We start from the raw sequence: 108169 nt of genomic DNA, 5'->3' as shown, positions 1-108169 counted from the left end.
ATTCTGGGGCACTGAGGTACCTCTGCAGCAAGAATCCACACCGTCATGTTTCTGAACACCCTCTAGTGGTAGTTCTCATTACAATACTTCTTAGTACAGGAAATGTCTGTTGGGCTACACTACCTGGAGCCCCCTCCCGTCCGGGGTAACATGCACGGCTCCACAACACACATGCAATATTGCCAACCCCAACCGTTCAAACTCCAGGAGATGTTTGAGTTCTTTTCCTTTGCCTTTTTGAGCCGTACAAGGGCCATGTTTCCAGGCTTTCCTCTGCTGCGCCGGGCTAGAATAGGACGGCTTTTAAAAAAGAAAAGCCGAGATTCTCACGAAATAACATGACTCCAAGAGCCGGAGCTTTAAGAAAACCACCAAATATCACAAGACTGGGCAAGGCTGCACGTGGCTGAGTGTGCCTTTGCCCTGGGCTTGTTCTCATAAGCCATCCTTGGCCCAGCCACAGTGTGCCATCTAAGAAGGCAGCATGGCCCAGTGGCTAGGCCCTGGACGGGGACTCAGGATGCAGGGTTCTATTCGCTCTGTCCTGTTGGGGGCACCAGACAGGCCACTTCACCTCTCTGTACCTCTGTTTCCCCATCTGTGATGTGGGGATGACGATACCTCATTTAAAGCTGCTTCGAGAAGGGGCAGATGAAATGCGCTACCTGAGAGCAAAGTATCAGACTCGTCCCATTTCGACCCAACCCCTCGCATGTTTCAGCTTCAATTCTTTCATTCCTTGCAAACTGAAATCCAAGGAGGATGCTAGAATGTGCTCCAGCCACTGCCAAAACCAAATCATTACAAAGCCTTAGCTGTGTTTTAAGCTCTCCTTTCAATGCCACACACTTCTTATAATGACAGACTCTCAAGACCAAGCCAGGTCACTGGAAAGCACTAAAGCTGTTAAAGCCATGGGGCCAGATTTCCAATACACCTCTACCCCGATATAACGCTGTCCTCGGGAGCCAAAAAATCTTACCACGTTATAGGTGAAACCGCATTATATCGCACTTGCTTTGATCCGCCGGAGTGTGCAGCCCCGCCCCCCTGGAGCGCTGCTTTACCGCGTTATATCCGAATTCGTGTTATATCGGGTCGCGTTATAGCGGGGTAGAGGTGTACCACCATGAAGTACAACAGAGAACCCCACCATCCTTAAAGCAAAACTGAGGAGTACCCAAACTCCTTACAAGGTCAGAGTCATCCTTGGCTCCTAATTGGCAACGCCCAATTTCTTTCAATCTAATTTACTTTCATGCCGTTCGTGTACTTTGCAATTTGCTCCTCAAGTGGTTGATCAGTGAAACTGATGTGTACGTCGTTTTTCTGTAGAGGACAGGAAGGAACTATGGATTTGCTATATACAATCTGACCATCCATCCAGCTAGGCCTCTGTCCAGCTTCTTAGAGTACCCGTTCAGAGCACTGCCCCATGTAATTTAGTACACCTGCTTCGCTAGCGCATTGGATCAACATCCACCTACTCTAATATCTCAGCTCCTGCTGCACAGGTTTTGTTAAAAGGTTAAGTGACTTTACTGGCAAAAGCTCTGCCGCTGACAAAGTTATTTTGGCAGCGCACACTCCCGCATGGGTGCTGGCACCTTGAGGCCACACACGGCATCAGGGTGTATGGGCAAAAAGGCGTTGAATTATGGGTAGGCATCCCAGCATCCTACGTGTCCCACCTGCAAATGTGCTGCCTTGTGGGGCATTTTTAGGCTGCGTGGTGGGATATCCGTACTTCTCTCAGGGAATTGTGGGAATTTGGGGTCAAAGGCCCACAACTGCCTCTGTCCCGTCCCATAATCTACCGCCTTGCGCATCATCTTCAAACGCGCTGTTGCAAATCCAGATGGACTTTTGAAAATGGAATTTAGCTTCCTTAGTCACTCAGGCACTATAAAAATGTGACCCCTAAGCTAAAACGCCATTTAGTCCCATATCCCTGACACCTGCTGCACTGGATCAGACCAGTAGCGCTGGTCCACTAGCCTCCTTTCACCACTGGGACTTTACAGATGTCACTCTGTTGTATATAATGAATGAGGAGAGACCTCAGATTCTCTGCTCCAAAATCACCATCACCAACTTGAACTATAGGAGACTCTCCATTAGCCAGGAACAATATAGAACCCATGACCCACAACTGAGCAGTTTTACATTGATGTCCCATGGCCACTTCTTTGTAGGAATACAGGTGTTTAAAAAAAACGGGGGGAAAAAACCCTTCCTGAGCCCTGCAGCAATCAGTTGATGCCTTGTAGCATGACAGTGGATTAACACTTATCTTGCCTTACATCACTATAATGGTAGCAAGATTCCCAAGCCCCTGTTTTAAAAGTATTTCTGGTATTTGACTGGCTGACCTTTGGAAGCTAGTTTTAAAGGCCTATTTATAGGTCCAGGCTCCAGCCTGGCTTGGCTGGCTCAAGGCCGGGATAGAACTGTAAACATATTTTTCTGGCTTTTCTTTTCCAATTCCCACATTCTGACCATTTGCCAGTGTATTAAGAGTCCTGCCAGCTTCTGAGTCAGACAGGGAATGGAGCCATGACTCTGCCTCTGTCCTGCAGAGAGCCGGGGATCTGGGGAACGGGGTATTTCCCCCCTCGCTGATCCTCTGCTCTCCTGGCAGGTGAATTTCAATGCCAAGGCTGAGCCGAGATCTGAAATGCCTCCTTATGCCAAGTGAGATGAATTTGGTCCTAAGGATTTATAGTGAGAAAGATGTCTCGTGGCAAAAGGCCAGAACTTGGAGTCAGGACTCCTGGGTTCTATTCCTGGCTCTGGGAGGAGAGTGTGCTGCAGTGGTTAGATCAGGGGTTTGGAAGCCAAGATATCTGGGTAGAAGGCAGGATTGAGCGTCACGACTCTTGGGTGCTACTTCTGGCTATGGGAGAAGCCTAATGGTGAGAGCACAGGGAGTTGTCTCTATCGCAGGCGCTGGAAGGCAGTGTGGCCTAGCGGTTAGTCCAAAGCGCTGCGCTACATCCCAGGCTCTGTGACCTTGGCCAATTCACTTTCCTTCTCTGTGTTGCAGTTTCCCCTCCATGAGATAAAAGGGGTTAATCATACCGACCCTACCTCCCAGAAGTGTTGTGAAGCTCAGTCCATTAATGTTGGCAAAGTGCTTGAACGCGCTGGATGGAAGACGCAGGAGATGGTCAGAATATTATTAAAACCCCAACACTGATTAGAAGGGGGAAGCACTCATCTTGTTTTCTGACTGATTCCTTCAATGTGCTTCCTAAATAAGTCAGTGATCATTTACTTAAGTCATGCATAAATTATGATGGTGGATGCTGCATATCACAAGCCTTCTAGGATTCTACAAGGGATGGGTGACCCCTCGTTTATATCCATGGCTTCAGACCTCATTTTCATGCCCCATGCAGATGATTTCACATGCTGTTCAGTTGTGACGAGATGACACTGGGCTGAAGCAATGACATTTTTAGGCAGTTAGATGATGTTTCCTCATGGTCTTTTTGGTGGTGCTCATCACCGGACTGAGTGCAACAGAGATGAAGGAATTTATCTTCAGAACGCCCCTGGGGTTCAAGTCTGGATGTCTTTCTAAAGGAGACGCTCAAACTCAGACAGAAGTTTGGGGCTTGATTCAGGAATCACCAGGTAGGATTCCCTGGTCTGTTTTCTGCCAGAAGACAGATCAGCGGATCAAAATGTTCTCTTTTGGCCTCAACATCCACGAATCTCCCTCTTTACAGATGGGGGATGTTTTAGCGCAGCCTGATGACGTTTCAGTGCAGGGCGATGACACAATTTGGGTGGGATGTACTGACAGTTTAAAGCATCACCCCACTGGGCACAGTGTCGTTTGGTTGGCATTGAGCTGCACCATCGTTGGGTGTTTAGCTGTTCCTACCATTGGGCTGCACCACCATCGATCACGACATGCTTTGGTTGTCAGCCCAATTGAGCAAGGTGGTACCATTTGGCTGCCCACCATTGTGGGCCATGCCACTGGGTTGCTGCCCCATTGGGTCCCAGGCCGTTTGGCTGCCATTGTCTTTGGGCTACACCGTCATTGGGCACAATGCCATTGACTTGCCATCCTGTTGGGTGCCATGCCTTTTTCCCGTGCCACATCTGGGCTTTTGCCGTTGGGACACACCACATTTGGTTGCCATGCCATTTCCTGTGCCCTGTCTGGGCTGTCATTTTCATTGGCTGTCACCACCCAATGGGCACTGTACTGTTTGGCTATCATTGTCATTGGGCGCCATGCCATTTGGCTGCTGCCCCATTGGGCGCCATGCTGTTGGCTGCTGCCCCATAGGGTGCCATACTGTTGGCTGTTGCCCCATTGGGCGCCATGCTGTTGGCTGTGACACATTGGACGCCATGTTGTTGGCTGTTGCCCCAATGGGCGCCATGCTGTTGGCTGTGGCCCAATGGGCACCATGTTGTTGGCTGTTGCCCCAATGGGTGCTATGTTGTTGGCTGTGGCCCCACTGGGTGCCATGTTGTTGGCTGTGGCCCCATTGGGCGCCATGCTGTTGGCTGTGACACATTGGACGCCATGTTGTTGGCTGTGGCCCCAATGGGTGCTATGTTGTTGGCTGTGGCCCCATTGGGCGCCATGTTGTTGGCTGTGGCCCCACTGGGTGCCATGCTGTTGGCTGTTGCCCCAATGGGCGCCATGCTGTTGGCTGTGACACATTGGACGCCATGTTGTTGGCTGTTGCCCCAATGGGCGCCATGCTGTTGGCTGTGGCCCAATGGGCGCAACACCATCTCTCATGTCAGGGCTGGGCTGTCACCACCGCGGGATGCCTGGGCCTCATGCACCATGAGGACACATGGACCCTGTCGCCATGACGACGGCCCAGCACCCTGTATTTCTCAGGCACCGCTTAGACGCCCCGTTCTGGAGACCCCCTGCGCCCAAGGGCCCTTGGTCTCGCCGCCTGCCAGCCCGGGAGGCGGGGCCTAGCTGATAGCGCTTCTCCATAGCAACCAAACGAGATAGAGACTGACAGGAGATAGCCACCAATCGGACAACGCGGACTGACGGGGCGGGGCGAGGAGGCGCATTCTGATTGGTGCGCGTGCCCTGCAGGGGCGGGAAGCCTGGGATTGACAGTCCATCTGATGAATGGGAATCGCGGAGAGATCTTAAATCCCGGCGGGCGGCGGGGCTGGCCAATGGGAAAGCAGCGTGGGCGGGCCCGGGCGCAGGAGGCGGTGGCGGGCTGGGCTGCTCCGGAAGCTGAGGGGGCCGGGGGGAAAATGGCGCCCAGCTCGAAATCGGAGCGGGGTGGCCCGGGGGGGAAGCGGGGCCCGGCTGGAGCGGGGGGCGGATCCTCCTCCGGGGGGGTCCGGGGCCGCCGGGAGCACGTGGTGCGGCAGCTCGACCGGGTCAAGGTGAGGGGGGGTTGTGGGGGGGACAAGCGGGGCGGGGGACAGGTGGGGGGGCGTTGGGGGAGGGGCGGCTCATTGGCTGGGGGCTCTGTGGGGAGGCGTTGGGGGAGGGGCGGCTCATTGGCTGGGGGCTCTGTGGGGGGGCGTTGGGGGCGGGGCTCTCACTGGCGGGGGGTCTCTATGAGCGGGGCGGTGGGAACGGGGCGGCTCATTGGCTGGGGGCTCTGTGGGGGGGGGCGGGGGGACAGGTGGGGGGCTCATGGGCGGGGGACTTCGTTGGGAGGAATGTGGGGGGCATTGGGGCGAGACACTCACTGGAGGGGGGTTCTGTGGGGAGGGACATGGGGGGCAGGGCGGGGGGTGAGGGACTAATTGAGGGCTGGGGTGCGGTCCGGTGAGGAAAGGTTGGGGGGGCTCATTGATGGGGGGGGCCTGAAAGGGACACGGGGGGGGAGGCTCCTGTGAGGGAGTTCGGGTGGAGGGGGGGAGCTAACTGAGAGGGGGCTGCTTTGCGGGGGAGGGGTGCTTCCCACGGGGAGCTCATTGAGGGGAGGGGGATGGGGGGCTCTATGAGGGGCAGTTGCACAGGGAAGGGGGGTCTGACTGATTGGGACTGGGGTGTGATTGTGGGAGAGGGGAGGGTCTCTGCGGGGGGCAGTAAGAGGCTCTGTGAAGGAAGGGGGGGTGGTTTCTAAGAAGTGGGTGAAATGACTTGAGCAGAGAGCTGGGGATAGAACCCCGGAGTCCTGACTCCCGACATCTCCCTCTTCTCCCCCCCACTTCATTAGACCCCATTGACCCAGGAGTCTTGTTTTCTATGTCAGCCTCTGTTCTGCTGCCCTGTCCCTGCAGCGAGGTTGCTCCGTGCAGCCATTGCCCCAAAAGTTGCGGCCCTGGGGGCTGCGATGGTGACTTGTCAGGAGAGCCCGAGGGCAGCAACTAATGTGGTCACCATTACCAGAAATAAACACCCCTGACTCTGATATCTGCGCATATAGCCCTTGTCTAGCTCAGCTCCTTCCTCACGCTGGGATCACAAGCAGAAGGCATCCACGGGCAGCAATTCAGGACACGTTTTGGGATGTCTTGAGCCCGCTTCTTGTTGGATGTACCCCCGAGCCTCTGACACTTCCCTTCTTTCCAGATCAGCGGGCAGCTTTCTCCACGCCTCTTCCGCAAGCTGCCCCCAAGGGTGTGCGTTTCCCTGAAGAATATTGTGGACGAAGATTTCTTGTGTGCAGGGTAAGATGTGGCATTTCTCTTGAGCAGGTTGGCAGGGCCATCCATCATTCTCAGCTTGACTTCCATGGGGGGGCGGCAGATAAACTCATGGGGAGTTTCCATGCCCAGCAAGTTTGGCGAGATGGGGATGTGAATGAATGTGAGTGCTCTGGGCTGACCTATAGTCCTGTGCTCATCTTCCAGACACATCTTCCTCGGCTTCTCCAAGTGCGGGAGGTACGTCTTGTCCTATACCAGCAACAGCGGCGACGACGACTTCTCCTTCTACATCTACCACCTCTATTGGTGGGAATTCAACGTGCACAGCAAGCTGAAGCTGGTACGTATGATGCCCCCAGTCTGGCGCTGGGGGAGGGAAAGCTCCTGAAGCAACTGAGCGTGGTGAATGGGTTCACAAGGAATGAAGACCCACTTCCTGCAGATATTCCCCCTTTGGGCTGTGATCCAGAGGGTTAGGTGTGGCTGGTGCTTGAAAGGGAGACTTCAAAGGAAAACCCAGAAGGGGGATTGGGGATTCATTGGGGACACACTTTCCTTTGCGTCATTGCCCCTGTATGAGACTAGAGGGTGCTGGGCTGACCACTGTTGCCCAGTCCGGTTGTAGGAGGTACTAGGGTGCAAGAGGCATCACCTTTTAAACAAGGCATAAAACTGACGCCTTGATCGGGTGCATGTTGCTAGAGTTGAGGAGCTGCTGTCCTCAGATCCCTAATCAGCTCATCACATTTTGCCTCCCTAAATTTCCCCCACGGTTTCAGTTCTTCCTGTGCTAAATGCTAGTGCAGTGTTGCTGTGCACTGTCAAACTACTGTCATGCTCCACCCCAGAGGCAGCTGTATGCAGTGATTCTTGTATGTAATCAGTTTGTAACGATAAAGCATTTTGAGACCCTCCTGAGTGAAAGGGGCATCTGAAATGTAAAATCACCTATCTTCTCTGTGCCAAACAAACATCTTTCAGAGAATGCCTGATCTCAGCTAAGGGTATGTCTACACTATGAAATTAGGTCGGTTTTATAGAAGTCGATCTTTAGAAAATGATTTTATACAGTCGATTGTGTAGGTCGACGGAACGGTGTTGGTTGTATAGATACATTGCTCATCAAATTGACCTAATGCAGCTAAATTCGCCCTAACCTCATAGTGTAGACCAGGGCTAGGCCTCTTAAAAGACCTTCCCAAGTAACTTAGGCTCTACAGTTATCTGGTGGGAGTTCTAATTCCAGATCCCACTGCTTGGTCATCTGTTTTCTCACAGCAGGTTTCAATCTGATGTGCTCTGTTGTTCCCATAGGTACGACAGGTTCGCTTGTTTCAAGATGAAGAAATCTATAGTGACCTTTACCTGACTGTGTGTGAATGGCCCAGTGACTCCTCCAAGGTCATCGTCTTTGGCTTCAAGTGAGTTCCATTGAATGAGTCTTGTCTTGGGGGATGAGGTAGTGATTTGGACAGAATTTGAGTTCCCGCCTGCGCTCCCAACTTCACATCCCCCCATAAAAGGTTAAGGGAGGCTGAGGGACCCATAGCAAGTTCTTCATTGCTGCCGCCAGCCTCCTCCCAGAGGTTTCTGGGTGATACACTCCTGCCTCTTTAAAATAGTTACAAATACTTCACTTAACACACAAGTATAGGACTGAGAGCCTTGGAAACTGATGTCTTCGTCCTGTCCACAGATTGGGTGCAGCCTGGTCAGCGCAGGCCAAGCCTTCCCTTCAGCCTCTCCCTGCGTGCATGCACACACCGTCAGCTCACCCCAGCCCTAGAAGATGGAGTGTCTAAGGCTGTCAGGAGTGGGGAAGCGGTGCTTTGGGATATTAAGGGGAGAACTATGGCTCAGTTACTCTCCCACCTCTTCCTGAGCTGAATCTAAGGTTGGAAGAGCCAAATGCCCTGACCTGGCAAATAAGAGAGGCAGGTGGGGTGCATCTGCTGCGGTTGGTTAGCATAATACAAACTCCTGTCGAAAGAGGCTGCAGTAGGGTTCCAGTTTAGGGAAAGGCCCCTTATCAATTGAAACCGTTTGACTTTCCTTGTTTCTTTGTTCACATTTTGAAAAAAACCTGCTTTGTTCTCCATCTGTTTTTAATGACTGTAAATACTTAGTTTTGTGTGGTGTTAGATTGGCAAAGACGTGTGTGTTTTTGCTTTTTTCCTCTGCATTGTATGTATTTGTGATACGATAGCGCCTCGAACCCCTAGTCGTGGGCCAGGACTCCATTGTGCTGGGCGCTGCACAAACTGAACCAAAGGGCTGTCCCTGCCCCACAAAGCTTGCAATCAAAGTAAATGTTAATGTTTTACTCACCCAAGCCGTAACTGGGAGTGGGGCTGGGAGCTCTGTGTAACGTCACTGCACGTGAAACGTGTTCTTAAAGATCTGAGAGCAATTCAGTCCTGCCTCTTAGCCCCAAGGCTCTTGTAAAAGAAAAATAACAGTTTAATTTAGTAGCGGCTCCAGTTTGGATTAAACCCTTTGAAGAGAGAATCCCATTGCCCCCTCTCCCATGTAACAACTGGCTAATAGGCCTGATTTGCAAGCTAGGACAGAAATCAGGGATGGAAGATGTGGGTTTAAAAGAGGGAGATGAGGGTTTGAATCCCTGAACTTCTCTGAAAGTGACCAAAGGTGTCTCCTGTCTCCCTGGCAGCACACGCTCTGCAAACGGCCTGCTGATGAACATGATGATGATGAGTGATGAAAACCATCGGGATATTTACATCAGCATGGTGGCCATGCCCCCACTCATGTACTGCCCTGGCTGCAGGGATATGGCCCTCGCACATCCAGGTGAGCCAGTGGGACGGTTCCCGAGCTGTCGAGAATATGCTCGCCGGGAAAGCTGATGTGCATCTTCCTAAGGGGGTCAGAGGAGGCAAGCTGTGACGCTTGGAGGTTTGGCGAAGGTGGGGTGATAGACTTGGTGATGGGACAGAGTGAGGTCTCCTGATTTGTTTAGGGGACAGTTGGGACTCCTGGGTCCTCTTGCCAGCTCTTCCACTGACTTGCTGCATGATCTTTGGGCAAGCTTTCATCCTCCGTGCCTCAGTTTCCCCATAGGTCCGCACAATGAGGATAATGTAATCTGACTCCCAGTGGGATGCGTTTAGTGTTGGTAAAGGAAATGCTCTTACCCCGCCAGGTGCTAGGCACGTTCAATGTGGGTGACTCTGGGACTGAGCGCGTGGGAGACAAGCAGTATCTGACCCCCCAGCTGTTCTCGTCTTTTGGGCAGGGATGATCTCACTTGTCCCTCTCCTTGTGTTCTCAGGGGACCCAAACGCCCACTGTCTGCAGCATGGCTTCATGCTGCACACAAAGTACCAGGTGGTCTATCCTTTCCCCACATTCCAGCCAGCCTTCCAGCTCAAGAAGGACCAGGTGGTGCTGCTCAACACCAGCTACTCCCTCGTAGCATGTGCTGTTTCCGTACACACCGCAGGTAAGCGCCTCGCCTCTCTGGGGGCAGCTGGAATTAGAGAGCACTAACGTGTGGATTTCTTCCTGGAAAGACGCTGTGTTTGGAATTTCGGGCCTTGTTGGGTGTTTCTGCAAGGTCAGCGGTGAGGCTTTGGATGTGTGGGAACTGCTGCTTAGTTTAGTCCGTCTAGCCAGGGTATCTTCTCTCCCTCATCTTGGATTTGAAGGGACCATTAACTCATCGAGTCTGACCTCTGGTATAACACAGGCCAGAGAACTTCATTGCCATCCTTCTCTTGCAACCGGCTTGAGCATCGCAGCTACTAAGAGTGGCGCTTTCAGCAACCCACAGGCCTGTGGCTTGGCCAGGGGTTGGAAACTCCGTGGCTTCAGAATGAGTGCAGTCTACCTTCAGTGCGTGAAACCGCTGCTCAGAGGGAGGAACCCAGGGGTCAGTGGAAGGTCAGGTATCTTGCAAGCCACTGGGCCTAGAGATGAGTAAGTGATGCATGGGAGAGCTGGCAGTCCCAGCTTCCCAGGGTAATGTAGGGCATTCTTTGTAGCCTCAGGTGGTTGCAAGATGCATTGGACCTTAGGTTCTCATTCCTCACTTAACAGCTGCTGAACCACCTAAGAACAAAGCAACCGCCTCGGCCTTGTTGAGGTTTGGATTTCCAGCTTCAAACGGTTTCAAGCACTAACCTCAAGGGAGGGAAGGATGGTCTTATAGCTGCTTCTACTGTGGTAGGGCCCATTGGCCTGTTGCGCCAGGCGCTGCACAATCAGATGTCCCTGCCCCAAAGAGCTTGCAATGTAGGAAAACCAGGAGAGGAAGTGTGGGGGTGGGGGGGAGCGAGCCTCTGTGTTTTTATAGATATATATAGGGAGAGGGAGGAAGAAGACGATGACGACGACCAGGAGTCTCAAACACACGGCCCGCGAAGTTATTTGCTGCGGCCCGCCAAGCTCCCCGTGCCCGCCCTCCCCGGAGTTATTTCCTGTGGCCACCTAGCTCCCCATACCCACTGCCCCCCCTTCCCTCTCTGTGCGCCACGTTCCCACTCCTCTGCCTACCTCCAGGTGCTTCCTGCCGCCAAACAGCTGTTTGACAGCACTTAGCGCTTTCCAGGAGGGAGGCAGGGGTGGGGATTTGGGGAAGGGGTTGGAATAGAGGCAGGGAGGGGGTGGAGTTGGGGGTGGGAACTTTGGGCAAGGGGTTGGAATGGGGGCGGGGCAGGGGTGGGGCCTCATTGAAGGGGCGGGGGCAGCAGGGGAGGGTGGTGGTCAGTGATGCAGCTCTCGGGCCAATGTACTAGTCTTCATGTGGCCCTCATGGTCATTTGAGTTTGATATCCCTGTAGTAGACAGTGTGGTCTAGTGGCTAGAGCATTGGACTGGGACCCAGGAGACCCAGGTTCTACTCCTGGTTCTACCACTGATCTGCTGGTTGACCTTGGGCAAGTCACTTCCTCTTCCCATGCCTTAATTTCCCCATCTGTAAAATGGGAAGAATGATACCAACCTCCTTTGTAAGGAATGTACATCTGAGAAATATGTACCTACTAGCATTCGCCCCATAGTAGAGACTGAAAATATACATACCTCTAGTGCAGGACAGGAAATTGACATATTTAGAAAGTTGGTTTTCCCCTGATTCTGTATATCAGTGGTTTTCAATCTGTGGTCCACGGACCCCTGAAGGTCCACAGACAGTCTAAGATTTCCAAAGGGGTCTGCACCTTCATTTGAAATTTTTTAGCAGTCCACAAATGAAAAAGGTTGAAAACCCCACTGTATATAATCCAACTCATTAACCTCTGAGGAGAGCTCATTGACACAGCATATTTTAATTTATTTAAATGATTTGCGTAGATTATAGGGAGATTAGGTTTAACATGAGTGGTTGTCACACCCAAGATTAAATTTGAAATATTTTTTAAAAGAAAATGTATTTAATTTAAATAAGCTGTTTTCAATAAATGCAATTTTAAAAAAGAATCCCTTTTTATCACTGATTAAAAGGATTGAGAAGTGCTTTGAGATCTGCTGATGAAAAGTTAGAGCTAGTGATTATCCACTCTGTCTACCCCCTGGCATTGCGAGGGTTAATATGTGATTGTAAAGTGCTTTGAGATCCTTGATTGCAAGCTGCTGGAGCAGTGCACAGGTATGTTGTCCAGATCTCGCAGCCTGGCACAATGGGAGCATATGCTGTTCCGGGGGCCAGGAACTGGAGCAGCCTTGAGGCCCTAACGGCTTGGTCCAGGGTGGGTGTCCCATACCTAAGGGCAGCGTGGAAGGACGTGCTGAGATGTGGAATCTCCATCATTGAAGGTTTTAAAGAGCAGGTTAGACAAACACCTGTCAGGGATGGTCTAATACTTAGTCCTGCCCTGAGTGCAGGGGACTGGACTAGATGACCTCTCGAGGTCCCTTCCAGTCCTGCGATTCTAGGAGATTCTGCGATTCTGTTTGGGTGAGAGAAGTTGACAATGGAGCAGAGATTTGGTGGGTGAGGTGGGAGGCATGTAAGGGACACTTAGGGGAAGGGCCTCAAAGGTGAGAATGTGATGCAGGGACATTGAGTCTCTTTCTAACTCGCCTACGGGCGGTTGGAAGCACGTGACATGCTGGTTTCCCAGCGTTTTAGACATTGGGAGAGGTAAACTGGACTGTTAACAAGCACTGTAAAGCCGTCCTGGCTTCCTCCAGGAGACCAGCCCAATGTGTGTAATCTCTCGTTTTACAGAGAAACTTGCCGCTAAAATGAGGGGACAGAGAAATGTCCAAGGGGTGAAAGCCACCCCCCGCTGGCGCGACAGGGAGTTTTGTGTGGGGTAGATTAGAGATTGAGTTGTGTGTTGTTCTAGGGAAATCCTGGTGTATCTACGAGCATGTTCGAGAGTCCAGAGCAGGAGGCTGGGAGTTGAGACTCCTGGGTTCTGTTCCCAGCTGTGGTGCTGTCTCTGCCACTGGCTCACCGTGTGCCCTGGGGCGAGTCACTCCACGTTTGTGTGCGCATGTCTGCGGCTGGGACCTGCCTCCTTTGTGCAGGAGCTGTGGAGGCTCAGTTCTTTAATGTCTGCAAAGCATCTTCAGGTCCCAGAGAGCCGGCCTCAGGGAGGGGGCAGCTGTTTTGCGAATTAAGGCTTTACATGTTCATTTCTCCTTAAAACCAATGGGAAGTGGGCATCCGACCCCCTTCGATGGCTCTCTGAATCTCAGCCTAACTCTGAAATGATGTGCCCAGCAATTGCATTCAGTGGTGGGGCCCCGATGAGAGGAAGGATGGTCCAGTGGTTAGTGCACTAGCCTAGGGCTTGGCAGACCTGAGTTCAGACTCGGTGTGTGACCTCTTTGCCTTGGTCCCCCCTGCCCTGCCTCCCAGGGGGGTGATTAGGGGAAATACATTAAAGCTTGTGAAGCACTTTCAGATGCGCCGATGGGAAAGCATTGCCCTGGAGCTGGGTGGTACCGCTGACCCCGGAGTCCTGACGTCTAAACGAAGGCAGAGGTCTAATACTCTTCATCCGAGTATCTGCCGGCGTCTGACGAGGGCACGTGAGGATCTGGGACCTGAGTCACAGCACGGCAGTGGCAGAGCCCGGGGAATGGTTTGCATGCCGTGCCCATCACTCTGGTATTGGGGCACTTGGGGCTCTATCCACTAGACCTTGCTGCTCCCACTTGTCCAGTGGAAAATGCTGAGGGATGTCTCCATGGAAACTGTTCTCTGTGTAGCCATGGCCTCTTTAACCCCTTCCTCACCTCTCTCTGGTTTAGAGGACAGCAACTTCTGCCAAATCCTCTACGACAGACGGAACCAGCCCCAGTCGCCCCACGCGGGGGCTTGTGATGCTGCAGGGGCCACGCCGGGCCCAGCGGCTGCGGAGGAACGGATGGAAAGAGATGGCTGCCCTTGCCGAATGGCTGCCACACCATCGCCCGTCAGCAGAGCTTCCCAGGGCCCGGAAAGCCCTGTCAAACCCATGGAGCTGTCGCCAGCCGTGGCCAAGGCGAAAGAGTTTGTGGCCGATATTTTCCGACGGGCCAAAGAGGCGAAAGGCCCGGCCCCCGCGGAAGAGGAGGAGGTGGGTGGCGCCCGGTTTGAGTGCCGTCCTGCCCAGGAAGCCGGCCCACACAGATCCCTGTCCCAGGGCACCCCTGCTGATGCACCATGGGAGGCAAAGCCGTGCTCGGGGCCCTCCGGGAGTTACTGCCGCCTGCATCATGGCCTCTCGTCTCCCAGGGGAGACCGAACTCCAGAAGGGGATCAGCCCCCGAAAGATTCTCCCCTTGCTGGACCGGAGATGGAGAGCCAGCCGGCTGAGCCCGGCTACGTCAACTACACCAAGCTGCGCTATGTTCTGGAGCCCAGCGACCTGTCGGAGCCGGAGGACGGTAAGCAGAGCTTGGGGAGGCCAATCCACTTCTCGGTGCAGGGGCGGGGATCACGCAGAGGGCTGAGCTGACTGGTTTCGGCTGGAGCCCGGGTCCTTTCATCCCTCAGTCTGCTTGTAATTGGACTTACGTGCATTGCAACCGAGAGCTGTTAACGGTCTAGTGTCCGGCCCGTGCAGTGAGTTTGGGTCTCCCTCTGGTTCCCAGCAGTCAGGCCTCCATGCTGCTGGCTCCCTGCCAGCTGCAGCGTAGGTGGGCCCTGAGCGGCCAGTCTCTGCACAGGCCCCTCCTTCAGCTCCTTGGTACAGCACACGCCTGGCCCCGGGCTGCCAGAGCAGTTCTGGTCCTGTCACGTTCGTCACTGCAGTCCCTCCCGTACCAGATGGCACGGAGGTGCTCTGGCACTCGGTCTCTTCCCTGCCGCAGCGAGCAGGAGGCTGGCTAATGGGGCTCTGAGCCCAGAGCACTTGCCTGCCCCAGAGGCCCACCCCGCTCTCCCAGACGAGTCCGCAGCACATCCATCAGCTGAATTGCCAGAATCTTCCCTGACTTGCCTAAATGTTCCTGTCCCAAGTAATGTTGACTGAAGGATGGACGCCTTCGTTAATTGCCCTTGTCCCTCTTGGGAAGGTGCCAGTTCACTTCAGCAGGTCCAGCTTTTTGTAATTAGGTTCTTTAACTGTCCCATCTCTGTCCCCACCAACCACTGGCCCAGCCTGGTGCCTTCGGTTGCATTGCCCGGGTGTAACTGAAGGCAGGTTTTATTTGTGCCACGGTAGCACCGAGGAGTCCCAGGCATGGGCCAGAACCCCACAGCAAAAAGCCAGTCCCTGCCCCGCAGTCCTACACTCCAAGTATTGGAGCTTGGGAAACGATCCTACTTGCAATACAGGAGTCTGGCATCTGGCTCGTTCCCCCAGAGCTGTGTTGACTCTGTCGGGCTGATGGGAGCGAGAGCTCTGCTCACCAAAGCTGGCTCGGAAAGGCAGATGGAGCGACTCTGAGCGGGAAGAGCCACTCTTCGGACTATATCGCACTAAACCAGGGGGGCTGAAACCAGTGTTCTGTTCCAGACATCTCGCTTCCCAAGCCGCTTCCACGGGGGGCGACTTTGCGGACCCCTTGGGATTACAGGCCCAGCCCCTTGGCCAGCCCCTTGGCCAGCCTCATGCTGCCTTCCCTTTCAGAGTACGAGGATGACAAGATCTCGCTGCCGTTTGTCGTAACTGACCTGAGAGGGCGAAACCTCAAGCCGCTGAAGGAGAGAGCCATATTCCAGGTCAGGCGTGGCCTCGGGCTCTGGTCCTGTCATGGGGTGGGGCGGGGACTTAAAGGGACACCGTCAGCTTGAAATCTAGTCTGTTTCAAATAATGAGCTAACACTCCCGCAGCTGCCCCGGATCGCCCGGCTGGTTTCGGGGGTTTGACAGCCATGTTCTGTTATCGCTGAATGCATTCGATCTTGCCACATTGCTGGACATGGAGGATTTGACCATGTGATACACGAGGCAAAGGGAGAAGTGTCTGACCCCGTGCTGTCAGCGTAGGTGTCAGGCGTAACAGTGGGGTGTGTGTGTGTGTCTGTGAGACTTGCAGACAGAAGCGGGTGTCCTTTTTAAAGCTTTCATCAGCCGCTGCTGTTCCATAGAGATGTAGTCTCCATGGAGATTACAAGTCCCAACATGCAGTGCTTTGTCCGGAGCCGAGTGTTGCATTTTAAGGTGTCAATTCTGAACTGGGCAGCTGTGAGTAACACCCTGGGGCGAAAACTGACCACACTGCCCCACCTCCAGTCAGCCGTCCCCAGAGAGGCGGCCGAACCGCGCTGATTTCACAAATGCTTTCTACATTCACAAAAATTCTGATTTTTCACCTTCTAAATGGGCTGGGCTGGAGGCAGATCCCTCCCTAAGAGAGGGGAGGTTACCCAGTGATCCGCTGGGAGAGGGAAGTGTGAATGGGGCAGTGTGCTCTAGTGCAGGGGTTCACAACCTTTTTCTTTCGGAGGCCCCCCCACATGCTATAAAACCTCCACAGCCCCCTGTGTCACAACAACTGCTTTTCTGCATATAAAAGCCAGGGCCGGCGTTAGGGGTAGCAAACAGGGCAGTTGCCCGGGGCCCCATGCCACAGGGAGCCCCATGAAGCTAAGCTGCTCAGGCTTCGGCTTCAGCCCTGGGTGGTGGGGCTCAGGGCCTCAGCCCCAGGCCGCGTGGCTTCGGCTTTCTGCTCTGGGCCCCAGTGAGTCTGATGCTGGCCCTGCTTGACAGGCCCCCCTGAAACTGCTCGCGGCCCCCCAGCAGGCCCCGGACCCCTGGTTGAGAACCACTGCTCTAGTGGGCAGAGCGCTGGCCTGGGGCTCAGGAGACCTACCGTCCATTCTTGACTCTGCTGCCGGGTGACTGGGCGAGTCGTGTTCCCCATCTGCAGCATGGGGGTATGTTCCCCATCACCTCTGTGCAATGATGACCAGCACTCAGTGGGGGGATTACTCACGAGCAGGTCTGTTCTGAGGAGGGCTGCTGAATTCAGCACCGTGGGGCTTCGTGGCCGAGCCGTGCCGTGGTTTTTGCCCACCGTTGATCATAAAAGCTTCTGCCAGCCAGAGAGGTGCCCCCGTCCTACCTGTCTCGGCGCTGATGGACTTGGTGTGGGGTCTACAGGGTCTGGCTGAGATGGGGCCCTAGAGCACCAAGCACTGTACAAACCCCCAGTGACAGCTCCTCCCTGACGAGCTTACAGACGAGATAAAGGGCAGGAGAGGTGAAGCCGACAAGGCGTAGTGCTCAGTGCCCGCGGTCACACGGAGTCTGGCAGGGCTGGGAATCACACCCAGGAGCGCCACAAGCGGCTCCTCCCTCTAACCTGGCTGCCAGCCCCGGAGGAGGTAATGGGCTTGTGCCTGGGGGCAGGGCTTGAGCCCGCAGTTCAAACTTTGTTCACAGTTCTGGCGATGGGTGAGCTGAGTCGAATCTAGCGGGTGCCCTCGGAGCAGGGTTGGACTTAGGCTGCTCCAAGTTTCTAGCTACGTGTGTCTGTCTCTCTCAGCGCAGAGCTGTGGGGTGAGAAAAGGGCCCTGTCTGCGGAGTCCCGTGGCGGGGTGGGACTGGACTTTGAGGAGTGAGTTCCCTGGCTCAGCCATAAGCCAGGACCTGCTTACACAGCTGGGCTGAGGGTGGGAACTAAAGTGACAGGCCCTTAGGACTAGGGAGAAACAGCTGCTGAGGCGTCTGGGTTCTCTCCCCCCATTGCAGGGCCAGTACCTGACTGTGGAGCAGCTGACTCTGGATTTTGAGTACGTCATTAATGAGGTGATCCGGAACGACGCCTCCTGGTCCAGGCAGTTCTGCTCCTTCAGCGACTACGACATCGTCATCTTAGAGGTGAGTGCGCGTGAGCGTCCCTTCCCCTGCGGAGCCAGGCGAGCCTCGTGCTGCCTAGCGAAGCCGTCGGGCGGCGTTGGAACGGACCACCTCCAGCTGCATGACTTGAGAGCCGCAGCGCCTTGCCTGGGCTGAGAGCCAGCACCGAGGCGTAACCCCCAGTGGCTCCGCCGGCCGCTCCTCCAGCAGGATCAACAAACTTCTCTGTTGGCTGCTACATACTGGAGCAAGGACCTGGCCGGAAGCCGTAGTGCTGCCTCTGAAATGAAACCGATTGCAGTAGCCCTCCTCTGTAACAGGGTGTGGCCGCTCAGCATTGCACGCCTGGGAGCTGTATCCTTCTTGGGTCCTTCTGTAGGTGGCAGAGTTGAAGGGGCTCCGTGGGGAACCGGGTGGGGAGGGAGAGATGGTCTGGCCAGGAACCCGGAGAAGGGACAGGGTCAGCCTCTGCATTTCCCCTGGCTGCTGCACTGGGATGGGGGGTCAGAGGGGAGTGATTGGCACCTGTTCCCTCTTCGGGGGGTGGGGATCTCACTTCCTGCTGCAGCACCTGGCTGCTGACTGCTCTGGGGGGCGGCTGTTGGAGCTCCTGACTAACCTAATCTGAGGGGAGGAGGGGTCAGGCCCCTCTCTTTGGTTGTGCTGCTTCAGATCTCGCTCACGTTTCTGCTGTCTTGACTCTGCAGTGCCCGGTGTGTGGTGGGGATCCCAGTGGACAGGCGTCTCTTGTGCACATCAGCTTCCCTGGGCTGCTGCTGTACTCGGTACAGAGAACCCTGGGCTCTGGAGGGACCATCCAGGGCTAAATACAACCAGGCCACCCTTCCTTTGCCTGGTACCCATATCCGCCCTGCCCAGCGTGATCCATGCCCCGCAGTGATCTCTGCCAGGCTCTGTAACCTCCCCGAGTCAACTGTCCAATCCCCTCCCTGTAGGTGTGTCCAGAAACCAACCAAGTCATCATCAATATCGGATTATTGCTCTTGGCCTTCCCAGCTCCTGACGAAGAGGGCCAGCTTAGGTGAGAACAGCCGCTGCCGAAACTCCCCCCGCGACGTCTCTCCATCCCCTCGGCGTGTGCTTTTAGGGGACCCAGTCCCCACAGAAGGGGCAGGAACTGGCGTGAAGGGAGGTCATGGAGAGCAGATGCCGGGGGGCGGGGGAGTCTGGGAGGAATTCAAGTAGCCAGAACCCCTCCACCCAACCTCAGTCCCTAGCGGGCTCCAGGGGTCCTGGTAACTGCCCAGATTGTACATGGGGCTTGGGGTGGAAATGGTTAATTTCTAGCCGACCCCTATTCTAACCTGCCCAGGCCGGTGTGTGTCCTGTGCCTCCCCTCCAGACCAAAGACCTATCACACCAGCCTGAAAGTCGCCTGGAATCTGAACACTGGCACCTTCATCACCGTCAGCGTGGGAGACCTCACAGAAGTCAAGGGGCAGACCAGGTGTGTGGCAGCGGCCGTGGCTGGTGCCTGCTGGGGAAAGTCACTCACCCCAGAGAGCTGGGCTTGGGTCCGAGTCCCAGGTCCTGGCGCCGTCAGACCTTTGCTGGTTAGAATCAAGAGCCCTTCACTGAGCCTGTTGCCACCCCAGTTCAAACCTCCCTTTTCCCAACCAAAGTGGCCCTGCCTTCCAGCCTTCTCCCCTGGGAACACAACTCCCTTCCACCTTCCCTGAGCTGGCGCTGGGGCAGCTGCGTCCGGAGGGACCTGGGGCTGTGGGGCGTTCCGGGGATCTGATCAGCCCCAGAACTGCCTGGCACTTGTGTTTGACAGCACTAATACAAACCGCCCAGGGCGCTGCCTCTGGAAAATCACAGGCTGGGGGCCCTGGCCCAGGGCGGGCCCCTGCTCTGCCCACTCACGGTGCTGTCCCCTGTCCGCAGCGGCAGCGTCTGGAGCTCCTACCGGAAGAGCTGCGTGGACATGGTGATGAAGTGGCTGGTGCCGGAGAGCAGCGGGCGATACGTCAACAGAATGACGAACGAGGCACTTCATAAAGGTAAACGCCCCTCCCCGGGCCGGGCGCTGAGCCCTGGAGGAGAGGCGGCTTGCTTCCCCTCGGGGGTGCAGCCGAGCCCTGCCGAAGGCGAGGGATCCCCTAGCGAGACCTGTGTGAGTGAGACGGGGCTGGGCAGTGTGACGCAGCACGGCTGGCTGCCTGCTTCAGCTGGAAGATCCCGTTCAGCACGCGGCTTCCCCGCTGTGTTGGCCTGCTACGCTCCCAGCCTTGTCAGCCTGCCTGGGCGGGCCATGGAGCCGCTTGGCTCCAGACCTGGGCTCTGCGCCCCCGCCAGCAGGAACGTGGCGCTACAGCCGCCTGGGCAAGCCGTGCACTGTGCTGCTGGAGGCTGGATCTCTCCGTTCCAGCTCAGGGGAGGCGAAGTGTGTCTGGGCTGTGCTGCCAAGGGCGCGGTTCCCTCCAGAGCCCAGCGGGGGGGCCTCTAAGCTCCCTGGCGTGTTGCAGGATGGTTACTTTCTGCTAGACAGCGTCCTGCCCCAGACTCCATGTGTGGGGGCGTCCCTCCCTGCCCTCTACCCCAGGAGGAGGCTATCTGCCCAGTCATGGCTCTTCGCTGTGTGGCCCCCGGTTAAACTCCCCACCAGAAATAATTGCGTGCTCCTAGATCCCTGTGTATCGGTGAAGGCCAGAAGGGGCCGCTGGGCTCACGCAGCCGAGACCCTCGCCCCAGGGATTCCTGCAGCCGGCCTCTGGCTAAGCTTGGGCAGATGGGTTAGACACACAAGCCGAACCCCCAGCAGTCCTGGTGCAGGTGGTGTCCCACCAAACCCCGCCCAGCCTGGAGCCAGCTGATCCCTTAGCCGGAGCCCTGGGTCATGCCTGGAACCCCAATGGGAACGGGGGGAAGCGGGTGCAGCTGCCCTGGCTGTTCCGGGGGCAGTTGGTCCCCGCTGTCTGGGTGCAGGACTCTGTCCCATCTCTCCAGGGCCTGCTGCTCCCTCCCCCTGCGCCCCGTGTCTTTCCTGACTCCGCAGCTGAGCACGGGCAGGCCAGAAGCCTCCGGCCCCACGGACGGAATTCCCCGCTTGGCTGGCGGCCGAGCCAGGCAGAGCTGTGCCGGGGGACGGGGGGTGGGCATGGCAGGCATGCCACGCTGGGCTTTAATCGCGAACCCCCAGCAGGACCATCTCCTGCACTGCTGGGAGGGAGGACCCACGCGCTGCACTGAGCGCGCCCCTGGCTTGACCCCTTGCTGCCTGGTGGCTTGTAGCCCCACTGACTCCTGGCCCAAGCCCCGCTTCCTACGCGGATCCTGCCACCTTACTTTGCCATCGGTGTAGTGGGGAGACTTGGATCCTTCCCCCACCCCCAACGCAGCCCCGGGTGCGACCGCCCCGCCCTCATCCGCCCAGCCTTGGGAGTGGGGAAATGGCCACCGAGGAGCTGCTCCTTAAACCCATCTGCTCTTTACTTTCTCTAGGCTGCTCCTTGAAGGTCCTAGCAGACAACGAGCGCTACACCTGGATCGTCTTGTGACGCGGAGGCGAGCCTGGTTTGGTTCCTGCCGTACTGTACGTCGGATTTAACTACCTCCTCCTGTTTGAGTTTCGTTGGGTTTTAATTTCTCTTCATCCTTTTTTTTAATTAGAGTAACTCGTGCTTTTGCTGAAAGTGGATGTAAGTAGGAGTATCCCTAGGGGAGGGGGAATGCCTGTCATCCCAGGGCCCAGCCCAGTGTCTCCTCTGGGGTTGGACCGTGACGCTCTTGCCTCTGCCGGCGGCGTTTCCTGTGGTGCACGTGCTCAGTTGGGGCTAGCGGGATGCTGTGGGAGGGGACCTGACCCTCGTCACCGTGATCTGCGGTGACTTAGCAGTAACATGCCCTGGCTCCACCCTTTCTGAACAGGGCAGCCTCTTCCTCCGGCTCGGGACACCACTTTAACCATCTCCCTGCTTTCTGGAGACGGTGAATTCTTCTAATACTGCCCCGGCCACGTGCTGCCAAAGCCGTCAGCAGCACGCCTGGCCCCTGGGGAGAAGGCCCCGCACAGCCCCTCTCCCGGGACCGTTCAGGTGTCATTGAGGGGGCGAGAGGGCAGCATTCCAGCTTCCCCCGGGCGTAGCATGATCCTGTGGCAGAACAAATCTCCCGCCCTCCAGGGGGCCAGATGGCCCGGTTCTGTTCGATGTATATTTAAGTGTCATTCTCTGTTCAGTGTTTAAGGCACTTTTTCCAGTGGAGGAGGTTTTTCCTTTGAGTCCAGATAACACACCTCTCCCCCGCCCACACACTTTGTGGATCATTCCACAGTTCCTGGCCCCACTGTTAATCATTTAGTTTCTCCTCAAATGGGCTTTTGTTTCCCTGTAATAAACATTTTAATTTCCAAGACTTCGGCTTGCGTCGCTTTCTGCTGCGGGCGCAGGGGAGAGTGCCTGGCCCTAGAGTGCACGTGCCGCGCAGCTCTGGGATCACTTCCCAGCTGCACCTTGCAGGTGTGCCGAGCACCACATGACTTAGGCCGTGCTCTCAGGGATTAGCGAGAAGCATTCAGCCGCAGCACAGCTGAAAGCTTCCCGCGCGCGGCTCCCGCTGCCAATAACCAAGTGGCGCCGGAGGCAAAGAACACGGCTGAATTTATTTCTCTTAAGAAAGAACTACAAAAGGTAGAAAACAGCGTTTGCACTCTAGACTACACACGTCTACATCATCCGATCACAGGCACGGCCCATCTCCTGGGCCGGGACACCTACAAAAGCTCTTCACACTCCACGTGAAGGCTGCAGCTGCTGCACAGAAGATTGACACAAAATATATATTTTATACAATATGTAGATTTTTGCAATAAACATCTATCTCACAGGTTTAAACCACTGGAAAAAGTGAACAAATAAGGCCATGATGGTTGAAAAAACCCAAAAATATCAAGTAATTTATAGCTTCACCAATCTCACAATATTGAAGTGGTTTATAGAGTAAGGATTAGTCATTACATACAAAAGCACAGATTTCTTTTCCTCTTTAAAACTAGAATATCTAATATTCAATTACAAACCGGTAGAGTCGAGCTTGGTTTCTGGAGAGCAGAGAGTAGCCGAGACTGACTGGTGGGCTCTTGGTTACTAGCGTAGAGGAGGGACACCAAGGACAATGTTGCTGTTCTCTGAGAGCAAAGCCAGGGGCTAAGCAAGATCCCAGTCCCGCCCACTGACTGAATTGTCTCACAGCCAGACCAGAAGCTACCCGAGCAGAGGGCATCTCTCATGGGTTGGGCAGAGGGTATTTTTATAAGGCAGCAACTCAAAAGAAAGGCAAGATCGTGTGTCTGGCCGTCCTGCTCTGTGGGGGTACAGCGCAGTAGGGGAGCGCGGGTAGCTTTTAGCGGCGGGGTCATGCCACAAGTCTGAATGGCAACGTGACTGGACAGGACTTGAACGTTCCTAAAGCCAAAGCCAAAGCCAGGGTGGGAACTAAACTGCAGAGGAGGTTCGTAGGGGGTGGGCGCAGCTACCCTCATATAGCCCTACCGCTTCAGCTGGAAGCTAACAAAGTGAAACTACCTATTTCTTCAAGTTTTTGGTGGCTGCTGCCTCCTTCCATGTGCTGGACCAGGGATGCCAGCGCTGGTGTATGTTTCTCTAGCCCCTGATGGGGTATGAAATAGGTCTTCGCTGGCCCCTGGGCTGGTCTAAAGCTCTCAGTGGCTCTGAGCTCGGGCCTGTGGCAGTCAGCGGCCCAGGGGGGCGTGAGAACTCTGTGTTGACGTTAGCCGTTTTCACAGTGGGAGGGTCGAGTCACCTCTTGCGGGGTTTGCAATAGGAAACATGGGGACATTTTGCTAGCTGAGGGGGAAGCTGTAGAAGACACAGACAAGCGGCAACAAGGTGTTTGCAAAGCAAGGACCCTTTGCTGTGAGACGCAGCGGGGGCGGCCTGGAACCATGCAACAATGGAAACTGGCTAGCATCTAAATGAGGGGGGGCTGGTGGCCGGAAGAATGGGTGTTGACTGCAGTTCTCCTGATTCTCTCCACTAGGGGGCGTGAATGGGCCTTGCCCTATCCCCTGCCCTAGCCCTGGGAGCTACAGCCTGGGGCAGTTCTCGGCAAATCACCTGCTATGGGGGTTCAGCCTATTCTGGGGGGGGGGAGGGGGGATTTGGCACCTGGTTAGGGCCCTGCCTTGGAGACACCGAGCACGCTCAGCAGCTCCAGCAGGCAGGGGAGGTGCTGGGTCTGCTTGGGCCCCCGGGGCAGGTCCTTGGGAGTTGGAGACTCCTATGGAAGAGCCCTGGCCGAAAGCCGTGCAGCACCCAGCTGGAATTGCACTTGAACAAGGAGTGGGTTCCTGGAGCCACCTGCCCTGCCAATAAAACCGGCCCCGGAGGGGAACACGGAGCCTGGCCCTGGAGCGGGGACAAGGGCAGAGAACCGGCTGCATTCTGCTAGCTAGGCACGTCCTGTGCTCCGAGCTGTGCAGGCAGGACAGCAGGGGGCGCTCTGGTCTGTGCAATCTCAGGAAAGGGCGTGTAGGGTTGGACTCCTGGGAGCCCTGAGGGAGCAGGGTGAGAGGAGCCCGGGGTGGGGGTGTAGGGAAACTTCCCTTATTCCAGAACCCAGCCCCTCCCTCTGACTGGCTGGGGGAGAGCGAGGGACGGATTGTATCCTCCCCAGCAGCCGAAGCCCCCGTACCCGCTGGAGAACCGCCCAGGGGAAAACGCTGCACCCTGCCATAGCCTCACTCCAGCCTGACCAGCTGAGACCTTGCGGATGCCCTGTCTGGATTCACTCACCCGCTTTGCCCTGTCTGCTCTGGCAGTGCTGGGCTGGTGGCTGGCAGCGGGGTCCCTGCCGGGGGCTGGAGGTCACTGAGGGAGGCCCCAGCCTTCCACAGCTCTCCTGGCCCTCAGAGTAGAAAGGCCCTGACCCTGAGGGAGATTAGCGGAGACACAATGGGAATGAATAAGGGGAGCAGCAGGAGCTCAGGGGTGTGCTCTGCCCCCGGGGCTGGATCTGCGGGAATCCATGGCCAGGGCTTCCCCCGCAGAGAGCAGCAGAGCGCTAACCCCACAGCATGTCTCCAGAGCAGGGAACAGTCTCTTATTCCCACCCTCCAGCCACCTGAGGTCAGAGGGCATCTTACAATCTTGGGGGGCGAGGTCAGGGGGTAAGTCAAGATCTGGGGATGAATATGATTGCCAGGAAGCCCCCAACGTGGGGGTTCAGACATTCTAAACTGCCCCTCAGGCCTGCGATGCTGCTCAGAACCCTCCCTTCGTTACAGCCCGGCTCTTGCCTGAGCCCCATGTCCTACAGCCTGAGCGGAGCTCAATGCTCCAGCTGCCCGTGGGGCTTGCTGTCAGCACGGCAGGCTGCCCCAGCGGGAGTGCTTGTCTTGGCCTGCTCGCCTAGGTCTGTCCCCCGGGACGTCGCGGGCCCCAGCAGAAAGGGGAATAGGAAAGGCCGGGCCGGCTGCCTGACCGAAATCAGAGCGTCCTGGGACGGTGCGCAAGGGGGTGCTGTGGAAGAGACGCTAAGAGGCCCCCAGTATGTCTCACTGGGAGCACTGGCCAAGCGTAGGGAGCTGCCAGCCCAGCAGCACAGGGAGGGGCAGCCATGTGGCCGAGCAGCCCCTCCCTGGGGCTGGCCATCGCTCTGCCCTGCCTGGCACATGCAGGCCAGGAGGGCGAGCTGAAAGCAGCTAGACTGGCAGGGATCCCTGTGGGGAGGGCCGGGGGGGAAGGTCTCTGTGTCTCGTGGCCACTGGAGCGCGAAGCAGAGACCCAGCCCTTTGTGGGATGGTCTAGCAGAGCCAGGGCCGTGGGCAGAGTGCAGAGGGCACGAGCACTAGGGCTGCACTGCAGACAAAGCTGCTGTCCCGGAACGAACGCACGTAGCCAGAGGCTGTGGGAGCGAAGAACTGCCCGTGAAACAGCTCTGCTCTCTGGAGACGCCCATTCCTGCCGGCTGGGAAGACACAGAGAGCGGGAGCTCCAGACAGAGACGGGATCTCAGACAGCTGTTAGCACGAGCAGCCAGAGCTCACTGGGTCGACCAGGGAGGGTTTAAGCAGAGCCGCTGGGAGAACGGCTTCTGTGTGAGGATGGGAATGTCGAGGGCTGAGATCCCAACCCCAAGAGGGGAGAAAATACACAAGAGAGAGAGAAGAGATCCAAGACCAGGAATGAAATAGGCCGGGGGGGAGGGAGGTTCCCCGCCACCCTTCCTGGAACCGGCAGGACCAAGCGGCAGCATGATGTGCAGGAGGGGGAGAACCAAGCCGTGAGGGATTGTGCGGGGGGGGGAGGGGGGGGACGTAACTCCCCAGGGGGCTGCGACAGACTCAGTGATCCCAGATATGATCGCTGCCAGGGCGGCTTTGCCACGGCTCCTGCTCTCACCCACTAAGAGACGCCGCTGGTCTTCTGGCCGTGGCTTTGCCAGTTCCACTGGTTCTGTGACGTAATCCCCCACTGCGGCCGAGAGGAGAAATATCCGCTCAGCCCCCATCCATCTCCCCTGCCCCAGCCTGTTCTCTGTCTAAGGAGCCTCCTGGCCGGGGCTTCTCCGGCAGCCTGGGGATGCTCCGGCAGCTGAAGCGTATGGCACAACAAATGCATATTCCCTAAGGCACGTGGGTTCTGCTGCACGTCCCCTGTATGGCGAGCGACCCCTGAGGCTGCACAGAGCAGGACCCGCCCCCCAGGCTGGAGCTGACCCGGAACTCCTGATTTCAGCCCCGTGCAGGCCGGCTGGCCGGCGGGTGGGAGGGGGCAGCGCTGAGCAGTGCAGGGAGCGAAGGGGCTGGGCCCTGGAGCCTTCCCCGGGGCGGCCGAGCGCTCTGATGACACAGAGCGGGCCACTGTGCCTTTGCCATTTATAAATGACCTCCGACGTCAGCCAGGGGCTAGCATAGCCAGCCCCCACAGGCCCCGCTGGGGGCTCCCCTGCACGAGTCCCTTAGCCACTAAAAACGAGGGGACACGTCCCTTTGATTGTGCAGCTCTCATCCCTGCTGGCCCCAGGAAAAGCCTCTAAAGGATGCTACACCTGCTCTCGCTGAGCCACTGCCCGCCCATTGGCACGGGCTTGCCGTACCTTCCCTGGCGGGGGGAAGCTGGGAGCGGGCCGTCTGGGAGCCAGACTGGCTGTGCAAGGAGTTTGCCGGCGGGAGGACTCTGTGCTTGGCTTGGTGCCTTCTCATGGGGGTGGTTCAAAAGGGACTGGCCCCCGTGTAGACAGGGGAGCTGGTCCAATCGCTGCCTGGGTGAGAGTCCAAGTGAATCGTCCCGCTGGACCGCGGCTCTGACAGCTAGGAGGGGCTGGCAGGTGAGGGGAGCCTGCGGCCAGCAGGGGGTGGAGACAGGTACTTGCCTCCTGTTAAGAAGTCCCATGATGCTCTCTGCCAGATCTGGGAAAGGGCAGACGCTGCATCTCGGGAAAGTAAAAAGCAGCGAAGCTGGAGGGTAGCAGCCCTGTGCCCGGCTGGGGAGGGAGCTGCCCCCCACATGGCAGGAGCCACCCGGCCCGTGGGGTCGGAGCGGGGGCGAGGGGCGTAGTGGTGTTAAATGGCCTCCCCCGTAACGGGGCACTCTCACTGCACAAGCCTTCCGCTGCCCACCAAGCACCCGCGCTGGGCAGGGGGGCAGCCGGGGCAGGGGTCGGAAATGAAAGCGCTTTGCATACCACTCGGAGACAAGGAATAGCTCATCTTTATCGCTAGGCAGCAGCCGGGAGGAACTGGACACAGGACTCGGCTCTGGCTGGGCGGTTCTGACTCCAGGCCCACGCAGGCGTCTCTGGCCTCTAGCTGGAAGGCAGGGCTTGCACAAAGATCCCCCTGGAGTCCGTCCGTGAGAGCTTGGAGGGGGGCTCCAGGGGCTCGGCTGTCAGGCTGCTGGAGTCATTGGAGTTGAGGGAAATCTCCTGCTGCATCTCGTCGTCGCTCTCCTCCTCTTCCTCCTCCTCCTCATCTGAGTCAAAGAGATCAGGAACGAGAGAGGGAGGGTGCTGAGAATCCAGGGGCTGCACTGTCTGTGCCCGAAACCCTGGATTTCTCTGGCCCCGCCCCTCATGGCCACACCCCCTCTCCAGGACAGTCCCTTCTAACTATTCCATTGTCCCATAGGTGCGGCCTGCGGCAGATTAGCGTGATGGGGGAGCTGGGGCCCGCGTCTCCTCTGAAGCCCCTTTGCGGCCCGACTGGAGGGGACTTGATATGGGGGGGCAGGGGGGTGAATTTTTTTGTTCAGGGCCCTGGTGGCGTCTGCTGCTGGACCGAGGAGCTGGACCCCCCCGGGAACTGCGGCTCTTGGCAGCTTAAAGGCAATGGCCCCATTCGGAGAGACGCGGCAGGTGGGCAGTTACCTTTGTCTGCGTCCAGAGAATTCAAGGAGCTCGTCAGGTTAGCAAACTGGAAAGACAAACGAGGATGAGTGCTCAGAGCCCCCAGCCCCGCAGGCACTCCCCCCCCCCCCCCCCCCCGCTCGTCTTCCCACCACGGAGGCAGGACGATAGCAGGTGGGTTGGGGAGACCAGCATCCGCTCCCCCTCTCCCTCTCCCCCATCGCAATGGGCACCTCCACCTTCCCCTCTGACAAGGGGGTGGCAGGACTTCAGAGAAACACATTTCCTGTATGGGATCGTCTAGTCCAGGGCATCAGCCCCACCCGCTGCACTGGATCAGAGCAACGGCCCATCTTGGCTGGTAACCCCGCCTCCCCGCGGCACTGGATCGGCCCATCTCGGCTGGTAACCCCGCCTCCCCGCGGCACTGGATCGGCCCATCTCGGCTGGTAACCCCGCCTCCCCGCGGCACTGGATCGGCCCATCTCGGCTGGTAACCCCGCCTCCCCGCGGCACTGGATCGGCCCATCTCGGCTGGTAACCCCGCCTCCCCGCGACACTGGGTCGGCCCATCTCGGCTGGTAACCCCGCCTCCCCGCGGCACTGGGTCGGCCCATCTCGGCTGGTAACCCCGCCGCCCCGCTGCACTGGGTCGGCCCATCTCAGCTGGTAACCCCGCCGCCCCGCTGCACTGGATCAGAGCAACGGCCCATCTCAGCTGGTAACCCCGCCTCCCCGCGGCACTGGATCGGAGCAACAGCCCATCTCGGCTGGTGTCCCCCTCTCAGCTGCACTTGATTTGGCCCACTAGTCCTTAGTACGGAAAGGCAGGGTGATACAGGTGCCTCAGAGGAAGGCCCCTGCCACCCCACAGTGCAGCTGACCTAATGCTCTACAGGGGAGGGGCGGAAATTCCTTCCTGAGCCCAGTCGCCTTAGCCCTCCCTGCACCTGCACTGCCAGCCGCGTTCCCAGCCAGGATGAAATTCTCCAGCCCTTTCTCATGTCGAGTGTGACCTGCTCCGGCCCCATAAATCCTGGAGCAGGAACCCAGCACTGAGCCATGGCAGTTTCCCCTTTTTAAGCTGGTGCTGCCTGGTGCCCCTGGGTTTTGGGGAGATGGGATGAATTGATCTGATGGCCAGAAAGGACCATTCTGACCTCTGGTACCACACTCCTGCCCCAGGATCCTGCTGAACTACAGCGATGTTTCCGAAAGACGGCCCGTGTCGACTGAAAGAGGGCAAGTGCTGGACAATCCACCGGGTGCAGGGCAGCTGGTCCAATGGTTAATTCCCCTCCCGGTTAAAAATTTGCCCTTTCTTTCCAGTCTGAATTTGTCCAGCTTTGGCTCCCAGCCATGGGGTCTGGTTCTGCCTTGTCTGCTGGATTACAGAGCCCTCTGCTCTGAGATCTCCCTGTGAAGCGTTGACGGAGCAGCACCCACCTCTCCCATGACAGCGATGGGGGTCTCTCCCTTGGCCTGGGCCACTCGGTGCTCTATCAGATAGTACATGTACTCGTCGTAGAGGAGCCGGATGAGATGAAAGGAGCCGAAGCTGGCGGCGCTCCTCAGGGTCAGATCCCGGATTACCATGGAGCTGTGGAAAGAGAGCCCGGCTCTGGGGTTACCCCTCCCTCTGGGTCAGTCATCCAGTCCCAGACTGGGAGCGGGGGAGGGCAGGAACGTACCTGTAGAAGGACCACTTGAGGAGGAAAAGCTTGGCGGCCTTGGGGAAGCTGGAGCTGCCCTGGTGGGGCTTGAGGACCTGGGTGACCACCCCGTCCAGCCACACCGCCCACTGCTCCAGGGAGTTCTGCTGCTGCAGGGTCAGCTTGAAATCCTGCTCCAGGCGCTGCACCACGCGGTCCTCACAGCGGCACACCCACGAGGCCTGCTCCTGTGGGCGGGGCAACGACAGAGACACCGGCACCTTCAGAGAGGGGAGCAATGCGGCCGAGGGCCAGGGCCAGGGCCGGGCACTGGAGGAGTCGCATCCCGTGAGCTCAGCCCCGTCCACACTGTGACCCCCCGAGGGGCCAGCTCCATTTGCCTGGAACGCGGGGAGTTTGGAGTCCCCAGGAATGTCCCACTTGCCAATGGGCAGAACCCTCGGGAGCTGGGGGAGTCCCTGGCCTCAGCTTAGCAGACCCACTGGGAGGGTGGCGCACAGGGAGGGACGGAAGGAGCCCCTGGGGCGTGCGATGAGCCAGCCTCTGTCGGGGGTGCCCCGGGCACCTCAGGCCCCCCCACGCCAATGGGAATGGCTGGCGCATGGCACCTCTAACCAGCAGACTGGAGGTGTCTCAAATTAAACATCCAGCAGCAGAGGCAGCTTTAGAGAATTTGGGTCTACATCATTAGGATTCACAACCTGCTGCTTAGGCAGCGAAGTGTCTTTATCCGCATTTTCCAGAGGGCGCAGAGAGGTGACAGGCCCCGGGCCCTGGAATGGAGCTGGGCCTAGAATTCAGAGGACCTAAACCCCAGTCCCCTGCTCTAACCACTAGACTGTGCTGCTCCCGTTACCACAGAATTGGGATAAGAGGCTGGTGCCAAAGGGTTCTGGGTCGGCTGTTGTGTTACTGTTCAGTCCCCCAGGGCACTCAGCAGGACGCCAGACTTCATGGGCACAGAGAGTCTGGGTCAGTCTCCTGGGAATCACCTACCAGCTGTACCCACTGCAGAGGATGAGAGAAGCCGATGGCCCAGCTCACTTCACTCAGCTCCCTCTGAGCTACGCTGGCAGGTGGGTCGGCAGCTTTGACCCAGCCCAGGGGGTTCCTGCCTGCACAGCGCTGGGGCAGACAGGCAAGCACCAAAAAATGGCTCATCGTGCAATTGGCCAGGGGAGGAGGGATTCTGTTACCTGGACGTTTGCAAAGTCCACCCGATTGAGGTCGCTCAGCATCTGGTTGATCTGGGCCGTATTCTGTAATACGGCCCGGGCAGCCTGGGCGAGGTGGTTCAGGGAGGTGTATCGCCGCAGAGTCTGGGCAAAGGCACTTGCTGCTGCCACCTGCGGAACAGACAGGGGTCAAACCCCCAGAGAGCGGGCAGGTTCCACGCACACGGCCTAGCTACAGGACAGGCACCGTGCCCTACGGTTGGACACTGAGAGCTGGATCTGACGCCGACCAAGAGCCGGAAATCACTGCCCAGCACTGCCCAAGGGGCGCAGAGCCACGGACCACGTGACAATGCAGTCCAAGGATCAGAGAGACAAGAGCCTGGCACTGCCAGAGATCAGAGCCTGGCGCTGCTCAGGGGTCACACTGCCGAGGACTGGGTCCCAGGCCACTCCCCCTACACCCCTTGCGCATCTCACCTTCACTCGGACCATCTCTTCAGGGATATTCATCATTGCGTTGGTTAACCAGCTTTCCAAACTCTTGGCGAAATTTCGGATCGCTTGCGTCAAGGCACCTGGGATAGAGAGGGGCAGTGAGACCCTCGCACAGCCACGGATTGTCCAGCTGCTCAGGACTAGGAGGAGGAGCCCATTCCCTGGCGTGGCACTGGACTGATGGCTTCGAAATCTAACCCTAGGCGACAGCAGCTAGGCCTGGAGCACACAACCTGACCAGGTGAGGCAGTGTGGCTTAGAGGATAGAGCATAGGCCTAGGCCAGGCCTTGGGAGACCTGGGTTCAATTCCTGGCTCTGCTACTGGCCTACGGGTGACCTTGGGCAAGTTGCCACCTTGCTCTGTGCCTCAGTTTCCCCATCTGTTCAATGGCGCTAACGATACTGACGTCCTTTGTACAGTGCTTTGAGATCTACAGGTGGGAAGCTGTCCTACGTAGGAGGGGGCAGGATCAGCTGTGTTGTGGAGGTACCATCACAACTCTAGTGTGGTGACCGTGGGACCAGTGTCCAAGCCTCCAGCCCTGTGGAGTCAGCGCAAGGAGCCAGCTCTACCACAGCCCTGCACTTACTGGGAATGGGCCGGAGAACGTCGGGGATGAGGATCTCCACCAGCCCCTGGTACAGCATGTTGTCACAGTCCTTTGTCCATTTCAGGACAGGTTCGTATTTGGACAGTATCACCAGGCAGGTCTTTGGGAGACGCTTCTCTGCTTCATCGTGACTAGACAGACACGTTTGCCCCAGTTAGTGCATATAAGAGCCACATATCAGTTCACCCCAGAAACACTACAGCCGAGGCCCCGTGTGCTTCATACCATGCTAGAACTAGGTTCTACAGTCAGGCCTGCTAGGTTGCACAGCAGTCTAGAAACTCTATGGAGCAGCTCTGTTGGCCTAGTGGTTAGAACACTAGACTGGGATTCAGGTGTCCTGGGTTCTATTCCTGGCTTTGCCATTGGCCTGCTAAATGCCCCCTGTCCCTCAGTTTCCCCATCTGTAATGGGGGTGAATGATACCATCTTCCCTTGAAAAGAGCTTTGAGATCTACCAATGAAAGGCGCTACGCACGAGCTAGGAATTATTTCGGACAACGCTCGGCTGCACTCGGGGAAGCAGGAGCATTTAGCAGTTGGGAGAGTGCTTGGGGAGGCAGTCTTGGGTTATGGAGAGGGTCTGACTGGCTTCTCCGTCTCCTTCCCCACCCCAGCATCTCTTGACTGCAATGAACTACCCCTGCCCTGCCACTGAATTCCACAGCGCTGGCTCACCCGCATTAGCAGGCTGTTTTTGCTGAAATGCTCAGCAGGGAAGGAGTTAATGCGATGATGATAAACAGTCATCAGCTATCTCCAGGGGTGCTGAATGGGGTGGTTCACACCTCCCAGGTACTAGCTGCAGACTCAGGCAGTCTCCCCCCCCCCCCCCCCCCCCCCCCACACACACACACACACACACACACACACACACACACACACACCATTAAAGGGCTAGAAACCAACTTTTTCCTGAACTGAATCTTTAATTCTGCAAAGACCGAGGGCCACCCACTGCAGAGGGGCTGGGGCAGTGCCCCAGCAAGGGCCAGCTCGCTCCAGCCCCCGCTGCCATGGCAGGGAAGAGAGGCACGGTTCGCGGGTACTCACACTGCTATGGGGGTGGCTTCACTGGGCTGATTCAAGTTGTACCTCCAGAAGGTCTTCCATAAGGTCTCCACCAGAGTGAACTGCAGGTTTATCATCACGTCCACGATGGCCTGAAGAGAAGGAGCGGAGGGTCAGCACTGATGTAGGCCATGGGTCAGTAGCTATGAGGTGAGTGGCCCCTTGTCCCCAGTCTTCTGCCCTGGTCCTCCTAAGATGTTCCCTTCAGAGCACGCCCCAGGAGGAGCAGCTGCATGGGGGGGCCTGAGATGAAGAAGACCAGTGGGAACCTCACACTGAACTGGCCAATGGGGCATTCAATGATCCATCTGTATTAACGCAGCCCTGGCGCTTTAAAATCCCTCTGTGCTGCTGAACAGGAACAGCTAGATTTGTACAGGAGCTCAGTGGAAGTCACCACGCAGGGCTGGAGGAATTTTAAAGGGGCAGAACGGTACCACCATCTCCCTGAAGGAGGATGTCATGGGGTGGCCTGTGACAGATCAGCTCACCTTCCCAGGTGGGAGAATGATTTTGGTCATGTGACCGGAAGATCATGTGACTAACTCAGGCCAGACCTAGGGATGTACGGTCTGAGGGAGATCTTAGAACTCCAGCTAGGCAGAAGATTCAATGGATTCCGAAACCTAAAGGGACCACTGTGATCATCAGGTCTGACCACCGGCGTAACTCAGGCCAGAGAACTTCCCTGAAGAAAATTCCCAGAGCAGATCTGTTAGATAAACATCCCCGCTTGGTTTAAAACTTGTCAACAACAGAGAATTCACCACAGCCCTGGGTAAGTCGTTCCAACGGTTAAGTGTGCATCTTATTCCCACTCTGAATTTATCTAGCGTCAACCTCCAGCCATTGGATCGTGTTAGACCTTGGGCTGCTAGATTGACGAGCCCTCTATAATCCAACCTCTGTTCCCCAGGGAGGTACTCACAGACTGTGATCAGGTCACCCCTTCCCCGTCTCTTTGTTAAGCTAAACAGACTAAGCTTCTTGAGAAGCTGGGGAAGCTGCAGCTTGTCTGAGGAAACAGCTGCAGGTGAGTGTGACAGGGAACAAGACTGGTTCCTGCAGGGAACAAAGGGACTGTTTGACCAGAACACAGCTCTGGGAAGGAGAGGGGGTGGGGGACAACGACTCCTGATTCAAGGAAAGAAACTCTGATCTGGGGTTGGGCCTGGAAGACCAATGTCTGTATGGCCTAAATAAACTGCATCCTGCTCCAGAAGGGGAATGTTTTAAAAGGACATGGACTGGGTGAGCTATTCAGGGGTCCAGGAGGGGAAACTGAGGCAAGGTGGTGCAGAAGCACCGATGAAAGGAAAAAAAAAAAAAAAAGGTCTAAATTTTTAGTGGAAAATTTAGATTTCCCCCCCCCCACACACACGAAAATTAAAATATTTTGACCAAAAACCTAGAAGTTTTGATATGGAAATGCTGCTGACGGGCCTTGTGGGAGTTGTAGTTCAGTACCTTCATGTTCCTGTTGTCCTCTATAGGCTGGGCTCTTGTGTCGGGCTACATCTCCCATGATGTATTACAGACTCACCTTTTGGAGGAGGTGGTGCACCATGGGAAATATTGGCGAGTCCAGCCCATAGAGGAGAACAGTTGCCTTATGTCCCTTATGAGCCAGGCTCCCCAACTAGACTACATGTCCCATGATGCACCATGGCCAGGGAAATGCAATATGCACCATCTCCTCTCTGGAAAGGAGACAAAGGTGCATCATGGGAAATAAATGATAAATATAAAAATAAAATAAATTAATGGAGATATCCTATCTCCTAGAACTGGAAGGGACCTTGAAAGGTCATTGAGTCCAGCCCCCTGCCTTCACTAGCAGGACCAAGTACTGATTTTGCCCCAGATCCCTAGGTGGCCCCCTCAAGGATTGAACTCACACCCCTGGGTTTAGCAGGCCAATGCTCAAACCACTGAGCTATCCCTCCCCCCGTAGTACAAAATGGTAGCACAGCCCACAGAGGAGAATGAGAACATGAGGTAACTGAGCTACAACTCCCATGAGGCACTGCAGTGGCATAGCCAAATTAAAAAAAGATTGTTCTTTTTGGGTGCTTAGTTTTCTACACAAAGTAGACACTTCCCCTTCAATTTTCCATTGAAAAACAAATTTGATGGGAAAATTTCATCCAGTCCTACATACAGGCCACCCAGTGGGAACAAGGTCTGTCCCTACCTGCCTGTGCTGGATTTAAACCAGTCGCCATGAGGCGAGAAGGTCCATGTCCTGTTGCCAGTGCTTCCCAGGGGAGATTGCCCCCTTCTGCAGGTGGCCCCATACCTCACAATGCTCTCGGTAGAGCAGCTGGAAGGCCTTCACATCCTCTGCCCCGATGCCATCAGGCAGAGGTTTCCCTTGTAGGTCTATCTCAGAGAACTCGGAGAGGGTCCGTGACGCATCTATGGGGAGGGAGATGAAATCAAGCCAACGTGAGGAGAGAACAACAACACGACTGCCTTTGAGGGCCCGAGGGCCTTACTAAGCTTAACATCCATTGGTTTCAATGGGTCTTGGCCTAGGTACGGCCACCAGGGTTTAGCTCGGTATCTCCAGCTTCTCTGGGCTGAGAGAGAAGTTTGGACTCCGTGGCCCATTCAGTCCCTGGTCTCTTTGCTGACGCTACCAACCACACGTCAATCAGTGAAAGCAGCGGTGGTGACGTCTGGGATGGAGACACAAAGGAATGGGCTGAGACCCACGAGCACATTTCATGCACTCACCGGATAGCAATGATTTGACCACTGCTGGCCGGTCCTGGATTTGATCTGGCAAGCTAGAGGCGAAAGGCCCCTCTGCTGTTCCTCATACCCTGGGATTCTGTGTTCCCCTCAGGACGTGAACAGAACTGATCTCTAAGTCATGAGGGTGTGCTGGTAAGTGGCCTGCTGGCAATGGAGTGGATCCATTGTGAGGACCCCACCAAGTCTGATACAACTGTCTCATGAGCATCAACCTCTAGGCACTGACCGTTCTCCCCTCCCTCCCCCACATAAAGAGCGGGATAGGAAACCGCGCTCTCTTGCCTTCCATCGACTCAATTAATTCCTGTCCCAGCCTCAAGGTGCCAGGTTGCTAAACGTGCTCTACTGCCAGGTCTTACCCAGGAACTGCTGATACTGCTGCACTTGAGCGCTGATGTCAGACAGCCCGGAGCCCGGCTGCTGGCCCACCGCCGCCCCGTTGGTCATCCCCTCCATCTTCTGAATGGGCTTGAGTCTGAAAGGCAGAGGAGCCAAAGGTCAGGTGCCGACAGAGTTGCAGGCCTGCGAACCAGGCCGGGAAATGTGGCACCTGGGAGGGTCGTTGTATGAGTGGTTGCGCCTTGAGGTCACATGGGCGTGGAAGGGTGTCGCGGGGGATTTCCCATCCAGGCACTTCAGACAAGAGCAGTGGCCCTCTGTGTCTGTAGTCACCAGTGACTGATGGTGGATCCAGACGGGATTGCTCCGGCTGGGTGCGCGGGAGCATACGTGGGTACCCACGCGGCTCTACACCGCGCTGCCTCCTACCTTTGCTTCTGGGAGAAGGGCTGCTGCCTCATGGCCAGGTGCTGCTGATCCTCCATCAGGCGCAGCAGTGGCGAGTTGGCTTTGATGCGGAGGCCGTAGTAGTGGTACTTGGAGTTCCCTCTGAAAGGAAATCAGGATAGATAAGAGCTCCGGGAAAACACAAACCCACCGTCAAGTGTCTAGTATCGAGGAGGAAACATGATTCTGCATTGCCAGATTCTGCTTTCCCTTACCCCAGCCCAATCCCATCAACTCCAGTGGAGTTTGCTCTGGATTCATGCCAGCATTACAGAGATCAGAATCCGGCCCTTCAGCTCTGCGTGGGATACCAGGAGAACGGGAATCAGGCGTCTGTGTTTCCAGTTCCCATGCAAAGCAGTTTTCTGCAGTTCTTAGCAGGTGTAGGAGCCCGGCTGGGGCTGGTGGCAGTGCACCCACAGATGAATGGGAAACGAAGCAGCAGCCCTATACTAGGGGCCAGCACAGACCTTCATCATGACAGGCCTAATCCTGTGTTTTTGCTGAGCACCCTCTGTTTGCCCGGATCTCAGTGGGTGAGGAGGCCACCAGCACCTTGCAGGTCTGGAGCCTGAAGTTCCCTTCTTGCTACCGGTGAATGTTACCCAGGGCATGGTGGATTGTAAAGGGTTAATACCCCCAGCCACTGGAGATGCCTTTACCGTGTGCCAAGCCTGCGGGTGCGGAGTCCCATGAACACGGATCGGATCAGCTTGCCGAAAGACGCTGCGTTTACTGGCTCCAGTTTCTGCTCCTGGCAGTGCAGCAGGTAATGGCAGTAGAGAGTGCTGCGCGGCAGGCTCACGCCCTCGGCCGTCTCGTAGTTATCCAGCAGCCACTGGACCTTCAAAGAAACCCAGCAGCGGTTAGAGGGCTTCTTCAGGGCCATGACTGTGTCCACCAGACCCCCGCTGGCACAGATCTCGCCCCTCACATCGCCCACACTGACCCCGCTGTCTCCTTCACTGCCCCAATACAGGTGTCACCGTCACCCTCGTCAGCATTACCAGCATTGGCCCAGTTTTCAACCCCTGACACTCCCTAGGCCAGTCCTTGTGGGCTTGGGCTGAACATAAATGGCCATTTTAGGTGCCTACACGTGGATTTAAAGGGGCACAAGTCAAATGTACTATTAAAGCAACCACTCCCCCTGCCTGGGGGCTGCGTTTTGCACATACTCGCTACCAGGAGACATTCCACTGTCTTATGAGCATTATGCCTGGTAGTCAGTGTTTGTAGGACTGGGTCCTAGGGTACTAACAGGCCCCACGAGAGGCAGTGTGGCCTAGTGGATAGAGTACTAGACTGGGACTCAGGAGACCGGGGTTCTACCCTTTAGCTGGACATACACATTTGCCACTGGCCTGTTGGGTGATCTTGGGCAAGTTCCTGCTGCTCTGTGCCTCAGTTTCCCCATCTGTAAAATGTGAATAATGATACTGACTTTCTTTTGTAAAGCGCCTTGAGCTCTATGGCGACAATTGCTAGGTAAGAATCGGGTGTTAATTGTGAGAAGTATTATACACTTCTCCAGCCCCTTCCACCCAAGAATTCCAAAGTACTTTGCAGGCCCTAAGTTTTACAATCCAGCCCCCTGCTCCCCCACCTCTGACACAGGTTGTTGTTGTGAGCCCCATTTCCAGACTTGTCCAAAGTCACACACAGCACGTCAGGGCAGAGTTGGGACTAGAACCTCAGAGTCTTGACTCCCAACAAGGCGTCTTAATGACAAGACCATCCTACAGCCCTGGAAGGGTTAAAACTGACCCTTTTTTGACTCCCTTTGAAAGGATTAAAACTGACATGATGAATATCAAAAGTATTTTAAAAATCTAATTAACTTTTCCCTGTTTGCACTAGTTCAGGGTTCTGAACTGATGTGGGCTTGGATAGTGAAGACAGACTAGTCAGTTTCATAGTTGTTTCTAGTCAGTTTCACTTTCTGGCTCTCCTATGCTAGCACAAGGCTGCAATATTTGAGCAGTAAATGCTGTGGTTTATTTGTTTTGTTGCTTTAAATGTTTCCATTGGATTTCTGCTGGTCTTGGGTTCGGTCAGAACTGATTTATACAAAGTATTCGTTGCCAGATTTAACACGACCGTGTCCAAATTAAGAGCCCAAATGTGGATGCCCTGTTGCGATGCGCAACTGACTGCAAATATTTGGTATAATGGAAGTACAGTAACAAAACAAGCCAAGTTCTGCTATAAGCTATACCACAGCAATTCCACTGGAGTCAGAAGTGCAGGATTTGACCCAGAACTATGTAAAGAAGACACTATGGGTTGGATTCTCTGTTAAACCAGTGTGAAGCCAGTGTAACCTCACTTTTACACCAAAGGACCTACTCTGGTTTTACACTAGTATCCAAGATCTGCCTCCAGTGGCGTTATTCCAGATTTACACTTGTGTGATTTGCATCAAAATCTGGCTCTGTTGCTTTAAACACGCAAACAGGATTTTAAAAAAATGTAAGTGCTTTGAGTCAATATATCAGATGCTCCAAATAGCTGAGGTGAGGCGCGTGTACAACCTGTCCTTCCCAGAGCTCTTAGACGGGAAGAGCTTTGGACAGGGGCCATCTTTTTGTTCTGTGTTTGTACAGTGCCCGGCACAATGGGATCCGGAGCCCGACTGGGGCCCCTATATGCTACCGTAATATACCTAATAAATATTAATGATACCTCTCAAACTCCAGAGCTGTCACCGATGAACAATTCCCAGCCAGCAATAACCCTACCTACATTTTGCCCAGCAACAGCGTGTCTCATTCGAAGATCTCAAAGCTCCTTACAAACAGCAGTTCATTAAACTTCCCAATCCCTCGCCGGGCAAGTCAGCACCATTACACCGACCTTAAACGTTTATCGTTCCTTGTTACCACAGTAACGCCAAAAGGCCAGCTTGGATCCTAAACTCTTCAAGGCAGGGACAATCTTACCATCTAAATAGACTGTGGGTGGGAGGGGAAACTGAGGCAGAACAGAGGTCTCCTGGTTCCCATATCCACTGGATTTCCTTCCACAGGGGCAACAGAACCCAGGAGCCCTGACTCCCAGTCCCGATTCTAACTACTAGCCCATGCCCTCCCTTGATCACAGCCCTCTAGGCATATAGGTAAGTCCTGGTTTGGTTTTATGCTTTTATGAAGTTTTATTTTATAAAATCAGAATATTTAAAAAAAAATCTTTGCAAAACTGTGCCACGATGTAACTAAACAGCCCCTGTGGGGCAGGGCTGTGCGGGGAGGCAAAGCCACTAGCAGAATTGCATTCTGGGACATAGCACAGAGCTAGTGAGTTGGGATGGATCCGAGCTAAGCCCGGCAGAAAGGCAGGCCAGGGCCATTGTCTAGCCCATACATGTTGACCTCCATTCCCACGCGGCCAGGCCCTGCCTCCCGATTCTTCAGGCCTGGTTCCGCGTTTGCAAACAGCTGAGAAGGATGAACGTATTCCAAAGGGGGGGTTCCAGTTATGTGGCCTGAAAAGGAGAAGCAGCCCCATGGATGTCTTGGCGACTTACGGTTGCTGGAGAGGCACGTGTGGTGTGGGAGTAAGACTGACTGGAGCTTCCTAACATGTATCCTCCCTGAATCACATAGGTTCCCGTTCCGCCACCACCACCTCCTCCGCCGCCTCCTCCGCCTCCTCCACTCGGATTGGCTATGATCTGCCCTCCGGAGACGTACATAGGGACGGATCCAGTGCTGGCCACGGTCTGGGAGGTTGCAGGAGTGGTGACCTGCGCCGGGGTGGCTTGCGATTCATAGTAATTAGCTCCTGTGTTCTGCGTATAGAGAGGGGTCTCTGTGTACGGGTAAGTGCTGGAACGTCTGAAACAAGAGGGAGGTTTAGCGGAGCTGTGGAGCAGGTGCTGCTGCTGCTGTGCAAACAGACATTTCACATTTATATAGCACCTTTCATCCGCCACTGAAATGCAGCCACCGCTGGGGTGGAACACAGCACCTGATTAATACCACAACAGTCTACGGCAGGAAATGAAGAGAAATCTTGTATCCAACAAAGTGCAGGGTGAATTTAGCGAGGCGGAACAATTATCCAGGCTGGAATTTGGTCGGGGTGATAGGGTTAATATACCCAGGGCCTCAGTTCTTCATTTCACCAGAAAGATGATGATAATAATACAGTGGTTTCCATACCTGGATCTCAAAGTGCTTTACAAAGGAGAGCAGTATAGTTAACCCCATTTTACAGATGGGGAAACTGAGACACAGAACTCACCCAGCAAAGCAGTGGGCAAGCGCTTGTTAGTGCCACATTGACACCACTTCCTGCAGCACTCTAGCTGCAAAGTTTGCATCTCTGATTCTCTCTCTCTCTCTCCACCCCACAGCCCTCAAGGAGCAGGAAAAGATGGGGAGGTACAAGCTGACTCCTCCTCCCCCTAGATCAGTGGGAGCAAGAGTGAGTGGAAAGAGGAGGGGGGAGTCTGTTGGCCAGAAGCAGGTGGCGGGAGGTAGGTGGTGACGGAGGTTCCTGGGTAGCTATGGGGAAGAGGAGGTGTATGTGTTGGGGGAAGTGAGTGATGGAGAGGGTGGGGGTTGCCTGGACCGTTGGAGTGGCTGGTGAAAGGATGGTTTGGTGAACGCTTGGCAGCTGGGGGGCAGAGGAATGCCGGTGGCAGTTGGCTGAGTGTGGAGGGGGAACCAGAGCCAGTCGGCTGCAGGGAGAGAGGTAGCCTGGAGCCAAGAATGGGCCCCTCAATTGTATGCCCCCAGCTGCCGCCTCTTCCACTGTTTCTGGCTCAGATTCACAAGGGAATCAGCGTAAACAGGAGCAGAGCGGCTGCCCGGCTGCTTTCACAGGGCAGGCCAAGTCATGGCAGGGCAATGCCTGCTGCCTGCCTACAGCCCCGCTGGGTGCAGTTAGCCAAGGTGGGCGCGGGGCTGCAAGGCCTAGCTGTTCCTTGGAGCCTGGCTCTGTGAGAGCTGAGAGAGCCGGAGCCTGGCCTGGAAAGAACAAAGCCGGGAGGCGGTTGCCCTTTAACTGCCCCCGCTGACATCTTGGGAGGCCAGCACCAAAGCTCCCCGGGAAACGGGGGCAGTGAACAGGGTGCTCGCCTCTCTCGCGCCATGAGCCGGGCTGCAGCGGCTTGGCGTGGGTCACTTACATGGTGCTCGCTGTGTAACTGGCGTCGCCCCCTTCCACGTACTGCACCTGGTTGGGATAGACATGCTGGACGGGCACCTGCTGCAGCTGCTGCACCTGAACGAGGCAGGGGAGAGAAATTCAGACCAGCCCGAGTCCTTCGGTACGGCTGTCCCCCTGCCTGGCTCTCACATGCTTCCTCTGAGGGGCTCAAGGCCCTCTGCACCCATTGAGCATCACAACCCCAGCAAAGGTGGGCCAGTATTCCCGCCCCTTGCCCCCTGGGGAAACTGAGGCACAGAGGGGTGATAGTGATTAAATACTGACTTGGAGGGGAAATTACACGTAGACTGGAAGCTCTTTGCGGCAGGGACTGTCTCTTTTTGGTCTGTGTTTGTACAGTGCCCAGCACACTGGGGGCCTGGTCCATGACTGGGGCTCCAGGATAAATACGGTACAGTGCTCCCAACAGTGGGGACCTGACCCTAGGCGCTATGGTCACACGGATAATAAATCCTCATCATTACACCGCGAGTCAGTGATCGAACCCAGGAATCCTGTCACCCAGGCCCCTGATCTAACCAACAGCCCCCACAGTCTCTCTAACGGGCAATGAACGTTTCCTCCAGGAAGCTGGGGCTCCTGCTAGGTAACGAGCTGTGTCGGCTGTTCGAAGCTCCTGCGACGTTACTACTCAGACTGTTACAATTTCTGAAACTGTTCCAACCCCGTCCATCACCCAGGGATCCCCAGGCATTTTATACCCACCACTAAAGGGCCCCACCCTCTGGGGTGGGGTGCAGCAGCTGTTTGACAGCTGCCTAGCAACCCTGCATGTGAGTTTACGGTAGGAAGCGAAAAGGAATCCTGCATCCAACTGAAATGACAAGTAGGATTTCAGGGAAGCAGAATGTGAACTGCCCGTCCTGGCATTTGGTCAGGACATTGGGGTTAATGAAATGGGATCTACAATGGCCAGAAGTAGCCCTGCCCGTGGGTTTCTGAAGGGAAGAGCTCAGTATTCTAACTCGCTCGTATTTTACCGTGAAATCTGCTGCACTGAATCAGAATTGCTTGCGAACGGGAACGAATTGGTGCCAGTTCTCCCATGTCCCAGCCTTGTCTCTGTGGACGGAATCCAGGCACCTCCCTCCCCCCCCCAAAACTCGGCTCCTGGGCTCCTATTTCACTCAAATCCGAGACACAAACCAAATATCTGCTTTCAAGAGGTCCAAGAATTTCAGTGCCCGTGGCAGGGACTGGCCTAGGTGGGTAAGGAATGAAGGCAAAGCGGGGATCCCCGGTGTAATGCTACTGGCTTCAGCAGAAGGAAGTGGTCCGTGGTGTCCTAATGCAATGGGCTGGGGCTGCTGGGTGGTTCCAGCTCTGCTCTCTGGAAGGAGCAGGGAGGGCAGAGGCAACTATTCTTGGATCTCCCTGGGGAACCTCTCCAGGACCTACTTTAAGAGCTGTAGCTGCTGTCCCAAACACTAGCACCTGAGGGACTCTCTGAATCTTGACTCTCTGGTCGGGACTGGTGTGATGAGAGGAGAGGAACGGCAGCTGCTCAATCACCACCTTTTGCTGCGGGAGGAGGAGGTGCTGAGGAAGCATTCGGACCAGTTCCACCCACTGCTCCGAAGTGGATTCTAGCGAGTGGAGATAGTGGAGCCTGTGCTCTTGGCTGGCTAGACAGCAGCTGGCCAGCGGATGCGTCCCGCTACTACACTCTAAGGAGAGAGGATGCTGCACTGCCTGCGGCTGCTCACTGCTCCTAGCCGGACCGGGGAACTCACTGCCTGCGCTCTAAACAATAAACAGAAACACTGAGGAAATCAGAGCTTGCATTGCGACCACGAGCTGTTCGACTGCTTCCCTGCTCATGGGGGAAGCTCCTGCTCAGAGTTAAACCCAGTCGCTACTTAATACACCACAACTGTACTCTGCATTTACATGGCGTCTTCCATCTGAGGACCTGACCATGCTGAATAACAGCAGGTAAGGAGAATTATTCCCATTATACAGATGGGAAAAGAGAGGCACCGGAGGTGACGTGACTTGGGCCTGTATTCTCAAAGGTATTGAGGCACCTAATTCCCATAGATTTCAGTGGAAGTTAGGAACCTAAATACCTGTGAGAATCAGGGCCTTGGTTAAATTGACCCAGTGGGTGATCTGGGAACAGAACCCAGGTGTCTCAAGTCACAGTCCCCAGCTCTAACCCCAAGACCACATACTGGTTACTTGGGGGAGGGTGGGGGGAGGAGGGAGAAGCCCACAAGATGGCTGCTAGCCAGAGATGGGTTTGAGGAGCTTGCCATCTTACGACCCTGTAGTTTGAAGATCAGACTGCTAACTTTTGCAGCACTGGCTCTGTGCAGTGTTGCGAGCAGGTTCCCCCATCAGGGGGTGCGAATGAGATCAGTTGGACCATGCTGGCTATACAGAGGCAGGAATCTAAGTAAAATTCCGGAAGCTGGATTTGGCCCTAGGGCAGCTCAAAACCAAACGTGTGGCACCAAAGCCTGGGTGCGGGATTTCAGCGTTTCCAGAGCTTCCTTTGTCCCAGCACCAGGTCTATGGGGTGGGGATAAACATGGGGGGGAAGAGCAACTCTTTAGGGGATGTGAAGGGTAATGGGAACACAGGACTGGCAGGGACCAGTCATCATGTCCAGCCCCCTGCTGTCACAGGCCCCCCTGTCACCTCATCCCATTCACACCCTGAACAAACTCCATCTTCAGAGGAGTTAGGTTGTCGTCCCCACTGCTCCTGTTGGAGGCTGTCCCAGACCCTCCCTCCTGTGAGGGGCAGAAACCTGCTTCTCATAGCCAGCCTCAATCTATTCCTGGCCAGTTTGTCCCCACTGGTTCTTATGCCAACTCTGTCCCTTAGCGCCCTCCCTGGGTCTACCCCCCAATACAAGGGCTGGGATGAAAGGTCACCCCCAAGCACAGACTGGAAGCTCCCTTGCTCAGAGAATGGAAAACGGCCGGGATGAACAGGGACCAATGGGGCATGGTCTGCCAAGGGAATGGCTTGGAGTGGACCTATCAGGTCTCTTCCCTCTCGGAAAGTGTGGCCAGCGAACAAGGAAGTGCGCTCAGTACCGGGGTAACTGGCTGAAATTCCCTGGCCTGGGTTATTTCTATGACATCATCCAGTCGTCACAGGCCACTCAGATACCCCCCTATTGAGCCCAGTGACTTTGGTCAGACCAGGCGGTTCAGCCCTCGGAGAGCGGGTGCCAGCGGCAGAGAACAGGAGGGAGCGAGGTGCCCCTGCAGTGGCCGGGGATTGATGTGGTGAGATGTTCCTCCAGGGGAGGTCAGCCCAGATGATCTAATGGTCCCTTCTGACCTTGAACTCTCTGCCCAGGCTGGGATCAGCTACTCTGCAAAGAGACGACTGTCGGTCTAGCTGAGGAGCGCCACGGCCGAGGGCAGAGGATGTCTGCCTCAGAACTAGCCGAAGGGCACAGCCCCCGGGCGGCTCGCTACGTGACTGGAAAGCTCTACCTCTTGAGTGACGTGAACCTGCTGGAGTCCTTGCACCGTCAGCTGTTGTACTGTGCCCGATTTCGGGGCCTGGGGGGTGGTCTGCACGACCGAGCGCTGTGGAGGCAAACAAACAGGCCATCAACAACCTCCCCGAGTGAGGGCCGTGCTGGTGAAAAGTACCACCTGATCGCCCCAAAGAGTCCAAGGCTGGTTACTCCGAGATCACAATCAGGCAGGGCACGTGCCGTGATGCATGCACACCGCCCTGCATCAGAGCGATCTCGGGGGTGAGAGGGGAGCTCCATTTCTCTGGCTATTCTCCTCGGCCTCAGTGCTAAGGTTGCCAACAAAGGGGTCTGTTAGCGCAAGGCAATGAACAGAGAGACTCAGAAAGGCCGTCTTTGCTTTGATGGCACTCGCTCATTGGGTCACTTATAGCCCAGCCCAAGTTGGTAGTAACCAACAGCTGCTCCTATCTGACGGCTGCTTGGTGGCTCCTGGGTGGAGTGAGTTAGGCTACAGGAATGGCCAGGCTGGAGCCAAGCAGCCCAGCGTCCTGCCTCAGAGAGAGGCCAGCACCAGATGTGTACGAGGGAGGCGTAAGAACCCTCCAGAAGCAGATGTTGGACAATCTGCTCCACATTATATCTCAGTCTGGTCTCTAAGAGTCTGTCTGCACCGCAGTCAGGTGGTGTTGGGTTGGAGCGTGTGTAGACGTGCTCAGGCTAGCTCAGGTGCCACTAGCAGCGAAGCTGTGGCAGGATGGGCAGTGACGTGGGCTAGTTCCGCCTCCCCAGGACCCTGGCTACATGTTCAAATGGCCGTTGCCAGTGGTGCTGTGGCTTCACTGCTACTGTTATTTTGATCTCGCTCGCTCGGGTTTGTCTACACATGCTGCAATCACACCTCCCGTCTGCAGTGTAGACAGACCCTAATAGGCAGAGATTGGCTTAAACCCTGAGGCGGGAAATGTAACATCTCTTCCAAAATGGTTATCATTAATTATAACAATCCTGGGTATTCTTGTTATCCTTAGGAGTGGCCAGTCCCTTTTTGAATCTCGTTAAGTTCTTAGCCTCAATGACTTCCTGTGCCAGGGAATTCCTGTGCCAGTCTGATTCCGTGTTGTGGGAGAAAGTATTTCCATTGATCAGTTTTCAAGTCACCACCAATTATACCCCCCAGGTGTCCTCATCTAACTCAAGCAGGTGCCGCTAAAAGTGAGGGCAGCCAAGGATGGAACAGACCCCGGAGATTGAACTCCCCCTCTCGCCCCACAGGGCAGGGCTCGGGCACCCAGGCTGGGGCCAGTGAGTGGCCACATCACTCTGATGTTGCCCGGACTGTATCTGCCCAGCAATAACAAAACTTTGCAAGGTTCATGTTTGTTTCTAAGTAGCAGAGACGGTCTGAGCTGCTGCCTCTTTGAAACATCAACAGATGTGAGTCGCTATTGGGGGGGGAAGATACTAAAATTGTATTTGGTAGCTGTTGTGGTGGGGACACTGTTTCTCAGATCTGCGATCCACGCTCACACCCAATGGAGCTCCAAAGCCAAGCTCTTGAGAGCATTTACTACCATCAGCCCCCGGTGGGGTGGCTTTTCTTTCCCCACCAGAGAGGGCTCAGGTGACACCCCGGGGGGTTACTTTGGGATCTGCAACCATACAGCACCTCTTGCGAGACGGGCACTTGCTGGACTCCATGCACCTGAAGCTGCTGCACTTGTCCTGGTTTGGCGGTGGAGCTGTTGCTCTGGACAGGGGAGTGCTAGAAAAACAAGGAGGAGGTGTTTTATCAGCTGCTTAGTGGGAAGGAGTAACACAGATGGTGTTCCCGTAACACATACCCCCTCCTTCCTGTTTCAGATCCCTCCTGGGAGCTCCTGGCTCTGCCAAGCCCACCACCCACAGCCGTGTGCTGTTCTGAGGGGTGACTTCGCTAGCTGCCAGATCTGGATGGTGCTTTGTGGAACAGATGAGAAGCATGCAGGTTAAGACAGGAACAACAGGAAGTGACAGCAACACAGGAAGTGGGTAGACAAGAGCACAGTACTGTAATGTCACCCTTCCTCTCTCCCCCTGGCCTCTGGGGAGACAATGTGAGGAATATAGGAATTGCTAGACTGGATCCACTATCCCAGCTTCCATAGCAACCAGTCACAGTTGCTTCAAAGAGGAAGTTTCTTGCTACCACCTCTCAGGCAGGGTTTGCTCCTAACCCCTTTGCCATTCGTTATTCAATCTAATGTAATTGTTCCTGTTATTCATGTAAATGCCCCACCCTTTTGTGAATCCAGTTACGTTCTTGGTCCCAATAACATCCAGTGGCAGAGAGTTCCACAAGTTAATTCAGAATGTGTAACCAAAAGACTGTTTCCTTTCTATATTATTGTTGTCCTCTGCATCACCAAGAGCGTTCTTGCCTGATTTTTGCCTAGCTTTAAAAAGTAATAATAATAATTCCTAGCTCTTATCTAGTGCTTTACATTAGTAGATCTCAAAGCACTTTATAAAGGAGGTGAATAGCATGTCCCTATTTTACTGGTGGGGGAAACTGAGGCACAGAGCGATGACGTGACTTGCCCAAGGTCGCCCAGCAGGCCAGTGACAGAGCTGGGAACAGAACCCATGTCTCTTGAGACCAGTCCAGAGCTCTTTCCACTAGGCAGCACTCCTTGGGGCTGGGCCTGAGTTAGCTATTCTAGTGTCCTGCAGTGCTGAGTGCTCAGTTCACACTTGATAATTTGCTCCCAACTGTGGTTTCCAAAGTAGGTCTTTGCCTCCTTTAGCACAACTGTACCGCAGCCTCCCTGCTCCTGGCCTGAACTCCTGCTCCCTTCATATAGGGTGACCAGATGTCCCAATTTTATAGGGACAGTCCTGATATTTGTGGCTTTTTCTTATATAGAGGCCTATTACCCCCCACCACCTGTCCCGATTTTTCACACTTGCTATCTGGTCACCCTACCTTCATATGTCCCAGGCCAGCAGGACTGGGTCTGAGTCACATGCTTCCATCATGTGACACCATCCAATCATTCCCTTCATGGGGGGAGCTAACCCCTTGCCAGTTCTGTTAGCAAGCTCTTCCTTCCAAGTTTCCTGCACATCTACGGTGTGTAAAAAGCAGGATGGGGAAAAGAGACATTGCCAAGCTAAAAGATCACGTACTGCCAAAGGTCCTTCTCGGAGTTATTAACACTGGGAAGAATTTCATCACATTTTGCCTCTTCACAAAAGATTCCAGGACCAACCTTTCATCTGCCGGGACGCAGAGTCCTTGACATATTTGGGACCTTCCAGGGAGCCCTAGGTTTGGCCCTGATGTAAAATAGGATCCTGGTGGAAGCGACGTCACTTTACTCATGCACAAGGTCAGTGTAGAAGCCTAACAGTCCCCGCTCCTCCAAGGTGCTTAGGTGCCTAATTCCCACTGAATCAAGGGGAGCTAGGCACCTAAAGACCTGGGAGGAGCTGGACCAAAGTCCCTCACTAATTCATTACTTTAGACTGAAGCCAGGAGCAGAAGCAGAATAAGAAACATCTTGATCCCTCCCTACCCCCGCCCCAAAAAATTAAGGGCGACCCTCTGATTTCACTGGACTCTGCATTAGCGGGAGGAGAACAGGGCTAGTCAGAGCCGCTAGGGAGCAGAGCCCAGATCCTCAAACATCCTTCAGCTCCTAACCACCCTTGGGGCCAGCCCCTTAGGGGAGTGAATGGGGTGAAGGTGTCAGTTACAGCTGCTGGTCAGCAGCCAATGAGAGCGCAAGGGGCTGAGGGGTTAGAGCTGTGGTAGAAACTGTACAGAATAGAAATATACCTCATTCCCCGCTCCGCTACACCCCACTCCCCTTCCAGGGCTGAGACCAGAACCCAGGAGTCCTGGCTCCCCAACCCCTGCTCTGATCACTACACCCCACTCCCCTTCCAGGGCTGAGACCAGAAACCAGGAGTCCTGGCTCCCCAACCCCTGCTCTGATCACTACACCCCACTCCCCTTCCAGGGCTGAGACCAGAACCCAGGAGTCCTGGCTCCCCAACCCCTGCTCTGATCACTACACCCCACTCCCCTTCCAGGGCTGAGAACAGAACCCAGGAGTCCTGGCTCCCCAACCCCTGCTCTGATCACTACACCCCACTCCCCTTCCAGGGCTGAGAACAAAACCCAGGAGTCCTGGCTCCCCAACCCCTGCTCTGATCACTACACCCCACTCCCCTTCCAGGGCTGAGAACAGAACCCAGGAGTCCTGGCTCCCCAACCCCTGCTCTGATCACTACACCCCACTCCCCTTCCAGGGCTGCGACCAGAACCCAGGAGTCCTGGCTTCCCAACCCCTGCTCTGATCACTGCACTCCACTCCCCTTCCAGAGCTGAGACCAGAACCCAGGAGTCCTGGCTTCCCAACCCCTGCTCTGATCACTACACCCCACTCCCCTTCCAGAGCTGAGACCAGAACCCAGGAGTCCTGGCTTCCCAACCCCTGCTCTGATCACTACACCCCATTCCCCTTCCAGGGCTGAGAACAGAAACCAGGAGTCCTGGCTCCCCAACCCCTGCTCTGATCACTACACCCCACTCCCCTTCCAGAGCTGAGACCAGAACCCAGGAGTCCTGGCTCCCCAACCCCTGCTCTGATCACTACACCCCACTCCCCTTCCAGGGCTGAGAACAGAAACCAGGAGTCCTACTTTACTTTCATTATTTCGCTCAGCACAGTGAGTGAAAGCAGACTCTGTTTTGTCAGCTGCCCTTTCTGGTCACAAACCCCCACAAGGCTGGGGGTGGGAGGGGAGTTGTGCAAATACAGCAGGGGAAGGTACTTATATTTATTAAACAGCTCTTCAATGAATCATTTATACATGTCATTATGACATTCTGGCCTGCACTAAAATGTGCCCAAAGCAGAGCCCGAGGGTCTGACCCTGCAGCCCTCCTTCCCCACAAGGGTCCCACTGAGTTCAACCGGACAGCTCCACACAGCACAGGGTCAGGCGGGGAGCATGACAATGGCCCAGACCCTCAAAGCTACGTAGGAGCCGCACTCCGACTGATTTCAATGGGGTGAAGTGCCTGCACTGTTTGGAAGAGCTGGGCCAATGTCCCTTTAGGTTATGAGGATTGTATATACCCCACGCTGGCAGTGACAGGGTTACAGGACGCCTGACAGCCCAATTAGCCTCTTCTGGGGCATCTGGAGGGCAATGGGGAGAAGCAGGCCGGGTGGGCCCTATAAAGGAAGGACTGCAGGGCCAACAGGAGGAGACCCAAGGGACAGGAAGTTGGGGATTTCTGCTCTCTGGGAATGGAACTACAAAGGGATCTGAAGGGAGCAGCTTGTGCTCTGGGGCCATCCCTGAAGGGAGAGGGCAGCCAGAGATTCGTAAACAGGCCTGAGGGAAGAAATCTGAGAATCAGCGGCTGGGCAGGAGACAGGCCTCCAGGGAGAAGGCCCAGGGGGCAGTACTGTCACAGAGCGACAAAGACTCTGGGGGGGTGGAGCCTGGGAAGGGGGGAAGTTTTCATTCCTTTGAGCTGGGCCTTGGTTGCCCCAGAAGGGCTGGGGCGCTCAGCGTGAGCTAGCCAGAGGGCCAAGTCACTGCACAGACCCCTGACCTCCGGAGGAGCTGCAATGCCAGATCTTGCCACGAGGAGGTGCTCCAGGATGGTGAGTCTATGCCAAGGACACGCACAAAATATGGTGGCTTGATCCCCTCCCTCTGTGCCTCTTGCACCCCGCACCAATCCCCTTCCTGTGTCAGTCTAGATCCCTAGGGGCCGTTAGCTCATCTAGCCAGAGCTATCAAACAGGACGGTTCCCCCTGCACTGAGCCCCCTCCCTTGTAAACGAACACTTCAGCCCGAAGCAGAGCCCGAGGGTCTGATCAATGCCGTGCGACTGTGAGTGACCATGGAGAGCAGCTTTCCAGACCTGCCAGTTACTCAGGGCACAATGGGGATCACTAAACCATCAAACAAATATCCCTTGAACATGCTTGAGGTCTGGACAGGATCTGGGGCCAAACGAAACCCTGGTGTCAAACTCTGGGCCAGATCTGGGGCCAAAACATAAACCCAGAGCTAAACATTTGCCAGTGGGGTGGCTGAATCTTTCCCCAGGAAGAGGCTGATGTCTTGCGGTGAAGGTGAAATGCTGCAGCGATGAGACAAGGATGCTGGTGGTGAACTGAGGGGATGGGGTAAATAATGAGCGACAGAGAGCAATGCAAACAAATCTTCCCGCTTTGTGGCTGTCCGGGGGCCTGTTCATGCTTTCCCCAGGCTAGGGAGGAACCAACATCCCACCACCCACCTCCGGTGGAGAATGGACCTGCTGCTGAACACTGTGCACGGCCACCGAGACTTGGCTTCCTTTGCTAGCCTGGGAAGTACTCTGCACCACCAGCCGCTGCAAAGGGAGGATACAAAAGAAGTCCTGGTTAATGACCACCTCGCAGTCAGAGGAATGCCAAGTTCTGCTGGCCGCTGGGGAGCAGAGCAGGTCATGGCCGGCGCTGGTCCAGAGAACCGCCCGAGCTGGGCAGCCGGCGCTAGTCCAGAGTGTAAGTGAAGCTGTATTGGTTTTGGGTAACAATACTCACCAGTACAGCCCGAGCCAGAGTGTCATTCGGAACAGTACTCACAAGTACAGTCAATTTCCATTCGGCATGTTCGGTATTTATCTGGACTAACTCCCGCACAGAACCGTGACTAAATCAAAATGACCTCTTTGGCTCCCTGGGCAGCAGAAACCTTCATCTGCTTGTGTCTGGCCAACATCAAACAGGCTGCCCACTTGTGTCCCAAGGCAGGGGGCGTGCCATCACTTGGGGACTTTAAACACTAGACAAACAAAGCAAAGAGAGAAATACACTGGCTGGGAAATGGGGTAGAGGATACAAGGGCTTTTCCATCTCTACTTCCTTTGAGTCAGTGAAAATAATATGCAATGGGGCAAATTCTGTAGCGTTCCCTTTTTGTAGCTCTGAGGAACGGCTGCCTTCCATCACGCAGACTAACACCGCACTGGCCAAGGACGTTTTATTTCTCTTTCCAAATGCAACTGCAACCCGCCAAAAACTGGAGGCATGATGCAGCATTTGGGTCCCATTCTCTTCTCCTTGATCCCACCTTCAGGAGATGCCAGCCCGCAGAAAATCTTTGCAGCCGGTTGATAGGTGGTTTCTTCACCTGCCTGGCACGCAGACAAGCTGAGATGTGGTTTTAGGTTCTCCACACTTCCTCTAGCACTGCACTGTCAAGGCAGCTGCATTACCCAGGAAAAGGCTTTTCAGGTCATTCCTAAGGAGAACATTAGCAAAAACAGCCAAAGGTTAACCCAGGGCACTGTGAAGCAGGCATGAAAGCTGGCCCAACTAGGAATAAAGGGGAAATGTCTGGGACAGCATCATGGCTTGGAGATCTGGCTGTGGAAGAGCCTCTCCAAAGGGAGGGGTGGGAGCCCCAACACTTGGGACTTTAAAATCCGACTGGATAAAACATTAGTGAATATACAAAGTTAAGCCTCTAATACAAGGGCTTGTGTCTCAGGCTTTCTTCCTACATGCTAGTCCGAACAGATGGACCTCAGCTGGCATGTCCAAAGAGCCCATCACTGAGGTTTTAGGCACTACACACCGATGACAAATTCCAGTAAGATCTGTCCAGATCGGACAGCCAAGACTCCGTCCAAATCTTTAGATGAGCTGTTGGCTGTAGGGTTCTGATCTATCTGGATTTTCTACTGCTCCGATCATTTGAGTGACAGTCTGAGAAAGAGGCAAGTCATGAAGCTCACCCAAAAGTGGTGAGCGCTGACTCACCCTGACATCTCGCTAGTGAGAAAGCTTTGAGATGGAGGAGGTCTGACTCATTAAGGTCACTGCAGATCAACATCAGAACCTTGTCAGGGATCTAACAGGAAATAGGAACCCAGCAGAAGCTGTGAAGCACAGAGGTCGTCTGTAGCTTCTTCTGCTTAGGAGATGATTTCAGGCAGGCTTTTGAAAGTCCCAAGTAACATTCTCATAAGAAAGCTAAGGAAATGTGGTCTAGATGAAATTACTGTAAAATAGGTGCAAAACGGGTTTAAAGACCATCCTCAGTAATTATCAACAGTTCAATGTCAAAATGGGGGAACGTATCTACTAGGGTCCTGCAGGGGTCTGTCCTGAAACAGGTGCCATTCGGTATTTTCATTAATGACTTGGATAATGGAATGGAGAGAATACTTATAAAATCTGAACATGACACCGAGCTGGGAGGGGTTGCAAACGCTTTGGAGGACAGGATTAGAATTCAAAACCACTTTGAAAAATTGGAGAACTGATCTGAAATCAACATGATGAAATTCAGTAAAGACAAGTGCAAACTACCAGGCTTAAGAAGGAAAACTCAAATGCACAACTACAAAATGGGCAATAACTGGCCCGAGGGTAGCTCTGCTGAAAAGGAGCTGGGGGTTAGAATGGATCACAAATGAAATAGGGGTGAAAACATTATCTACTATCTGTTCTTATCAGTTTAATAGGAGCCAACAATGTGATGGAGTTGCAAAAAAGGGTAGTATCATTCTGGGGTGTATTCGCAGGAGTGTGGCATGTAAGACATTGGAGGTAATTGTCCGGCTCTACTTGGCACGGGTGAGGCCACAGCTGGAGTCCCGTCTCCAGGGTGCCACACTTTAAGAAGGATGTGAACAAACTGGAGAGAGTCCACAGGAGAGCAACAAAAATGACGGAAGGTTTAGAAAATCTGACCTAAGAGGAAAGATTAAAAACCCTGGGCATGTTTAGTCTGGAGAAAAGCAGGCGGGAAACCTGAGAACAGTCTTCAAATATGCTAAGGGCTGTTTCAAAGAGGACAATGGTAAGTTGTTCTCCACATCCACTGAAGGTAGGACAAGAAGGAATCGGCTTAATCTGCAGCAAGGATTTCGATTAGATATTAGGAAAAGCTTTCTAGCGAGAAGGAGAGTCAAGCTCTGGAACAGGCTTCCAAGGGAGGTTGGGGAATCCCCCTCATTGGAGGTTTTTAAGAACAGGTTGGACAAACCACTGTCAGGGATGGTCTGGGTTGACTTGGTCCTGCCTCAGTGCGGGGGGCTGGACTAGATGACCTCTCGAGGTCCCTTCCAGCTGCACATTTCCATGATTCTATGAGTCTCCATGCGATGTGCTAGCTGCAGCTTCCTCCTCCTACGCCCGTCCTTCAAAGCACTGTAGCCATCTCCAGCCATGTCCACCATTCAGCAAATGCTCCCCCCATTAACTTGGCAGGTTTCAGTATGAAGAATCATCACACAGGAGTCGCTTTCCTCGAGATCAGCAGAGACGACAGAGTTGGGGTCTAAACATCAGATTTGAAATATCTCAGCGACCCAAATTCAGGGGTCGTTTAAATGTTAATCCTTCAGGGGCTTTTAGACAACAGCTTTTAAACAGAGGTGGTGGGATAGGAAAGATCTCATGGTGTGTTTCTTTTCTAAGGGAGAGCGTTTAACTCTGTCCTTGGCCAAAGTTTCCCACTGCACCATCTGGTTGTGAGCTAACGCCCAGAGGCAGCTGCATTTCAGTGCTACTGTGTGTAGTCTATGAACTGCTTTGGGATATATTTTATTTATTTCATGTAGAGGAAGGAAGCTGCCAAACCAACCATGGACTGGAAATATGGGAATGTTGCTTCCTCTCCTTAATCTTGCCTAGTTCAGTGTCTGCGACCCCTCTGCTTGTGTGTAGCTGTCAAATCCACATGAGTTTCAATCACTGATCAATTCAAGGCAAGACAACTTCTTGCCTGGCAGTGTTTTCTAACATGGAAAGGAAAAGCCAGAGGCAGAGCGGATCAGAGTTTGCACAGAAGTGAGACTCCCTTGTGCTGGGCATGCTCCAGTCTTTCCCAGACGTAGAAAAAACCACTGTTTAGATAATGATTAGTGGCCCGTCAGCTGTGCTAGATGAATGATAGAAACTCACAAACATTCTTGCAGTCTCCGGATGCCTGTCCATATGCCTACAGCTGCATCTTCATTACAAATGTAATGCGTTACCAAGACAGCACCTTCTGTCAGCGCGCATCCCCCATGCTATTCTGGCTCATACTGCCTGCCCCAGGAGAAGTAGGTAAGAATTATCCCTGATTTGCAGATTGGGAAACTAAGTGGGAGGGAGAGTATGCGATTGGTTCAAAGTCACAGAGACAGTCAGGACAAGAATCCAGGAGTCCTGACTCCCAGCCCCCTGCTCTGACCACTCACCACTCCTTTCCCAGAGCTGGGAATAGAATTGAGGAGTCTTGCATGCCCTCAAAGTCCACCAGGCAGACAGACAGTGGGTAAACCGGAAATGGAACCCAGATCTCCTGACATGTGTGTGGTTGATTCTGTGCTTTAATCACATGACCACCCTTCTTTCTTAAGACACGGTCACTGTTTTTAGAAGGTCCATTCCACAGGCCAAACAGCCCCGCTCCCCGTTTGCCGGCACTGCAGGAAGAGCCTCTGTGTCTTCCGATGCCTACGCCACAATTCCAATTATGAGCCATCTTTGCTGCTGTGCGTTTCCCTGAGAACAATGCTGGGATCAGGTAACCCAAGCATTACATAAAGGATCTGATTAAATTCCCATTAAAGTAGGTGAAAAGACTCCTATTGCTGTCAATGAGAGTTGGATCTGGCCCTATATGACCAGGGATTAATTGAGCCTAATGGGTCCAGTTACCACTTAAGTCCTAGGGCTACATTCAAACCTGGAATAAGACGGGGCAGTTCTGATGGCCTCTGATCCAGAATCAGACGTGGCCATAAATAATGGTGTAAGTTACGCGGGGTGTAAAGTGAGTGGAGAATGGGGTGTAGGTGCTATAGACCTCTCTGGCATTCAGTGGTCATGCAAAACATATGTCAATTACACACACCAGTGGCTGAGTCAGATTAGTGCAAAGGAGGCAGAACTCACCCAGCAGCTGTGAGGCCCTGAGATATGTAGGAACAACAGAGGGTGCTGTGCAAAACGCATGACAATTACACAGCAGGGAGATGCAAAACGCACATCAATTACACATCAAGGGGGCAGAAGGCCTGGGGAAGTAGCAGGAAAAGCAAATAACAGGTAGGGGAAATAAATGAGTTGGCAGGGCCTCTTTTATCTTCCACCCTCCTGTGATTTGCTTTTCCCGTCTCATGCCCCCTTACACCAGCTAAGTAAAATCCTGCTCCCATGTAAGACAATCCACCTTTAGCCACTAACACACTGGTGCTGGGGGTGCTCCCACACTCCCCAGCTTTAAGCCGTTTCCATCATATACAGAGTTTACAGTCTGGGGATGCTGAGAGCCGTTGAACCACTATACAAATTGTTCCAGCTCCCCTGCACTGATGTCAATGAGGCCTGGATCCAACCCACTTCCATCCATTCTTCTGACCAGCGTTGCACCCAACACGCAACCCCATTTAAGGCACCACTAAATCTGGACCCCAATCTGGCTAAACAATAAGCTTCCCCTGCACCAGTTGGATTAACTGATCTGAATGATTCTTACCCACCTCTAACTTCTAATCTCTTATCCGCTAACACGGCGAGTCACAGAAGCACTGTTATTTCCCCGGGTCAGCATGATCGGGTGCCCCTCATGCAGCCTGATTTTCCTTGGGCTTTTACAGCGGTCGTTTCCGAGGAGTTACTCCTGCTTTGCGTTGGTCGAAGGGAAAGGAGGATCAGCTCCTCAGGTTGCTAATTGTAGGTATGTGAATGAACTCAACGTGCAGTGAGGGAGCTGTGCCTACAACTATGTTCTGGGGGCAGTTTAACACAGAGACACTGTGAGTTGCAAGCTTGCCAAGCACAGGGAGTTGCAGGGAAGAAGCGTGGAAGAGCACAGGACACGGGGCTTACTGAACCATCGCTTACCTGCTGGGGCACTTGCACACCTGTTAGCTGGAGGGGGGATACCGAAGGTGGCTTAGCCTGCACGCTGGCTTGAACCAACAGCCTCTGTCAAACAAAACACCCAGAGTTCAAGGTGAATGGAGGAAGCAGGAGTGATTACAGCAGCGGCCCCCAGACATTCTCCGGTTAGCATCAGGCCACAGCATTTAATAAAACACCTGGCAGCAGAGGGCGTCAACACACTTCACAAAGGGGATGAAGCATCATCATCCCAGTTTGGTCCTAGGGCGCAGAGCGGGGAGCGACCTGCCCAAATTCATACAGTAACTTAGCGACAGAGCTGGGAACAGAACCCAGGAGTCCTGATTTCTGGTCCTCCCCACCCTGTAACTTCGAGACACATTCCCCTTCCAGAGCTGGGAATAGAACCTAGGAGTCCTGACTCCCCGCCCCCCTGCTCTAACCACTAGCTTCTGCTTCCCGCCGCCAAGCTGGGAACAGAATCCAGACATACAGCCTCCCAGCCTGCCCTAGACCACTAAAGCTGAAATGATTTCATGTTCACCAGGCCCAGAAGCAACAAATAAATCCAAGGAGCCCAATTCTAGCCTGATTTATTCCCCCTGCAACAAGTCTAACAGCACCCAGCTGTCCCCCAGGAAGATCGCCTGCTTGCCCACCTACCTGCTGTGTGGCCTGCACTTGCTGCACCACCTGTGTTGGCACCCCAGACTGTGTGGCCGTCGAGCCCGGGCTGGACTCGGAGACGGAGTCACTGGGCCTCATGGCACCTTCTGAATTTTGGAAAAGGAGAAGAAAAGGTCGCATGAAAAGTCTGAGGAAGGCAATTCAGAAAAGGTGTCCAAATCCCTCCTGTATATTTCAAGGGAGTTGCCAAGAGGCAGCCGGGGCTAGTGGACTGAGCACAGGACTGGTGTTGGGACCTATGGGGAGTTCTAGTCACAGCGCTGGGAGGGGAATACAGCTCCCAAACTTGGGAATGGAACCCAGGAGTCCTGACTCCCAATCCCCTGGCTCAGTGGTTTCATGCCCACATGTAGAATGGAGCTCTCTGCCATTGGGCATAACTCCTCTGATTACCGTGCAGCACCCGGTGTGAATTTCCTTCTAACAGAAAGAAACAGCCAGCAACTGCCCCTACCAAAAACTAGTGAGAAAACAGGTGACAGGCCTCTCATACAGTCGGCCTGTTCGATGGACCCTTAATGCAAAGATTCCCTGCGAAGCAAGCCAGGTACTTACGATCACAAGGAGCTGTACAGAGACAATCGTAATACATGGTGCAGTGGGCACAGGGGTGTGCATGTGCGTTTGCGTTTGCTCCCCTTCCTTGCGAGACAGGTAATAAAAGACCCAAGGCTTTTATAACCTGGAGCCTTGGCCACCTAATCCCTGCCAGTTCTCACCAAAGCTCCAGTGAGGCTGGTTTAGTATAAACATCCCCATCCTAGAAGGTGCAATCCCAACCCTCTGATCCTTCCAGGGAGGGGTAGGGGGAGCTCATCTGGGGCTGATTCTAATCGAGAAGCAGGAGATCACGTTTCATGGGTGTCTCGTTTGACATTATCAACAGAAGAGGAGGAAAAAAATAGCTCCGCGACCTTCCAGGATGGTGAATTAGTCTGTTTCCTTAGGGCACTTGAACGAATCAATGTTAATGCTGGGTTTAACAGCTTGGGAACCCTGGGAGACAGGACAGGCTAAGTGGGAAGTCCTTTTCCCACTTTAACAGCTATGATTCCAGGGAGCAGTGGAGATGGATTCTGAGGAAGCTTTTGCACGATGGGTCATTTCGGTCTGATGCTCTGGCATTTACTGATCAGTTGAGCGAGGCCCTCACACTGGTACTATGCCGAGTATCTGGCACTCGATAGCGACCATATTTGTGCTGGTTACTTTGCACACCACAGAATCCGAGACATTAAAGATGGGGAAAGTCTGATTCCTGCAATCTACTTTTCACACAGGAAGCTGCATTGCTAACCCCAATGATTCTGATGTAGCTTCCAGAGCCTGAGGACCTTATTCGACTGATCTGCCCGAACTCCCACGGACTTCAATGAGCAGCCCCGGCCCCTTCTTTCCTAACCCAGACGTCGGGAGTTTGGACAGTGATCAGTGAGGTGAAACTTTGTCAAAAGCCTTCTGAAAATCCAATTCCACTGGCTCCCCCATGCCATCCAGCAGCACAATGCCCCCTGTCATCACACTAGGGCATTACAAAGGAGGTGCAGTGGCCTACTGGACAGAGCACAGGACTGGGCCATTTCCCAGCTCTGATACTGCTCTACAAGGCAACCTTGGGTGAGTCACTTTGCTGCTCCGCACCTCAGTTTCCCCATCTGTAAAATAGGGATGATGACAGTGAGCTGCTTTGTAAAACGCTATGCAACCTACTGGTGAAACGCGCTAGATAAAAACGAGGAATGTTTCTTTTTGTTTTGTTAAAGATCCCATCCCATGCTCTGTGATGTATTTTGGCCAAAATTCCTGCTCTCCCCACTAGTCAATAAGTGGCTGCAACCCTCTGCCCCAGAGGCAGATGCATTTCAGTGAGTCTGTGTGTATGTGCGTAGGTCAGGATCAAAGACCTTAGAGAAACGTAACATTATTATAATATTCCTTCCCTTTACATTCTAGCTCCTCTAATTTAGATGGGTATTTTTAATGTGCCTAAAACTGCAACAGCCATTGATCCTACCGCACTTTACGTTTACAAAGCATGTTCAGACCTTAGTTAAGCACCACAGCTACTCTCCAAGGTAGGCAACTATAAGTATTATTACCTCTGCTGCGCAGGTGGGGAGATGAACGTCAAAGGTATTTAGATGCCTAACTCCCATTCAGATCCCGGTGCCTAAATAACTTTTGCAAAGGAAAACCAGCTCTTTCTGCTGTCTGCAAACATATTGGTACCCATTTCAATTAGATTAAGTGGGAGATGAATGCAGAAAGAAATCAGCCCCTACACAAGTTCTTAGGTGGCGAGATCTTTGCTCAGCTGTGCATCAAGTCACTCCCACCCCCTCCTCCTTCACCTAAAGGCCAGATGGTAAGTAAACCTTTCATTATTATTGCTTTCCTTCTCTCTCTCTCTCTCTCTCTTTTTAAAGGCAGCAGAGCGTGGGCTCCTGGGATTACAAGGCATTTGGTGTTATTAGAACTGTTTCCACTGCTACACTGGTGGGGGGAGTACAAGAGAGGCTTGTCTGATTGCACCAGGGTCAGTGTTATTGACTAAGGACCAGATCTCGTCAGGTGCTAGAGGGCAGCAGTCGGTGGCACTTTGCAGAGGCTCAGCCCCTCTTGGCAACTTCTCTCCCGATGGAGTTGAGCGCCTCCCAGGTAGGGTCCCCCTCTGGGTACAGCGCTGTTCACTTTGCTGATAGGCGCTGGAGAATGCTGCACCTGGAGTGCCCTAATGGCTTCCCAGGAGTGAGAAGCGATGCCCGAGAGAGGCACGCTTGCTTCCTTCACAAGGCAGCAAAGCGAGGAACTGGATGATTGCTCTCCCAAGACCAGCTTCGGGGGCTTTCACAGCCACAGCTCTGAGCTGGCCCAGTAGGAAATGATTTCTGGAAGAGTGAAGGACACCGATGTCTTCTAACTAACTAGGTGCCTATGCATCACCCCTCACACTCCCCCTCTAGCCAGCCAGGTACTCGATATTGGGGCCTGATTTTCAGAGGTGCTGGCACCCACAGTTCCAGCTGAAGTCAACGGAGCTGCATTGATCTACACTTGGTGAGGATCAGGGCCTTTATGCCAGGGAACTAGAAGGAATAAGATTTGTGGCAGATCTCTGGCCTGCATCACTCCAAGATTGCGAACAGAAGCGTCAATCTATTATGACAGGGTCTGCATGGTGGAAAATCTGCCCTAGCTCACACTCCCCTTTGAGAATCACAACGAATTTTCTCTGAATAAAATCCAAGCTAGCTTTAAACCCTAGTGTCTGCAGACAGCCCTTAATGGAACTGACCTGGAGGGGAGGGAAGTGTTGGGGGAAGTCTGCTAGAAAGATAAACTCCAGCTTTGGTTGTGGGTGGATGTCTTAGGACCTTACAGGGAGTGGCTCGGTAGCTAGAATCTGATCCCCAGCACCTTCTCCAATTAAACTTTCCACTGCTAGGAAAATACAATCTTGTTAAAACTCCCAACCGGAACATGAATCAAAAGGCTCAAGAGATTTCTCAACAGCTTAGATGGAGCCTGATTATTATCTCAGGCTATCCAGGTTTCTTTGGATGATATTTCATGCAACTCTGCAACACGCGACTGAAGTCAGCGGGAATATTATCCGGCTGTTTTCCTTGCCTGCCCTCAGCTACTTAGTAACAATCTTCCTTTCTATAGGAAACCGACTGCTCCTGATCTGGGGGTGTTTAGATCTAGAAGGGATGGTTGGTTGGTTCTGAGTCAGTTAACTGGAAATGTTCCCCCTATTAACCAATGTCTTTCTACTGCTTATTCAGACCCTGCCCTGAATCACAATAACGTGCTACAATAAGGATTTCCTAGCATGATCTGACAGGGGACAAAGGGCCTTCACGCACCTGCCTTCTAAGACAGAAACTAGAATATAGCCCCGGACAAACTGTGGTACCTACGGATGGAGTTCAGTTCTTAATGCATCTTAACAAACAGGCGAGCACTCAAGCGTTTCTACTTACTCACCATTCATCTACTCCTGTGATGATTTAAAGGATTGGAAAACCTGCCTTACAGTGATAGACTCAAGGAGCTCAGTCTAACCAAGAAAAGGCTAAGGGGTGACTTGATCACAGCCTGCAAGTACTTGCACGGGGAACAAAACTTTGATAATGGGCTCTTCAATCTGGCAGCCAAAGGTCTAAGAAGCTCGGATGGCTGGAAGCTAGACAAATTCAGCCTAGACGCAAGGCGCACATTTTTAACAGTCAGGATAATTAACCATTGAAACAATTTACCAACAGCTGTGGTGGATTCTCCATCTCTAGCCATTTTTAAATCAAGACTAGATGTTTTTCGAAACTCGTACACACAGGAATTGATTCAGGGACGACCTATAGCCTGGGTTATACAGGAGGTCAAACTAGAGGATCACAACAGTCTCTACTGGCTTTACAATCTATGAAACTCTGATAGATTGGCTCTAGACCAGGGGTCGGCAACATTTGGCACACGGCTCGCCAGGGTAAGCACTCTGGCGGGCCGGGCCAGTTTATTTACCTGCGGACGTGGCAGGTTCGGCTGATCGCGACCCCCACTGGCCGCGGTTCGCCGTCCCGGGCCAATGGGGGCGGTGAGAAGCCGCGGCCAGCACATCGCTCGCCTGCGCCGCTTCCCGCCGCCCCCATTGGCCCTGGTTACAACAGTGCATAGCTATGGTAATAGATAGGTTCTACAGTGACTAACCTACGTTTTTATGACTTCTTGTTTCTGTTGGACCTGCAGAGGAAACCCAGTCCTGGGAGAATGAGCTGGATTCTATTCTAACTCATGCATCACCAACGGAATACACTAAATTCCAAATTCAAATCTGAATTGATGATGCGTAAGCCGGAAAGAACCTGGCTTGACTCCCCAATCTCAGGGGGAGCTTGCGGGTCTGGTGGCATTAAATTCTTATCTTTTTACTTGAAAAGCGAGTCCATTTGTATCTAGAGTTGCTGAGAGAAGATAAAGGAGGAGCCTCGCATAGACATTCTCAATAGCAGCAGGGCATTGGAATAAGTCCATCTCTTGCTGTTAGTTCTCAGTGGAGAGTCAGCTCTCCAGATCACTGGATAAAGGTGCTTCTGTTTACCTGAGCCTTTTCCACAGCTTGGATTTATTTTAAAGCGCGTGTTCTATTCTGAAGCGATTATTGCTCCTTCTTACCTCTCAGACCTTCGTCTTGGCAGGCTTTACCTGCTGACTGTAGTGGCAACAGTCAGATTTGGCTGGTTCTCACTCTGATTAGTCCTGCGGGGCCAAGAGAGCTCTGGGAGAGCAAGGTAGAGTCTCTTGTGGCCTGTGCCTCATCGAGAGAATTGCTGATTCAATTCCGAGGGGGTTACAAAGGCAATGGGGCTGCACAGCTGTCCCTGGGGGCAGAGAGTCCCTGCAGAACCGTACTACTGGTGCTGATCCAGAGGATGGCAAGAGGCCAGTTGGACAGGGAAGATCAGGCAGAGAGGGGAAGGATGGTTCCAGTAGTTCAGGCACTGGAGTGGGATTTGGGAGACCCAATTCAATTCTCTGCTATGCCCACAAACTCCCTGTGTGACCTTCGCCAGCTCACTTAGTCTCAGTTATCCATCTGTAAAATGGGGATAAAAATATTTCCCTGCTGCCTGGGGGGGGCTGAGGGTAAATACAACAAAGATTGTGAGGCGCTCAGATACTGTGGTGATCCAGGTCATAGAAGGACCTAAAACAGATAAGAAGGAGCTCATGCCCATCTATTGAAGGCAGAGGTGATTGCTATTTGTTTCAATTATATACATGTACCCAGAGGCTGTGTCCATAGACAGATCCTGTTCTCGCTGAAGTCAATGGTCTCCTGAGGGAGCAAGACTGGAATAAATCTACATCATGTTCTGCTGAAAGGGACTAGCAGTGAATCTTGTATCTAAAGACAATCCCAGACCTCGCTAAAACTTATGTTTGTGGCAAGCATAGTTTTAGGCCCAACAGAAGAAACAATCAAGACCCTTTAGGTAGCAGAGACAGCTGCAAACATGGAAGCTACCGCCCAAGGCGCTAGGCCACATGGTAGGTCAGAGCTAAGTTGTATGGGCTGAGGGGTTTCCCTGGTTGCAAACACAGGGGCTAGGATGTTGGTTGCTGCCTGTGTGTGTTGGAAAAAACAGCCAGGAGTGTGAGTGTGACCTTGAGGTGAAGCAGAGTGTCTAAGCTTCTTGGGCACAGAGCTCGCTGGAGGCGCAGGCATGGGGATTTCTGAGGAAGGAAATTGCCTGCTGCTGTTTGTTTCTATGGTCAGAGAAACAGCACTCCGTAGACATTTTTTGGAAATAAACAAGATAACACCAAGAATATACCTGGCTCGTATAATCGATTCCTCAGCCTAAACAATTCTGAAAGGCCCCTGGCACTAACTAACCACTCAGGCTGAAGGAGCAACCATAACAGGTGAGAAGTCATGAGGCTTTCCCCCACCACACTCCTCCCAGACTTACCGGACACCGTGACTATGATATACTGCTGCGGGGCTGGTGTTGGAGTTTGTTGGCCCGTGGCCTGAGCCTGCGGCTGTGGGGCCTGGATTTCCGAGACATACTGTTTCTGAGTGGCTGGTTGTTGCTGCGTGCTTTGCAATTCCGCTACATACTGTTGCTGGGCTGCTGCCGGTGCCGCCGTTGTCGCCGTCGCCGCCGGCTGTTGCTGCGCCTGTTGCTGTTGTGACTGTTGCTGAGCTGCCTGTAATTCCGTAACGTACGCCTGTGTTGCCATGCCAACAGTGGGGAAAATGATAATAAATAAGGCTTTTTTTTTTTTGCTTCCTTTTGTTGAGAAAAAAAAGAGGAAAAAACAAAATAAAAAAAAGAAAGAAAAAAAAACAATTAATCAATTGTAAAGCGATCCGGGGACAGAAACAGCTCCCTGCTGTTCTATTCGTTAAGCAATAACTTAATTACACCCCATGGTTAATAACTAATTACAGTCAATTACAGCAGGAAAAAGCAGTAGCAGCATTCATCTTTCTCTGCAGAAACAGGCCTGGAAAAGTAACGGTTCTGGAGAAACTTGTTCAGAACCAATCCCCACATTATGACTGGATGCAATTTACGAAGCTGCGTCAATTATCTTTCCCAGATCCCCACCACTACAACATACTCTTTTTAACTGTACTGAAATTAAAGATCAGCGCTCGCTTCCACTGAGGGAAATCCGCAGTAACTCCACCAAAGCCAATGGGCATGAGGGAGAGGAGAAGCAGGCCCTTAAGCTGGCATTTTTGGTAGTGGCCTTGGATTGTGGGTGCCCAACTTGAGATGTCTTGGGGCCGGTTTCCAGAGGTGCTGAGTGCCTGCATCTCCAAATGAAACGGGGATTTTGGAAACTGCATTCATTTCCACATAACAAACAATCAAGCTTCAGCTTGAGGGATCAACTTCAACCCCGGGGCAACTCTCCTCTTACACCAGGGCTGGATTTGGTCCAGCACCTGGGAAAGGAGAGCTTTGCACTCAGACGTGAAACCCGCTTGACCAGATTCTGCAAATCAGTGACACTGATGTAAATACACAGATTCACATCAACGGAGCAGAATTTCGTCTCCAGGCCTGCTGGAGGTTCTGACAGCATCACCAGCTCACCCTTTCTGAGGCTGTCCTGTGCAGTTCACTGTGTTGGAGATTCATGGATAAAATTGAAATAAAACAAGGTCCCATCAGCTCCTTCGGATATGGAAACATCCCAGGACACTTTTCAAAAGAGTAAGGCAGGGCTTTCTCTCTCATTCATGGCCAAAATTTCCCTTCTTTTTGCTGTTGTGCACCTACTGATTGCCCCTCTACGCCCCAGAAGTGACTGCATTTCACTGGTGGTATATGTTGAAGGGTTTACGAGAAGCTTTGCAGTGAAAAGTGCTATGCAAAAGTCAAATATTATTAGAAATCTGAAGGTCTGAAGCAGGTTGGATCATCAGAAGGGTGCCAGGCCTCAGATATATTAGAGAAGGAGAGCGCTCACTCGTACACCTGACACACACCACACTTACTGTTACTGAGCATGTTCATGTTACAAGAGAGCCCATGGCGGTAGAGTCCAGTCTACAATAATCCCTTGACACTCCCGAGCCTTGGACTGAGGAGCTCAAAGCAATTTACAAGCATTTGTTAAGTAGGCATCTCACAGCCTCTGGGAGATGCTAGTGAAGTGGGTAAACTGAGGCACAGAGTGAGGAAGTGACTCTTCCCAAGCACACACAAATGAGTCAGTGGCAGATCCAGATTTCTTTTCACCTGATCCCTTACTCTACCCACTAGACCACAGTGCCTTCTAGCCTCGTAGAACCTCACCACCCGACTGCCAGCTTTAGTGTGCTCTAACGGTTAGAGCAGGAGCCTGGAAGTCAGAGCTCCTGGGTCCCACTCTCCAATCCATCAGTGACTCACTGGAAGAGCTCAGCTGAGTCACTTTGCAACTTGGTGCCTCAGTTTCCCCATCTGTAAAACAGAGATAACACTGAGGATTGATTAATATTTGTAAAGTGAGTTGAGATCCTCAGAGGGGAAGTGCTTTGAAGAAGGGCATGAAGAAACTCCACTCAGCTTTGCATAGACCAATCCATTTCCCGCACTGCTAAAGATAAGGACAGACGCTCAGACAGCAGCATTTCTGGTGTGTGTGCTCCTACGCCAGGGTCTCCGAGGGGGACGTAATAAGAATCATGTGCTGTAAGCAGCAGTCAAGGCCATCAGTTGCTTCTCACAGACTCCGGAGTTAGAGGAGTCATGACTGCCTAGAGTCTGCCCTGAAGCTTTCCGACAACAGTTTTCATTTGTCACTCTGATCTGCCAAAGCTCCCACCCCAGAGCCATTCTGGGGCTGCCTGTTTGCCCTTGGTGTGCTTCCCAGCACCATGCCTCCCAGCTCTCCCTGTCCCTTCCACCTCACTGGCTCTCAGAGCCCACAGAGCCACCAGAGCCTTTTATTTTGCTCAGCAGTTAATGCAAGGAATCTACAGGCCCATATGCTGTAAGACACTGGTTCAAGCAGGTTAGCATAAGTAAAGCAGGCCCATGACCCTTAGCACTGATAAAATGGCCTGACAGTTACCCTAGATTTTGGGGAACTGGGAACAGCTTGCTCAAGAGAGGGAGCTGGTTCATAATGAAGGAACACGGAGCTGAGCCTGGGCGTGGGTATTTTAGGGTAGAATCGTTGGCAGATGTTTAACCACGAACTTGCTTTAGCAATAGGCGATGTCTATGATAATGAGCTAAAAAACATTACTATCTTAACCTACAGGATAAGGGCACCCTAATATTCTGACGGGGGGGGAAGCTGGATCTGGACATGGAAGGCTGGGCATCTGAATAAATATTCATGATAGGGCCCAGGCCCTACAATAGGCCAAGCCCGCATGTAGCAGGGGCTGGGTTTCCATCAGTGACCCCTCAGCTTTTCATTGTTATCTACCACCAACCTTTGGGTGTGAGGGTTCTGGACCATCGGACTCATTGGGCATGCCAGGGGCAGGGCTGATCCTTTGTCTCTCACCACCAGGTCCCCAAGGAAGGGTGTGAGTAGATACACACACACACACCCCTACCTCTAAAGCTGCTGGTGATTCAGACTGCTGCCACAATCACAGCTGGGAGACATGGCCAGGGCCGGCGTTAGGGAGTAGCAAGCAGGGCAGTTGTCTGGGACCCCATGCTGCAGGGGCCCCCGCAAAGCTACATTGCTCAGGCTTCAGCTTTAGCCCCGGGTGACAGGGCTCAGGGCCCCGGGCTTCAGCCCCATGTGGTGGGGCTTTGGCTTTCTACCCTGGGCCCCAGCAAGTCTAATGCTGGCCCTGCTTGGTGGACCCCCTGAAACCTGCTCGCGGCCCCCCAGGGGCCCCCGGACTCCTGGTTGAGAACCACTGGCTTAGAGGTCTAAGCATCAGGTAGGAGAGAACTACTGCCTAGAGCAGGGGTCAGCAACCTTTCAGAAGTGCTGTGCCGAGTCTTCATTTATTCACTCTGATTTAAGGTTTTGCGTGCCAGTCATACATTTTAATGTTTTAGAAGGTTTCTTTCTATACGTCTATAATATATAACTAAACTATTGTTGTATGTAAAGTAAATTAGATTTTTAAAATGTTTAAGAAACGTCATTTAAAATTAAATTAAAATGCAGAGCCCCCCGGACCGGTGGCCAGGACCCGGGCAGTGTGAGTGCCACTGAAAATCAGCTCGCATGCCGCCTTCGGCACGTGTGCCATAGGTTGCCTACACCTGGCCTAGAGCCTCTGGAAGGAGGAGTTCTAGTTCTTAAAGCAGACCTTTGAGCTGGTTCTATTCCCTGCTCTGAGAGGTATGTGTGAGCTAAGAGTCAAGACATCTGGATTCTATGCCCATTTCTGTGACCTTGAGCAAGCCATCCCCCGTGCCTCAGTTTCCCAATATGTAAAATGGGGATAAGGATAGTAACCTCCTGTGGGTTTACCTGGTTAATATCTGCAAATCTCACTGACGATGTGAAGAGCTTCTCACCCAATGAAAAGACCTCTTTTTTCTGACATTACTAAGGCTAGGTCTACACTACGGGGGGGGGGGGGGGGGGGGTCGACCTAAGATACGCAACTTCAGCTACGTGAATAGCGTAGCTGAAGTTGCATATTTTACGTCGACTTACCTGGCTGTGAGGACGGCGGCGAGTTGACAGCTGCCGCGCCGCCGTCGACTCCGCTTCCGCCTCCTGCCGCGGTGGATTTCTGGAGTCGACGGCAGAGCCATCGGGGATCGATTTTATCGCGTCTAGTGAAGACGCGATAAGTCGATCCCCAATAGATCGATTGCTACCCGCCGATCCGGCGGGTAGTGAAGACATGCCCTAAGTGTCCCCTATGGGTCATTTGCAGCCATGGGCACATGCGGTTAGCCAGGCATTTCCCACATGCCAACAGCACTGCGAGAGCCAGGACCAGGATCGCTTTCTGGCAGGCAGGGAGGCCACAGCATGTGCAAAGCCGCTGTGCTCAGCTTAAGGCAGAAGGCACAATCCACATTCCAAAGGTTCCTGTGCCCTTGGTCACTCCTTTAGGAACATGCCAAGCTTGGAAATAACCTGTCTGTTTTTAGATCCATTCCCCACCCCCAGAATGAATCACAGCAAACAAATACGGGGCCTGATTCTCCGAGATGTTGAAGAGCCTGCATTTCCACATGGGTGCAAGGCCCCTTCTGAGGCCCAGGCCTGGGGCAAGTTCCTGGCTCCAGCCACTTGCTGATTCTTCTAATGCTGCAGAGCAAGAGGGCCAATCTCTCAAATCAGGCACATAAAACCTTCTGAAAGGGCCTCCGGATTGCATTAACCTGTCCTCCTCCCTCCTCCCCCAGAGCAAAGGAACACTCAGGGCTACTGAATGCCCCAATCAGAGGCTACATCTCACAGGTCTTCACCAACAGAGGCTGCTACGATCTTTGGATGGTGCTTTTTGTAGTCTAACAATATGCTATGGAAGCTTCCTCTACGCAAGATGCTGAATGCAAACGGCAGACAGCTGGGAGACTCAGTGACCACTTGGAATGAGAGAGAGACATTCCAATCCAGTGGCAAGGTGTTGGGGGAACTGGCTGGTTCAGGGGTCACCTCTCGGCTGCTGGTCCCAGTCTACATTAGGGTGACCAGATAGCAAGTGTGAAAAATCAGGGCAGGGGGTGGGGGGTAATAAGAGCCTATATAAGAAAAAGACCCAAAAATTGGGTCTGTCCCTATAAAATCGGGACATCTGGTCACCCTAGTCTACTTTGGTAATTTGGTAGTGACCAAAAGTTGCCAGCACCTAGAGTTACTTTAGTGACCCATGTAAAATGAGTTGGGAAGTGGTCACGGGCCAATTCCTAGTGACCACCTTAGGGGCTTGTCCACATTCTAGTTCCTACTGGGTTGGGGTAACAGCACAGGACAGGTGGCTTTTGCACGGTAGCAGGATTGGAGTGTGTTTAAGCAATGATCCTGAATTGTGCTGCACATCATGGTTTAATCTCATAGAATCACACAAATGGGCTGGCAGGGATCTCAAGAAAGACATTAAATCCAGCCCCCTAGAGTATCCCTGACTGTCTAACCTGTTCCTAAAAACCTCCAATGATGGGGATTCCACCACCTGCCTTGGAAGCCTGTTCCTGTCCTTTGCTATCCGTATAGTTAGAAAGCTTTTCCTAACATCTATCCTAAACCTCCTGTGCTGCAAATGAAGCCAATTCCTTCTAGTCCTACCTTCAGTGGCCATGGAGAACAATTGCTCACCATTCTCTTTATAACAACCCTGAACATATCTGAAACTGCTATCAGGTCTCCCCCTCCGTCGACCTTTCCAAGACTAAACATGTCCAGTTTTTTATTTTGTCCTGATAGGTCAGATTTTCTAAACCTTCCATCATTTTTGTTGCTCTCCTGTGGACTCTCTCCAGTTTGTCCAAATCTTTCTTAAAGTGCGACTCCCAGAATTGGACACAGAACTTCAGCTGAGACCTCACCAGTGACGGGCAGAGTGGGACAACTACCTCGTGTCTTATATATGGCACTTGTGTTAATACACCCCAGAATTATATTATATTAAGAATATATATTATATATTAACCTTTTTTGCAACTGCATCACATTGTTGACTCATATTTCAACTTGTGATCCACTATAACCCCCAGACCGTTTTCAGCTCTATTGCCACCTAGCCATTTATTCCGCATTTGATTTTTCCTTCCTAAGTGCAGTACTTTGCACTTGTCTTTACTGAATTTCATCTTGTTGATTTCAGACCAATTCTCTAATTTGTCAAGGTCATTTTGAATTCTAATCCTGTCCTCCCAAGTGCTTGCAATCTCTCCCATCTTGGTGTCATCTGCAAATTTGATAAGTATACACACCACTCCATTACCCAGGTCATTAGTGAAAATATTGAATAGTACCGGACTCCAGACAGACCTGTGCCTGGTCCCACTAGATACTTCATACCCGTTTGACAACAAACCATTGATAACTACTCGTTGAGTACAGTTTGTCAACCAGCTATGCACCCACGTTATGCTAATTTCATCTAGATCACATTTCTCCAGTTTGCTTATGAGACTGTCATGTGGGACTGTGTCAGAAGCCACACTAAAATCCAGATGTATCATGTCTACTGCATCCGCTAGCCCAGTAACGCTACCACAGAAGGAAATTAGGTTGGTTTGGCATGATTTGTTCTTGACAAATACATGCTGACTATTACCTCTAACCCTATTGTCCTCTAGGTGCTTACAAACTGATTATTAAATAATTTGTTCCACTATCTTCCCAAGCATCGAAGTTAGGCTGACTGGTCTATAATTCCCCAGGTCCTCTTTGTCCTTTTTAAAGACAGGTATTATGTTTGCCCTTCTCCACTCCTCTGGGACCTCCCCCGTCCTCCAGGAGTTATCGAATATAATTGCTAATGGTTCCGAGATTGCTTCAGCTAGTTCCTTAAGCACCCTAAGATGAATTTCATCAGGCCCTGATGACTTGAATACTTCTAATTTATCTAAACATTCTCATCTACCCTGCAAGCGTGAACCAGGCTGCTATAGTATCTGGGGACAACGGTGCTGTGAACGAGTTCCCCCAGCATGTTAGGATTTACAGTGGGATCTAGCTGACTGTCTTGGCTAATGGTTGAATGGGCCATACTTGCCTCTTACCCCAGAGTGGGTCCCTCCAAGGCTGGAGGAGGGGTACATGCCCAGGGGAAGCTTGCCTTGTCATTGTTCTGCAGAGCCATCTCAATCCAACACCTTTCATCAGCATGAAATTCACCAAGGTTTGAAGGTTAAAAACTCTTACACAATGAGCTCAAATAACAATAACGATCTCATGTTCCTGTAGAGCCTTTTCCTTCTAAAGAACCCCAGGGAGCATGTTACACATTGGCATTATCACTAAAATGCAGCCATCTCTGGGGGGGAATGTGGCAGCTGTTTAACAGTACACAGCAAGCATACAGTTTAGGACAGGGAGCGAAGAAGAAGCCCATATCCAGCTGAAACTGCAGAAGCAAAATGGAATCACCTGAGTTGGAATTTGGCCAGGAACCTCAGGTTAACAGCCTGAGTCTTGTGATTAAATGTCATATTTCACAATGTGTAGGACTCAGTCTGGAAGTGCTTTATGTGGGTCTGTAAGCACACAAAGATGCTCGAGAAGACCCATGTCCGCTGCACAAAGGGGGGACCACAACAGCAAAGACCCCAGTGGCTGCCAACTGTGCAGTACTGAGCTACTGCTTGAGAACCTGAAGGTGAAATTGGTGAGGAAATAAAAGTGAAACTGACCAAATTCAGCCTTGGACCCAGCATAAATAGTGAGAAGTGAATCTGATTTGTAAAATCTTTTCATTTTATAAACTGAAGGTGTCAGGAGTAACACAGATAATGATAATTACTACTATTCTGTACTTCTCTAACACTGTCTATTGCAAACATTTATGAATTAAATTTCTTAATGCTTTTGGGAGGTGGGTATCATTATGTTCATCTTACAGAGAGGGAAACTGAGGCACAGAGAGGTTAATATGGTTTACCTGAAGTCAAAGAGGAAGCCTCTCATATAGCTAGAAATGGAATCCAGAACTCCTAACTCCCAGTCCAGTACTTTAATCACAAAACTACTCTTCCTTTCAAAGAAAGGCAGGAACACCTTTAAAAACATATGCTCTTTAACCTGAGCGTGTCCCTTTATTTGTGTTAATTTTAGTGTTTAATGACACAAAGTGTCCACTCACACCAGCTCCACTGGCCCTTTAAACGACAGATTTGTCTCACCAAGGATCAAAGCAACAGACTATTCTGCCTAGCTTGTCTCTTTTTCTCACGCACTTTGTTCTCCAGTTAGATCCTGTGAACAGCACCCTCCCCTCCACACACATGAGACAAAGTGATGGAAGCTCTTCACAGAACATGTGATTTGCTTAACGCTGGCTGGGGCCAGACTGATACAAAAGGGCATCGACGACAGGAACGAATTAAAACTCTCCAGGCTTTTGGAATGACAAATTTACAACCAAGATCCCTGATTAGAGGGCGTGATCCTGTAAGATGCTCAACTCCCTCTGGCTTGCTCAGCACCTCGCAAGGTTATATCCTGTATCCCGACTTTTGCAACATAAGAGCCTCCTCTTCCTTCTCACTCAACCTAAACTGAGCAACGTCCATACAACTCCTAGTAGCTACTCCCCCCAAGCCTCCTCTCTATGTATAACAACATCTCATTCCTCCCCGTTTTGCCTATCCCCTTGCAATTTATTTGTGAAATGCCCAGCAGGAGATCAAGGGGAAAGTCACACAAAGGACCCACAGCCACAGACCAAGATAAACGCAGCATCATAATAAAGTTATGAAACAGTAATGCGAACCACAGGGAAATATATAGAAGGTGCAAATCCACCCCCTACTGAACATTTAAAGCCAGGGAATGGGTAATTTAGAGCCAGGGAGAAGGTAATTTCCCTGACGAATGGTCCCCATCCCTAATTTTCCTGAATTGCTCCAATTTTGTTGACAGGATTCAATTTACTGAGGACATTCATGGGTCTGGAAATTGTTTCCAAGACCTGGGAAATGTGATTGTGCTGTGTCTGCTCTGTGGTATTTTGATGCTATGTTGTCATCTCCCAGTGCCACAGTGTGACAACACAATGATACTTTGACACACTGTCACAATGACATTTTGCACAAGCATGAGCAGCGGCAGCTTTGATGCCATTTTGACACAATACTGACGTGTCACCCACAGCGTGATGGTGTTTTGAGACATCAGCGTGCTGCCTTGTGATGACATTTCGAAGACACTGTCACCGCCCGTCACCTTTTGACTCCACACGACGGCCATCGGGTTAAGACATGAAGTTTTCAACATATCATCACATCTTGTGGCCCAACGCTGCTCTGAGGCAAGACCCGCTTTTGCCAGGGCGAGTTTGACATCATACAATGATATTATAATGCATCGTCTGTGCATGTGATGCTGATAGTTTGACATCATAGTGTATTTGAGTACATCACCACCACTACATGGTGCAAAGAGGTTCTGATGCCACACTTGGGCATTTTGAAACCTGTGGCATTGGAATAACGTCTTGACTTTTTAATGCCTCCCCGTGCTGGGCCGACACGAGGCTGTATCCTAAGGCATCGTCACGGCGTGGGGGTGATGTCACTTTGATGCCGCACTGTGCCAATTTAAAGCGCCGTCGCAGCACGCTGACCTGGCAACGCCTCATCATGACGTCATAACAACACATCAGCGGGGCAGGGCCGGGCAGCGGGCTCCCGGGGCGACACTGGCGGGGCCGGGACGCGCTGGCATTTTAACGCCTCGGGCTGGCACCCTGACACCTCGCCGCTTGGCCGTGTGATGTCACAGCATGACATCACTGCACCTGACACTGCCGCATGCGTTATGACATCACGGAGGGAGCCCCGCCCCACCTTGGAAACCCACCCTAGTGTTGGGGGCAGGGGGCTCCCCATTTTTGACCCCTCCCCCTCCCCTGTCCCCATTGGTGGCCCCCGCTGCCCCGCTTCTTCTCATTGGCCCGTCCGCCCACCAATCACCGGGGAGCGCTGTACGCCCCGCCCACCGGGCCTGGGCCCTTCTTAATCCCGGGGCAACGGCCAGGCCCTCACTCGAGCGAGGGCGGCGCCTTCCTCTGGCGCGAGCAGCCTCGACTCCGAGTAATCGACTGTCTCGCCCCCCCTTTCCTCTCAGGGGCGCGGCCCCCCTCCCCCGCAGCCATTTTGTGAGGCGGGGGAATTAGAGTAGGACCCACCTGAACTGTCCCTCCCCGCGGCCCGGTCCCGTAGCCCCGCGGAGGCCGCTTCGCTTCAGGGTCCGACGCGCCGGGGCCGGGTGGAGCCGCCGGTCATCGGCCGCGGCGGTGCCGGATTTTTGGAGGGTCTCGATTAGTCGGTGGGGGGGAGGGGGTCCGCTCGGGGCGGTTGTTGTTGTTGTTGCCGGGTTTCCTGGTCGCCACGACTACCGTGGCTATGGCGCCCTCCGTGTTCCCTCACCGGGGCAACTGTTGCTACCCACCTCGGCTGCGGGCGGGGCCGAAGGGGGAGAGAGGGAGGCCCCTGGGCTGATTGGACGGAGCTGGCCGCCGCATTGGGTACCCTGGCTGTCAATCTGCACCCTGCTCGCTCTGGTTGGTTGCAGGCCGTGCTACTCATTTAACGTCCCGCTTCCTATTCTGGTTGTAATTGGTCTGATTCGCTTGGCGTGTGCTGATTGGTTCCTCGCCACGTCCGTCTCCACGTTGATTGGGCAGTTCCTCCGTCGGTCTCGGGGTGGGGCGGGGGGGTTGAGGAGGCGGGTTGGGATTGGTCTGTCAGGGCGTTGGCGGGTTGCGATTGGTTACAGCCGCCTTCAGTCAGTTGGAGAGGAAGCGGCAGTTGGGGACTGTAGAGCCGCGCCCCAGCGTGGGAGAAATGCGCATGCGGGCTCTGCCCTGTGGGATGATGGGAAATGTAGTTATTGGCTAGCAGAGGCCAAGTGTTGCCCTGCCTGTCTCTGCTGTGGCTGGATGGGCCACTGACCACCTCCTATCTCAAACCTGTGACGTCACTGCGCGGGGTGTGACATCACACTGTGCTTCAAAAACCCACAGTGATGCGATGCAATGCCTTGTGAGGCAGTGATGTCACTGGTATGCAGATGACATCACTGGGTGCTCGGTGGCACTGCACAAGCGTGCACCTGACAGAGAGCAGATCCCCAAAGCTGTGCCCCCAGCATGCACAGGCTCAGTGAGATGCATTGACACAGGCTGCTGTCCTGATCACAGATCTGCCGGGGGTGCTCCTGGGACATTACATCCCGCACAGCACAAGTGGCGGGGAGGCAAGCTCCCTATAGCTGCTCCCCACATGCCAGACCACGCACCTGGCCAGGTCGCTGCACTCTTTTTTTCCCCCTGACTACCTCTGATGCATAAAGAGGAAGGATGGTGCAGTGGCTAGGACGCTAGCTGAGAACTTGAGAGATCCAGCTTCAATTTCCTGCTCTGCTACAGCCTCTCTGTGTGACCAAGGGCAACTCACTAGGCCTCTCTGGGCCTCAGTTCCCCATCTGTAAAATGGGGTTAATCACGCTCCCCGGCCTCGCAGGGGTGTTGTGGAAATCAATGCGTTAAAAGACTGTGAGGTGCTCAGATGCGATGGTGCCGAAGGTCCCATATGAGAATCTTGGACAGATAATTGGTCTCTACCTTCAGGAGAGCCTATTTGATAACCCGCTGGTCTTTCCTCAAATGGTCAGGAGTCAAACTGGAAAATAAGGAAAAAGTAAGGCTGTTGTTATGGTAGCGGCCAGGAGTCCCATCATGCTGCACACTATACAAACAGAGACCAAAAAGCGGGTCCCTTCCCCAAAAAGCGTACTCTCTCACCCTCTCAAGACTCCAGAGCAGGAGTCCACTCTCTGCTGCTCCTTGGGCTCCCTTTCTGGCCAGCTTTGAAAAAGTTAGTGATGTTGACACTTTAAGAACCACTGTTAGGTTTCAAAGCAAACGCCCCATTGACACAGAGACACTTCTCAAAGCCACAGGGCCAGATTCTGACTTGTCTGCCCCTGGGGCAGTCATTAATACTGGGGCCTGCTGGGCGCTATACTACTGTATTGACTTGGGAATGTCTGACACTTACTTTGCAGCTGTATAAAGGACTAAATAAACAAATTCTGGACAGTGGACAATCAAGTTCTCTGCAGCCATTCCTGTATCGTTTCCCTGCTAGGCTCTATGCTGCTGCCCATCACCCTGACCACCAGTGTCTGATTACATTCCAACGGTTCTTCTCTGCGATCATAACATGAGAACGGAGATCTTGGCGCATGAGATAGCAGCCTCCAGAAACCATACAGGGTGCGTGATCCAGCCCAGTTCCTCACCTGGGAGTGGCAGGTCCTAAGTGCCGATGTGCTTTAGCCAGGCCCAGAGGGACCCCTCTCTTGTCATCTCATAGATTTTTGTTTCTGAGCCTGTGCAATCTTCTGCCTGTTGGATGAAACTGACAAAGAAGGAAACCTGTTTCTTAGATTCCCAAGATCCCTGAATTGATGCTTTAGGCCTGGTATTCAGGTAAAAATCTAGCATAGTTACCAAATGCATGCAGCTTGGCTTGTGCTTTCCAAGGGAGGAGAAGCCTCAGGGCACTCAAGCAGCAGGTGTGAAACTTCCTGTCATCACAGGTTCAAATCCCTCCTAGGGACAGCTCCAGCCTTCAACTTAAACTGAAGTCAGTTAAATCAGGAGTGACTCCTGTGAAGGCAGTGCAGCTATGCTGGGGTGAGATCTGAATCAGTCTGCACGTCTCCTGGAACATGCCTTTAAAAACAGACTTCTTGGTGGATGCCTGAGGGGCATTCGGGGAGGGGAAGCGTTTGCCCCAAAGCTGTCGCTGTGCAAAATGCACGTGAACCTGGGGGAAGTGGCACTTGTAGCTCTGTCTCCTTTATCTCCAGAGAAGAATAAGAAACGTCAAAGGAGACAGGGTGGTGCTGTTCCTCCCCAGCACAGGGAGAGCAGGGACTGTGACTGAGTTTGGAAATATTAGTTGTCGCAGGGCAGGGGGTGTACCGTGCTCCAGCCGGGATTATCTCTGCGCCGCAAGCTGACATTTGCCGCACAGCCCAAGGCCTCTCACATCGGAGGAGGAAGGAAGGAGATAAGCAAAGGTTACTGTTGCTCCTGCTGTCTGGGGCGATGGGAGAATGCCCTGCGCTGGGTGATGAGCTGGTGAGGAAGCACTGAAGGAATGAGATGGGAGAGCTGGGTGATGTGCCTGTGGCTGCAGAAAGAACAGGAGGACTTGTGGCACCTCAGAGACTAACACATTTATTTGACCATAAGCTTTCGTGGGCTACAATGTCCGATGAAGTGGGCTGTAGCCCACGAAAGCTTATGCTCAAATAAATGTGTTAGTCCCTAAGGTGCCACAAGTGCGCCTGTTCTTTTTGCAGATACAGACTAACACGGCTGCCTCTCTGAAACCTATGGCTGCCTGTGTTCCTGCACCGCTGCCTATGGTGCCCCCTGCTGGCAGAGGCTGGGATTGGAGTAGCTATGAGCACCTCACAACTGGCTTTCTTCCAGCTTTCCCTATAGGGAATGGCCCGTCTGCCATCCACAAAGCCTAGGTCCCCATAACGACTCCAGGGCTGGAGAGGGCAAAGCAGACAGACAAGACTCCTGGGTCTGTCCCCAGCTCTACTGTCACAGCCAGTCAGCAGATCAGGAGAGTCCCAGACCTCTGTGCCTCAGTTTCCCCCCATGATAAAGTGGGGCTAATGATCCTCACAAGGGGTGGGAGAATCCGGTCCAAGGGAGCGGGGCCCTCAGGAGCTTCCAACCTTCCCGGCAGCACCGCATGGGCAGCTCTGACCCCTGGCCTTGTTAGCTGTGGGGGTGAGGGGATGACAGAGGGGTTTGAATGGATGATCCATGCACGGGGGGGGGGGGGGGCGGGTGTGTGTGTGTGTGTGTGTGAGAGAGAGAGAGAGAGAGAGCTGGCGGGGGCCGCCTCTGACTCGCCGCCACCGTCTGTCCCTCCGCCGTGCGGCACGGCGATAACCAGCAAAAGGTTATCAGCATCTCACTCCCTGGCGGCACGGCAATAACCAGCAAAAGGTTATCAGCGTCTCCCTCCCTGGCACCCAGGGCTGATGCCCCCCTGCTCCCCCGTGCCCACAGAAAGGTCTCTGTGTGCCACTCGAGCGACTCGGCCAGCTAATTGGGGAGATAGCGCCAGAGCCGATGGCCAAAGGCCACTCTTTGTGCGGTGTCTCCGAGGGGCTCCTCGGCAGGGAGGGGGCGGGATGGTATAAAGGGTGCTGCCGTGGGGATCAGGAGGCAGCTGTGAGCTCTTCTAGCCTTGGCGTCCATCTCGCTGCCCCAAGCAGCCATGCAGAAGCTCCTCCTGGCGCTGGCTTTTGGGATGCTGCTCTCGGAGCCGAGGCTGGGGGCTGAGGGCCGGAACCCACCCTACGGCGTCAAGCTGTGCGGGAGGGAATTTATCCGGGCCGTCATCTTCACCTGTGGGGGCTCCCGCTGGAGACGGGCAGGTGAGAAGGGGGGCTGGGGCAGGGCGTGCATGGCTGCTGGGTACCCAATGGGAGAGGAGTGGGGTCTGCTGGTTGGAATGGGAGTGGGAGCTGAGAATCAGGACTCCTGGGTTCTATTCCTGGCTCTGGGAGAGAAGTGGGGTACGTGAGGGGGGGCGGAATTGGGAGTCAGGACTCCTGGGTTCTATTCTTGGCTCTGCCACTGACTTGCAGCGTGACTTTTTGTCAGCTCACTCCCCTACTCTGTGCCTCAGTTTCCCCATCTGTAAAACCGGGATCAGTGTCCCTACCTTGCCTCCCCGGAGGTGGGGATTGTGAGGCTTAATTCAATGTTGGTGAAGCACGCTGCGGCTTGGGCACAGTCCAGTGTCTGCTCCCCCCCCCAGCACCGCCAAGGTGGGGTGTGGATCGCTGCTCAGTTCTTAGGAGCAGTACAGGGAGCCCGTGTCACCCAGAAGAGCAGATCTAGGGTCCCACGTTTATTCCCAGAGCAGATTTGCTCCCATGACAAGTCAGAAGCCAACGGCAATTTTTTCCCCTGGGAAATTTGCCGGCGCTGCCTGCCTCATCGCCCACCAGCTGGGGGGATCTGTGATGGGGCGTACGAACCCCGCGTGGCCGGGAACGGGTTACCATGCTGCATTGGCTCAGTCAGCCCTGCCCCGGTGTACCCACAGCGAGCGTCAGCGCTGGAGCTGATCCCCACGGTTTGCTCCTGGAAAGAAGCTGGGCTGAGGCCAGCGAGTGCCTAGAGGTTGCAGCCTGCCAGTGTCTAGTCCTGACCGTGTCTCAGTTTCCCCATCTGTAGAATGAGGCTTTGATCTGTTCAGAGAGCAAGACCTTCAGGGCAGGGACTGTCTCTCCCCTTGTGTCCGTGCAGCACCTGGCACAATGGGGAGGAGCCAGGGAGGAGCCAGGGTTCTGTGCGGCATTTGGTGTGATGGGGGGCCCGGATCTCAGGGGTGGGGGGTGGTCTGGTGCAGTGGAGACACTGACCTTGTTTGGGGGGAGGGCGCGTTGTCGGGGCAATGCCCACATGATAGGGTGTGGGCCCCGATCTCACTCAGAAAGGGGTGTCTGTCCAGTCACTGTGATGGGGGGCCCCAATCTCACTCAGGAGGGGGGCGTCTGTGAAGTGACTGGTGTGATGGGGAGCACCGATCTTGGGGAGGGGGTGTCTGTGCCGTGCTCGGCGTGATAAGGCACCTAGGTTTTACTTTTGCGCCCCTAACAATACTGTTTAGGGAGTGACCTATTGGCAGGGTCTCTTGGGTCTTTAGGAGAGAGACTTGCATGTCAGAACGAGAAGACAGAGAGACCAGGATAACGTCAGATGGGAGCACTGTGTGGCCACCTCTGCTGGCTGGAATCAGAACAGCTCGCCTGTGTCATAGGCCCTATACTGCTAACAGCAAGAGGGAGATTTTCCCTTCAACTCAAGCGGAGAGGTCAGTGCTCGGGAGCAGGAGGAACTGAGTTCTAGTCTTGCTGTCGACAGGAAGTTGTGACCTTTTGGGGCCAGGTCCCCGGGTCTTCCTCTTCCGTTCTCTATGCATTAACCCCTTCCCTCCCACTTCCCTGTCTCCTCCTCCGCTGCAGGTGATCTCGATATCCTGAGCGGCCCCCCTGCAGGGGAAGACTCCGCAGAAGCCGCCTCCAGCGAGTGGGATGCCAGCCGCCTGCCCGGGACGCTGCCCCACCAAGACCTCTCCTCCGACTACCACGAGAGGTGGAGAGGCAAACCGGGCCGCGGCCTCGCCGAGGAGAGCTGGCCTCTGGAGCGCGCCGTCCGGGACGTCATGGCGGGGCTGAGCACCTCGTGCTGCAAGTGGGGGTGCAGCAAAAGCGAGATCAGCTCCCTGTGCTAGAGGCAGGGGGTTGGGGCGAGGGGGGGCGGGGCAGGGTTCGGCGCAGGGCACTGCATGCTGGTACTAGGCCTTCAGCTGGCGACAGGGCAGCTCCGATTGGCACCAGCGGAGGATCTGGCCCTGGGATCGCGGCTGCAAGTAGAAACCCACCGTTAAGAGCTCTGCAGTTGCTCAGCTCCCTGGGAGCTCTGCCCGAGTGAGGACTGCAGGGAACGGGCCATGGAAATGTATGTGACTTCAGACAGGGGTAAGGTAATGCTGGGGGTGGCTCCCTGGGAGGGGGCAGTGGCGGACTCCAGGGTCCTGGGGCGTATGGAGATTGGAGGCCGAGTTTCGATTTGGACACGAATAAGGAGCCAGATGACGAATCTCGCCCCGCCCGTCCCCTTCCAGTTGTGGTGTCACCCCCACCTTGCCTCTTCTTGCGCTTGTATTCGGGGTGAAATAAAAGATCAAAAGAAACAAACGGTGTGAGAGGGACTCTGGGATCAGGGGCACACGCTGGAAAATCGGAGCAACTTAGCAGGGGCTGCACCTTCCCCAGAGCGCCTCCTGCTGGGGCTGGAGTAGCCAGGAGCTCTCCCCCAGCTGGCACATCTGCCCCGTTCCCTATCCCACCCCCTGTTGGGAGAAGCCAGGACTGCAATGGCTGTGAGCTACCCTCCCACAGCCGGCACATCTGCCCTGCTCCCTGTAACGCCCCCTGCTGGGACTGGAGCGCCTGAGAGCTCTCCATGCATCCAGCGCTCTTGCTCCGTTCCTGTAGTGCCTGCTGCTGGGAGAGGCCGGGCGTGGAGTAGCTGGTGCCCCAGCTATGCCCCGTAGCCCTTCCTGGGGAAGCCCCTGGGCTGAGAATTCCCGTCAGGTTCTAGCTCACTTCCTTGTGGGGGTCTGTTTTGTGGCGAATTCCAGGAATGATTCTCCTCTTACCTCCCGCTTCCAGTCCGTCCCTGGCGATCGATGCATAACAGCGAGGGTTGGGCAAGCTTGGTAAACACCACTCGCAAGGGACACTCTCAAAACCCTGCGCGTGTCCTCTGTTTGTCCAGCTCCTAGCACAGCGGGGTCCTGGTCCATGACAGCAGTGCCTAGGCACTATACACTCCATAAATCCCCCACAAGCCAGGTGCCCCATGGCCGGGCTCAGAGAAAAGAGGTTTTCACTTTAGCAAAGGGCTTTTCCAGAGGAGTAGAGACAGCTCCAGGGGCAGGGCAGGGCAGGGCCCCATGGCTGGTGGGCTGCAGGCTAGATAGTCAGCCTTCAAATCTGTGGGGCTGATCAACCATCACCCTGCATCTGGTGGAGTCAGTTAGCTTAGTGCTAACCACTAGCCCCCAATCCCCTCCCCATGCTGGGGAGAGAACCCAGGAGTCCTGGTGCCCAACCCCCTGGTCTAACCACTCCACCCCACTCCCTGTCAGAACTGGGAATAGAACGCAGGAGTCCTGACTCCCAGTCTGTCCCCGCTCTAACCACTAGACCCCACTCCCCTCCCTGTCAGAACTGGGAATAGATCCCAGGCGTCCTGGTGCCCAACCCCCTGGTCTAACCACTCCACCCCACTCCCTGTCAGAACTGGGAATAGAACGCAGGAGTCCTGACTCCCAGCCTGTCCCCGCTCTAACCACTAGACCCCACTCCCCTCCCCGTCAGAACTGGGAATAGAACCCAGGAGTCCTGGTGCCCATCCCCCTGGTCTAACCACTCCACCCCACTCCCCTCCCCGTCAGAACTGGGAATAGAACCCAGGAGTCCTAGTGCCCAACCCCCTGGTCTAACCACTCCACCCCACTCCCTGTCAGAACTGGGAATAGAACGCAGGAGTCCTGACTCCCAGTCTGTCCCCGCTCTAACCACTAGACCCCACTCCCCTCCCTGTCAGAACTGGGAATAGAACCCAGGCGTCCTGGTGCCCAACCCCCTGGTCTAACCACTCCACCCCACTCCCCATCAGAACTGGGAATAGAACCCAGGAGTCCTGGTGCCCATCCCCCTGGTCTAACCACTCCACCCCACTCCCCTCCCCGTCAGAACTGGGAATAGAACCCAGGAGTCCTAGTGCCCAACCCCCTGGTCTAACCACTCCACCCCACTCCCTGTCAGAACTGGGAATAGAACCCAGGAGTCCTGACTCCCAGCCTGTCCCCGCTCTAACCACTAGACCCCACTCCCCTCCCCGTCAGAACTGGGAATAGATCCCAGGCGTCCTGGTGCCCAACCCCCTGGTCTAACCACTCCACCCCACTCCCTGTCAGAACTGGGAATAGAACCCAGGAGTCCTGGTGCCCAACCCCCTGGTCTAACCACTCCACCCCACTCCCCTCCCCGTCAGAACTGGGAATAGAACCCAGGCGTCCTGACATTCCTTCTTTGCTTTCACATGTCTCCTTGCATTGGACTCTCCTTAATGCGGGGTATTGTTAGATATACGTCAGTACGTTGTGTGGCACTGAACAAATAATGTTGCTTAGTGTTTGGATCAGGAAACGAGTTTGGGAGCGAACCGTTCTACTCACTGCTGGGGGAGAGAGTATGGGCTAATGCAGGGGTGGCCAGCCTGAGCCCGAGAAGGAGCCAGAATTTACCCATGTACATTGCCAAAGAGCCACAGTAATATGTCAGCAGCCCCCCATCAGCTCCCCCCCCACGCCCAGCGCCTCCCGCCCACCGGCAGCCCCGCTGCTCAGCGCCTCCCCCTCCCTCCCCGCACCTCCTGATCAGCTGTTTCCTGGCGTGTAGGAGGCTGGGGGTGGAGCGAGGGCACGGCAGGGTTAGGGGAGGGGGTGGAGTGGGGGCAGGGCCCGTGGCCGAGCCAGGGGCTGAGCAGTGAGCACCCCCGGCCCATTGGAAAGTTGGCGCCTGTAGCTCCAGCCCCGGAGTTGGTCCCTTTACAAGGAGCCGCATATTAACTTCTGAAGAGCCGCATGTGGCTCCGGAGCCACAGGTTGACCACCCCTGGGCTAGTGCTTAGAGCAGGGGACTCGTGGGTCCGGACGCCTGGGTTTGGTCTCCGGCACTGGGAGAGGAGTGTGCTCTAGTGGTTGGATTAAGAGGGGACGGGAAGCGGAACTCATGGACTCTGTTCCTGGCGGGAGAGGGGAATGTGAACTAGTGGTTAGAGCAGCGGCAGGGAACTGAAAAACAGGACTCCTGGGTTTTATGCCTATTGCTGGGAGAGGAGTGAGGTCTAGTGGTTAGAGCAGGGCTGACTCGATGGTCTAGTGGTAAAAAAAAAAGAAGTGGGTAAACTAAACTCCCTGAGCCCCAGATATGTAGTGGGTCAGCTCTGTCTACCCCAATTTACTCTCGACGACACTCCTGGGGTGACCGGAAGTCAGGATTTCTGGGTTCTCGTCTTAGCTCCGATCGGCACATGGGTAAAGCAACAGACTGGGGGATCCCCAGCTCTGCTGTGCGGTGTGCGGTGATTGGCTTCTCCTCCTTGCCTGCGCCCCCTGTTTAGCAAAGACACTAAACAAACCGCCCACCCACCTTCCGGCGCTAGCTCTGCGGGACGTGCGCCCCGAAGAGCCACCCAGGCGATGCCGCAAACTTTCAGAAACTCTGACTGGGGGCTTGTTCCGGTGTCTCAGCAGCTGGTTTCAGGGCTCTGTGTGTGTGTGTGTGTGTGTGTGTGTCCGCACGCATGTCCTGTACAGCTTGCTCAGCGAGTATACAACCGAGCGCTTCCTGCTTCAGCACAACCTCTTTCCTGTTCACTCGCTGCCGGCCGCTTTGTCCACATTCCCGCTCCCCAATGGATGGCAAGGGCTGGGTGGCCACCGGGCCCCAGAGACAGGCGGCAGGGACCATGTGAGCCCCTGGCATGTGGTCTGATTTTGCCACCGCTTCCTTTCCCGTCTGTTTCTCTGTTCCTTTTTCCTTTTACCAGTGAAACTCGGCCGCAGACTCCAACTTTAAGCCAAGTATGTGACTGGGGTTGCAAAGTACCTTGTGGAGGGGATTATGGGACAATGTTGGCTGAGGGGTAAGGATGGGGATGGAGGGGGGGGGTTATTGGGTTAAGGTGATGGGGCCCAGCTGTTCCCAGATCCAGATGTGTATGTCGGGGGGGGGGGGGGCTCTGCATTTCCTCCCCCCACACCGCCCCGGACAGGGAGGGCTGCAATGGAAGGGGAGTCTCAAAGGGTGGTCCGCGAAAGATCTCTCGGGGTGTTCATTTGTTTGGAGTGTGTGGAGAGGAGGTCAGCAGGGGAGAAGCAGCACAGAGAGCTGCTTGGCACAAGCTCTACTGAGTCCAAGAATCAGGACTCCTGGATTAAATTCCCAGCTCCGGGAGGGGAGTTTGGGCTCGTGGTTAGAGGAGCGGTGGCTGGGAGCCAAGATGCGAGGGTTTTACCCCTGGCATGAGAAGGAAAGTGGTGTCTAGTGGTTGGGGGTGGGGCTGCTGGGAATCAGGATTCCTGGGTTCCATGCCCAGCTCTGGGTGTTAGGACTAGTGGTTAGAGCGGGGGGGGGCTGTAAATCAGGTCTCCTGGGGGTCTATTCCCAGCTCTGGGAGGGGAGCTGGAGTTAGAGGTGCAGCAGCCTGTGAGTCAGAATTACTGGGTTCTATCCCTGGATCCAGGGGGGGAGTGGGATCTAGTGGTTAGAGCAAGTGGGGAGGGCTGGAAGTCAGGTCTCCTGGGGTCTATTCCCAGCTCTGGGAGGGGAGTTGGAATTAGTGGTTTGAGGCGCAGCATTTCTGCATTTTACCCCTGGCTCAAGGAGGGGAGTGGGATCTAGTGGTTAGATCTGGGGGGGCTGGAAATCAGGGTAATAAAGACCATGACAACTGAAGTCAAGGTTAGTTTTTGCTCCGAGACCAGACTGATCCAAAACCTGAGCAGGATTCCAAACCACCGGCTCAGTAAGGAGAGCATCCAAGGGGGAATCCTGGCCCTAGGGGAGCCAATGGGCATAGTGCCCATTACAACCTTTCAGCTTCGGGGCTGGAGCCAATTAGGGGTCAGGAAGGACCTTCCCTATGGGCCGATGATCCCCTCCCTGCGGGGTTCTGGAACAGCAGGTGCCAGGCACTGTTGGGGTGGGCTCAGGCTAGATGGACCTTGGTGCTGATCCAGTCCGGCCTTTCCTATGTGCTGTCTGTGCGTGAGAGCAAATTGAGGCCATGAAGAAGTGCCAGTCGGAGCTCCATTTCATCACCACCTCACTGGTTTCCCGTCAGACTCCCCCATTTCTCGTTTTTTTGTGTGTGTCTTGTTCTGCGCTTTTATTTACTATTTTTTTGCTTTCGACATTTAGATCTCACCTCTGTGTTAGAGCTTTAGCCTGCCACCCGTCACCGTGGACTCTGGGCACCTCCCACGTTAAACCCACGGCAATAGCATGGCCCAAGCGGATTTCATGGTGCCTCCAGCCCTTCCCCTTTTTGTGGGGTCAAATCTCTGCCTGGGATGTAGTTTGTGGCCTTGATTTTTATTCATTTCCTTTAGTTGTTCGTGGCAGTTTTAGGACCTTTTGTCTCCTCCGGTATTTCCTTCCCCACCTTCCCATGAGAAGACTCTATGGATGACCAAGAAGCCTGTGCCTCCAGAGATGCTGATGAACCGAGAGGGGAAAACATTGATTTGTTTAAAAACAACAACAACTAACAGATCTGTTAGTCTTTAAGGTGCCACCAGACTTCTTGTTTTTGGGATACAGACTAACACGGCTACTCCCTGATACTGATTTGTTTATTTCATTAGTACCTATTTAACTCAAATGCCCGAGGAGCAGTTAGGAGCAAAACTATCTGGGTTAAACCCTGCAATTCATAGAATCATAGAATATTAGGGTTGGAAGGGACCTCAGGAGGTATCTAGTCCAACCCCCTGCTCAAAGCAGGACCAATCCCCAACTAAATCATCCCAGCCAGGGCTTTGTCAAGCCGGGCCTTAAAAACCTCTAAGGAAGGAGATTCCACCACCTCCCTAGGTAACCCATTCCAGTGCTTCACCACCCTCCTAGTGAAAAAGTTTTTCCTAATATCCAACCTAAACCTCCCCCACTGCAACTTGAGACCATTACTCCTTGTTCTGTCAGATGACAGAACAAGGAGATCCATCCTCTTTGGAACCCCCTTTCAGGTAGTTGAAAGCAGCTATCAAATCCCCCCTCATTCTTCTCTTCTGCAGACTAAACAATCCCAGTTCCCTCAGCCTCTCCTCATAAGTCATGTGCCCCAGCCCCGTAATCATTTTTGTTGCCCTCCGCTGGACTCTTTCCAATTTTTCCACATCCTTCTTGTAGTGTGGGGCCCAAAACTGGACACAGTACTCCAAATGAGGCCTCACCAATGTTGAATAGAGGGGAATGATCACGTCCCTCGATCTGCTGGCAATGCCCCTACTTATACAGCCCAAAATGCCATTAGCCTTCTTGGCAACAAGAGCACACTGCTGACTCATATCCAGCTTCTCATCCACTGTAACCCCTAGGTCCTTTTCTGCAGAACTGCTGCCTAGCCACTCGGTCCCTAGTCTGTAGCAGTGCATGGGATTCTTCTGTCCTAAGTGCAGGACTCTACACTTGTCCTTGTTGAACCTCATCAGGTTTCTTTTCGCCCAATCCTCTAATTTGTCTAGGTCCCTCTGTATCCTATCCCTACCCTCCAGCGTATCTACCACTCCTCCCAGCTTAGTGTCATCTGCAAACTTGCTGAGGGTGCAGTCCACACCATCCTCCGGATCATTAATGAAGATATTTAACAAAACCAGCCCCAGGACCGACCCTTGGGGCACTCCGCTTGATACCGGCTGCCAACTAGACATGGAGCCGTTGATCACTACCCGTTGAGCCCAACGATCTAGCCAGCTTTCTATCCACCTTATAGTCCATTCATCCAGCCCATACTTCTTTAACTTGCTGGCAAGAATTCTGTGGGAGACCGTATCAAAAGCTTTGCTAAAGTCAAGGAATAACACATCCACTGCTTTCCCCTCATCCACAGAGCCAGTTATCTCTTCATGGAAGGCAATTAAGTTAGTCAATTAAACAATAACAATCAGTAATGACTCCCTAGCTCTTATCTAATGCTTTTCATCCTAATTAACATGGCACACATTAAATGGATGAAACCCGTGTTCCGTGATAGTTCTCAAAATGTAAGTGGGGAATGAGGATCAAGCAGGTCTGTTTCTAGTGGAGTTTGCTCTTGGCTCATCTATCTATCAGCCCAAGGTCTAACACGATCCAGTGGCTGGAAGCTGAAGCTAGACAAATGCAGACTGGCAAGAAGGCGTTGTTGTTTTTTAACAGCGAGGGGGGTTGATCACTGGAACAACTTACCCGTGGTGGCTTCTCCATCGCTGACAAGTTTTCAGTCAGGACTGGATGTGTCTCTCAAGGCTCTGCTCTGGGAGTTATTATGGGGATGTTCTCTGGCCTGCGTTAGCCAGGAGGCCAGACCAGATGACCACAATGGTCCCTTCTGGCCTTGGGATCTATGCCTCAGGAGCTCTCGAAGCACTTCACACAGGATCACCAGCCCTCTTTCACAGATGGAGACCCTGTAAATGAAAGGCAGAGAGAGCTCCCAGGAGACCCCCCGGCAAAACCAGAGGGGGCCAGATCTGCTGCGCTAAGGGGGTTACCAGTGTACACACCCTTGCTCCTTGCTTGCCAGGTTGCTGACCAGCTCCCTCTGCTCCCCATGTGGGGCTGGCGCCATGAGGAAGAGATGGAGGGGAGCGTGGCTCCTGCTGCTGGCACTGGAGACCTTTGGGTTTCAGGAAGGTGAGAGCTCAATTTCAATTTCCCAGGACACCCAAGTCCAGGTTCTGATTTCGTCTACACTGGGGTGAATCAGGAGTGACTCCTAAAGAGTCTATTGCCACGCATGGATGGAAAGCCAGTCCGGGTGCTGTCAGAATCAGACCCCTGCTCTGTCTGAGGCTCAGTCCCAGGCCCCGTACCCACCAGGCTCCAACTGCCCCAATGGACCGCAACAGCCCCACCCCTGCTCCCGGCCGCACAGCTCCCCCTCCTTGCCCCACACTGGGCTCAGCATTGACTGAAGGGAGTGAGCCCCCGCCTGCTCTCTGCAGCACAGGACCCCATGCACCGCACCGGGGTCAGCACTGTCAGAGGGGAGAGAGCCCCCTAGCGAACCCCCCGTCCCACCCCCTGCTGCACCCTGACTTTCCCATCCAGCAGGCCTGGCTCTGCTCAGCGTGAGCGGCTGGAAACCCAGTGAAAGAGGATCTAGGTTACCCCCACGGGCAGACAGCCTCTCCCCTCCCCCCCGGCCACACCACACCCTATTGCTGGCGCCCTGCGGTTTATAACTGTTTGACTTGGTGACACACATGTGGGGGGGGGACGACAATGACAGAGGCTTCTGCTCCTGCCATCATGGGGGCGGAGATCAGCTGCTGCAGACAGACAGACGAAGGCTCCGGAAGCGCCCCCGCCCTGGCCCCCCTCCCCGCGAGAGGAGGACTGAGCCCTAGGCCTGCTGCACTCAGCAGGAAGAGCTGAGCTAGGCTAAGGCAGGGGATGGGGCATCTTAACGGAGACCGAGTGACAGCACAGCCGTCTACAAGTCAGTGCTTGGGAAAGGGGCTCAGGACTCCTGGGTTCTGTTCCCGGCTCTGGGGGGAGAGCGGGAGCTAGTCGTTAGACGGGGGGCACTGGGAGTCAGGACGCCTGGGTTCCGTTCCCGGCTCTGGGGGGAGAGCGGGAGCTAGTGGTTAGACGGGGAGCACTGGGATTCAGGACGCCTGGGTTCCGTTCCCGGCTCTGGGGGGAGAGCGGGAGCTAGTAGCTAGACGGGGGGCACTGGGGCTCAGGACTCCTGGGTTCCATTCCTGGCTCTGGGGGGAGAGCGGGAGCTAGTGGTTAGATGGGGGGCACTGGGAATCAGGACGCCTGGGTTCCGTTCCCGGCTCTGGGGGGAGAGCGGGAGCTAGTGGTTAGACGGGGGGGGGGGGGGGCGCACTGGGAGTCAGGACGCCTGGGTTCCGTTCCCGGCTCTGGGGGGAGAGCGGGAGCTAGTGGTTAGACGGGGGGGGCGGCACTGGGAGTCAGGACGCCTGGGTTCCGTTCCCGGCTCTGGGGGGAGAGCAGGAGCTAGTGGTTAGACAGGGGGGCACTGGGAGTCAGGACTCCTGGGTTCTGTTCCCGGCTCTGGGCAGGGGAGGAGAAGGGTCTAGGAGGCAGGTTGTTGGGTATGACCCAGCAGTTAGGCCCAGGACCCCTGTGGCCAGTCCCGCTCAGGCTGGATGGAAGCGTCCAAGCCCCCGGCCTCCCCAGACAGCTGCAGGTTGACATGTGCTTGGGTGCAGGTGACCCAGAGGAACCCACGGGGCTGATGTGTTACCAGATGGGCCCCAGCAGGGGCATGAATTGCACGTGGCCCAGCAGGACTGGCCCTGAGGCTAACACCACTTACACCCTCCACTACCAGAGCCTGAAGTTGTGAGTATAACCCCTGCCCGGGGGGGAGGGAGCCCAGGACCCACCCACTGCTCAGCCAGCCTCAAGTGCCCCGAACATCTCCTCAGCTTTAACCCCCAGCTCTGGGAGGGGAGTGGGGTGCAGTGGCTAGAGCATGAGCTGGGAGCCAGGACTCCTGGGTTCTATTCCCGGCTCTGGGAGGGGTGGGGGGCCTCGAGGTTAGAGCAGTGGGAGGTCTGGGAGCCAGGACTCCTGGGCTGTCTTCCTGTCGGATGTGCCGACTCATCGGTTTATTCCCTGGGTTCGTCTGCCAGCAAACGCAACCAGACGCGGAGTTCCCAGGCCCCCGCCGGACAGAGCTGGGTGGTGATTGGAAGAAGCAGCCTGACGCACAATGAGAACTATGCCGTGTGGGTGGAGGCTGGTGACGGGACCCAGATCACACCAAGGCTAACTCTGACCCCGCACGAGATAGGTAACCCAGAAGCAGCCCAGCTCCTCCCCTGCCCCTAGGAGCGAAGGGTGGGTGTGGGGACCTGGGGGGATTGGGAGATGGGGGGGAGGCTGTTGGCCCCCACTGGGAATTTGTGTTGATTTCTTCTGGATGTTTTTCATTTAAAATCCTCTAGACCTGGACCAGCTGTTTCACAGACAGGCTGGGTGCAGTGGTTAGATTGGGTGTGGGTGAGGTTGGGAGCCAGGACTCCTGGGTTCTATTCCCAGTTGTGGGAAGGGAGGGGGGGGTCTAGTGGTTAGAGCAGGTGGGGGCTGGGTTCTATCCCAATTGTGGGAGGAGAGTGTGTCCCAGTGGTTAGACCTGGGAGCCAGGACTTTTGGGTCCTACTTCCCCTTTATCCACTGTGTTGGTTCCAGTGAAACCGGATCCTCCTGTACTGAGCCTAGTGGACGTGACCCCTGTGGTCACCGTGACCTGGACAAACCCCCAATGGCCCCAGCATTTCTCCCTGGATCTGGCCTGCCACCTTCGCTACCGGGTGTCTGGGACCCCCAACTGGACCAGGGTGAGTCTGCGTGGCAGGATTGCAAAATGTGCGGAGGTGGGGGGGTGTTGAGAGACAGGGCTTCCTCTGGGATAGCAGCCTACTACTGCTGCTAGATAACAGAGCTCCTCCTTCAGCTCAAGTAATGGAGGGCTGCATTCTGGTGCTACAGAGTCCTGGGTTCAAATCCCGCCCATAACATAGCAGGGCCTGTTACACCTTCTGCTGACTGGGGGCAGCTGTTGAATGACAGGTGCTGATTCCTAGTTACGCTCCGGCCCCTCTACCCCTTAAATTGGGATGCCCTGGCTGCTGCAGAATTCCTGCTGCATTGGAGTCTCGCTGGCTATGGTGGAGCCGGCGTACAGGCCAAAGGTCACCGTGTCAGCTCAGGGGTCTACCCTTGGAGCATTAGACCCTGCTCCCCTTCCAGAGCTGGGGACAGAACCCAGGAGTCCTGACTCCCAGCCCCTGCTCTGACCACTGGACCCCGCTCCCCTCCCAGCCCTCTCCCCTGCGAGATGGGGCCCCAGAGCCCTGGGGCCCCATCTCTCTCTCTGTGCCGTTCTCCCTGGCAGGTTCATGAGGAGGATGTTGAGCCCAACATCTACGAGTTCTCCAGCCTGGAGCCTTTCACGGCCTATGAGGTGCAGGCTCGCTGCATCCCTGGGGACCGGAAGGGCTTCTGGAGCGACTGGAGCCCGTCCCAGACCTTCCAGACCCCCGAGGCTGGTACGCATGGGCCTGAGCCAACCGGAGCAAAACGCCTGCCCTGCGGGGGAGGGTCACACGTGGTGTAGTCAGTCAGCAACAGTCAGGACTCCTGGGTTCTATCCCAGCTCTGGGGGGGGGGGTCTAGTGGCTGGAGCAGGGGGCTGGAAGTCAGGACTCCGGGGTTCCGTTCCCAGCCCTGGAAAAGGTCTCCCAGCAATGCTAAATGCAGAGGCCTGTCCTGCCCCGGGCAGTCAGGGGAACACCCCTCTTGGGAAAGGGGCCCAGTGCTTTCCTGGCTCCGGAGAGCTCCTGTCGGGCCCTGTACACTCTCCCTGCCCTGGAGTGACCCCAGTTTCTTCTCGGATGCCCCGGCCCCTCTCTGTTGCCCTTAGCCCCGCTGGGCCTGGTGGACGTGTGGCGAGTGGCCAGCCCCCCTGAGTCCGGAGAGCCCAGCCTGCTGCTGCTGTGGAAGGTGAGACCTGCGCGGGCCCATCACTGCGGAAACAAAGGGGTGGAGTACAGCAGAATCTTCCCATTGGTGCCGGAGGTCCCAGCCGATTGGATAAACTCCTCTGTCACATGACTAGGGGCGTGCACCCCGGTGCCCTGGCCAAAATCCTATTGGCTTTCCCTCCTGGACACGCCCGTAGCCTCCACTTCCTGTCCTAAACCGATGAGCTGTGTGTCCATGCAGCTGCTAAGCAGTGGCCACGTTCCACCCCAGAGGTGGCTGCATTGCAGGGGTGGCCCAGGTTATTCCCAGGCACCGGGGGCCTAGCGATGGCAAGCACAAGGGGCGACCCCATCTGGAGGGCGGGGGGGTGGGATACTCATCCATTTGCATTAACCCTTTGCTGGATTCCCGACCAGCCGCTCAGTTCTGAAGCAGCCAGGGGAGTCATTCGCAGCTACAGCCTGGCCTTCCGGAACGGCAGCAACAGCTCCGAGAGCCTGGAGGCCGCCTGCTGCAACGTGAGCCTCCCCTCCAGAACCACCCACGTCTGGATCTCGGCAAACAACCACGTCGGGCGGACGCAGCCTGCCAACCTCAGCTTGGAGCGGCAGGGTACAACCGCGTGGGGGCCCATTCCCTGCCCACTGAGCCAGACTGTCCCCTGGGAGCCAGCGCCCCCTAGAGGGGAAAGGCCCTGTGCCCCATTCCCTGCCCCCCCTCCCCCCCGAGCCAGCCAGTGCCCCCACCCTGGGCTGAATCAGGGCCGGCGCCCCCTAGAGGGGAAAGGCCCTGTGCCCCATTCCTGCAGCATCCCTAACCTGGCGCAAGGGGGACCCAGAGAACGCCCAGTGATGGATCCTGTGGCTTCCCCCAGATCTGCCTGCCCCGGCGGGGGTCCGGGCTGCGGCCGTGCATGGGCAGGATCTCCTCGTTACCTGGGAGCCTAGCAAGGACCCTCTGGAAGGGGAGCCCACGGAGTATCTGGTGGAGTGGGACGAGGAGTGCAGCAGCTCAAAGGCGGCATCCCTGGACTGGGTGCGCAGTCCGGCTGGCACCCACAGTGCCCGGCTGACAGGTACGGGGGGAGCCCGGCTACAGCATGCGGCCAGGGGGCTGCTTCGCCCTGCCCCACCTCTGACACTCTGCTGGGAAAACTCAGAGCCTGGGCAACTGCCAGGCCCTTTGCACGTGTGAGTGAGGTCTAGTGGTTAGAGCAGAGGGGGACTGGGAGTCAGGACGCCTGGGTTCTACCTCTGGCTGTGGGTGGGGAGTGGGGTCTAATGGTTAGAGCAGGGGGGGCTGGGAGCCAGGATTCCTGGGTTCTATCTCTGGCTGTGGGTGGTGAGTGGGGGCTAGTGGTTAGAGCAGGGGGGGCTGGGAGTCAGGACTCCTGGGTTCTATCTCTGGCTGTGGGTGGGGAGTGGGGTCTAGTGGTTAGAGCAGGGGGGGCTGGGAGCCAAGACTCCTGGGTTCTATCTCTGGCTGTGGGTGGGGAGTGGGGTCTAGTGAGTTAAAGTAGGGATAGGACAGGAGTCAAGGCTCCCGGGTTCTATTCCCAGCTCTGGAAATGGGGAGTAAGGTCTAGTGGTTAAAGAAGGGAGGGCTGGGAGTCATAACTCCTGGGCCCTATCCTGGGCCCATGCACAAAATTGCTGGGTGCCTCAGTTTCCCCATTTGTAAGATGAGCCTCGGAACCCTGCTGCACCGAGGACGGGGAGGGGAGGCCAGAGCTGTGGGGCTCGGTTGTGAGGTGCCCGAGAAGGGCAGGGAATTTCTACTTTGTGCTTCTAAGCCAGCGACCGCTCAGATTGGCAGCTCGCCCTGGGAACTGACCCTGTCTCCCTTCGCTCCCCCGCCCCAGGTGACTTCAGACCACGGGTGCCGTATCAGGTCCGCGTGTACGGGCTGTACCCCGGGGGCTTTGGTGCATCGGCCCCTGTCCGAGCCTACACCCAGGAAGGAGGTAGGTGCACAGCCCCCGTCCCACCCTGATTGGCACTCGCTGGGCACTAAGGAAGGTAGGATGGGTAGTGCTGGCTGTCGCTCACAGCCCATCCCCTCTCCTTTCTCCCCAGTGCCATCGGCAGGGCCCCAGGGCCTGCAGGATCATAGCATCTCCAAGGAGGCGTCCATCATCTCCTGGGAAGCGATCCCCCTGGCGCAGCGCAACGGGCACATCACTCACTACACCCTCTACCTCGCCACGCCCACGGAGAGCCCACAGACCTACCAGCCCAGTAAGTGCCACCCCACGGATCCGGGGTGCTGTGGGAACAGGCAACACCCCAGCAGCGTGGGCCTGGTGGGAGCTGAGTCGATATCTCAGGTGGGGCAGCCGCTGGAGTTGGACCTGGGGGTCTCCGAGCTAAAGGGATCGCTCCCTCTGCCAGCATCGATAGTGAGACTTTTATCCTCTATGTAGGCTGGCCACTAGAGGGGGTGCTGGTGAAGACAGGCGCCGAGCCAAGTCTTGGGAGTGGAGAAGGGGCGTTAGCCTCAGATAGGAAGGGCAGCTCTCCCTTCCCCTGCTGTCTGACCCTGGCGAGGCGGGGCTGAGGGCAATGGGAACATGAAGACCTCAGGCCTCCCAGCTCACGCGTCTCTCGTCCCCTGTGCAGTCGCTGCTACAGAGACAAGCTACAACCTCTCAGGTCTGGAGCCCGGCACCTCCTACCAGCTCTGGATGACGGGCTCCACTTTGGCCGGGGAAGGAAACGCCAGCTCCATCCACCTCTTCCACACGCCAGGTGGGGGCTAAGCAGGGTCCGGCGGGTCGGTGCTGGGACGGGAGCCCCTTTGCAGGGAGCGGGGTGCTTTCCCCACACACTCCATGCTGGCCCGGCATGGGGCGAGGGGGTGCTGTGCTGCAGGATGTGGGCTCAGCAGGGGGTGCTTTTGCCCCGCAGTCAGCAACACTCAGGGGATCAGGGGATCAGCCGCGGTGTCCCAGCCAAACTCCACCTCGGGTGCTTTCAGTTCAGCCTCCCGTGCAGTTGCAACCCGATGCGGGATTCTCCTTCACCTCACGTGTGCAGCAAGCTGTGTGGCTCTTCGTCACCTGCCGCGCCTCACCCCAGAGGCAGGAGTATCTCAGCGCCGGGCCAGGGATCCCTGTGTAAACAGCTGCCATGCCCCACCCCAGAGGTGGCTGCAGCTCAGTGCTGGCAGAGCAATCCCCATGCACTGGTGCTGTGTGCTAGCCAGCAGCTGTCATGTTCCACCCCAGGGGTGGCTGCCTTTCAGGATTATCAGAGGAAAGGATCCAGGAGGCTACAGTAGCCTTGTCCTTTCCTACTGGGCCTTCCTCTCACCCTATGCCCCTGTACCGTGGCTGGGGGAGGGCCGAGGTGCGCGTGACTCAGATCCCGTTGCAGAGCGGGGCTGGGTGGACCCTGCCCGCTCTGGGCCGCGTGGGGCTCTCCCCTCCAGCTGGGGGGCAGGTAGGGATTGAGGGACGGAGTCACTCGGGCTTTCTCCCAACCCTGCTCCCTCTCCCTGCAGATTCCCGCTGGGAGGCCGTCCTGGCTTCCCTCCTCGCAGTTGGATTCCTCCTTTTCCTCGCCTGCGTCCTGGGAGCTGTCCTGCACGTGCAGTAAGGATGCCAGGCAGTTGGTGGGGGAGGGGAGCGGGCCCCACACAGGGTCCTCCTAGGTCATCCTGGACGGTGCCAACGCCGTGCCGTGCTGTCCCGCTCCCTGGTGGCTGGAGCCAGGCAACAGCTTTCAGCGGGAACATTTTTGGGTGAAAAATGCAGCGTCAGCGGCGCCAGCCCGTTGGGCGAATCCGGGTCTGGTTGCCAAGTTGCGCATCGGAAATGCAAAAAAACCCCCAAATTAAATGTCGAAATATTTCCACTTTTTCCCGGCTCCGAGCAGCTTTGGGTTTGGAAACGTCCTTCTGCGTCGGTTTTCGCCAACGCAGAACCAGTCCCGGGATGCGGGAAAGGCAATCGCAAGGTTTCGATTCGCCCCGAATGCGGCTTTCCCACCCAGAACGGTGGGGTCTGGCCTTTGCCATTAGCTGAAACTGCTGAAAAACCTCAGGTTTGGTTCAACCCAAAATCAAAATGTTTTGGGGGGTTTTTTGGAATTGCCAGAGAGCCGAAAACGCCATGATTGGGTCAGCCCTGCACAGAGCGAGGTAGATAATCCTGCTCTAGCATTAGCTACCGGAGCCGGCTCGGCTACAGACGCCCTCCAGCTTCTCTAGTGGCCCTGGGTTCAATCCCAACTGCCCACAACCCCCCCCGCCCCCCAGCAGTGGACAGATACACTCCCAGCACCGAGGGGGGCTGGGGTCCTTAACCCCCTCTCTTCTGTAGTATCTGAGCCCCCAGGATCGGACCAGCCACAGCCACAGAACTGTGGGCTGAGATCCACCAAACTCGTTTCATGCAATGGCCGTTGGGCGACGCTGGCTCCAAACCAGTGTCCTAGAGACCAAAGGCTGTTCCTCCGGCTCCCAGACTGGGGCGTGGGGGGAATCAGGGAGCGAGTTAGTGGGTGAGATGGCTGGGGGAATACATTTAAATGGGGTGCCTGGGAGCGCGATGGGAGAAGGCATCTCTGGTGGGTCTAATTTATGCAAACGAGGGAATGCATTGCTCTAATTTATGCAAACGAGGCACTGCGTGGATCTCATTTTTGCAAATGAGACGTTGCATATTTATCAAGTGTGCAAATCAAGGCGTGCCATTATTTGCATAACACCTCGCAGGGGCTGGCCCCATGCAGCCAGGCAGTCTCCGTACCCCATTGCTGCCCCCCCTCACCCCAGCGTTCACCCTGGTGTTAAAAAAACCTTCCCCTCTCTCGCCCGCAGGCTGCTGGACCTGTGCCAGAAGGTGCTGCCCAGCTGGTGCTGGGAGAAGGTCCCGGATGCCACCCACAGCAGGATTACGCTGCACGAGGTGGACAGGGTGAGATGGGTGGCCCGGGCTAGGATGTGTGACCCGCCCTCATCCTGTGCAGTGGGGCCAAGGAGGCAGATCGGGCGAGCCAGGCCTGGACAATCAGGGGTTGGGGAATGGGGTCTAGTGGTTAGAGCAGGGAGGCTGGGAGCCAGGACTCCTGGGTTCTATCCACAGCTCTAGGAGGGCAGTGGCTAGAGCAGGGGGGGCTGGGAGCCAGGACTCCTGGGTTCTATCCACAGCTCCAGGAGGGCAGTGGCTAGAGCAGGGGGGCTGGGATCCAGAACTCCTGGGTTCTATCCACAGTTCTGGGAGGGGAGTGGGGTCTAGTGGTTAGAGCAGGGGGGGGATGGGAGCCAGGACTGCTGGGTTCTATCCACAGCTCTAGGAGGGCAGTGGCTAGAGCAGGGGGGGGTGGGGAGTCAGGACTCCTGGGTTCCATGCCCAGCTCTGGCAGGGAGCTCCTTGTCGCTAGGGTGTGAGATGGCTGCTCTCATGCTCTGTTTCCTCCAGGATCCCCACAGCTACAGGGGTCCTTTGGCGCAGGACGCGGCCGCGGAGGAGCCCCCCATCACCGAGCTCGACATTGCGGAGCCAGCAGAGCTCGTGAACCACGGCTACTCAACTCTGCCACAGCTGGAGTCTCCTGTGCCTGCCCGGCCCCCCGACGCGGGGGCTGACGACGGGCCCGGGAGCAAGCCCAGGACAGAGGAGCTGGGGCCAAGCAGCCCCACCCTGGAGGAGGCGTGGGGAGAGCAAGCCCCGGTCATTTCTGGCTACGAGAAACATTTCATGCCCACCCTGGAGGAGGTGCTGGGACTGGCCTGAGGGACGCGGCTGGGCGAGAACCACCAGCCCCACCCAGCACTGCCCCAGGCGCTGCGGGAGACCCAACCCAGCCTGCCTGGCTCGAGGGGCCAAAGACTGGGACATGGGGTCTTTCCCCTGTAGGGGGCACCGGCTCCAAGCTCAGGTTGGGGCAGGGAATGGGACACGGAGACCTTCCCCTGTAAGTGGTGCTGGCTCTGCTCTGGTCTTAATTCTGCGGTGACTGAATTGTCCCTGTCTGGTGGACAGAGTTTGCTGGTATAACGGGTCCCTCCTAGACAACCTCCCGGACAGGCTGCCTTAGCAGACAGGCCCAAGACTGACTGGCCATGGAGACCGAGTGCCTCTCCGGACTACCAGCCCCCTCTGCTCTAACCACTACACACACTACTCCTCTCCTGGAGCTGGGGAGAGAACCCAGGAGTCCTGACACCCAGCCCCCCCGCTCCAACCACTAGACACCACCCTCCTCCCAGGGTCTGTGACAGACCCCAGACCCCGCCCATCTAAGCATCACCCTGGTATCAGAGCCCCCTTAGTTTCCCTCGTCCCTAGGCCAGCTTTCTCCCCACACTCAAGTCCTGTAGCTCGGAGCGCCACAACATGCACTTGTACTGTATTTTTTTACCTCTACTGTATACCTGTTTTAAACCTTGGCTCCCTGTCGTTCATTGCCACAAACAAAGCAGCGGCTTTCCTGTTGGGACCTCAAAGGGTCTGGGCAGGGTCCGGCGCACCTGTGACCGGCTGCCTCCCGCCGGGTGTTCAGAAGCTGCCGAAAGCGGCAAGCTCACCACAGGAGCAGGGGCGGCCGGCTAGGAGCGCCGCAGCAGCCAGCCTGCAGCACTGGAGAGCCAGGGCCGGGGGGCTGTCGGTGGGCTGCATTGTGGGTGGAAGAGTCAGTCAGTGGGGCGAGCGAGAGCCTGGAACCTGAGTGCTGAGGGGCTCAGGGGTAAGTGACCCAGAGGTGACGTCCCTGCAGGGCGGACTGGGAAATTATGGTTCACTGGGACCGTGGGGAGCCTGGTTCCCAGCTGGGCTCTCCTGACCATTGAATTGGCCAGCAAGAGAGACTGGGTTCGCTTTAGAGTGGACTGAGGGAAATTTGTCCTGCTGCAGGCGGGGGCTGCCTTATTACAGCGCCTCACGTCGACTGCCTGGGAGGGAGGGAGCCTGAGTCCCATTTTACAGATGGGGAAACTGAGGCACAGAGTGACTGGGCTAAGGTCACACAGCATGGCAGTCGTGGACCCAGGCGTAGGACCCTGGAGTCCTGCTGCCCACTCCCCTCCTCTAACCGCTGGCTCCTACTCTCCCCCCAGAGCTGGGTTGGGAACCTAGGAGTCCTGCCGCCCAATTCCCCAGACTTGCTCCTGGAACCCAGGCCGGCTGCCCGAGGCCCTGAGAGCGCGGCTGCAGCTTGCCTAGACTCCGAGAGCGGCAGAGCGACCTTCTGGCTGCTACGCCAAGACCACAAGAACATCCTTCCTCTCGGGCGAGTTGCAAAATACGTGAGATGCTGCAACCTTCCCCGGCAGCGCGCAGGGGCGGGGCAGGCTCTGCTCCCCCAGCCCAGGGCCCCGGCTCAGAGCTGCTGCGCCCAGCATTCCTCCAGCAACAGCCGGGCAGGTGTCTGCTCAGCATGTGTCCCTGGCACCCTCTGGCTGCCCCTGTGCATGCCAGACACTTCAGCTCTGCCCTGCTCCAGCCCCGCGCCTGCCTCGGTCGCTTCGACTCAGCGGGGTGAGCGGGCAGCGCAGAGGAGGGCATGTGGGAGTGGGGGGGGGAATTGGCCCCGCAGCCCCCTCTGCTGGGGGGGTGGGAGTTGCGCTCAGGCTTGGCAGGGGTAGGAAACGCCCAGCGGGTGCAGCCCTGGGTGTGTACCTGACAGATGAAGGGAGGGGTTGGGACCTGCATGGGAGGGGACCTGAACTGAGCAATTGGTTGGACTATGCAGGACTACGGCCCTTAAGAGACCCCCTCCCCCCCCCATGTGGGACCAATGAGGTGAACCCCTTAATATTGTAACAAGCTGGCTAACGTAGGTAATGCCACTGCCCTCTGCTGGTTTGGCTTAGCCGTGTGTCATAGGCCCTGCATTGCTCACAGCGATTCCCCTTTAGCGCCAGCAGCTGAGTTCCAGTCTCATTGCTACAGCTGACTGGTAACAATCCTCCGTGCTTTCCAGCTGCAATAATGGGCAGCCACAGGGCCCCGTCGGGCTGGGCGCTGCCCGGACACAATGACACAAGCCCTCCCCGGAAAAGCTCACAGTGTAAACGAGGGAAACCGAGGCACACAGCCATGAAGTCCCTTGTCCAAGGTCACACAATGAGGCGATAAGTCAGGAATTGAATCCAGGTATCCTGAGTCCCTACTAAGGACCTTAAGCATGAGGCCAACACTTGGCAGACATCAAACCAAGGCGGGGGGCAGTTTGAATTTCATGCCCAGCCTATTGAGCAGAGAGAAGAGGGAGATCTGCCCCCCCCCATCCGATCTCAATTTACTTGACTTTAACCCCCGCAGCCTCACTGGGATGTGCTGAATTCCCACCTGTGGGGAAACCTGGACCCTCCTCAGCCCCTGGGAAACTCCCAGTGCTGAATTCCCACTGATTTCATTCAGCGGCCAGGGCCAGAGACTCAGCAGGTGTCAAACAGCCCCACACGGCCAATGACACTGCCTTGATCTACACCAGCTGGGGATCCGGCCCCACCCACTCCAGCGGCTCTGGAAGCGTTTAAAACGGACAATCCAGGCTCAGGCGAGACGCTGAGCATCACCCGGTGACATCTCCCCAGCAGCCCTTGCTGGGACGTGCTCAGAGCTGGCAGCTCGTTGGGGGGAGATTTCATTCGGGTGAAGGCAGCAGCAGGGCCCTGGGTGATGGGACAGTCTGTGCTGGCAGAGACCGGGGCGGGGCGTGAGTCTGGGCTCCCGCTGTCACTGCCTGGACTGCAGCACTGGGGGCAAACAGCAGCTCGGAGCTGCTACCCCCGTCCGCAGTCAGGGGCTGCTCTGAGCGCTGAAATCTGGGCAGCCCCTCGCGAGAAGACAAGCCCAGACGTGGAACCAGGGCTGCAAAGCCGGAGTAACAGCATCGGGGTCCAAGGATGCGCTCGGGTGTAAATCTGGAGTCGCTGACTCCCAGCCCCCGGCTCTAACCACTACACCACACTCTCCTCCCATAGCTGGGGCTAGAACCCAGAAATCCAGCCTCCCACCCCCCGCTCCAACTCACTAGAGAGCTGAGCACAGGAGGCAGGGTCCTGACTCCCAGCCCCCCGCTGCAATGCGCGTGACCCCACTTGTCTCCCAGAGCTGGGCCAGAACCCAGGAGCCCTATTCTCAGCACGGGGAGGGAGGGCGTATTGCCGAGGGAGCAGCGATTCCCTAGGTCAGCCTCCCCCTCTCTGAAATGGGGATCCGCCCCGAGCTTGGTGCCTATTATTAGATCCGGGCACAGACCCCGACCGAGATCAAAGTCCCCCTCAGGCTGGGCGCTGGATCTCGCTGTGCTGGGCACTGCACAGACACACAGTGAGGGACAGTCCCTGCCCGGCAACGCTCACCCAGACAAAGAGGGTGGGAGGGGAAACTGAGGCCAGAGAGGGGATGGCACTTGCCCACGTCACCCAGTAGTAAAATGGCAGAGGTGGGCACAGCACGCAGCAGGCCATCACTGGGTAGGGTGACCAGATGTCCCGATTTTATAGGGACAGTCCCGATTTTGGGGTCTTTTTCTTATATAGGTTCCTATTACCCCCTGCCCCCGTCCCGATTTTTCACACTTGCTGTCTGGTCTCCCCCACACAGTCACAAGCAGCAGCTTCCCATGGAAAGTGACTTTAATTGCGAATCACTCAGTACTGACCCCTGCTGGACGGCTCAAGGCCAGCCCGCGTGCCTGGCTCACACTCACTCATTCCAAACAAGAGCGGTTTAAAAGGGGGGGGGAGCAGAGACAAACCCAGCTTTGGGGGCTGTCCTAGGGTGTTCTACTGATGCCCAGATCCTCAGGGACACCGAAATACCTCAGGCTCAGGCTGCTCCAGCCTGTCCCCTTACTGAGTTCCAGGGCTGCCCGAGCCAGAGCTGGGAAAGGGGGTTTGGTCCTGCAAGGGGCAGGATGCAGGCGCTGGAAAGCTGTGCTGAGGACTGTGGGAGGAGGTGGTTTCTGGGGCACCCCCTCCTGGCGCGGCGACAACTCTGGGAAAGGTCTCTCGGCCAAGACATGTTGAGGAGCAGGCAGCCGGGCAGCGCCCACGTGCTCGCGTGTGTACGTCTGGGTGTGCGCCTGCCAGTGTGCCCAAGTGCACCTGCGATTGTGTGGGGCCTGTGTGTGTGTGTGTGTGTGTGAGTGCAGTGGTCTGGGCTGTGATGCGTGTGCAGTGTCTGTGTGCAGAGGGGTAAGCATTGTGTCTGTGTGTACTGCTGTACTGGGGGTGTACGTGCACTTGTGAGCATGTATTTGTACCTGGGGGCTTGTCTGCGTAGTCAGGGGTGTGCGGGAGACCGGGTGCGTGTACACGTGTTTGTATGCAGAGGTTTGTATTTGGGCAGGGGCGTGTGTGCATGCATGTGCATTCATGCGGGGGGGGGGGCGAGCGTGCGTGTATACAGGCGTGTGCAGAAGTGTGAGCTGGGGCCCTGAACACCCAGGAACAGGACACCCCCATCCTTCCCCCCTTTGCCCAGCACTCAGAGCTCCAGAAGGGGGCAGACGTGGCAGGGACGGAAGGAAAAGGACCCCTCTATGCAGGGGCTTGGGACAGAACCGATCAGACGTGAAATTAGCGCAGCAGCCATGTCCTGCCAGCAGGAGACAGGTGCCTCCCAAACTAACTGCCTACCCCAGGCACCCCTCCATAGGAAAACATCAGGCGGTACAAACGAACAGCCTGCCCGGGGGAATTCAAACCCCAGGGGCTGAGCTGCGGCTGCATGGGCCCCCAGTCACTGGAGCAAAGTCCCTCTGATCAGCCAGTCTCCGGCTGGGGCTCTCGACGCCCCATCCCCGCGGCCAGGATCACATGACAGAGCAGCACTGGCACGTCTTCTGCTTGCGTCTGCCCGTCTCCTGCCCGTCTCCCGGCCGGGGGGGGGTGGCGCTCCTGCCCTGGCAGGGAGAGGCGGTGTTGGCAGAGGCGGTGGTGTATGTCGGGGCCTCTGGGCTCACAGCTGCCAGCGACTTCAAGGTGCCAGCTCCCGGCTGCAGGCTCCTGGCCACGGGATCGAGTGGCTCCTTCCAGCCCGTCCGGAGCCCAGAGGCTTCCTTGAGCAGAGGCTGCTGCTCCGGGTGGAGCTTCCCCAGGTTTTCGGTGGTTTCTTCTGCAGTCGATGGAACCAGGCCAGTGCCGCCGCCTCCTTTCAGGGTCATGCTCTCCCTGGGTCGGGAAGGCACCTGCTCCAGGGCGGGTGCTCCGCCGGATGGCAACTCCCGTGGGGTAAGCGGTAGCTCCCCGTGAAGGGCAGGGATTGGCTCTTGGCTGGAGGGGATCTGGCTGTGGAATGAATGTTTAGCTTCGTGGGGTGAAGGGATCTGGTCCTGCAGAGATGTGTTAGCTTCCTGCAGAGAGGAAGGGATCTGGTCCTGCAGAGAGGAAGGGATCTGATTCTGCAGAGCTACTTTAGCTTCTTGGGGAGATGGGATCTGATCCTGGAGAGATGTGTTAGCTTCCTGCAGAGAGGAAGGGATCTGGTCCTGCAGAGAGGAAGGGATCTGGTCCCGCAAAGATTGGATCTGGTCCCGCAGAGAGGAAGGGATCTGGTCCTGCAGAGCTACTTTAGCTTCTTGGGGAGATGGGATCTGGTTCTGGAGAGCTGATGGGATCTGATCCTGGAGAGATGCATTAGCTTCCTGTAGAGAGGAAGGGATCTGGTCCCGCAGAGAGGAAGGGATCTGGTCCTGGAGCGCTGCCTTAGCCTCTTGTGGTGAGAGGATCTGGCCCTGAAGAGATGTTTTAACTTCCAGCAGAGACAATGGGATCTGGTCCTGCACAGTTGGGATCTGGTTTTGCATAGATATTTCAGCCTCCTGCAGAGAGGAAGGGATCTGGTCCTGGACAACTGATGGGATCTGGTCCTGCGGAGCTCCTTTAGCCTCTTGGGGGGAGAGGATCTGGTCCTGCAGAGCTGGGATCTGGTCCTGCAGAGCTGGGATCTGGTCCTGCAGAGCTCCTTTAGCCTCTTGGGGGGAGGGGATCTGGTCCTGCAGAGCTGGGATCTGGTGCTGTGGGGCTCCTTTAGCCTCTTGGGGGGAGGGGATCTGGTCCTGCGGGGCTCCTTTAGCCTCTTGGGGGGAGGGGATCTGGTCCTGCAGAGCTGGGATCTGGTGCTGCGGAGCTGGGATCTGGTGCTGCGGAGCTCCTTTAGCCTCTTGGGGGGAGGGGATCTGGTGCTGCGGAGCTGGGATCTGGTGCTGCGGGACTCCTTTAGCCTCTTGGGGGGCGGGGATCTGGTCCTGCAAATAAGCCTTTGTCTCTGCTCCTTCCCCCATCCCTGCAGCCTGGGGAAGCTCCGCCCCGGGGGACACCTGACACTCCTGTTCCCTAGCAGGCTCCTGCCACATAGGGCCTCTCCCCTGGGTGGGTCCCAGCTCCTCCGGCCTCTCTGGTTCTGCTGCCCTGTGCTGAGTCCTCTGGGCAGCCTCTGCCTCCTCCATTCCCGTGGCTCCCCTGGCAGGCTCAGCCGAGATCTCCCCCTCTTCCACGACCCCGATCGGTTCCTCCAGCTCCCCGTCCGGCTCGGGCCTCGGGGAATCGAGGCAGCAGTTCTCATCCGGCCGGGCCTGCGCCTCCCGCTCCTGCACCCCGGATTCCCCCTCCGGCCCCTCTCTGCTCCCTTCCCCTGCCACGTTCTCCTCCATCCCGCTGTCCAGGGCGTCACTCACAAGGGCGGGCGGGCTCTGCGGCTCCCGCTCGGTCCTTCCGTCCCAAGCCTCCTCCAATCCATTCTCTCCCCGGGGAGCTTCCCCCTCCGTCTCCGGGGATGTCCGCCCGATGGCGTCCATGCTGCCCACTTCCTGGCCCAGGTGGTTTCTAATGATCATCTCCACCTTGCCCACACCCAGCTTCTCCGGCTGCTTGGCGGACGCCCCTGCTCCGTCATCCTGAGTTCCCAGAGCAGCAGAGCTGGCTTCAGTCTTGCCCTCCCCAGGGCCAACACCCTCCACGCCGAAGGGACCTTGAAGGCAAAAGAGAACATAGGTCAGCCCCTTGGATCTCTCCCCATGGCCCCAGGGGGAGGGGGACCTGTCCCAAGGTGGCTGAGGAGATACTGGTCTCTAGGCAACAGCATCACCTGGGGGATCCTTCAGACCGGTCCCCAAGCAGGAGGCCCCCTGCTGGAGGTGGTCATTACTGCAGGGGTCAGTGGGCTTTGCCCCTTCGCCTCCCTGCATTACAGAGCGCTTCACAGACCTCTCTGGACTGAGCCGCCCCACGCCGGGCACAGGGGGAGATCGGTCCCATGTGACTGGTGGGGAAACCAAGGCACAAACAGGGAGGTGACTTGTCAGCACAGAGGAGCTGGACCTGCTTCCTGTGACATAGGGTACAGCTGTGCCCAATTGGGCCAGTCAAGGGGGCAGGGGCAGCAGCTGGGGCTATAAGGGATCCAGGAGAATCAGAGAGGGAAGAGATCCTGACAGGAGGATGTAAAGGGCCCTGGGGGAAGGCTGAAGGTACCAGAGGAGTTTGCCAGGCTGAAGGCCGGAGTTGCCTACTGTCTTCTGAGCCGGAGCCGAGGGCCAGGGGAATAGCGGGGGGATGTCTCTGAGAGGAAGTGATGGAGGCTCCCTGGCTGAGCATGCCCTCCCAGTGGGGGGAAGGGGGTCCACTGGGAAGTGTGGGGCTGGGGGGCCGGACCTGGCAGATGGCCAGGAGAGGACTGAAGGTGAACCCAAGTGCGGTGAAAGCTGCCGGAGTGTGGTATGTGCTACACTGATGGACCAGATGTCGTGGTAGTTTAAGGGCTCCGTGCTCTAGATCTGGGGGTTATAAACTGACTCTCTTTGGGGACTCTGGTAAGGGGTTTTTTGTAACACCCTGGCCCCAAAGAGGGGTAGCAGAGAGCCAGCCGTGGTGTCCTTAGGGGCCCTTTGCGGAATGGTTCACTAGTAGAATGGCCCAAGGCCACCTGGGGAAGTTGTGGCAGAGTCAGGAAAGGAACCCAAGGATACTGGTTCCCAGTACCCTCATCTCCCCATTGCGCCAACCTTCCATCCCCCAGCTGAGATCAGAACCCAGGAGTCCTGGCTCCTAGCCCCCTGCTCTAACCACTAGACCCTACTCCCTTCCCAGAGCCGGGATAGAACCCAGGAGTCCTGGCCCCCCTGCTCTAACCACTAGACCCTACTCCCTTCCCAGAGCCGGGATAGAACCCAGGAGTCCTGGCTCCCAGCCCCCTGCTCTAACCACTAGACCCTACTCCCTTCCCAGAGCCAGGATAGAACCCAGGAGTCCTGACCCCCAGCCCCCTGCTCTAACCACTTCCCATGCAGGAATCCCCAGGCTGAGATTTGGCCCCGGCTGCCCTGTAGTACTGGCCTAGCTCCCGGACCAGGGCTCTGGGAGCGATGGTGCCCCGCCCCGTCCGAACGCTCACCTGCTCTCGACACATCCCCATTCTCCAGGGTCTCCCGGGCTGCTGCTCGCATGGCCCTCTTGGGGGGCACTGGAGCCAGGCGGAGGGCAGGTTCGGTCTCGCAGCCACAACCCCCCCCACCTGGGTTTGGTTGTAAGAGAAAGGAGGCCGGGTCGATCACCGAGACAGGCTCCCCTGCACCCTCCCTCTTCTGCCCTGCCCCAGAGGGACCCCCTATGGGGAGAGGAGCCCCCCTGCCCCATCGATATTACATTGGGACGCCCCCTCCCCAGTCGTCAGCCTCCATGCTCCATGGGCAGCCCTGGGACAAGCCCGCAGAGCAGGGGCCGTTCCCCTCTCTTGCCCACGTGGTCAGCTTCCGGGCATGGAGGCTTTCCCCAGCCGGCTACTCCCCCAGACCCCCAGGCACCACAACCTGAGCTGCGGGGTCCCGCTACCTCCCCACATGCTGCGGCACCATCCCATCGCCAGCTCACGTCCTGCGGCTGACACCAACCCCCCCCACCCCATTCCCTGAGCCTCGACCCCCTTGAGCCCCCCCGAGCCTCAGGAAGGAACCTAGCCATGACCCCCTGGGGAAACCAGCCCCGGCCGCTTTCCCAGCCAACAGGGAACAACTCACCTGTCGAAGCAGAGCCAGCCCCACGGGCCTGAAAGAGAGACACGGGCGCCTTAGGGGGTGGGGGTGACAGCTTGGGGAGGGGACAGGGGACAATGTATTGGCCCAGAATGGCTCCGGCCTCCTGTTTGCCAGGGGTCAGTTTTGCCTCATCTGGGGTTGTTTTTGCAGCCCAAGAAGGAAGCAATCGAAGCCCAAAAGGAAACATAAGGAGAACCCAGGAGTCCTGAAAAGAGGCCAGAGGCTCAGACACAGGCCCGGGGGAAGAATTTAGGCGATAAACCATAGAGACGAGACAACCCCAGGCGGGGAAAGGGATAGAACAGGAGCCGCTCAGGAGGGGCGGACTGGGGAGGCTGAAAGCCCCCCCAACTTAGCTGGCCAGTGGCCTGACCAGGGGTAATTACAATAGGTGGCAGGGTCCCGTCTGGTCAGTGGCCAGAATGTTTTGCATGTCAGGGCACAAGCAGTATTGTGTTTTTAGCCGCCAGGGTCAATGAAATGTCACCAAGCCAGGCCAGGGGGCAGAGGGGTCTGACTCCCCCTTGGGTAGCAGGGGAGGGCTGGGTGGGGGTTAGGAGACTCTACCCCCCGCAGGCAGCACGTTCACCGCCGGGCTGTGCTGTCTGCATAACCACAGAGGGACCCCACTAGATCTTCAGGGGGACTGAGCCTGTCCCATCCCCCGCTGCCTCTTACCCGCCCCATGTGCCCACCCAGGAGTCAATTGTTGGGAGCATGCAGA

General features: G+C 55.4%; 5 protein-coding genes across 5 annotated transcripts in view; 3 read left to right on the top strand and 2 right to left on the bottom strand.

Moving 5' to 3' along the window:
- Nucleotides 1-5259: 5259 nt before the first annotated feature.
- On the top strand, nt 5260-22187 carry DCAF15 (DDB1 and CUL4 associated factor 15). The gene is made up of 14 exons (XM_065419617.1): nt 5260-5394; nt 6536-6633; nt 6817-6952; nt 7927-8033; nt 9284-9423; nt 9905-10075; nt 13837-14144; nt 14238-14454; nt 15642-15733; nt 17709-17837; nt 18773-18858; nt 19180-19284; nt 19725-19840; nt 21282-22187. The coding sequence occupies exons 1-14, from the start codon at nt 5260-5262 to the stop codon at nt 21335-21337; spliced, it is 1896 nt and encodes a 631-aa protein (XP_065275689.1). The 3' UTR covers nt 21338-22187.
- A 5389-nt stretch (nt 22188-27576) lies between these two features.
- RFX1 (regulatory factor X1) lies at nt 27577-74745 on the bottom strand. Its single transcript, XM_065419259.1, has 21 exons — nt 74730-74745; nt 64405-64728; nt 57905-58014; nt 57242-57325; nt 51649-51771; nt 47007-47102; nt 45351-45446; nt 41855-41949; nt 40247-40556; nt 37383-37564; nt 36703-36822; nt 36294-36409; nt 35474-35592; nt 33157-33266; nt 32083-32234; nt 31474-31571; nt 31015-31164; nt 29837-30045; nt 29592-29745; nt 28167-28212; nt 27577-27772 (listed from the first exon to the last, which is right to left on the bottom strand). Exons 2-21 carry the CDS (start codon nt 64676-64678, stop codon nt 27606-27608), a joined length of 2811 nt encoding a protein of 936 aa, XP_065275331.1. The 5' UTR covers nt 64679-64728; nt 74730-74745; the 3' UTR covers nt 27577-27605.
- A 4113-nt stretch (nt 74746-78858) lies between these two features.
- RLN3 (relaxin 3) lies at nt 78859-80886 on the top strand. Its single transcript, XM_065419045.1, has 2 exons — nt 78859-79018; nt 80618-80886. The coding sequence occupies exons 1-2, from the start codon at nt 78859-78861 to the stop codon at nt 80884-80886; spliced, it is 429 nt and encodes a 142-aa protein (XP_065275117.1).
- Nucleotides 80887-88560: 7674 nt separating this feature from the next.
- On the top strand, nt 88561-98195 carry IL27RA (interleukin 27 receptor subunit alpha). The gene is made up of 14 exons (XM_065419107.1): nt 88561-88627; nt 90178-90310; nt 90604-90764; nt 91163-91311; nt 91869-92022; nt 92397-92476; nt 92875-93070; nt 93333-93533; nt 94320-94421; nt 94534-94695; nt 95077-95205; nt 95960-96050; nt 97280-97376; nt 97881-98195. The coding sequence occupies exons 1-14, from the start codon at nt 88561-88563 to the stop codon at nt 98193-98195; spliced, it is 2037 nt and encodes a 678-aa protein (XP_065275179.1).
- Nucleotides 98196-103227: 5032 nt separating this feature from the next.
- PALM3 (paralemmin 3) overlaps nt 103228-108169 on the bottom strand; it is an 11338-nt gene continuing 6396 nt past the window's right edge. The window contains exons 5-7 of the mRNA XM_065419124.1: nt 107428-107455; nt 106806-106925; nt 103228-105383 (exon numbers count right to left, since the gene is read on the bottom strand). Of these exons, the coding sequence (XP_065275196.1) occupies nt 103228-105383; nt 106806-106925; nt 107428-107455 (2304 nt within the window). The remainder of the gene's footprint in view (nt 105384-106805; nt 106926-107427; nt 107456-108169) is intronic.

This window comes from Emys orbicularis, chromosome 19 (assembly GCF_028017835.1).
Source record: "Emys orbicularis isolate rEmyOrb1 chromosome 19, rEmyOrb1.hap1, whole genome shotgun sequence".
NCBI classification, from domain to species: Eukaryota; Metazoa; Chordata; order Testudines; family Emydidae; genus Emys; species Emys orbicularis.
Note: the sequence above shows the minus strand (reverse complement) of the source record. Positions and strands in the feature narration are given on the sequence as shown.

Excerpts from the sequence above, each read along its gene's own strand:
- RLN3 (XM_065419045.1), top strand. The coding sequence starts at position 78,859 with ATGCAGAAGCTCCTCCTGGCGCTGGCTTTTGGGATGCTGCTCTCGGAG. Across the intron at positions 79,019-80,617 it reads CTCCCGCTGGAGACGGGCAG|GTGATCTCGATATCCTGAGC; the intron begins GTGAGAAGGGGG and ends CCTCCGCTGCAG.
- IL27RA (XM_065419107.1), top strand. The coding sequence starts at position 88,561 with ATGAGGAAGAGATGGAGGGGAGCGTGGCTCCTGCTGCTGGCACTGGAG. Across the intron at positions 88,628-90,177 it reads GACCTTTGGGTTTCAGGAAG|GTGACCCAGAGGAACCCACG; the intron begins GTGAGAGCTCAA and ends GCTTGGGTGCAG. Across the intron at positions 94,422-94,533 it reads AGCCTACACCCAGGAAGGAG|TGCCATCGGCAGGGCCCCAG; the intron begins GTAGGTGCACAG and ends CTTTCTCCCCAG.
- RFX1 (XM_065419259.1), bottom strand. The coding sequence starts at position 64,678 with ATGGCAACACAGGCGTACGTTACGGAATTACAGGCAGCTCAGCAACAG. Across the intron at positions 40,557-41,854 it reads AGTTACACAGCGAGCACCAT|ACGTTCCAGCACTTACCCGT; the intron begins GTAAGTGACCCA and ends CTCTTGTTTCAG. Across the intron at positions 29,746-29,836 it reads CTCAAGTGGTCCTTCTACAG|CTCCATGGTAATCCGGGATC; the intron begins GTACGTTCCTGC and ends CTCTTTCCACAG.
- DCAF15 (XM_065419617.1), top strand. The coding sequence starts at position 5,260 with ATGGCGCCCAGCTCGAAATCGGAGCGGGGTGGCCCGGGGGGGAAGCGG. Across the intron at positions 9,424-9,904 it reads TATGGCCCTCGCACATCCAG|GGGACCCAAACGCCCACTGT; the intron begins GTGAGCCAGTGG and ends TTGTGTTCTCAG. Across the intron at positions 14,145-14,237 it reads CCCCCGCGGAAGAGGAGGAG|GCAAAGCCGTGCTCGGGGCC; the intron begins GTGGGTGGCGCC and ends GCACCATGGGAG.